Consider the following 104,634-nt stretch of genomic DNA (forward strand, 5'->3'; position numbering starts at 1 on the left):
TTTTAAAGCATATATTTGAATTAAAAATGGGAACATATATTTAAAACTCCAAGTAAAAAAAAAAAAAAAACTCCAAGTACTGAATGATGAATGGACAAATGGGCATATCTATACAATAGAATATTATTCAGCCATCAAAAAGGAATAAAGTACTGATACACGCCACGGCATGGATGAACTTTGAAAACATCCTAAGTAAAAGAAGCCAGTCACAAAAAGACACATATTGTGTGATTCCACTTATATGAGTTATCTAGACTAGGCAAATCCCTAGAGACAGAAAGCCAGACAGACGTACGATGATATCGATGACATCTTAATAGCCGCTCCCTGTGGGGGGGGGGGGGGAATGGGGAGTGACTTCAAATGGGTACAGGTTTTCCTTTTGGGGTGATAAAAAAGTTCTGAAAGTAGGTAGTGGTGATGGTTGCACAACATTGTGAATGTGCTTTCTGTCGCCGAATCGCACACTTTAAAATTGTTACAGTGGCCAGTTTTACATTATGTGTATTTTGCCACCATACAAAGAAATCCAAATATCCAGCTTCTCTAGAGATAGCAGAAGACCTGCCAACTGGGCCCCACGTGCCACACGGCAACAGTCAGCTGGAGCCGAGAAGCCCTGTGCCCCTCAGATAGAGCTCACTAGGTCACCAATGTGTCACCCAGTCACTGTACTCATTTGTGTTACCACATGGCCCCGAAGGTGTTTGTGTGTTTGATCTCCGATTAAACTATAAGGCTCTCTACAAATGTTCTTTATAAATGTAGTACGGCACTTTTTATAGTTTCCTGTCCCCTGTGGATAGTTTTACACTTCTTTCTTTCAACAAAGCACACTTGTTTTATAGTCTGTGTCTGATCATTCTGATATTTGAAGTATCTGAGAGTCTGTTTCTGCTGGTTCTTACTCATGGTGTCCTATTTCTTTGTGATCTGTCTGGTTCTCCTTGACCTTGCTGGACATTGTATTTTAAAATTTATTTATAGGGATAATCTGAGGCCTAGAGTGAAGTTACCTTCCTCTCGAGTTGCTTTACATTTGCTCTGCCGGACTCCTGAGGGCACTGCTAGTGCAGGATGACCAACATCCAAGTTCAGGGCTCGTGGGTCCCTGGACCCCCAGGTGATGCCAATATAGGTTGCCTAAGTGAGTGAGACTGATTTGCTTATTGTACCCAGGGTGGGGTCAGTGATGTGCTGCAGCTGACTGCCAAGCCTGCGCTTCCCAACTCTGTTCAGTGACCTCCTATCAATAGTTCTAAATCAGCCACGGCGGAACATTTACGCTATGGAAATTGGCAAATGCTATAATACATCGGGACCCTTTCCCAACCCCACCAAGGGCTGGTGATAAGCATTTACCAGCACACCACTGGGCAAGGTCTCGTCTCCCACCCAGTGTGGACCCTGGACTTTGATTTCCGACCTCTTGCCTCAAGAAAACCATTCACACTGAAGTTCAAATATGCCAGACTTGGCAAATATCTACAGGGTTCGAGTGGCTTCCTTGCTGGATTAGCTGTCAGGGTTCTCTTTTTCCTTCAGTTTCACCTATTCCTTGCTATCTTGTCAGCATGTGGTGGCTTTTAGGATTTTTTAAAATATGTTTTCTAGCATATGTTCTAGCATTTTTAGTTGCTTTCAGCTTGAGCGTTGGTCTGAATAACTAGTTACCAGAGACTGGAAGTCAAGCTCTCTCTGAATGTTTGTGATAATCTTAGACACGTTAAAGGAGTGATCGTGGGGTTCCAGAGGTGAGTTACTTAGTCATGGCTTGTGTCTTGACCTAACTGTGCCTCATCTGTAAAATGGGGATGAAAATAAGACCTGCCTCACAGAGTTATGTGAATTAAAAACAGTATTTGTCAGGGAAAGTGGGGGGAGGGATACATTAGGAGTTTGGGATTAACATATACACACTACTATATATAAAATAGATAACCAACAAGTACCTACTGTATAGCACAGGGAACTATACTCAATATTTTGTAATAACCTATAAGGGAAAAGAATCTGAAAAAGAATACATATATATGTATAACTGAATCACTTTGCTGTACATCTGAAACTAACGCGACATTGTCAATCAACTATACTTCAATTAAAAACAACAACAACAGGGCTTCCCTGGTGGCGCAGTGGTTGAGAGTCCGCCTGCCAATGCAGGGGACACGGGTTCGTGCCCCGGTCCGGAAAGATCCCACCTGCCGCGGAGGGGCTGGGCCCGTGAGCCGTGGCCGCTGAGCCTGCGTGTCCGGAGCCTGTGCTCCGCAGCGGGAGAAGCCACGACAGTGAGGGGCCCGCGTACCGAAAAAAAAACCACCACCGACAACAACAATAACAAAAAACAAAACAGTATTTGTCAAGAATTTAGAACAGCACTTGGCACACAGTAACTGCTAGATACCAGAAAGCATTTGTTAAATAACAGACCTGGACGATCTTTGCATCAGTATGCCCCACACTGGGGTTTGAAGTCACACTACTCTTCCTAGGCTGGTAAATTCAACCCTTACGTCACTCCTCCTCCAGGATGAAGGCTCATTCACCATGGGGTGGGAGGTGTGGGGAGGGGAAGGATAACTCTGGAACAGAGTTGGAGATGGGTGATTGTGAGGAAAATGCAGGCCCGGCCCTGGCGCTTCTGGGCACCTTGGTCCTTGCCTAGCAACTTGTGACCGAGCGCTGTTTTCATAAACAGAGGTGCTTTGGTGTTTGGGGAGCAGGTCGTTAGCAAGGCCCAGCCAAGAGGGAAAACTATGAAGGGAACACTCCAACCACAGAATGAAATACAGTCCCTTACTCGGAGACAGGAACAGAAGGGATGAGCTGCAGAGGCTGAAGCCTCCCTCCTTTCACAGAAAAGGATGCTCCTGGGACTTCCCTGGTGGCCCAGTGGGTAAGACTCTGTGCTCCCAATGCAGGGGGCCCAGGTTCGATCCTTGTTCAGGGAACTAGATCCCGCATGCGTGCCACAACTAAGAAGTCTGCACGCCGCAACAAAGATGCCACATGCCGCAACGAAGAACCACGTGCTGCAACTAAGACCCAGTGCAGCCTACATACATACATAAATAAATAAATAAATAAATAAAATATTAAAAAAAAAAAAAGGGACGCTACCATCCGGTCACACAGCCAGTTAGCAGAGTTCTGGCCAGAGCCCCGCTCTCCTGACTGTGTCTCTGGACCGGTGCTCCCCACTCCACAGTCATCAGGATGTGGAGAGTTGTAAATCAGCCCTGTGGGAGTGCTCTCAGGACCCTCCTGTCCCTCCCCCACCCAGAGAGGACGGGTAAATATATACCAGCACGCCACTGGTGGAGCCCAACGGGATCCCGAATTATCGTAGGGAACGTCTCCCCCACAATGTGGGCCTGATGATGAATTTCAGATAGACTGGGGAGCCATTAAAAAAATTTTCTTTGATAAATCAAATACTCCAATTTGCTTCTCTGCCTACTTTTTCTTGCCTGTAATTACAGCTCTAAAAATGGTCACCAGCTCAAATACTAATAGACTAGCAAGTTGTATATCCATGCATGCAGCCACTGGCTTGCCTAAAAGTTGGGCCACTTGAGGCCATATAGAAACAAAGAGATAGTAGATATAAAGTGCTTCAAGAGACAGATGTGTTCAGAGGTGAGACGGTGTAACGCAGGCTCTTCCAACAATGAATGATTAAACACAGAAGTCCGGTCATGACCCAGTGACCTGGAGCAGAGTTGGAATGCATCTACCAATGTGCTTGGTGAGCTCTTAGGTCAGAAATCCAGGAGGCTGCCCGAATGTCTTCTCTCGCTCCCACGTGTGCAGTCATTTTGGCCGCCCAGCATCTGAATACCCTTCCTAGTTCTGGGTGAGCCTTTGTGGATGGAGGCTGCCCCCCACTACAGAAGCTAGAGGTGGCTTGTCCCTCTTTTTCCCAGGGGGTTAGGTCCTGGGCATGGGTCCCAACCTTACCCAGGTGGATGGTCTAGTAGGTTGATTTTCTTTTTTATTGAGGTATAGTTGATTTACAATATAATATGTTTGAGGAATATAATATAGTGACTGGTTCCTTTTTCTCTGCATCTTCGCCAACATTTGTTATTTGTGGTCTTTTTGATGACAGCCATTCTGACAGATGTGAGGTGATGTCTCTTTGTGGTTTTGATTTGCATTTCCCTGATGATTAGCGATGTTGAGCATCTTTTCATGTGCCTGTTGGCCACCTGTACGTCTTCTTTAGAAAACGCCTATTCAGGTCTTCTGCCCATTTCTTTAATTGGGTTGCCAGTCGATTATTTTTAAATAATAGCTTTATTGAGATATAATTAACATACCATAAAATTCACCCTTTTTTTGGTTGGTTTTTTTCTTTTTTTGATGTGGACCATTTCTAATGTCTCCACTGAACCCGCCAGAATATTGCTTCTGTTTTATGTCTTGGCCTTTTTTTTTTGGCCCCAAGGTATGTGGGATCCCAGCTCCCCAACCAGGGACTGAACCCACACTTCCTGCGTTGGAAGGCGAAGTCCCAAACACTGGACAGCCAGGTAAGTCCCAAAATTCACCCTTTTAAGGTGTTTTTGTGTGTGTGTGTGTGTGTGTGTGTGTGTGTGTGTGTTTTGCGGTACGCGGGCCTCTCGCTGTTGTGGCCTCTCCTGTTGCAGAGCACAGGCTCCGGACGCGCAGGCTCAGCGGCCATGGCTCACGGGCCCAGCCGCTCCGTGGCATGTGGGATCTTCCCGGACTGGGGCACGAACCCGTGTCCCCTGCATCGGCAGGCGGACTCTCAACCGCTGTGCCACCAGGGAAGCCCAAGGTGTTTTTTAGTATAGTCGCAGAGCTGTGAAACCATCACCACAATCAATGTTAGAACATTCTTGTCATCTGAAAAAGAAACCCTCTACCCATTTGCTGTCATTCTTTCTCCCCCCAGCCTTAGGCAACCAAGAGTCTATTTCCTGTTTCGATGAATTTGCCTATTCTGGACATTTTACATAGATGGAATCATATAATATGTGTCCTTTTGTGCCTAGCTTTTTTTTTTTTTTTTGGCGGTACGCGGGCCTCTCACTGTTGTGGCCTCTCCCGTTGCAGAGCACAGGCTCCGGACGCGCAGGCTCAGCGGCCATGGCTCACGGGCCCAGCCGCTCCGCGGCATGTGGGATCTTCCTGGACCGGGGCACGAACCCATGTCCCCTGCATCGGCAGGCAGACTTTCAACCACTGCGCCACCAGGGAAGCCCCCTAGCTTCTTTTATTTAGCATATTTTCAAGGTTCATCCCATGTATTAATACTTCATTCTTTTTATGGCTGATTGATATTCCATTACATGGATTTACCACATTTTGTTCATCCATTCATTCATTGATGGACATTGGGTTGTTTCCACTTTTTGGCTATTATGAATAACGTTGCTATGATGATAAGTATACAGGTTTTTGTGCAGATGTATATTTTCATTTCTCTTGGCTACATACCCAGCAGGGGAATTGCTGGGTCATATGGTAACTCTGTACTTAACATGTTGAAAAACTGCCAGACTGTTTTCCAAAGCAGCTGCACCATCTTACATTCCCACCAGCAACGTACAAGGGTTCCAGTTTCTCCACATCCTCACCCACACTTGTTATCGTCTGTCTTTTTCATATTAGTCTTGTGGCGGTGAAGCAGTATCTCATTGTGGTTTTGATTTTGACTTTGATGTCTGAGGGTGTGCAGGGGCAGCGGAGAAATGACTTCCAGCAGAAGTGGCCCTTGGAGAGCCTAAGTATCGGAGGCGCTGAGCTCCCAGTGGTGGCAGCGCCATTGGCATCCTGGCTGCCGTTGGTTCCTGGTCATTTTCAGAGCTTGCTTCTTCAGTCGCTCCATTGAGCCTATGAGTTACCTGATAGTCTTCACATAAGGTCCCTTTTCCCCTGAAGCTAACCAGAGCCAATTTCTATTGCTCCAAACCAAAGATCATGGCTGATACCCTATTTAAGCTGCCTCTCAGTCTGTATACTTATTTATCCTTCCTGAATGTCTTTTCTCTTGTTGCAATCTTTCACTTCTCCCCAAACTACTATAACAATCCCCTCGCCGTGGGCCCTTTCCCCAGCCAATCCCTCTTGCCCATCACCCAGCCCTACGCCTCTGAGATCCAAGTTTGATCCACTTCTCCCCCTTCCCTTTCATATCAAGCCTAACCTCCCTGATTCAGCACACAAGGCCAGCTATAATGTGATCACTGACTTCTCTGGGCTGCTCTCCTGCCACTGCTCCCCGGCACTGCTCAGATGGGCTTAGAGCGCCTCATTTATGTAATGTCTCCTCCACCCGCCCTGATCGCCTCCTCCTTCCTGCCCCATCTGCTCTGGACGCCCCTATGTCATATCACAAAATACTGTATTATTATTGACAGGTCTGTTTCCCTCGCTACAATATAACCTTCTAAAGGGAAAGAAACATGCTTCCCGCCACATTTTATCTTAGGCCTTAGCACCAGGGCACACAGAGTTCAACTGAGGTCACTGTTAGAGGATCTGGCACAAGTTACTGCTATTCTCTCATCTACCCTCGTGAAAGGCAGAGGTGACGGACAGCACACTGAGGGAGGGGTAAGCGGCTAGCTCTGGTGAAGCTTCGCTGTACACCTGGCTGCCTTTGGGATACCACCAGCGACTCAGGGGACTGTGTAGTTAAACATGGTTGTGCACAAAGGGACAACAAGATCACGGAGAAAATTGTGGTTACATCTTTTTAAAATGTCGAAATCCCTGGAAAACTAAGAAGGCTGTATTGATGCCGACTCAGGGTTTAAGGTTTACGGGGCTGAAACCCACTGGGAGCTTTCCCACCTTTGTCCAGTGTCACGTGAGAGAACACACCAGCTTCAGGGCTGGTTCCTCACAAGACTTATTTATGGTCTTTCCTGGGATCCTCTGAGCGGCAGCATACCCCATATCAAGACTCTTTGTTTTGTTTTGTTTTTAAAAGCTTCTCCAAGGTTTTGTAATTAAATTTTTTTTAAATTTTATTTATGTATCTATTTTTGGCTGCATTGGGTCTTTGTTGCTGCATACGGGCTTTCTCTACTTGAGGCGAGCAGGGGCTACTCTTTGCTGTGGTGCGGGGCTTCTCACTGCGGTGGCTTCTCTTGTTGCAGAGCATGGGCTCTAGGCGTGCGAGCTTCAGGAGTTGTGGCGCACGGGCTTAGTTGCTCTGCGGCATGTGGGGGTCTTCCCGGACCGGGGCTCGAACCCGTGTCCCCTGCATTGGCAGGTGGATTCTTAACCACTGCACCACCAGGGAAGTCCTATATCAAGACTCTTTGAAAGTGAAGGAATGAGAAAGGCCAGATCATCTTCTTGAAGACTTGGCCTCCCTCCATTCCTCCTGCCCATCGCCCATGTGAAAACATTCCTGTTCGGACTCGAGAGGAAGCACCATGCGATGGCAGTGCTGAAGGAATGCCAGAGGTCGTTCTAGACTCCTGAGGACCCCACCTTGAGCCTACGTCCCTCTCTAGGATCTGACCACACAAACCTCTGGTTCACTGAATGCTCTGGCCTTGGTGGCACTGCCCCCTCGGTCTGGAAGGTTCTCCCCACTCTTTCCATGACTGTCTCTTAACTTACAAGCCTCATCTTCGGAGAGACCGGCCCTGATCACAACTAAAGCACATTTCCCTCATGATATTCTACCTCATAGGCCCCTGGCTCTTCCTCTATGACCGCAGCTTGCAACGGCATAGTTATGTGTTTGTTTAATCAGAGATCCCCGAAGACAAGGGCCATGCCCGTCTTGTCCACCCCTGTACCCCCAGCCCTACCGCAGTGCTGGCGCACACTCACTCTTTGCTGAATTCATGAATGAATGGATGGATGAAGTCCATCTCCGAAGCAATCAGATGCACACGGAGGAGAAGCTGGGTGGCGGCCAGCACTTTAGACAGCGCCTACACCTGATGCTCTCTCTGCATCAGAACCAGGGTCCACAATACCGCCCACTGCTCCCTCCGCCAGGACAGACACGCTGTGGGGACTACCCTTCACAGCACACGCTGTGTGTTGTCTGAAGTGCTGGCAAAGAGCTTGTAGTGGTTGTTAGAACTAAACTCGCCCCCGCCCAAAGGAAAAAAACCCACTTGCTTTAACGACTAAGATCTAAAAAAATAAATACCATGTTTACATTGAAGTGTTTTGTGACTTCCCATCAACAAATAAGGAGAGAACAAGAGGGGGTGCAGGGCCGAACACAATGGCTCGTTCCCTTCCATGGGGGCGACCTTGGTATTGAACTTCCCCACTCACAGCTGGTGATTTCAAACTATGGAGAAAAAGGCAGGGTTGCCAACAGTGGAGAGTGATTTTCGGGGCCTGATGCCTCTCACCTGGGCACTGATAAATACCCATGGTTATCGGCGGGGGTGAGAGGCCTGCCTCGGGCATCAGCAGCTCAGGAAACACGGTAAAGAACCCCGCGACGGGTTTACTGTCCCACGAGCTTGGGCCCTACACTCAGCATCACACTGCCCTGGAAGAATGTTGCATCAGCTCGGGTTGTGTGCCTGTGCCTGTGTGTGTGTGTGTGTGTGTGATATTCCTTTAAGCTAAGCTAGCAGAGGATGTTATATGACATATGAATAGGGTGGCAACTTACTGTTGAGTCCCAGTGTCCTGTGTCTATTTATTATAGTCAGTTTTGAGCCACTGCCTGCAGGGGAACCTCTGTCATCCAGATCTCTCAAGAACGTGGTCAGGCCAAAAACCCCAGGGTCTAGGGCAGCCATGGCTTTAGGACACAGATCTTTCTGGAAAAAAAAAAAAAAAAAAAAGCCCCTTTTTGTCTACACTGTCGCGAAGCACAGCGGGTTCCCAGAGGACAGCTGGCACGTGAGGCAACCCACGAGCAGGGGCCCGGACTGGCTTCAAGAGCATTGGCTTGAGAGCTGTGGGGCACAGGGCAGCTCGTGGAAACAACTCAGGGGTGGCTGAGGCAGAAAGGTGGTACAGGATTTTTTTTTTTTTTTTTTTTTTTTGGCCGCGCTGCGAGGCACGTGGGATCCTAGTTTCCCGACCAGGGATCGAATCCGGGCCCCGGCAGTGAAAGCACGGAGTCTTAACCACTGGACTGCCAGGGAATTCCCTCATTTTTAAATATAGTTTTGATTTTGAAATATTTTAGATTTGCAAAGGTAGTGTGGAGAGTTAACACAGACCCTTTGCCCAGCTTCCCTCGTGTGCACTTTTAGGCAACCAAGATACATTGATCGAAACTAAGAAATTAAGTTTGGCCCAATGCTGTCAGTTGAACCACAGACTTCCTCTGGGTTTCACCGGGTTCTTCCTAGTGTCCTTTTTCCGTTCCAGAAACCCAGGATCCTGCTTCACATTTAGTCATCGTGTCGCCTTAGTCTCCTCCGACCTGGGACAGTTTCTCAGCCTTTTCTTGTTTGTCATGACCTGGGCTTTTTTGAAGAGTACTAGTCAGGTGTTTTACACATACGTCGTATTTGTAAAACTCCGTTGGAAAGAGTCATCCTGGCCTAGAAGGTGGAGCAAACTCCAACCTGCGGGACAGATCCGGGCTGCTGTGTCCGTGTGGTCCGCAAGCTAAGAATGGCTTTCACATTTTTGAGTGGTTGAAAAAAAATCTCAGAAGAAGAAGATTTCACGGTATGTGGAAATTCTCATGAAATCCAAATTAGTTTCAGTGTCCGCAAATTGTTTGATTGGAAGGGGGCCACGTTCGTTCTTTCCTGGACCAGAGTCTGTGTGGCTGCGTTTGTGCTCCAGCGGCCGAGGTGAGGCATCCACCAGCCCACTCGGCCCACAGATCCCCACTGTTTACCCTCTGGCCCTTTCCAGAGAGTCTGCCGACCCTGATGCAGATGGCCTGTGGGGGCCGGATTCACTTTGATTCAAAAGCTAAGTCAGCTATTAAAAGAGCACTGAAGCTTCACGTTCTTTCATTCAGTCGTTCCACAAATATTTATCAAGGGTCCTTTGTCAAAGCTTGCAGAGACCCCTATTTGAGCAAGTGTTAACAGATGCTAAAACCCTGGAGTCGGGAGAGATTAATTCTCATCAAACGTCTTCCCCAGTCTCAGGCACAGTTTCTGCCTGCAGTGATAATAGCTGCTGTCCTACTTTGAGCACTACGTTATGCCAGGAACACTTTTATTTGCAATATCTCTTTTAATCCTCACCACGACCCCAGGAGTTGTTCCAGGGGGAAACTGAGGTTTAAGAGATTAGCCACACCCAAGGGCACACAGGGTGCTACTAAATGGCAGAGGCAGGATGCAAGCCCAGGCCGGCCCGGCCCTTGGCCTGGTGCTGTGCAAACAAGACACTCATCCTGCCCAGGAGGGGCCTGGGGGTCTGGAGGAGAGAGTGGGGGGTGGGGGAAGCTTTGGGTGGTTCCTGGACGATCATGGCTTTTCCACGGGCTTCTGAACCCTGGAAGCAACAGGCCAGGATGCAGAGGTCGGTAGCCAGAGGCCCCATCTGAAACAGTATTATTTTTTCAAAAGAACATCACATGGTGCTTTTTGGGGTCCAGCGTCTCACCCCTGCGTCCGATGTACAAGCCCAGCGAGACCGTCCGTCTTGGGTCTCTGCTCCCTCCATTTCTGGTGTTGCTGCTCTGCTACCCACATGGCTGGGAGAGTCTGAGCTCTCTGCTCTCTGGGCAGGAAGGCAGCCCTCCTCTTCCTGCCCTGGACCCGGGTGCTGGGGCCCGGCCTCGCCACCACTTGCGTGGCCAGCAGGTGAAGACGCCTCGCCGGGGATGGAAGGTGCACATGAGCTGCTCTTCACCCTGGTCGGACAAGCTGAGAGCTCCCCCAAGAAAAGCAGCAGCAGAAAGGGTGAGAAGGGGCGCCCGCGGCCTGGCTGGGCTGGGAGCAGGGTGGGAACGCCGCCGACACGGATGCTGCGGTCCCCTGCTATTTGCGCCTTCCCGGATGGACGGCCACCCTGACCCTCACCCTTCCCCTATCGACTCAGCGCAGAGCGAGCGGCTCAGCCTGGGCCTGACGGCGGTTCCCGCTCACCAGCCCCGCCGCCACGGGTCCAACTGCTCACGGGCCGGTTCTGCTCCAGACGATGACTCCAATATATGTCGTCAACAAGAACCTAAAAGAGGGCGCCGGACCTGATGAAAGAAGCCCCTGGTGGGTGTCCAGAGTGCATCCCATTCTGAGTTATTTTCTGAAGAGAACAAGTCACTTGAGAGTTTTCTGCTCCCTAAAATGTCCCCGGGAACTTTTTAACTGGCTTGCTAGTCTGTCTCTCCTAAGCCCTCAGCAGCTGCAAAGCTGATTCACAAAGCTTGTTTTCCTTTTCGTGTTTTTCAAAAAGAACCAAATGTAAACCAGGTTGCAAAGCCCTGGAGGTATACAGTGTGACGGGCGGGCGCCGGCAGCCGCGGTGGGGGATACGGCTCTGTTCTGTGTTCCAGGCTGTCCCAAGGACCCACAGAGCCAGGTTTCCAAACGGCCGCCACGCAGGGGGCTCTGTGCCTGGAGGAGGGTGCTGCAGCCGTTCTGTTTCTCTCACACAGACCCCTGCTCCGGGGGTCAGAAACATCATCTCAAAGGCTGGTTTCTCCGGGGAAGGAGCTGGTACTGGCCGGTGGGTGTGTTGGACTAAGCACGTGTGGAGAATAACCTTTGGCCCATTTGCCTGAGTGAGACCTCATAACTGAGGACAAAACTCTTAAAATCAGACCACAACTTCCATCTGTTTATATGACGAGGGTACCCTATCTTCAAGGTCAGAATGCTGCTGAAGCCTGAGTCACGTTCCCTCAACACCCCGAGCCGCGCCGGGGAACTGCTTTCGCCTGCTACGAGTTCTGCAGCCCAGCGGAGTCCAAGGCTGCGAATCAACCACGCTGGCCTATGCGGCGCGTGCGCTGTGTGAGGGGGCGGCTCCCGTCTGCTGAGCTCTGCCCCGGGGAGGCCGGCCGGCCGTTTCTGGTCCAGCTGCGGTACACACAGGGCTCCGGGGCTGCTCTGTTCTGCATTCTCTCTGGCAGGTGCCACCAGCGTTAAGCATGGCCGGGGATGCTCTTCATAACGGTCGCACACAACTGCTCAGGGGTTTTGCTCATAAGAAGCCACAAGCCGGGGCTCTCGGGAGCCCAGAGCACCCAACGCCCCCGCCCAATAGCAGGCTGGGATGACCCATATCAGGCCACATTAGGCTAAGGGTCCAGGTGCCACTTGAGGGGATAGAAATAAGGCCACACTTGCCACGAGGAGGGCCTGCTGCTGGCTGAGGCCCCTTCTGCCCCCGGGGACCACGCCACCTTCTCATCCTGTCCAAACCCCCTCCAGGCAGCACTGCTGTGGATTAGGCATGAGAATGGCGGCCGGGGTCTCCAGACACCCTTTCCATCCAGCTGCCATCGTTTTTCTTGCCTCCACCCACTTTTCTATTTCAGAAACAGTGGACTGTCCAACTTTGTGAATTCCATTGCTTAACAGAAATTTGCTTTTAATGTCTAAACGTTCTGAAGATTAGAGTAGGGGTAGGGAAATGTGGGAAAAGCAGTGCCTTGTGGAAAAAACACACACACACAAAGTCCTTTGTGCTTCAGGCACTCCTTTCAACTTCACTGACCGTAGGATCTTGTCCAGAATCTTGGGAAATGGTTAGGCCAAGAATTTGAGTCGTGAATATTTCTGCAGTGATTTCGTCTGGAAGTTCTTCTTCAAAGCAAATTTCTGAACCTAACCAAACAAGAAAAGAAAGCAAATGCCTTCATAACAATTAGGTTTCTAACTCAGAAGCATTTTCCAAAAATATGAGGAAATGATACTAAACAAAAGTGAGAGGAGCTTTGTGCTGGGATTTGGCCCTGATTCCGTGAAAACCTTTGGGTGGAAACTGGTTAAAATCCCTCCTTTGTGGTTTGGGTTTGGAGCACTGTTACCCAAAACTCTGCACACTTCACTGGAAAGCCTCAACTACAAGGCATCATTGATTTTACTGTTTTGAGACACTTAGGAACACTGTATACATGTGTGTGTATATAAAACAATTGGGAAAGTTACATTCTGAGATCCCAGGTACACAAGGAATGGCATAGAGGAGCTTGCAGGTTGGAAATGACCAATCAGCTCCTGGAGTCTAGAACTATCTGTGTTAGGAACTCTGCTCAATTTGAAATTGGGAACAGACAACAGAAGGAGAGGGAGAAGGAAGCCTGGTGAGGAGTCTTTGCTCCCGACCCCATGGGGGCAGCAGGGCAGCACTCGGGGTTGTCCATGGACACGTTCCAGCACAAGGGCGTCAGTGAGCTAAAAGAAGGAGGTGGGAAATCCTCAGACAGGAAAGGAGAGGAGGATTTTTTTTTTTTTGGCCACACTGCACAGCATGTGGGATCTTAGTTCCCCGACCAGGGATCGAACCCACGCCCCCTGCAGCGGAAGCGCGGAGTCCTAACCACTGGACTGCCAGGGGAGTCCCAGGATGATCTTTAAAGATGTTCAAGCTCTGGCAGCTTGAAGTCGGGCTCGTGCCTGCCTGCCGAGTCCCTGCCCTCTCCTTATCCAAGGCTCTCATGACGATACCTCTTCTGAAAGAGCTTCCGAACTGTATCCTCTACTAGTGGCCAAGATCCGCCTACCCAAGCTGGAAAGATGAGGACTGAATCGGGGGAATAAAGGGAAGAAACAAGGCTGGGAGACACGAAGGAAGGACAGAGCACAAGAACAAAAGCTTTTGTCTCTTAGACATGACCACCACTCCCTGGTCTTTTTATAACTTATTCATGTTGCGTTCCCAACAGACTTGCTTTGTTGTGTGCATGGTATGAAGGAGAGTGGCTTGTACCAGTTAGAAGACTTAAATGCACTTAAGTCGCCAACAAATTAGTGCAGCTCAGCTACGTGTCCAGACAGAGCCCACTGTAGTACCTTTGACAGAAGAGGCTGCGGGCTCGGATTTCCAGCCCTCAGGATTCAGTCCGAACAGTGTAGCGAAGCAGTCAGACATCTCCTCTTCCGTCATGTGCTCACCTGGGCATCACAAAGGGAAAAGGAGGCTGTTCAGCTCATGGGACTGAGCCTCACGTCAGAGTTTAGCATCATCATTCTGGGGTCTTCAAGAGAATGATTCCACTGTTTCCTGGAGACACAAAAACATTCTAGGGAGTCCCATGTTACTGTCACATAGACTTCCTTATATGGTGCTAAAAATGGGACTCCAACCCAGGGGGCTGTGTTGGGGCTTGTGCAGAGAAAGAAGACAGCACTCTGATAAAGACTGTGCTTAGCTTCATTTCAAATTCCCTCACATTAGAAGCAGCAGTTTGGCTAAGATGAAATGATCGCCCAGAGAAAAGGGCTACTTGACTTCCTCACATAAAACGATGAGGAAGGACTTCCCTGGTGGCGCAGTGGCTAAGAATCCGCCTGCCAATGCAGGGGACATGGGTTTGAGCCCTGATCCGGGAAGATCCCACATGCTGTGGAGCAACTAAGCCTGTGCGCCACAACTACTGAGCCTGCGCTCTAGAGCCCGTGAGCCACAACTACTGAGCCCACGTGCCACAACTACAGAAGCCCACACGCCTAGAGCCCGTGCTCTGCGATGAGAAGCCCACGCACTGCAACGAAGAGAGAAGCCCGCGCACCACAACGAAGAGTAGCCCCCGCTTGCCGCAACTAGAGAAAGCCCGAGCGCAGCAACAAAGACCCAACGCAGCCAAAAATAAATAAATAAATGTATTTTTAAAAAAAGTACGATGAGGAAAAGAATAGGTAAAAATGAAAAGTTTTACTTTGGTGTGGTTTTATTTCACAAATGCAACCCAGTCTCGTAGTAGCTCTGTGAGGTTGATGGCTGGCACTTGTATTCCTGCTTTACGAGTGAAGGCCCTGAATCTTGCAGCTCCAGGAAGTTGAAACATAAACAGCATCCTTCTGGTTCCCGGCATCCTTCCCTTTACCCCGTGTTTGCCAGCCACGTGGGTCAGTAAGCGGCATCCTCGCGGCTGAAGTCCAGTCAAATTAGAGATGCCCGGGGGGGCGTTCTGTCTCCCAGCTCAGTTCTCTCCAGTGGGAATGGCTCAAGGGTGTTACGAGATATACCTATTTAGGTATTTACCTTTGGTTTGAAGCAGTTTCAGAAAATCCTCTCTTCGAATAGCTTTCTTTCCCTTTGAATTGGTAAAACCAAGAATGTCAAAGCTCCGCTGGATGCCACTCATGGTGTTACCGAAGGGTGGCCTGTGATTAAGGTAAACTTTGAAGAAATCCGGTAGGTTGATTTTGTCAATTAGTTTTCCAGTGTCCACATACTCACTAAATCTGATTTCATTAAACATATCTTCAATCTAGGAAAGAGGTTTAGGGGGAAAAAAAAAAGACCATGGTAAGCAGAAAAGACACTTTGATAGACTTCTAAGAATTGGAGAGTAACAGACAAATGTTCACCGTTAGCTTAGAACATGTATGTTATGAGTTGACTGTATCCCCCCTCCAAAGAAAGATAGGTTGAAGTCCTAACCCCCAGTCCCTCAGTCCCTCAGGGCAGATGTCATTAGTTAAGATGAGGTTGTACTGGAGGAGGGTGGGCCTTTCATACAACATGACCGGTATCCTCATAAAGAGAGGAAAGAGACATTCAGGGCCAAGATGGACATGTGATGGCCAAGGCAGTGGTTGGAGGGATACAGCTTAAGCCAAGGAACATCAAGGATTGATGGTAACTGCAGAAGATAGAAGAGGCAAGGACACACATTATCCTCTACATGTTTCATAGAGAGCATGACCCTGCTGACACCTTGATTTCAGACTTCCATGAGAGAATAAATTCCTGTTGTGTGAAGCCACCCACTTTGTGGTACAAAATTTTACAGCAGCTTTGATCCACTGTCCAACTGGTCAATACTATTAGCATTGGCATGAACAGTGTTTCATTTCTTCACTTTTCACCTAAGTATCTCACAGTGTATCTACTACATCCTTGCTTTGTGAAGAAGATATTAGTTTCATTTAAAAGATGGAATCCTGGGCTTCCCTGGTGGTGCAGTGGTTGAGAGTCCGCCTGCCAATGCAGGGGACACGGGTTTGTGCCCTGGTCCGGGAGGATCCCACATGCCGCTGAGCGGCTGGGCCCGTGAGCCATGACCACTGAGCCTGTGTGTCCAGAGCCTGTGCTCCGCAGCGGGAGAGGCCGCAACAGTGAGAGGCATGCGTAATGCAAAAAAAAAAAAAAAGATGGAATCCTGAAGAATTTAGAAATTAGTTTAGATGAACAAGCAAATAATTCAGTGTGAAACTCAAATACAGGACCTAAGGCTGTGGTAAGTTTCTTAAGGCAACTAACTGCACCATGATTCTTTTTTCCTTTCTTTCTTTTCCATCTTTATCCTGCAATGTTTTATATACTCAAAAGATTCTATGTAACATACATACAACTTATGTGATATAATTTTTAAAATGAAGACCTAAGAAGCCATCATTCATTGAAAATATCAACACAGTTGGCAAGGCTTAAGCGAGACTAACCAAGAAAAAGAAGAGAAAAGACTCAAATTATTAAAATCAGGAATGAAAGAGGGAATACCAGTACCAATCTTACAGAGATTAAAAAGAGTATGAGCAATTATATGCCAACAAATCAGATAACTTAGGTGAAATGGACAAATTCCTAGAAAGATACAAATGACCAAAACTGACTCAAGAAGACAGAGAAAATCTAAACAGACCTATAACAAGTAAATAGATTGAATTAGTAACTTTACAGCTTCCGCAAAGAAAAACCAAGGACCAAATGGCTTCATTGGTGAATTCTACCAAATATTTAAAGAATACCAATCCCCCACAAACTCTCCCAAAAACATAAAAAAAGGGAACAATTCCCAACTCATTCTGTGAGGGCTGCTTTCTGATTTGGAAAGTCACTCTTTGCATATTTTCCAAATTTCCTAGAATGAGCAGAGTGCTGACATGTCTGTGGATTCAAATGGAAATGTGGCGCCAGTTAATGCAGGTCTCCACACAGGGCTCCTTGCGTAACTGGCAAAATGCAAGGAGGCGAGAAATAGAACACAGAAACAAATGAAACCATTCCCCACTCCCATCAGCCTTCTCTGTGCAGTATTTTTGTACCACGCACACTGCAGCCGGCTAAAATTCAGAAACCTGAACGGTGCCTGACAAAGGGCTAGAAATGAGTAATTTATTTTAGTGTCTACATTTGAAACTAATATGTGTCCCTCCAAATTGCAGCGTTTTGAATTTTACAGAGAGAGAGAGAGAGAGAGAGAGAGAGAGAGAATAAGAGCCACAGAAAAGTGGGAAATAATTTTTTTCCCCCAGAACCTGAACTTCTTTGGTCTGTAGGAATGAATCAGGAAGAGAATCTATATTTGTACACAATATTTATCAATAGATAGCCAATTTCTCCCTGTCCACTAAATAAATGTAGAACAAAAATGGAAAGAGCACCAGTTTGAAGCAATGCCAAATATTAGCCTGTCTGGAACATCCTAGTGTCTTGGTCTTGCCCCAAGTATCAAGAAGAAAATACAAACCTCTTGCAGTCCAGCCATCATTTCTGTGAAAGATCTGCGGTACCTTCCTTCCACTTTTTCCCATGCATATAAAACACATGTGTCTATTTTTTTTTTGCAAAACTGGTACGTGTATATATCCTTTTTTGTATCCTGCTTTTGTATCCTGCTTTTCCCCTTTTTACAGTGTATCTTAGTAATCACCTAATATTTTCAAAGAAGCCATATATCTTCAATGCAACATTCCAGGAATGGTCTTTAGATATAACATCATTGGTTATGGATACAAACGAACCATAATTGGTACTATGCAAGTAGCTCTAATTGGTAACATTTTCATATACAGCATTTGTTGAGTTTATATTATGTACAACTGCATGTTAAATTATGTACAATTTTGTGTATAAATAAAACTATCCAGTAGCATATATTATTTACAGATTCTACTATATGATTTTAATACTATTAGTATATGCATGTGCTACCACTTACTATGAGCCAAAGGAGACTGGGGCTAACACTATGATCTTTGATGGCAGACCTAGGTTCAAAACCTGGTTCTGCCATTTTCTATATGACTTTGGGTTAGTAACTTAACATTCCTTATCCTCAGTTTCCTGTCTTGAAAAAGGGAGTAACATGGTAAACCGTTTGCAGCGGGCTGATCTGAGGCTTACCGTGACAATGTATCTAAAGTGCTGACACAGTGCCTAACACAGTCAGCACTCAACCGGCAGTAATTGTTCTTGTGATTCCTAAACTTCCTATGCCCTTGCTAATTACAATGCATGTAATTATAACATAAATTATAATTTATAAATACATAAATTATAACGTAAATGACACGTGTACTTTACAAACACGATATACGATTCAAACTCAATTGAGAAATGGGAGACTAACCCGAAGAGGACAAAGAAGGAATCCAAACGTGCCTGGAGTTACTCACACCCGGAGCGTTCCAAAGATCTCAGGGAACGTTCCTGGCACAAACCACTCTGTAGGTGACTCACCTCTTACTCTCTTTCCCCAAATGACTGGCCGAAGATCACTGCTTAACAGGCAGAGAGCTGGCAGCTTCAGCATCATGACGTCTCTTTCCCGAGCCTACTCTGGGTTAGTTGAAGAGGCAGGTGCTGCTACGTGTCTAAACGAGGTTCGTGCTTGGGAGAGGAACCTCGGAGCCCGAATGGAATGCCCAGAGCCTTCCCAGGCCCCGCGGTCGCCCAGAGTGCGCTGGCTGGCTCAGCCCGGCCTATTATTGGCATTCTCACGCCGGCCTGTCATCCACTAAGGCAGTGGTTCGTTTGATTCACCCAGGGAGCTTTAAACATTCTAAGGCCTCAGCCCCATTCCCAGAGACCCTGATTTAATTGTTCTGGGGTGGAGTATAATCAGTCATAGTTTTTAAAAGCTCCCCAGGGGATATGAAGGTGTGGCCAAGGTTGAGAAGTATGGCTTTAAGGCATGGGATCTCAAACTTTATCAGGTATCAACATGAGCAGGAGGGCCCCTTAAAACACAGACTGCTGGGGCTTCCCTGGTGGCGCAGTGGTTGGGAGTCCGCCTGCCGATGCAGGGGACGCGGGTTCGTGCCCCGGTCCGGGAAGATCTCACATGCCGCGGAGCGGCTGGGCCCGTGAGCCATGGCCGCTGAGCCTGCGCATCCGGAGCCTGTGCTCTGCAACGGGAGAGGCCACAGCAGTGAGAGGCCCACGTAATGCAAAAAAAAAAAAAAAAGAAAAAACACAGACTGCTGGTCTGGGGGCCACAGCTTTGAGAACCAGCTCTTACACCACAGCAGCTAGCAGAGGTGACGCTCATGCCAAAAAGAATCAGCATCCGGCTTGTGATTTTCATCACGGAGCAATGGTGGGTGGCAGCTGTGAGGCATATTCTAATTCTTCAGGCCCACATCTGTCTCCTCCATTAAGCTGTAGCAATAGCGTTCATCTCTATTTCCACAGCAGCTTTGCTCAGAGCCCGGCACATCGTGGGGGCCCAGAGAAACGTTTACTGAATGAATGAAACACCGTGGGCACAATAAGGCCATGGAAGAAGTTCTCTTAAAACTCAAAAAAGGGGGGCTTCCCTGGTGGCGCAGTGGTTAGGAATCCTCCTGCCAAGGCAGGGGACACGGGTTCGAGCCCTGGTCCGGGAAGATCCCACGTGCCGCGAAGCAACTAAGCCTGGGCGCCACAACTACCGAGCCTGTGCTCTAGAGCCCGTGAGCCACAACTACTGAGCCCGCGAGCCACAACTACTGAAGCCCGCGCACGCATAGAGCCTGTGCTCTGCAACAAGAGAAGCCACCGCAGCGAGAAGCCCGTGAACCGCAACGAAGAGTAGCCCCTGCTCGCCACAACTAGAGAAAGCCTGTGCGCAACAACGAGACCCAACACAGCCAAAAATAAATAAATAAATAAATAAATTAAAAATTTTAAAAAAAGGTAGAACTGTTGAGGCCGAGTATCTATTCAACAGCTTGTCATTTGAGTTATAACTTTTTTTTTTGGCCGTGCGCCATGCAACTTGTAGGATCCTAGGTCCCCAACCAGGGATTGAACCTGGGCCCTCGGCAGTGAAAGCGCAGAGCCCTAACCACTGGACCACCAGGGAATTCCTGATTTATAACTTTTAAACATTTACACAGTCGGCCCCTGGACCTCTGCTGGTACCATTGCCCAGGCCCCGAGACGTAAGGGTGGCCTGTCCTTGGAGGGCCGGGGTCCCCTGGCCCAGGACTGCTTTACTCCTGCCGCTGTCATTCTCCCCATAGGCCTTTGGGTTTGCGATCCTGTTGTCAGCCACAGGAAGCCACCGATGGCCTTAGAATTGTGTCTTATAATTAAGTTTTATAACCTCCCTGTTAAACGGAGAGGAACATGATACACTTGAACTGGAGCCATTCCTCGTCTTTATAAAGGGGCTCCTGGTGCGTGTCGGTTTCTTCTGTGATAGTTTCATAGACTCGCGGGCTGGAAGGACTCTCCCTCCTCCTTAGACACACCTAGTGCTCTCTAGACCGTCCCTGGCAAATGAGGAGACAGTCTTTCCTCACAGCATCCTCTTCGCCTCACACCCCCTCCGTGTGGCCCATCGCGGCGGCGTTTCGCACTGACCTGGGGCAGGGAAGGAGGGTCTGGGCAGCAGCTTCCAGGGCTGCAGATGCCTCTGCTGTTGGCGCATCACTCTGTCACTCACAACTGCCCCCCTCTCCAGTAACTATCTGCACAACAGCTGCCTCCCGTCAGGTCCTGCCCACTGGACACCGACCCAGGAGAAGGCCAGTCATTGGTGCTGGGCCACAGCGCTCTCTCCCTGCTGTCTGCCGGCCGGGGGGAGACTCAGAGATGACAACACCGCCATTCCCAGCGCCTTTTATGGTGACCTCTGCCCAGCCCCTCACGGGGCCCAGGCTGCAAGCACTTCCGGGGATTCTTCCCCACCCCAGGTGAATGTTTTTAAAGGTTTTAAAATCTGAATGACAGAATTCCCTTGTGGTGCAGTGGTTAAGAAGCCGCCTGCCAATGCAGGGGACATGGGTTCGAGCCCTGGTCCAGGAAGATCCCACATGCCGCAGAACAGCTAAGCCCGTGTGCCACAACTACTGAGCCTGCGCTCTGGAGCCCGCAAGCCACAACTACTGAAGCCCATGCGCCTAGAGCCCGAGCTCCGCAACAAGAGAAGCCACCGCAGTGGCTTCTCTTTTCTTTACTCCTCTAGAAAAAGGAGTGAAGTACTGATTATGCTACAACATGGATGCACCTTGAAAACAGTGAAAGAAGACAGACACAAACGGTCGCACATCACATGATTCCATCTATATGAAATGTCCAGAAGAGGCAAATCCGGAGATGGGAAGTAGACTAGTGGATGCCAGGGGCTGAGGAGGGGGGATGGGAAGTGACGGCTAATGGGTACAGGGTTTCTTTTTAGGGTGATAAACATGTTCTAGGATTCGATAGTGGTGATGGTTGCACAACCCTGTGAACATACTAAAAGCCATTGACTCACTTTAAATAGGTAAATTGTATGATATGTGATATATCTCAATAAAGTTGATTAAAAGGAAAACAATAGGGAGTTCCCCGGTGGTCTAGCGGCTAGGATTCTGCGTTTTCACTGCCTTGGTCAGGGGAGATCCCGCAAGCCATGAGGCGTGGCCAAAAATAATAATAATAATAACAAAAGGAAGAAAAATAGGGACTTCCTTGGCAGTCCGGCGGTTAAGACTCCGCACCCCCAATGCAGCTAAGATCCCACATGCTTCACGGTGAGGCCAAAAAAAAAAAAGAAATATAATACAGAGGTGAAGCGATGGCAAAGGCACGTAACAAAGCAAATGCCATCAGTTTTTAAAAATGTAATTTTCACCATGACTATGATCTATTCTTTTACCATCATAAAACCAGTAAAGATGAATATGTGCTTGTTATAAAAAATGCAAACACTGGGGATGTAAAGAATAGAAATAAAGTGCTCTACCATTCCCCATCCCTCAGCAATAGCCAGTGTTTGATGTCCTGACTTTTGTTTGCACTAAGACCAGCCAGCTGGGGTACAGACCGCGGCCCCGAGTGGCCGTGCACGCTTCCTCATCCCCCTAAGCCTCACTGTCCTGGTTGGTAAAATGGAGATGATAAAAGCATCTTCTTGCCGTGAGGACTAAACGCCAGGGGGGCTGGCACGGTCCTTGGCTCTCAGCGAGCGCTCAAGCGAGAAGGGCTGGTCTGCTGTTGCCGCTGTTGGTGTTATTGATATCATCAGCTGCATTCTTTTTTAGTGGCCGCGCAGCATTTTAGTATTTCTTTCTTTAGATGCTGTAAGTGTGACAACAGCAGTGCTCCCTGGAGTAGGGTTCTCAGTGGACCAGGAAGGCCTCCCGACAGCAGTGGGCCATTTCTCTCACTTTCAGGATGGAAACACCTCGTGATATTTATGCTTCAGAACAAATCCAACCCACTGAGGACCTTTCTTCAAAGTGCAAATTTCCCAATTCCCCTGGGGTCTTCATCAGAGCGGAAACTGTGCCCATGACCGTTGGCTCAAATTTCTCCTCCTCCTACGGTGGGCGGCTGTGCCACCTGGCTACGCTCCCTCCATCCCAGCTGGGACTGCCGTTTAGCCACAAAGATTAGCACACAAGGCTTGGGGAGGATTTGTTCGTTTATCTTTCTGGGTTTTGTTCTGAATACAAAAGCAATACAAGCTACTGCTTGTAGTTAAGAAAAATTAAATTCTACAGAAATGCATGTATGAGCCTCCCCTCTCCCCGGCAATTTACAGCCACGATGGTCTTCTAAGGAGAGTGGATGCGACTAAATGGGAAGTTTTTTCATTTGTAAACCCTAGAGATGGGCTTATACTGCAGATTTGGAAATAGAAGCTAAGAGCTGAACTGGCACGGCCAGCAGAGGGACGGGAGAGGGTGCTCCTCAGGGAAGGAAGAGGGGGAGCAGAGCTCGGTGGGGGGTCAAGACCAGCAAGGAAGCCCCCCTGGGGGTGGTCATCGGCACGGGGGAGAAGGTCTAATGAGTTTTAGGTAAGCTGCTGCAGAAGGCGGTTATGCGTGAATCCTTCTGGTGATTCCCAGTGTTCCAGGGAAGCTGTCTTGTGTGGGTGGGCTTTCTGTGTTTGTGGAAAAGGAGGAAGATGCTGAGCGTCACGTCTGGAATGACCTGGAGTGTGCACACGCACACGGGGGAGCCCCGAGGCCAGGAGAGCGCGAGCCCCCAGGGCAGCCCCGAGCTCAGACTATGGGTGGGAGCCAGGGCTGGGTTCCAGCTGGTACCAGAGGCCCCAGCTGATGGGGGTGATATGTAGAAAGTAGAGAGTAAAAGTTCTCATGGATCCCGTGCCTCAGAGGTCAGTGTCGTTAAAGGTTTGGAAGAAGTTCTTTCAGTTTTGCTAGGCATATATGAGATCTATATATTATTGTTAATGAAATGAGGTCATGCTTTACATACTCTTTTGCAACTTTCCTTCTGTCCTTTAACAACAAAACCAGCACATTCTTTCTGAGTCAAGAATCATACGTCAGGGACTTCCCTGGTGGTCCAGTGGTTAAGAGTCCGCCTTCCAATACGGGGGACGTAGGTTCGATCCCCGGTCGGGGAACTAAGATTCCACATGCTACGGGACAGCTAAGTCCATGCGCCGCAACTACTGAGCCCACGCGCTCTGGAGCCCGCGTGCCACAGCTAGAGAGAAGCCCGCGCACGGCAACAAAGAGCCCGTGCGCTGCAGCTAAGACCCGAGGCAGCCAAATAAATAAAATTAAAAAATTAAAAAAAGAAGAGGACAGAAAAAAAAGAATCATAGGTCAATTTCACTGTTTAATAACTACTGAGTGTAGGTGTGCCTTACTTGATTCACCCCATCTCCTATTAATGGACCTTAAGGTCATTTTAATTTTTCACTATTACAAACTATCCCGCAGTACATCACTGTTACACTTGCCTGAGTTTTCCTGCAGGATATACTCCTAAAAGCAGAATTGCTGGGTCCAAAGGTAAGCACGTTTAAAAAGTTAAGTGATTATTTCCTCTCCAAACCCTCCTAAACAAGGCTAAAGCTGCTGAGTATACCAAATAGTTAGGGCTACTATTCATTACTCTGAGATCAAACAATAATGTCAGGGATTCTGTCTTCCTTATTGTTTCTGCAGTCAAACATGACTGGTGAGCATATCGTTCATTCGTGTACTCGTCCGACCAAGATCTGCTGAGCCTCCACGATGTGAGCTCTTGCTGGGCACACACCTCTCTGCCAGGATTGGCCTCAATTTATAGAACTAAGTGGTCGAACTGCTGTTAATTCATTGCAAAAACCCATCAAGAATCTATAACGCTCTGCAAGCTAAACAGAAACATAGCCACAAGTGACCAGGGGACACACGTGACGCACAGGCCCCAACACGATATTCCAAAGTCCCGGGGGGGAAAATATATCTGTAGAGCTGGAAGATGACACTTTCTCATATGTGAAATCAGCTATACAAACTGTGAAGAGCCCTAACTTAGGAACCCAAACTTAGGGTTTATAACATTATAAACATTGAAGATCTTTCTTTTTAAAAAAAAATGAAGATTTGTAAGAGCAGCCCACCTCACCTCTTTGGCTGTGTTCTGCAGAAGATGGGAATGGTTAGGGATTCTTTGGGGAGGGTTACATTCTTGTATAATTTGGCTTCAATCTACCACACTGACTAGATTCAAATCCTCAAGGCAGTTAAAATGACGTAAGAAAAGATATAAATAATGTAGAGCCTTGGGGGGCTGGCTTGAGTCTGTGTTTCTAAGTCTTTCAAGTAACCAAGTGTGAAAATACTCTTATCAGCGGCACATACTTCTTCATGCCACTTCTCGGGGGAGGGGGAACAGCTGCATCTTAAGAGGAAATGTTTCATTAACCATGACGAAGCCTGGGTTTAAAAGTTTCAAAGCCCCGAAAACATTTTTATTAAAATCGCTATAAATCTGATGGAAACTAGAGATCAAAAAGTTCTCCTCTCGGAGCTTCAGATATAAACTAATTCATCAGCGAACAGTGTTTGCACTCAGATGTGGCCACAACTGGATCGGGGGCCTTCAGAAAACATCTCCAAAGAGTAAATTTATTTTTTAAGTGGATTAAAAACCCTGGACTCCAGGGGACTTATGAAGACACTGAGTGGGGCACTGAAACCCCTTTTTAGCAGCTGGTGGGGGGGACACAACAGTCAGTGACACAACAGTCAGTGACAACCTTGCAATGACCATTTTAATGTGGGTAAAATAATATTCCATGTCACTTTATAACATTTGTTGCAGACTAACCTTTTTTTCTGGGTACTTTTTTTTTTTTTTTTTTGCCACGCTGCGTGGCTTGTGGGATCTTAGTTCCCCAACCAGGGATTGAACCGGGGCCCTTGGCAGTGAAAGCAGCGAGACCTAACCACTGGACCACCAGGGAAGTCCCTCTGGGTACTTTTTACTCATCAGCAAGATTTCGATAGGTTGTTAAGCTTTATTATTTTTGGCCAATGATAGGACAACGGAGTGAGCCTTTGGTAATTACACTTCTTACTTCTAGAGGAAGCAGAAAAACCACAGCCACTCTGTGCCACCCTCCTCCTTCAGCGATTCATGTGGCAGGTGGGTGACAGTCACAAAGGATAAACACCCAGAATTCCCTTATCGACAAAGCAGGACTGCAGAGGACACATTTACACGGGCCCAGGGTTTAAAATCAAGAATCCTGAGTGAGAAGGCTGCCATCAGCATGATGACTTTCGGCCATTTACATAAAGTCTCTTTACCAGACAAATCAAGAAAATAAAAAACTGATTTTAGAGAGGGTATTATAAACAAAGATCCACAGGGTCACAGAGACCTTCATCTAAAGGCCTTTTATAATCACACATCCAGAGACGAGGACAGGATGGATGGTGGAGGTAATAACACTGGATGGTGTTTTTTCAAACATTTAACATGTGCCCTGTACTGTACTAATCAGATACTCATTTAATCGTCACAATAATTCCAGGGGCTGGGTACTACTATTAGCCCCATTCTACAGATGAGGAAACTGAGGCTTAGAGAGGTTCAGAAACTTGACCAAGTCTCACAGCTGGCGAGTGGTTATAGTCAGGAGTCAAACCCAGAGCCACCTGACCCAGGAGTCTGTGCTCCCAGCTGCTACCCAGTGCTGCTTCCCTAGTAGGAAGGCTTGGATCTGCAGCCATCAGAGAGAGGCTCCTGAGTGCTTACAGGAAATGTGAGACATCTGGCTCATGATGGCTTTTTTTTTTTTTTTTTGCGGTACGCGGGCCTCTCACTGCTGTGGCCTCTCCCGTTGCGGAGCACAAGCCCCGGACGCGCAGGCTCAGCGGCCATGGCTCATGGGCCCAGCCGCTCCGCGGCATGTGGGATCCTCCCGCACCGGGGCACGAACTCGCGTCCCCTGCATCGGCAGGCGGACTCTCAACCACTGCGCCACCAGGGAAGCCCCCATGATGGCATTTTGGTGAGTTTCATATGAATATGATCCTTAGACACTGCAGGTAGCAACTGAGTCTTTGCGGCACTGTGGAGGAGGGCCTCTTCCCGGCTGGACTACCAGGTAAGGGGCAAAGTGGAAAATGCAGACTCCCAGGCCCCATACACTGAGATTCTGATTGGCTAGGTCTGGGATGGGGCCCAGGAATCTGATTTTTTAATAAATGCTCCAGGTAATTCTGTTGCAGGTTGCCAGTTTGGGAAACAATGTTCTAAGGAACATGCTTTAGAAACACAGCTCTAGGGAACACTTTTATGTGGGTCGCACAAACTTTACGGGTAGTTGCTTCTGTTTCTGACCATATACTTTTACAAAATGAACACTGGTCAAAAGACCTTTTGAGGAGCTTAAAGAATCCCTGACTTTTTTCTTTTTTTGGCTGCGTTGCGTCTTTGCTGCTGCACGCAGGCTTTCTCTAGTTGCAGCGAGCGGGGGTTACTCATCGTTGTGGTGCGCGGGCTTCTCATTGCTGTGGCTTCTCTTGTTGCAGAGCACGGGCTCTAGAGCGTGTGGCCTTCAGTAGTTGTGGTACGGGGGCTCAGCAGTTTTGGCTTGTGGGCTGTAGAGCACAGGCTCAGTAGTTGTGGTGCACGGGCTTAGTTGCTCTGCGGCATGTGGGATCTTCCCGGACCAGGGCTCGAACCCGTGTTCCCTGCACTGGCAGGTGGCTTCTTAACCACTGCGCCACCAGGGAAGTCCCCCTGATGTTTTTAAGGTACTCATTCAAGACTCAGCTGGGTTTATGGGCTCTGAAAACTCATTTCTCCAGATGCTACTTGGAGAATAAAAGTCACCTTCCAGTCATACTTGGAGCACCCAAAAAAAGGTGATTCTGGGTAGGCCACTGAAGCCAAGGGAAATGACTGGGACCACAGCTCACATCACTAAAATGTGCTCGGACACCTAATGTGAACATTGAGTCTTAGCTGGGTTTCAGGAGTTATATATGTTTGATGGTGAGCTGCAAAATGCTACATTTCTGGAAAACTATTTGGCAATGGGCCTTAAAGTTCATATTCTCTGACCCAGTAATTCTACTTCTAGGACTCTGACCCAGGAAAATAATCAGAGAAGTATGCAAAAACCATACACAGAGATGTGCATCACAGCCATGTCTCTGACAGCCAAAATACTTCAGACAACCTATGTGTCTGTCAGCTGGGGAATGGATCAACTGAGTATACAGCCTTTCGAAAGCATGTTGTCTATAGCAAACCAAAAAGCTTCTGCACAGGGCTTCCCTGGTGGCGCAGTGGTTGAGAGTCTGCCTGCCGATGCAGGGGACACGGGTTCGTGCCCCGGTCCAGGAAGATCCCACATGCCGTGGAGTGGCTGGGCCCGTGGGCCATGGCCGCTGAGCCTGCGCGTCTGGAGCCTGTGCTCCGCAACGGGAGAGGCCACAACAGTGAGAGGCCTGCGTACCGCAAAAAAAAACAAAAAACAAAAACAAACAAACTCACAGAAACAGAAACAGATTGGTGGTTGCCAGGGGCAGGGGGTGGGGAGTGGGAGAAATGGGTGAAAAGTGGTCAAAGGGTACAAACTCCCAATTATAAGATACACATGTCCTGGGGATGTAAGGTACAGCATGGGGGCTCTAGTTAACAATACAGTACAGTATATTTGAAAGTTGCAAACATAGTAGATTTTTAAAGTTCTCATCACACACAAAAAATTGTAACTATGCAAGGGGATGGATGTGTTAACTAACCACACCGTGGTAATAATTTTTTAATTTATACGTATATAAAATCACTATATTGAATATCTTAAATGCACACAATGTTATATGTCAATTATATCTTAATAAAGCCAGGGGTAAAAAGCATATTATCGAGGAATTTTCACCACATGCTCACAAAACAACAGTTACTGAGAATGTTGCTATACACGTATACATACACATACACACGTACTCTGCAAAACGTTGACATATATGCCTATATACACCATATAATGACAATCCTTTGTTTATCTATAGCTAAACATAAAACAATAGAAGGAAGTCCACCAGAATGTTAATAATGATTACCTCTGAGGCATTTCTATTTTCTTCTTTACAGGTCTATTTTCTAAATCAGACAAAGTTTTAAAATTAAGCTATATCCTTTATAAATCAAGTTTTCAGAGAATTGTTAATGAAATGGGAAATGCGTATTACATAATATCAAGTGAAAATATAGGATAAAAATATATATTCAATATGGTACCCATTAGTTTTTTTAAAATTATGTGTGTGTATATATATATATATATATATATATATATACACATTATATATAAATCAATCCAGGAAGATAACAATAACTGTTGTCTCTGTGTACTGGGATTATAGGTAATTATTTTCTTCATTCCACTTGTGTATCTTTTCCAAACTTTCTACGATAAGAATGTGTTAGCATTTCCAGTAAGAGAACCCAATCAGTTGCATTTTAAGCCCCAGTTTCCACGAGGACCATTTCCTCTGGTCCCTGTTGGGAGCCCCTTACAGATGGGGTGTGCTACGAGGCTCTGAGGAGCGGCTGCATCTCCTGAGCTCCATCCGCAGCCCAGGATGAGCACCCACCTCGCAGGAGCAGCCCATTCACACAGGCCAGGTGAATGGCAACTACAGGGAAAGGATCACAACAGCGAGCATTTACTGAGCTCTTCCTACGTAGCCTACTCTGTGCCAAGTGCTGTGCGGGCATCAACTCTTTGAACTGGATGAGGCTGGTCCTCATGTAGCTAGGGGCCTTCTGTCTAATTCCAAAGCCCATGCTCTTACCAACATCAAACTCTGGTAAGGAATCCGCCTTACAAGAATATCTTTATGGCAAGTCTGTTTCTAAGCAGTGCATCTGCTATGCCCAGGACCTCCTTTCTGATCCATTTACGTAAGAATAGTGTTAAATTTTTACTTTGACCTATAATGATTGCTCCCTGAGGTCGTTTTTATAAATAACACATCTCACGGCTGTTCTTGTTTTCATTCTACCTACCTTCTCTTCCGATGGGTAAAAGCCAATTGCTCTCATGACAAAAGGAAGCTCCGACAGGCAGATGTGTTCCGACACCTTTCTGGTCTCCATTGTATCAATACCTTGACTACGGAGCTGAGAATAGTAAAAATAGTCTTCCAGCTCCTATGTGGAAATGAAGTGGAAACACAACATGCATTTTTGGCTTAAGTCTGAAGCAGCCATTTAGACTTCAAGGACATTTTCTAGAAAGTACATTTTAAGCTCAGTGGGGAAAACAGCTTTGGCAAAAAGCAAGAAGGTTAACCCTGGGCACATCTGTTTTACAGACTTAACTAGATGTTACCAGGAAGTGTTTACTCTGAGGATAGTTACCCTGTAGAATTTTCCTTCCCTGCCACCAGACACCAGACCATAGAATGGGGTCAGGTCTTCGCCCCCAAGAGAAACTGCTGCCTCCAGGGCACTAGAACAATGAGAGAAACATCGTTATTAGCCAGCAGTCAGTCAGGAACACAATGCACCGCAAGGCTGCCCAGCTGCGGACCTCCGGAGGGTATTACAGCGAGGATGCGATTAGGGTCTCTGTAAACTTGTTAAGTAAATGCCCTCCAAAATGAAGCTGCAAATGAAAAATTCAATTTCAAGTGTGGAACCCGGTGGTACAGGGCACCCGCCTTAATGACGATGATATTCTCTCGTGGATGACAGGGCAGATGCCTGGCAATTTGTCTGAAATCTCTGGGGGGAGGGAGGGAGGGAGGGTGGTGAGTCCACAGTCTCCCCAGTGGCCCTCCTGTAACTTTAGATCTGCATGTGACCAGAGCCAGAAGAATGGGACGTGGCACAGGTGGATGGCCGTCGCTAATTGCTTCCATAAAAACTCTGGAGGCCGCAAGGGACCCACGCCAGTCAGATAAAAATAGCCCTCTGCTCTCTAACACAGGGTCAGATTTTTCCAAAAATAGGCCCTTTAAGTGGTAAGAAAACCTACTTTTTGTATGAGGCTGACTTTACCTCATACAAAATGCTAATAATAATATGAAATCATCTTAATAATCCACTAACTGGATTTTTGCTAATCAGACCATTAGCCGCTTTGTAGGGTTATTAAGACACACTTTGTGCAGACCATGGCGGGGAAGTGGTTATGTATACAGAAGCTGGAGTCAAAGGGACATGCCTGTGAGCCCTGGCTCTGCCACTTGCAAGCAGGGTGATCATGGGCAAGTGACTTAACCACTCAGGGCCTCAGCTTCCTATTCTGTAAAATGGAAATAATTACAGGGTCTGCCTCAGGGGATTGTTGTGAGAATTAAAGTGAGTGCACAGAAAGGATTCCACATGAAGCCCTTTATTTTTCTCCTGTGATGAATCTTTGTTGAGGTGTGGGGTTGATGCGAATCCCAGCCCCAGCACATTACTCCGTAGCTTGGGCAGATCACTGAACCCCTTGGAGCTAGTTTCCAGATCTGTACAACAGGGATACCAACAGTGCCTACGTCACAGGATGGCTGTGGGGACACATCAGACAATACATGGAAAGCCCAGGGCCTGGCTCAGGACTATGATTACTGTTGAACTGGGTGTTGAGGTGCACCTACAGCTCTCCTGCAAGAGTCAGCCACAGAACAGTCCTCGGTCCTCTTGTCACAGCCCCGCACAAGCCCCACCCAAGCAGGCTGCGTGAGGTCCATGGAGCTGGTGTACTCTCCAGGTGGGCCTGGGGTCCAGGCGGGCCTGAGGACCATCTCCAGTAGGGCTCAGTCTTCACCTGGCTCTTGGCTCTGATATTACCCATCGAGGCAGGTGTCCAGCTGAGAGGGCTCCCGCTCTGTGGCCTCCAGGCCAGGCCCAGGCCCAATCCCAACAGGCTCTGAGGGCAGTGAGGCCACTATTGGCCATTTGATTCTGAAGCAGGGCCAGGTAAAGGCCCAAGTGACATGGAGGAGCCTGTCACCACCTGGAAGGCCCCAGGGGACAGACTCACAGAGCTCTGGATTCTCTGGGAACGGTCCTCCAGCAGTCAGGACTACACCATGTCCCCTGCTTCCTGGCCACTGTCAGCTCAGCTGACCTGAGATAGAGGGACAGGGCTGGGCTTGTCCCACCGAGCTGGGGCAAGAGACTCCCTCTCTCTGGTGTGAAATCTGGGGACTGTCAGTGGCCGAGTTCCCACTGAGTGACGAAATTCAGCTCTGCAGAGAGTGACAGCAACAGCAGAGGCAAGCTGAGAGCAAATGCTGAGGGCGGCTGGTCTGCTCTCCCCGCAGTACGGTGACCCGAGACCCCAGGACCCGCTCGTAACTTCCCCTTTCTGCCTAAGTTGGGTTCTAATGCTTGCCACAAAAAAAGAGGTCATTGAGGCACAAGATGGAGGTACATTTATTGAAAACCTACTGTGTGTGTGCCCAGAAATATACTCAGTGCTGTGGGGAATGAGCTAAAGCCCAAGAAACAGTGAGCACAGCAACCAGCATATAGCAAGAGCCCAGTAAATGCTCCCCAGGGGGGGAGGGGGAGGGGGAGGAGGGAAAGCAGGGGGAGGAGAAAGGGCACCTAACCCCAAGATCTGGCCCTTCACTTCCCCGTGAGCTCAAACCAACAGATGGTCCTTACTTGCCAAATGTGTTAGAGTTGCACCTCCTACTCCTGGGCCTTACACACCATCTGTCGGGGCTTCAGACCAGGGTAATGAGCAGAACTGAAAGTCTTCCGGATTCACGACAAAAAAATTTATAAATAGACTTTACTGTTTAAGAATACATCAGTTTTATGTTTTTCACAGTTGTTACTGTAAATACCTTGTGCCTGTTCATGGATTATTTTATTCTAAAATATTTTGTCAAATGTGTATCAACCAAATTAAAAACAAAGGCTTTCATGTTAGCAACAACAACAACAACAACAAAAAAAGCGGGGGGGGGGGGCTTCCCTGGTGGCGCAGTGGTTGAGAGTCCACCTGCCGATGCAGGGGACACGGGTTCATGCCCCGGTCCCGGAAGATCCCACGTGCCGCGGAGCGGCTGGGCCCGTGAGCCGTGGCCACTGAGCCTGCGCGTCCGGAGCCTGTGCTCCGCAATGGGAGAGGCCACAACAGTCAGAGGCCCGCATACTGCAAAAAAAAAGGGGGGGGAGGGAGGGGGAGAGGAGGGGGAGGGGGGAGGGAGTGGGAGAGGAGGGGAGGGGGAGAGGAGGGGGAGGGGAGGGGAGGGGGAGAGGGGGGGAGGGGGGAGGGGGGGAGGGGGGGGAGGAGGAGGAGGGGGGAGGGGGAGGAGAGGAGGGGGACGGGAGGAGGAGGGGAGGAGGAGGGGAGGAGGAGGGGAGGAGGGAGGGGAGGGGAGGGGAAGGGGAGGGGGAGGGGGAGGAGGGGAGGGGGAGGGGGAGGGGGAGGAGGGGAGGGGAGGAGGGGAGAGGGGGAGGGGGAGGAGGGGAGAGGGGGAGGGGGAGGAGGGGAGAGGGGGAAGGGGAGGAGGGGGAGGAGGGGGAGGAGGGGGAGGAGGGGGAGGAGGGGGAGGAGGGGGAGGAGGGGAGAGGGGGAGGGGAGGAGGGGAGAGGGGAGGGGAGGAGGGGGAGGGGGAGGGGAGGGGGAGGGGAGGGGAGGGGAGGGGGAGGGGAGGGGAGGGGAGGGGAGGGGGAGGGGAGGGGGGAGGAGGGGAGGGGAGGAGGGGGAGGGGGAGGGGAGGAGGGGGAGGGGGAGGGGAGGAGGGGAGGGAGGAGGGGAGGGAGGAGGGGAGGGGGAGGGGAGGGGGAGGGGAGGGGGGAGGAGGGGAGGAGAGGAGGGGAGGGGAGGAGGGGAGGAGGGGAGGAGGGGGAAGGGGAGGAGGGGGAAGGGGAGGAGGGGAGGGGGAGGAGGGGAGGGGGAGGAGGGGAGGGGGAGAGGAGGGGGAGGAGGGGAGGGGGAGGAGGGGGAGGAGGGGAGGGGGAGGAGGGGAGGGGGAGGGGGAGGGGACCGGGGGGGGTAGGGAGGAGGGGGAATAGCAATGGTAGAAATCACCACCCTCAAAACAGCGCTGAACATGGTGATAATATCCCCATTTAACAGACGGAGAAACTGAGACTCAGGGAAGGGAAGGGACTTGCCTCAGGTCATACAGCAAGTAGTAGGGGAGGTGGGATTTGAATCCAGGTCTTTCTGCTCTTGTCTGAGCAAGGCAGCAGGATTACAGGGGGGTGTGAGGTTGAGCACAAAAATGGGGGATTTTAAAACAGATGCCAGACAAGGAGAGAAAGAGGGTGGCCTGCCAGACAAGACAGGGGGAAAGATGAGGGAAGGGGTCTCCCAGGGGAAGTTTGAGATGCTGCAATGATAGTTTGGGGGCCTAGGAGTGCACTGGTTAAAATAATGTGAACGTGAGAGGACTTATCATCTTCATTTCACCCTACGACTCACCATCAGTAGATCTGGTAGGGAATTTTGTTTGTTTACTTGTTTAGGGTTTTTATATTTCTTCCCATTAGTGAAGCACTGAACATATTAAAACACCAGAAGCAGCAAGGAAGTGCTAATTAGTTTATAATGATCTTTTGTCCCTGAAACAGATTAAACTGAAATTCTCAGAAGCCTGGACTCTGGCCATGCACAGGAAAGCTACAGGAAAGTGGGTGCTTTTTTTTTTTTTTTTTTAAATCTCTACTAGTGCAGATCCCAAGATGATTGAGAAGAGGACAAAAACGAAAAAAGGAAGACTCTGTTCTCTCACCAGGGTGTTGCTTGCCCCATCAGTCCAGGTAACAGGCTAGTGTCCAAGAATTAAGCAGCTCATTCTGGGGATGTGATCAGGAGGTTCTTTTCAAGGGGAGAGCTCACCTCCAGCTTCTAAATTCCCAAGATCTGCCCTCTTAGGTGAAGGCAGAGGTGAAGGTCAGAGCTGCAAATGCAAACTGAAACCCCCGCGGTTCCAAAGCGGATTAACCTGGCTGTTCTTGCTCCTATTCAGGTTAAGGGGCGAAGCTTCGATGTCTGCACAGAAGAAAGATGTGCACGTGGCAGACAGTAAGGGGCATGCTTTTACTGGGAGCCATGAATCAGGTTCGTTCTTTTAGGAAGCTTGGTGTCTCCGAGCTGCTTTTACCCAGCTCCTCAGTGGGACCCTGGCTGAGAGGCAGGAGCTTGGAGAAGGTGGTCAGGCAAGGAACTGGCTCTGCGCTGGGGCTGCTCGCTGAATTTGGGGAGATGAGAGGATCACCACAGTGGGTGCCCCCTTTTTTAGTAACAAAGATCCTGAGCTCATAAGCAAATGCCTTTATGAGGAAGAAGAGACAAAAGGAAATGATTAATTTGCTGAGTCCTTATCTCTGTGCTGTGTGCTTTACATACATCAGCCTACCTGATCCTTACAAGGATCCTGTAAAAGTCCCTATTTTTACCCCCATGTACCCTCATTTCACAGACAAGGAATCCAAAGATCAGAGCTGCTAAGAAACCTGCCCTCGGGCCCACAGCTAGCAGAGAGTAGGCTTCAGATTTGAACCCTTGTCTCTTTGACTTCAAAGTCCGTGTCTCTCTGATGCTCAACCATGCAATTCTCCAGCCTCGCCCTAGGCAGAGATTCTCAGCTCAGGGCAGGGGGGTGAGAAGAGTAGACTGAAAATACACATTTCAAACGATACTCTTACTATTTCTGTAACACACTCTTTGGAGATTCAGGCTAGATCTCTCTAACTGGTGTGAATTTGCAGGCAGCGACAGGGTGAGAAGTAACTCATGGGGCCCGGGTGAGCGAGGTGGAATCACATGGCCTCACCTGCAAATACCATGGGTCCCTGGGACAGAACAGTAACCTTTTGTCTGCACATTAATATGAGCGGGTGTCACAGGGAGCACGCCAAAGGCAATGCCTGAGTCTTGGCTGTCTTTGTACCCGCAGGTCTAGCACAGTGCCTGGCATGTTGTAGGGGTTTAATACCTGCCTGCTGTTCCTGAGTGAAAAGAAGGGGTCTCCACTTGACACCCTTCTTATGGGGCCAAGCTTCTCGCCGCATCACGTACCTTAAATTGATTTCCCACTGCACCACCGACCGGTCCTGCCCTCCTGCTGTGAAGGTGTAGCGGCCGTCATAGGAAACGTCCATTCCAGCCGCCCCGCTGGGGTGGCATATAAGAGCAGATGTCTTATGTGGGTTGCCATCAACTGGTAAGATCTGAAGTCCAACCTAGAAAGGAAGATGTAACTAGATATTCAGACTCAGATAACCGGGCCCCAGGCCGGGCCTGGCAGGGTCACCTGTAACCTCCAGATCTGTTTAAGGGAAGGACCTGTGTATCTAGAACCAGACATCTCAGCGTGTGACAGCTGCATTTCACATGGCTGGGGCTTCGCATACACTGTGCCCTGCACGGTGGTCCCTTGGGAGAAGAGACGCAGGTTCCACCAGGGACACAGAAAGGAAGCTTCCCTCCTATCTTCATGGTCACATGTCCAGGCTTTTCCAGGACAATTCTGGCATCTTATGATTTTACGCCTTCCCATATAGATTAGTCATCAAATATACAACTAAGTGTAACTAACTTGTATGTCTTTATAAGATTTTTCCTTGTAAAGAAATCAGAAAAGAAAAACCCCTTGGTGGACCATGTGTCTTGTACTTTTGGGAGTAGAGAAAATGAGGTGACTCTTCTGAGAGTCATTCCCGCTCATTCATGGCCATTTTCACTGTGAAGCAGGATGGGAGTCGCGGGCTTGGCTGTGAAAGCCGGCGTTCTTGAGTCTTGCAATACCTGAGACTGCCTCCGGCTCCAAGTACACGGTCACCTTACGGGGCAGAGAGCAAAGGGCTGGTACCTTGTCCCTGTTAATAAACACCATGTAGCGCTTCTGAAGTTCCAGAGGGGTTTTCACTGGGAGGATTTGTATCTGCTCAATGGGAGATCCGTAAACTGGCCCGAGGAGTGTCTTTCTGCAAGAGAAAAAAGGAACGCTTTCTAAATTCCACAAATCCCAACGCAGGTTTTATGACTCACTCCCTTTCACGTTGCCCTATACTTTTTAAATTCTGAATTTCCTGTCTTGCTGCTAAGCTCATTGTAAGAACCTCTCCCTCAACTGCTAACAGCGGCCGTAAATAAGGGGCAACAGCTCCAAACGGCAAACTCTCTGGGGAAACTCTGCTTGTGAAGGATGCTCTTCACAGCCACGGCTCTGACTTTCCTCCTTGACAGCTGAGTGAAGGGAACATTATGCCTCGAGAACGTGCATGCGAACAAGGGATGGGAAAAATGCTGCAAGGACGGGAGGAACGTCAGCAGGGTGCGAGGAAACACCCCCATCCCCACAGCGGGGCCAAGACCTCAGCCTGGTGTCCAGACAGCTGACAGCAGTTCTACAGGCAATGCGCGGATCCCCAAAAATCCATCTGCGCATCAAACTGTAATGCATCGCACCCTCACAGCAGTCCGACTTCTGAATTCAGACACTCTTACGCTAATTAGGAATCTGATCTCAGGGGAGGCTCCCGGACAGGACCTCAAGCCCAGAGGTGGATTTTCCCTGAAGCTGGCCAGACTTGAGCATCTTCCTTGCACACATACCTCCTGAGGCCTGGGAGGGGCACTAGCCACTTTTTATTCTTTTTTTTTTTAATATATATTTTTTACAGTATATCCTTGTAGCTTATTTTAATTAATTAATTAATTTATTTATTTTGGCTGTGTTGGGTCTTTGCTGCCACACGCGGTCTTTCTCTAGTTGCCGCGAGCGGGGGCTCCTCTTCGCTGCGGTGCATGGGCTTCTCACTGCGGTGGCTTCTCTTGTTGCAGAGCACAGGCTCTAGGCGTGCGGGCTTCAGTAGCTGTGGCCTGTGGGCTCAGCAGTTGTGGCTCGCGGCTCTAGAGCGCAGGCTTAGTAGTTGTGGCACACGGGCTTAATTGCTCCACGGCATGTGGGATCTTCCCGGACCAGGGATCAAACCCTTGTCCCCTGTATTGGCAGGTGGATTCTTAACCACTGCGCCACCAGGGAAGTCCCCACTTTTTATTCTTAATTATATATATATATTTTTTTAAAAAGAGGACCCACAAAGCCAAATACACTTCACACCCCACAAAACTTGGGTCTGCCCCAGGGTAAGGACGGTAGCTATTTCATCTTATTATATTTTAAGCCCCTCATCGTTTGGATGTGTTTTCTCCCCGTGTCCCCTGCACCCAGCCCGTGTCTGGTGGGAAGAGGAGACGCTCCTTGTATGTCTCTCCTGAGCACCTCTCTGTGCCAGGCACCGTGACGGGAGGTCGGGACTCAGAAATGAGTGAGATTTTGTTGCTAACCTCACAGTCTGGCAGGAACAACAGACATGGAAGCACCATGAGGGGAGAAGTGAGATGACAGGCAAATTCCCGGCACAGAGCCTGCACTGAGGAAGGAGTGATGGGACATCTATGAGGAGACATCTGAGCTGAGTTTGGGAAGGTGAATTGGAAAGGCAGAGAAAATACGGAGGTAACGGAAAAACAGGCAGTGGGCACAGGAGGTCAAAGGTATGGGACGTGGACTATTGCTTGAAAACTGCAGAAACCGTAAAGGAAAAAGAAGGCTGGTGGTGGAGGGAGGTAAAACCGAAGAGGTGAGCAGAGGTGAACTCTGAAGGCAGACTTGACCGTGACCACTGGGCTGCAGGACGCAGGAGAGTATCAGGCTGGACGACCCAGCATCAGGTTTACGTGCACAGAGGATTAGGTGAAATGGTAAAAACACTAAAACGACCAGCTGGTAGACAAGGCATCGGCTAATTATAGGTCACCCTTCTCTAGTCGTTTGAGTAGAAATGTTTAAGGACTTTCCTCCAATATCATTGAGTGGGTAGAGGCAGGGAAGAGGATGGTTAAGAGCATAGGCTCTGGTTTGAATCCCAGCTCTGACCCTTAAAAATTAGGGGCAAGTTGTGGAGAAACTGGAACCTTCATATATTGCTGGCAGGAATGTAAAGTGGTGCAGCTACTTTGGAAAACAGCCTGGCAGTTCCTCAAATGGTTAAATATAGTTACCATATGATCCAGCAATTCTACCTCTAGGTCTACATCCAAGAGGAATGAAACAGATGTCTACACAGAAACTGATACACAAATGTTCATAATAGCCAAAAAGTAGAGACAACCCAACTGACAACTGATGGATGAATAGACAAAATGTGGTCTGTGGATACAATGGAATACTATTCAGCCATTAAAAGGAATGAAGAACTGACACAGGCTACACCATGGATGAACCTTGAAAACATGATGCTAAGACGCAAGACACCAAAAGTCACATATTATATGATTCCATTTACATGAAATGTCCAGAACAGACAAATCCATACAGACAGAAAGTAGACTGGTATTGCCAGGGGTGGAGCAGTGGGGGATCAGTGGGGAAAGGACGTGAATGGGGAGTGACTGCTAATGGGTTTGGGGTATCTTTTGGGGGGTAATGAAAATGTTCTTGAATTAAATAGTGATGATGGTTACACAACTTTGTGAATATAGTAAAAAACCACTGAAAATGGTAAATGTTATGGTATATGAATTATACCTTAATTTAAATTATACATAAGCAAAAGAAAAAAAAGTCAAGCTAGTCAACCCCTCTGGGCCTCAGGTCCCTCACTGGTAAAATAGGGATAATGACAGTATTTACCCCATAAGACTGTAGTGAGCACTAAATAAGTTAATATATATAAAGCACTCAGAACGGTTCCTGGCACATAGTAGGAGCTATATAACTGCTACCTAGTACTGTCAAAATTTCTAACAATTTCATAAAATTAGTATCTTTTTCTTCTGATTGAAAACATTTTACATATTCCTTGTGAAAATTTTCAAGTACTGAGACATGAAGTAGAAAATCTACCCATAACTCTACATGGCTGCCCCTTTATCCCAAGATAATCATGGGTAATAGTTTGGTGTATGCGACTCGAGGATTTCTTTTATATATATTCTAGCCCATATAATTATAATTTCAGATGAAAATATATAAGTCACATAAATATAATTTTAGATGAAAATATATTCATGCATATTTGGCAATTTGCTGTATCTCATATTATGCCTTGGAGATATTTCCGTGTTACTATGCAGAGAGCTATCATCTCTTTTTTCTTTTTCCTTTTCTAAAAGCAGCATCATGTTTCAGTGTACTGACGAGCCATCATTTAACTAATTCCCTATTAATGGACATTTGGATTGTTTCCATTTTTAAAAATATTTTCAAACAAGACATCCTTTTACTTATGTCTTGGCATCCTGTGTGAGTACTTCTGTGGGCTACATTCCTAGAAGTCAGAAGACAGGCTATAATTTAATAGAGGGTAACAAACTGCTGTCCCCACACCCCCCAACCCCGTCCGCCAACAGCCGGTTGGTTCCCTTACACCCTTGCCAACGCCGGGCGCTATCCATCATTTTTATCTTTGCTAATCTGATTTGTGAAAAATGATGTCTTGTTTTCATTTGCATCTTTGATGTACTGGTGAGCATCTGCTCATAGGTTTTATTGGCCTTTGTCTGTGAACTGCCTCTTCACGTTCTTCCAAATGCTTTTAAATGCATTTTTTAATCATTTTAGATGTATCATCAAAAGGCAATTCCTTCCCAATTAAGTTGTGGTTACAGGGCTTTATTGTTCCTACAACTTAAAAGATGCTTTATGCAAAGGTGTTTTTACTTTGGAACTATGAAAATGTTTAACTAGATAGAGGGGGTAGTTGCACAACATTGTGAATGGACTAAATACCAGTGATTTGTTCACTTTAAAATGGTTGGTTTTATGTTATGTGAATTTCACCTCAATAAACTATTTTTTTAAGAAAGATGCTTTATACTAATTTCCAATTGATCTTCAACGGCAGAAACTCCTAACTTCATGGCTCTAAATGAAAGCACTAATTCGAAAAGATATACACATCCCTATGTTCATTGCAGCTTTACTTACAATAGCTAATATATGGAAGAAACCTACATGTCCATCAAAAGATGAATGGATAAAGAAGATACACAATGGAATAAAAATCCTGTCCTTTGTGACAGCATGGATGGACCTAGAGGGTATTATGCTAAGTGAAATAAGTCAGACAGAGAAAGACAAATACTGTATGATTTCACTTACATGTGGAAACTAAAAAACAAAACGAATGAACAAATGTAACAAAATAGAAACAGAATTACAGATACAGAGAACAAACTGGTGGCTGCCTGAGGGGAGGAGGCATGGGGGGAGGAAAGAAATAGGTGAGGGAGATTAAGTGGTACAAACTTTCAGTTACAAAATAAATGAGTCGCAGGTATGAAATGTACAGCGTGGAGAATATAGTCAATAACTATGTAGTATCTTTGTACAGTGACATATTGTAGTGATCACGTGGAAATGAATGGAAGTATGCATAAATATACAGAATCACTATGTTGTGTAACGAGAACTAATATAGTGTCATAGGTCAATTATACTTCAGAAACAAAGAAACTCATAGAAAAAGAGATCAGATTTGTGGTTACCAGAAGGGAGGGGTTGGGGGAAGGGGGAACCGGATGAAGGCAGGCAAAAGGCACAAACTTCCAGTTACAGGATAAATAAGTCCTAGGGATGTGATGTACCATATGGTAAATAGAGGGAACCCTGCTCTGTGTCACACATGAAAACTGTTAAGAGAGTAAATCCTAAGAGTTCTCATCTCACAGAAAAAAATGTTTCTCTAGGGACCTCCCCGGTGGTCCAGTGGTTGAGAACCCATCTTGCAAGGCAAGGGACGCAGGTTCGAGCCCTGGTCGGGGGACTAACATCTCACATGCCGCATGGGCAACTAAAACCACGCACCAGAACTAGAGAGGAGCCCGCGTGCCGCAACTAAGACCCGACGCAGCCAAAAATTAAGATAAATAAATAATAAATTTTTAAAAACAGAACTGTTATAAAAAGTTATACAAAAAAAAGTTTTTCTATTTCTTTAATTTTGTACCCATAGGAGCTGGTGGATGTTCACTAAACATACTGTGATATCACTTCACGATGTATGTAAGTCAAATCATTATGCTGGACACCTTCAACTTATATAGTGCTGTATGTCAATTATATCTCAATAAAACTGGAAGAAAAAAATAATAGCAACAAAAAATGCAATGGATGGAAACATTTAAACAAACAAACAAAAAAGGGGCTTCCCTGGTGGCGCAGTGGTTGAGAGTCCGCCTGCCGATGCAGGGGACACAGGTTCGTGCCCTGGTCTGGGAAGATCCCACATGCCGCGGAGCGGCTGGGCCCGTGAGCCATGGCCGCTGAGCCTGCGCGTCTGGAGCCTGTGCTCCGCAACGGGAGAGGCCACATCAGTGAGAGGCCCGCGTACCACAAAAAAAAAAAAAAAGGAAAGAAATTTGCTTTACGCTAATTTCCCCTTGATCTTCAGTGGCAGAAGCTCCTCACTGCTTGGCTCTGTGGCTGTTACTAACTGTTAGCAGCAACTCCAAGCCTGGGCCACTCCATCCTGCATCCCCCAGACACCTGCTCAGCCAACGCAGAGGTTCTCAGAACTGGGCACATCTGTGGGATATTCTTTGTCCAAAAAGTTTGTGTCCATTAAAGATGATGTACAAAGACTCTGAAATCTTCCTAAAACTCCTTTTTACATATTTCTTTCAAATGTCTCCTTCCCAGTGTTTTAATAGTTAAAAAAAAAAATTGTGCTGGATTTCTCTCCTGTCCCTGCCACATGAAACGGCATTTTTCAGTCATTTTTCCTTGGGCCCTTCTAAAAAGGGTTATTGGGGGAAAAAAAAAAAAAAGATTCTGGCCTTTTGAGGACCTATCTTATCTGAGATACATTTCCAAAAAAAGGTCCTCCTCAAGCATGGGGCCAGCTGCTGGTGGTGTTTTTCGACTTCCGCCTCCTCGGTGGGGTCACTAAAGCATTCTCACCTCCAGTTTCTCCTGACTCTGCTCTTCCCAGCCATACCCACGAGGCAGCCAAACCACAGGCAGAAAGAGGCTGCCTGCCAGGGCTGACTAGCTAGGATTCCAAAGCCAGGGTTGCAGCAGGGCCCAGTGATGCCCAGGAGACGACAAAGTCACAGCTTGGTTCAAGGGTCAAGTCCTGCCCTGACCAGCAGCTTGACCTGAGGCAAGTTTTATCACCTCTCTGATCCCCAGTGACACAATCCTTTGCAGGGTTATTGCAGATGAAACGGGATGACAAATGCAGGGCCCCGACAGAGGGATCGTGCACCATAATCAGTGCTGATCATGAGAGGCAAAGCCTGGACCCACAGGCCTAGCAGCACAAGAGGCCAGCCATAGTATATGCAGACCTACTTCGGGATGGAGGAACCACTGCTCTAGGATGCTAAGTTTTGGATGCCCTGGGCTTGGTCCTTTGACCGCTTCTCCATCTACTGTTCCCCTCTGGAATCTTCTCTCATCTCATGGCTTTAAACCACCAGGTGTGCTGACCTCAAACATGGGTCTCCAGCCCAGCTTCTAACATGAACTCCACTTCCCCAATAAAATGCAAATTTCATGGTGACAGAAACATTGTTTTGTTTTCATCTCCATCTTCAGCACCTAGAACAGCACCTGGCTCAGGTAGGGGCCCAGTAAATAGTTGCTGAGAGAACAAAGAATGCTATTAGTTGAACTTAAAACTCCTTTAAGAACAAAGAATAAGAAAAATTAAACAACTGGTAGTATTCAGGTGAAACTATCTTGTCGTTTTTTAACATCTTTATTGAAGTATAATTGCTTTACAATGGTGTGTTAGTTTCTGCTCTATAACAAAGTGAATCAGCTATACGCATACATACTGTCCCCATATCTCCTTCCTCTTGTGTCTCCCTCCCACCCTCCCTACCCCACCCCTCTAGGTGTTCGCAAAACACCAAGCTGATCTCCCTGTGCTATGCGGCTGCTTCCCACTAGCTATCTATTTTACATTTGGTAGTGTATATATGTCCACGCCACTTTCTCACTTTGTCGCAGCTCACCCTTCCCCCCCCCATGTCCTCAAGTCCATTCTGAAACTATCGGTTTTTATCCACGAGGGAAGAACAGAAGGTTTTATCACACATCAGCAACTTCTCCGGAGCCTCGGGGTCCAGTTCCTTCCCTGAGCCTCAGGCACTGAGCTCTGGGTACCTTATCCCTGTGCAGTGCTGGGCTCAGAAACAAGGGCTCTGGGTTTGAATCCTGACTCTGGCACTTCCTAACCATGTGACCTTTGGTGAGAACTTCCCCCCTTATCTGTGCCTCAGTTTCCTCCTCTGCAAAGGGAGGAGGGTTGTGATGGTAGCCAAGCTGCTTGCAGGTCCTTAAGGTGGGACTTGAAATAAGCCAGGCGCTGAGAAACTGATTTACGTGCCATTAGCGGGAAGCTCCCGTGCTTACCTGCACATTTTTGTGGTTGAATTGAAAAGCTTCACTTTGTAGCCACTGTTGCAAATGAGCAGGAAGAGCTCCTTGGTAAGTGGCGGGTACCAGACCATACAGGTGGGGTAGCTGCCCTGGTCGGTTCGCTGAATGTCCAGGACTTCCAGGTGGTCTTTGTAGCTCTTGAGTAGATTATACTCGATCTACAGAGAAGCCCAGATGAATACGCATGAGGACTGAGGTGAACGAAGTCAGTCAACAGTCCTTTTCTGCGGAGAGACAGCATCAGGCCTTCTAGGAGAAGACTTGCCCAAACTTCTAATAAGCTACCAATACGGAGTATCCATTATGAGCAAGATGATGCCATTTAATACTCACGACTCCCCAGCAAAGCAGTACTGTTATGCCCATTTTGCAGATGAGAAAACAGATGTTCAGAGAGATTCAGTGGTTTCCCCAAGGTCACACAGCTAAGAAGTGGGAGGATGAGAATTCAAATCTAGGTCCAACTAACTCCAAAACCTGAACTCTTACAGTTATGTTGTACTGCTTCACTTATCATTATCTTGGGAACTTTTTGAGGGTAGGAACTAATTCGTATCTAAATCTCAGCACTTGACAGTCATAAATTAGCAGCCTGCTGAATTTCACACATATGTAGGCTTTGGTGGCCAGACCAGCATGGATGGACAGAAGGAAGGATGGATAGAATAAAGGAAGTAACGGGGGGAGGGAAGGAAGGAAGTTAAGATGGATGCACAGATAGATCGATTGATTTTGAATCTTTTGGCTCGATCATGTAATATTGCATTTGCCGCTGTCTCTATCTTTCCCTCTGATATTCTCTGAGTTGTCACATTGAGGTAAAAGCCTGGCCCTGTCCCCTAGACACACAGAAAGTGTAAGTGTTGGCTTCGAAACATACACTGAGAGGCGAGGGTGGCTGAGCTGTCGGTGCTGTGGGGAGTACCCCCACCCCGCCGTCAACGTGCCACTTCCCAGGAGCCTCCTTACTCAGGACACAGGTCCCTGTGTGGTGTCAGAGCCGTGTGAAGGCCAAGTGCCAACTCAGAAAGGTTTTCGCTACTTTGTCATACATGCATTTTCTCAAACAAACACAAGTACTGTGGGTCTGGTTCTGTGCCAGAAGCCAGGGAGGTAACGAGAACGAGACATGTTCCTGGTGACCAGGCAAAGGAAAATGAAACAGCTCACCAAGAGTCTGTCTCTCCCGAGGCTCAGCAGTCTCGGCTCGTTGCTGTCCAGATGAACCCCGAACAGGACACTTCGAATGCTCTTGCGATGAGAACGAAGTCTTGCCAAATACTCCCAGACCCTTCGTCCATTTTTGACTCTCACCACGTAAACGGCCACAGTGAAACTTACATCCTGAGTATGAGCGAAAGAGCAGAAGTTGCTCCTTTTTAGATTTTGTTAACTTAAGAATCATCACTATGTTTTTCATACTAACTTTGCTTTTAGAAATTTTATGCAAAAGGAAAACCTTTGTCTATTGGAGCAAGTAGTAAAATAATGCCCGTTTTGCAGATGAGAAAATCAAGGTTCAAAGTAGGAAGGTGGGGGCAGGGAGAGACGGTATTTATCTGACACTATGGTCTTACTCTCCTTGCTGGTCCCCACCTCATTCTCTGTTGGAAACTGAAACCCTGACTCTTTCTGCCTCTGTCCTCCCTTCTCTTTATCCGGCTACACAAAATTTTAAAAGGTACGATTAAAAAATATATACATGATGGCTGAGAGTGACAGGGGTCGGGGAGAGGGCGGGAGCAGCCTGAAGGGACCTGGGGCGCCTGAGTCAGTGTGCTGCTGGGAAGCGTGTAAGGGACAGAGGTTCAAGTGAAGCCGGCTGCTTCCCCGCACCCCACCCCATCCCCCAAGAGAACTGGCATGAAGGGAGAGGTTGGGGGGTCCCAGAAAAATCTTTACTGAGATTAAGAGCCCTATTCACAGAGGGAAGGACCAGAATCCGAAATGCTCGGTGGAAGACTCCGCTTAAAGGAGAATGTCATCTCGTCAAAAATCAAAGGGAAAGATAAAACCCTGGATGCAGAGAAAGGGTTCCGAAAAACTAACAAACCAAAATGAGCTGTCAGAGTAGCAGAATCCAAGTCTGGAAGTTCTGAGGCCCTGGTCTTGTTTTCAGGCAGAAGTCCCCCCACTTCCCCCACCCTTTTCTCCTTTTATAACAGCTTTATTGAGATATAATTCACCTCCCACACAATTCACCCACTGGAAGTGTACAGTTCAATGGGCTTTAGTATATTCACAGAGCTGTGCATCCATCATCACAGTTTTAGAACACTTTCATCACCTCCAAAAGAAACCTGTACCCTCTAGCAGCTACTCCCCATCCCCCCTAACTCCCAGCCCCTCCCCCTTGTGGCTTTAACTAAGGTTGCTGAGCCCCTGGACAGCACTCAGTGAAAATACTCACAGCGGTCGCCATATACTGGGAGTCATGGGAGAAGCTGACGTGAGTCACACTGGTTCTGGAATATTTGAAAGGCTCTGGGGTTTCACTTTCTAAGGACATTGCATCAAGAATGTAAACGGTCCCTTCTGTGAAGCCAGCTCCGAGGAGAGCTCCTGAAATCACAAGCCAGAGAACAATGATCGAAAAGGACTTCATTCACTCAAGAAACATCGACTCCACGCCAGACCTTGTTCTACGTGCCAAGGAGACAGCAACGAACACGACAGACAAGGTCCTGAGAAGGAGAAGTAAACTGGAAAGCATGGCATCGTGGGATGAGACCAGGCGGTACGGAGCTCTGCAGCGTCCAGGGGGAGAAGGCGTCCCATCTGGCCTGGTGCGGGGAGAGGGTCAAGGTAACCTTCCTGGAGCTGTGACAGCCAAGGGATTAGCCATTTGGATCTGTTTTCAGTTTAAAACCTAAGACAGGCTGACAAAATGAAAATACCTTCGGGGTTGTAGGTCAGACTCTGGACTCCAAGCCCCTTCTCAAAGATCCTGCTGAAGAGGTATTTTTTCTGTTCATAATCCCACACTTTGATCATCCCACAGAAACTCCCGATGGCAATGAGGGGTTGGTACGGGTGGCAGGAGATGGCACAAATGGCATCCTTGGGCTCTACAAATAACTTCTCAAGTTTGGTCCCATCTGCTGTTAAGTGGTACACTGACGCATCCGACGTTCCAATGATAAAATTCCTGTTTGCCAAGGAGAGACCCAACAGCATCAGTGTTTGCAGGGAATGGGGCACGCCAGCTATTCTGCTGCTAATTGCACATGAAACGCCTCTGTCGTCTGTAATTTAGTGACATTATTAACCCAACATCTCCAAAAATATACCACCAATACCCAACAGCCTCCATTTGCAAGTGAAAAAGCCCACATTTCTACATGTAAATTGAGTCATTAAGTATGCAGATGGACAGTCAGTTGTACAATTAGCTAATCTGCACATGCAAATATTCATTTGTGTATGCAAATATGGAGTTTGGTGCACACATACAGATGTGCCTGCAAATACCACAAGGGTAATTAAGCAGACTCACAGATAATTCTGTCTTGAAATGTTATGGCTATTAACTATCAAATCCCTTTAACTGTAGTGCTAGGACAAACTCAGCTTCGAGAAAGGAGACCAACCTATAGCAAAGGACTCCAGAGGCAACAGAGATTAGAGCCCTTTCCAGCTTCCCACCACTAGACATTCTTAACAGGAGAATGATGTTTCACTTAAAAAATCGATTAAATAGTGATTGTGACCAGCCAAGGAGATCCGTCTGCAAGGCAGGTAAAGGACTGACTAGGGAGGCCAGTACCCTCGAGTTCACATCCCAGGAATAGGAAGAAGATCCCACTGTACACAAACTAAAAGGAGACATCACTTTTTGACCATGCAAATGATGAGATTCATTAACAACTCACCTTACAATAAAAAGGTCACCTTTTAAAGTGTAGTCTGGAGGATAGTTTGTATTTTCAGTCGGAGGAGTTGCCGGGGTCTTTGAGAAGGACAGGCTCCTTATGGAGCTCAGTTTGAAGTGGCTGTACCAGTTCACAATGGACAGGGTGTGATCGTAGAACTTGATGTTACCCCGAATGTCACCTGTGACAACATAGCTGAAATGGAGAATAACGTCGGTTTGTTAAATAATGGTAATGAGTACCATCTATTGAACACCTAATTATATGTCAGCCCCTGGACTCCGGGCATTGTAAAAACTTTCACTTAATACTGCCCTGGGCTTCCCTGGTGGTGCAGTGGTTAAGAATCTACCTGCCAACGCAGGGGACACGGGTTCAAGCCCTCTTCTGGGAAGATCCCACATGCTGCTGAGAAACTAAGCCCATGTGCCACAACTACTGAACCTGCGCTCTAGAGAGGCCGCAAGCCACAACTACTGAAGCCCGCGTGCCTGGAGCCTGTGCTCCACAACAAGAGAAGCCGCTGCAGTGAGAGGTCCGCACACCACAATGAAGAGTAGCCCCCACTCGCCGCAGCTAGAGAAAGCCCGCACGCAGCAGCGAAGACCCAACACAGCCAAAAATAAAAACAAATAAATAAATTTATTAAAAAAAAAAATATTGCCCTATGTGGCTGATTTTACTGTCATCCCAGTTCACATCTAGGAAACTTAAGGCTCAAGGCCTCAGATTGCCAGATTTAGCAAATAAAAATGCAGGATACCCAGTTAAATTTGAATTTCAGATGAACAATGAGTAAATTTTTAGAATAAGTATGTCCCATACATTGCATGGTCCCAAATGCAGTTGCCCCATGCAACATTTGGGACGTACATAAACCTGGCAACCCTATCAGGGCCACGTGGCTAGGCTATGCAGGGATCCAGGTGTATCTTATGCAAAGTCCATGCTCTCTGCTCTCCTCTTCCCTGCCCCGCAAGATCAGCCCCATGCAATGGCAGTGGGCAGTGATTTACATCCTCTGCCGTAAGACTACAGATGACAACAGAGTCCATCAACCATTCCTCTGAAATCACGCAGGCTGGCAACGAGATACAGGAGGACACTGCTGTGAGAGCAATCGATTGTAAAACCCTGTCCAGTCACCACAGCCAAAGGCAGTGCTGCGTGACAAAACAGCTTTTATTTCCAGTCCTCAGAGCCATCCCAAATGAGCCTGTTTTTTTTTAAAGCCTCTGACATAATTCTAATCATGGGGGGCGGGGGGAGGTGTGGGATGAATTTTCTCTTATATACACAAAGTGATTAAATGAGGTTTCTGATTAATAAGCAAGGCAGGTGGGCCGAGTAATTGGCGAGAATGTCATTCACAGCCCTCTGCTGGACAGAAATGGCAAAACAAGCCAAGTGTTTTCTGAGACCTTTTCCAGCAAGGGCCTGGGGTCCTGGCTGGGTTTTATTTAACATGGAGAAAAGGAAACCCAGGCCTGGTCTTCCCTGGGTCCTAACCCCCAACAATTAAAAGTTGATTGCATCATCAACTGTAATTCTACTACTGTCTTTTCTCATCAAGTGAGTGAAGATGACGATTTGCATTTGTCTTTGTAAAGCCACGCCAGGACCTCACTGTTCCTCTGTATTAAAAGAAAGGGTCAAGAAAGCAATGGGCTTCTGGGAAGCAGATGGCACAGTGACTCCAACCATGTGGGCAGGGTTCTTGTCACGAGGCAATCGTCTCCAGCACACTGATAATGGCTGTTTTACCTAGAGCTCCCCTGTACCAGATGACATGCTAAGAGTTTTACAAGGCTTGGGAATTCCCTGGCGGTCCAGTGGTTAGGACTCAGAGCTTTCACTGCCGGGGCCAGGGTTCAATCCCTGGTCAGGGAACTAAGATTCCGCAAGCCATCCTCACAGAGTCACTCTGGAGGGACAGTATTGTTATGCCTACTTTACAGATGGAAGATTGGAGGCTCAGCACATTTAAGTCCCTTGTCCAAGGTCACTTGGCAAGGAAGGGATGCATCTGGCAATGTGAACCCCTTTATGTCTGAGGCTAAGGCATAAGGCTTAGATCATCTATGTGCTCCCGCAGCCTCTCAAAATCAAAGAGTTAGGGAACTTTATAAAGTTATGTTGTGGTTCATCTTTTCATGAGGGGTAAATGTTATTCTGTAATCAGAAAAAAATATATAGCTATTTATGTCCTTTTCTTAAGTTTAAAGTATGGGCAAAATAAGTATAATTAGGGCAGAAGAAAAAAAATTAGTTACTTTTTGTTTCACCAACACAAAAGGATTGTTAAAAGTAATACATGCCTGGGACTTCCCTGGTGGTGCAGCGGTTAAGAAGCCACCTGCCAGTACAGGGGACACGGGTTCGAGCCCTGGTCCGGGAAGATCCCACATGCCGCAGAGCAACTAAGCCCGTGCACCACAACTACTGAGCCTGCGCTCTACAGCTCACGAGCCACAACTACTGAAGCCCGCGTGCCACGACTACTGAAGGCCGTGTGCTCTAGAGCCCATGCTCTGTAACAAGAGAAGCCACCGCAATGAGAAGCCTGTGCACCGCAATGAAGAGTAGCCCCCGCTCGCTGCAACTAGAGAAAGCCTGCGCGCAGCAGCAAAGACCCAACGCAGCCAAAAATAAAATAAATAAAATATTAAATTACTATAAAAAAAATAATACATGCCCATTACTTTTTTTTAAAAAAAGAAAACCAATCAGTACAAATGAGACTATAAAAAGCAGTAAATCCACCCCCATCCTTGATCCTAGCTCTCAGTTCTTTTCCTCAGAGGCAGCCAGTGTTTCCAGTTAATTGGCTCTCCCCAGAAACAATCCATGCATATACAACATACGTGTATACCTCCAAAAGGGTTTTAAAATAATTTTATAATCATCTATAGCTACTTTTTAATTAATTAAGTACCTGTCAACTGTAGTAAGCACAGTGATACCCTCCTTCTGCAAATGAACCAGTTTACAAGGTGTGATGTGGGGAAAGCCCAAAGAGGTGGAGGCAGACGGCGGTGGGCGGTAAATGTCCCAGACAACCAGCTTCCCTTCCATTGTCGCCGACAGTATTTGGGTTAAATTCAAATGAAAGACTGACTGGCTAAATTTTCCCACGAGCTTGTTGAATGTCTGCATTTCAAGAGACAGGTTATGAGTTACCTTTGGTAGTAAATATAAAACAAAACATTTATCAACACGACGTTTTATAATGTTTTACCTAAATATAGTTGGAAAAAAATAAAGTAAAAAAGAAAAAATCATTTAAAAAAACCCTCCCCCATGGATTGCCACGATCAGGCAATTCTGAACCTCTGAAGGTTTGCTAAGAGCAAGTGAAGGCTTATATACTGGCTTAATTAAACTGTTTGCTTAAAGCAAATGAAGGAGTGATTAATCATCGTTTATATCTGTTCAACTTCTCTTACTGAGGTTTCAGAGACTGATAAAGAAACTAATGTTTGTCGTGGACAAAGCATGCTCCAGCTGTAAAGCATTATAAAACAATTCTCTCAGTTTATTTTTGATCATAAATTATTTTCCCATCAGTGGAAATTTAAGTGCTGTACATAGAAATGCCCCAAGACTTCTTATTAAATGTGTGCTACGTAGGATAAGGCACTAGGCCATCTTTCTTAGAGAGTGTCTTAGAGATGAAGTATAGAAGGAACCCAGAGCAGTGAGTGAACCCTCAGTGAATGTTTACTGAATGAATACATGAAGGAAACTCGGCGATCTGTCATATGATACAGTAAGTCTGCTGCCTGACTCTCTACTTAGGCAGAGAAGATCCTAAGGTGGACCTCTTTGACTTGAACACAAGAGGGTCAGTAGAAGCACAATTGGTCAAGCAAGGACATCATATTCTTTCTAAGAACAGCCCTGTTTCAACACGAGGCATTTTTATCATTTCAAACTGCAGCCGATCCTCATTCTTTGTGGATTCGGTATTTGTGAATTTACTTACTTTCTGATATTTATTTGTAGCCCCCAAGTCAGTCCTCGTGGCACTTTCACAATCATTTGCAGATGTGTGCATGTGCCAAGTGGTGAAAAACGTGACATTCCCAGCTGAGGTCAAACAAGGCAACTCTGTGCCTTCTTGTTTCAGCTCTCAAACGAGAGACAAGTGTCCTTTTCCTAGCCTGTTTAATGTGATGTTCTAAATTTTTTTGGTGCTTTTTTTTTTTTTTTTTGTGGTACACGGGCCTCTCACTGTTGCGGCCTCTCCCGCTGCGGAGCACAGGCTCAGGACGCGCAGGCTCAGCGGCCATGGCTCACGTGCCCAGCCGGCATGTGGGATCTTCCCGGACCGGGGCACGAACCCGTGTCCCCTGTATCGGCAGGCGGACTACCAACTACTGCGCCACCAGGGAAGCCCTTTTTGGTGCTTTTTGTTGGTGATTTTGGTATTTAAATTGGCTCCTGACTATGGTACTGAAATGCTGTCTAGTGCTCCTAAGCCCAAGAAGGCTGTGACGTGCCTTACAGAGAATACACCTGTGTTAGATAAGCCTCATTCAGACAGGAGTTCTATCTAGTGAGTCCAACATTAAGGAACCAACATTATATATTAAATATGGTGTCTTTAAACAGAAACATACATAAAACAAGGTCATGTATCTGTCAGTCGGTGAAAGTACTGTGACCCTAGGCTGGCAGGAGCCTATTCCTGTATCTCTCCTAGGAGCAATGATTCAGCATCCGCTAATTCAGGTCTACAGAGACCTTACAGAACATAACTGCTGCAAATAATGAGAACTGACTGTATTTTTTTTTTGATACTTTGATGTATGAAAAGCAAAGTTTGCAGACAGGATAATCTTGCCTTGTGTCCATCGTCTTTTGGCATGCCCTCTTGAAAAATAAAGTTTTATTGGTCAAACCAAAGGTGAAGAAGGGAAGCAGAAAAATCATTGTCAGCTGCACAGTGAGAGGAGGTTATGTGAGTATCAAAAGCAGAAACTGCTGCAGGAGACAGGGCTCAAGGTCCACCTCAGGTGCAATCACTCAAGGAAAGCAGGAACGATAAAACGTTCCCCCCAACACGTGGCTCACCACCTTTCTACTGGCTCTGAAACATCTAAATACCCAACATCATCTTTTAAAAATGGTCCTATCGGGCTTCCCTGGTGGCGCAGTGGTTGAGAGTCCGCCTGCCGATGCAGGGGACACGGGTTCATGCCCCGGTCCGGGAGGATCCCACATGCCGCAGAGCTGCTGGGCCCGTGAGCCATGGCCGCTGGGCCTGCGTGTCCAGAGCCTGTGCTCCGCAACGGGGGAGGCCCCCGTGGTGAGAGGCCCACGTACCGCAAAAAAAAAAAAAAAAAGGTCCTATCTATCTATCCAACCATTGACTTATTTTTGGCCCTGCGTCTTTCAGGATCTTAGTTCCCCCACCAGGGTTGGAACCCACGCTGCCTGCATTGGGAGCACCGAGTCTTAACCACTGGACCGCCAGGGAAGTGCACCCAGTATCATTTTTATTGCTCTGAAAACTGAGCAGCTTAAAGGGATCCACTCATGTTCAACTACTTTACTTATTTCACCCCAAATTAACTTTCATCTTTTGTCATGTGCACACATACATTATAAAAATCATCACTTTCTTGGGTATTTTCTCATGGTAGTAAACTTTCTTTGCCATTTATTTATTTATTTATCTATCTATCTATTTTTAAAATATTTATTTGGCTGTGCTGGTTTTTAGTTGCGGCCCGAGGGATCTTTGCTGCCGCGTGTAGGATCTTCAACTGCAGCATGCAAACTCAGTTGCGGCATGCAGGATCTAGTTCCCTGACCAGGGATCGAACCCAGGTCCCCTGAATTGGGAGTGCAGAGTCTTAGCCACTGGACCACCAGGGAAGTCCCTGCCATTTATTTTTATCCATATTATTTTGAACAATCTGTCCATTATTTTTAACTGGCCATTCAGTATGGTAAAGGACCTAAGTAAAAATTTCAAATTATTTTGCAATATAAAGATACATACAAAGAGAAGCCCAAAATGACTAAGCTGACACACACATATTTATTCTCCACAGTCAGACGTAAAAAAAAGCACAACAGGCATACTCACTTTTTCTGTTAAAAGTGGGGCACTGTGAACAAGTATATCTCCCTCTTCATACTGATAAGCACAGAAAAAAAAAATCACTACTAAAAAAAGACTTGGTTTCCAAAAGAAGAGCTACATAACAGCAAAAATCAAAACAAATGCATCTGAACAGCGTCAGAGCTTTGCAATTTCTACAGGTAGGATAACCTGCTGTCTCTAGGGACATCTAGAAACATTCTGAAAAAAAAGTAAATACATAAAAAACGCCACAAATGATTGTGATTAAGTGGTAGTTAATGCAAATCTGAATTCTACATTTATAAGGCTTTGAAGCTATAATTAATACCTGAAGGAATGAATATCACTGAAAATCAGCAATTCAAAGCGTTTTTGTTTAGCATTTTTTTTATTGAGGAAAATTCACTTAATATAAAATTAACCATTAACCCTTTTAAAGTGTAAAATTTAGTGCCATTTAGTACATTAACAATACTGTGCAACCATCATTCCCTCTAGTTCCAGGACACTTTCGTCAGCCCAAAGGAGGGCCTCTATCCATTAAGCAGTCACCTCCCATCCCCCCCAGCCCCTGACAACCACCATTCTGATTTCTGTCTCTATGAATTTACCTATTCTGGACAGTTCATATCAATGGAATTATAGAGTATGTGGCTTTTTGTGTCTGGCTTCTTTCGTTCAGCATAATGTTCTAAAGGTTCATCCACGGTGTGGCAGGCGTCTGTACTTCATTGCTTTTAATGGCTCAATAATATTCCATATATGGATAGACCACATTTGGTTTATCCATTCATTAGTTGATGGCCATTTGATTTGTTTCTACCTTTTGATTATTGTGAATAATGCTGCTGCTATGAACATTTGTGCATAAGTATTTGTTTGAACACCTGTTTTCAATTCTTTGGGGTATATACCTAGAAACTGGTGGGTCATATGGTAATTTTATGTTTAACTTTTGATATTTTTTTAATCTCATGATTTTTCCCTGTGTCAGTATACATATGACCAATCTGTTTGTTAATTCCTTTTTGAAAGGGAATAAAGTCCAAGATCTTGAAAAACCCTTGATCTTGAATATATTTTAGACCTTAAATATATTCACATAAATATTTGCCACATTACTTTAAAAACTTAAATGAAATTTAAATTATCTGCTTCTGATTTAATATGCTAATTTCCAATGGGACTAAAATAAATGCTATAATTAAATCAAAACATTTTAATATATGTTTATTGCTTTCTAAGTAGATACTATATTGTTACATTACCAAAAGATCTGTACTTAAAGAATAAACACATACTTGTTTATACATTTAAAACAAATGAAAATATTTCTACTTACCCACATATAATATATTGCTTGTGTTTTACTATTGCTCACCAATTCTTTATTATTTGTTGGATTAAAAGTAAGGTAGCTCTGAAATATAAAGTATGAAAATATGTTACATTATAATACATTTTCTGTTTCTCTCTGGTTAAGCTGAATGTTAAAGTTAAATTATTTTATTTTATTTTATTTTTTTTGCAGTACGAGGGCCTCTCACTGTTGTGGCCTCTCCTGTTGCGGAGCACAGGCTCCAGACGCGCAGGCTCAGTGGCCATGGCTCACGGGCCCAGCCACTCCGCGGCACGTGGGATCTTCCCAGACCGGGGCACGAACCCGTGTCCCCTGCATCGGCAGGCGGACTCTCAACCACTGCGCCATCAGGGAAGCCCTAAATAATATCTTTAATTAAATAACTGAGTAGGAATATAAAACAGAAAAGACATGGGGGATTGCCCTGGTGGTCCAGTGGTTAAGACTCCACACTTCCACTGCAGGGAGCACAGGTTCAGTCCCTGGTCAGGGAACTAAAAGATCCCACATGCCTCGTGGCATGGTCAAAATAACAAAAACAAACAAACAAAACAAAAAAACAAGAAAAAAAAAAGACATGGCATTTTTTAAGCAATAGGAATATAATTTAAATACTGAGTGTTAAAATTAATGGTCTCAAACGTGTTTCCTTTCTTATTTAGTCTTATTTATTATAATTCATCATCTATAAATTGGAGCAAGCAAAAGTAAACTAGTATATTCACCAATAACCTTTATTCTGTGTCCTTTTGGACAAAGACTGCTGTGTATTCATTTCTAAATTTAACAGGGCCACAAGGGAACTTGGAATGAATGCAAAATATTGGAAGGGGGTTCTGATTCCTGCCAAGATGGTGTGTAGCATGGGTTGCCTGGCTCCCTCCCCAAAAATCAACCCTGCAGACACTATAGAAGTGAAGGAAACCTGAAATGCAGAAACTAAGTAACAAGTGAGAAATCCCTGGGGAGACAAGGCATAAGTCTTGAAATGATATATGCATGGGAGGCGGGCAGCTGCAGCCTGACATGGAGGGCTGCAGGAGACAGATGAGAGATGGGTTGGAGAAATGCTTCGTTTGTTTTTTAAAGATTTTTTTGGATGTGGACCATTTTTAAAGTCTTTATTGAATTTCTTACAATATTGCTTCTGTTTTACATTCTGGTTTGTTGGCACTGAGGCATGTGGGATCTTAGCTCCCCAACCAGGTACCAAACCCGCCCTCCCTGCATTGGAAGGTGAAGTCTTAACCACTGGACTGCCAGGTAAGTCCCAAGAAATATTTTTTTTTCTTTGATTTTTTTTTCATCTTTATTGGAGTATAATTGCTTTACAATGTTCTGTTAGTTTCTGCTGTATAACAAAGTGAATCAACGATATGCATACATATATCCCCATATCCCCTCCCTCTTGCGTCTCCCTCCCACCCTCCCTATCCCACCCCTCTAGGTGGTCACAAAGCACCAAGCTGATCTCCCTGTGCGATGCAGCTACTTCCCACTAGCTATCTATTTTACATTTGGTAGTGTATATATGTCCATGCCACTCTCTCACTTCGTCCCAGCTTACCCTTCCCACTCCCCGTGTCCTCAAGTCCATTCTCTACATCTGCGTCTTTATTCCTGTCCTGCCCCTAGGTTCTTCAGAACCATTTTTTTTAATCCATATATATATGTTAGCATATGGTATTTGCTTTCTGAGAAATGCTTTTTAAGTTCCATTCCTGCCTCTCCCACCCCATGTCCTATTCCTTGCCTGTTGACTGCTGCCTCATTTCAGGAATGTAAACTACCAATGCCAATGTCAGGTGATCAATTTCAGGACAACACAAAGGCCTGGGTGGGGTGAAGAACTGGTGAAAGCAAGTGCATGGATCAGGCCTCACAAAGGCTGAAAATCAGCCTCAAATCACCTCAATCTCCGATTAGACCGAGGCGACCACTTTGCCAAAGGCCTCTAAGAAGCGAAAGTAAGTCTTCCTTGGCGTAAGTTATTATCAACCTGAGCCTCAAATTATTCCTATGCTTTTTAAAGCACAACATCTAGCATTCAATGAAAAACAACCAGGCATAGGCAAGAGACATGTCCAAATGACTGAAAAACAAGGGAGAAAAGTAATCTACAGAAAGAGACCCCCAGGAGATCCAGGTTTTTTATGGCTGAGTAGTATTCCATTATATATATGTACCACATCTTCTTTATCTATTCATCTGTTGATGGACACTTAGGTTGCTTCCATATCTTGGTAATTGTAAATAATGCTGCTACGAACACTGGGGTGTATGTATCTTTTTGAATTAGTGTTTTTGTTTTTTTTCAGATATATATCCAGGAGTGGAATTGCTAGGTCATATGGAAGTTCTATTTTTAGTTTTTTGGGAAACCTCCATATTGTTTCCCACAGTGGCTGCACCAAGTTACATTCCCACCAACAGTGCACAAGGGTTCCCTTTTCTCCACATTCTCTCCAATATTTGTTATATTGTGGTCATTCTGATAGGTGTGAGGTGATATCTCACTGGGGTTTTAATTTGCCTTTCCCTGATGATCAGCAATCAGATAACTCTATTTTTTTAAAAAAATCAAGTGGAACTTCTAGATCTGAAAAAAAAATGGTTTAAAAAACACAAAATGGAAATTGAGTTATTTTTAGTGAGGTGGATGGACATAGAGTCTGTCATACAAAGTGAAGTAAGTTAGAAAGAAAAAAACAAATACCGTATGCTAACGCACATATATGGAATCTAGAAAAATGGTACTGATGGACCTAGTGGCAGGGCAGGAGTAAAGATGTAGATGTACACAATGGACTTGACAACACAGAGGGGGAAGGGGAAGCTGGGACGTAGTGAGAGAGTAGCATCGGCATATATACACTACCAAATGTAAAATAGATAGCTAGTGGGAAGCTGCTGCACAGCACAGGGAGATCAGCTCAGTGCTTTGCGACGACCTAGAGGGGTGGGATAGGGAGGGTGGGAGGGAGGCTCAACAGGGAGGGGATGGGGGATACTAACACAACATTGTAAAGCAATTATACTCCAATAAAGATGTATTAAAAAAAGTGAATAAAGCATAGGGTGGGAGAAAAATAAATAAAAATAAAGAATAAAAAACAAAGGACCTCCCTGGTAGCACAGTGGTTAAGAATCTGCCTGCCAATGCAGGGGACACAGGTTCAAGTCCTGGTCTGGGAAGATCCCACATGCCGTGAAGCAACTAAGCCCGTGCGCCACAACTACTGAGACTGTGCTCTAGAGCTCACGAGCCACAGCTACTGAGCCCGCATGCCACAACTACTGAAGCCCGCGTGCCTAGAGCCCATGCTCTGCAACAAGAGAAGCCACTGTGATGAGAAGCCCATGCACCACAATGCAGAGTAGCCCCCGCTCGCCACAACTAGAGAAAGCCCATGCACAGCAACGAAGACCCAATGCAGCCAAAAATAAAATAAAAATAAAAAATAAATAAATTTATTTAAAAAGAAAAGAATCCGCCTGCTAGTGCAGGTTCGAGCCCTGGTCCAGGAAGATCACACATGCCGTGGAGCAACTAAGCGTGTGCGCCACAACTACTGAGCCTGCACTCTAGAGCCCACAAGACACAACTACTGAGCCCACGTGCCACAACTACTGAAGCCTGTGCGCCTAGAGCCTGTACTCCGCAACAAGAGAAGCCACCACGATGAGAAGCCCGCGCACCACAACAAAGACTAGCACCCACTCGCTGCAACTAGAGAAAGCCCGCACGCAGCAACGAAGACCCACGGCAGCCCAAAAATAATAATAAAAATAAATAAATAGGGCTTCCCTGGTGGCGCAGCGGTTAAGGATCGCCTGCCAATGCAGGGGACACAGGTTCGAGCCTTGGTCCGGGAAGACCCCACATGCCGCAGAGCAACTAAGCCCGTGCGCCACAACTACTGAGACTTCACTCTAGAGTCCGTGAGCCACAACTACTGAAGCCCGCGTACCTAGAGCCCGTGCTCCACAACAAGAGAAGCCACCGCAATGAGAAGGCCGTGCACTGCAACGAAGAGTGGCCCCCGCTCTCCTCAGCTAGAGAAAGCCCATGCACAGCAACAGAGACCTAACGCAGCCAAAAATAAAAATAAATAAAAATTTTAAAAATGAACAATACATCTTTAAAAAAAAATTATGTTGGGTGAAAAAAGCTAGAGCCCTCCACAAAGAGTCTATTTCATAAAATTCATTAAAATATGCAAAGTAACATTAATAAACAGGAGAGTCGATGTTGGGAGATGGATAGAGGGAAGAGATCATACCTTGAAGGCCATAGTGAGGAGTCTGGGTTTTATTCTAAGGACAAGGGAAGGCATTGAAGGATTCTGAGTCAGGGAGTGATATGATATAATCCGTTTTGCTTATTTAAAAAATATTACTCTGGGGCTTCCCTGGTGGCTCAGTGGTTGAGAGTCCGCCTGCTGATGCAGGGGACACGGGTTCGTGCCCCGGTCCGGGAAGATCCCACACGCCGCGGAGCGGCTGGGCCCGTGAGCCATGACCGCTGAGCCTGAGCGTCCGGAGCCTGTGCTCCGCAACGGGAGAGGCCACAACAGTGAGAGGCCCGCGTACCGCAAAAAAAAAAAAAAAAAAAATCACTCTGACTGCTGTGGGGCAGCAGGGTGCAGTAGAGATTAGCTGGGAGGATGCAGAGGTCATGCAGGCAGAGGTGACTGTGGTCTGGACTAGATGGTGGCAGTGCAGACAGGGAGGAGAGGAAGGAGTCCAGCATCGACCTTGGAAATAAATGGTACTTACAGCCATTGGGATGAGATACCCAAGAAGCAAGCATGGCAAGAAGAGGAAGAGGCAGAAGAAGAACTCCCAGAACCAAACCCTGAGGAACGCCAAGATTTAGAAGGTGTAAAATGAAAGAAGAAGCCACAAAGGAACCTGAGAAAGAACGGCCGGGGAGACAGCAGGAGAAGCGTCTTGTGACCCCACTGGGAAGGGTGTGATGAGGGTTCAACAATGTCCGTTTGATTTGGGAACACCAGTGACCGTGATAAGCATAGTTCTGATAGAGCTGTGGGTGGGTGGAGGACAGATGAAAAGAACAGAAATGTCCATCAACAGAGGATGGATAAATAAGTTGTGTGACACTCAAAGAACAAAAAACTGGGCTTCCCTGGTGGCGCAGTGGTTGAGAGTCCACCTGCCGATGCAGGGGACACGGGTTCGTGCCCCGGTCCGGGAAGATCCCACATGCCGCAGAGCGGCTGGGCCCGTGAGCCATGGCCGCTGAGCCTGCGCGTCCGGAGCCTGTGCTCCGCAACGGGAGAGGCCACAACAGTGAGAGGCCCGTGTACCGAAAAAAAAAAAAAAAAAAAAAGAACAAAAAACTGTACAGCAGTGAAAGTGAATAGGAATTACAGCTCAAGAATCGACATCAGTGAATCTCAGAAACAATGCTGAGCAGATGAAGCAATTAGTCTGATTCCAAACATAGAAAGGTCAAGAACAGGTAAAATGAAAGAAGACAGTATTGAAGGATACATACATCACTGGGGAAAAGTATAAAGAAAAGCACAGGCAGGTATAACACAAAATTTGGGATAATGGTTAACTCGGGAGCAAAGCTTGGGATGAGATCGGGGAGGGGAACACAGGGGTTTCTAGGGTTTCGGTAACATTCTATTTCATGATCCAGTGGTGAGCACACAGGTACATTTTATTTTCTTCCTTAAAATGTACACATTTTGCATGTATGCCTTATTTAGCAATAAAGTGTAAAGAAGTCAACTATTTCTTGCAAAAAAAAAAAGTAAATGAGACAAGGAAGTAGAGAAAGCAAGTGTGGACAGTGCTTCTGAGAAGTTTCCCTGGGAAGAGGGGCAGAGGGCGTAGCTGGAAGGAGAGGTGGGGTCGGAGGAGTTCTCTCAGGACCGGTGGTCCTGAAGCGTGTTTATTCTCAGTAGAGGGAGAGTTGACAGCTGCAGGAGAAGGGCCCTGAGGCAGCCAGCGGTGTGGGGGGGGAATCTAGTGCGCTGGCCCTTCGCCGCAGTCAGAGGGGAAAAGAGAAGATGGCGGGGTTGAAGGTGTGTTGCAGGCTGGGGAGGGAGAACAGGCCCGTGTTTGTATCTGATGGCTTCCATTTTCTCAATGCAACACGGGGTTGGGGGCGGTCACCCGCTGAGCATGGGAAGCAGGGAGTGGGGAGGTGGGACGAGCAGGTGTGAAACTGTCGTCTCTGGAAATGAAAAGTGTCACAGCCGACCAGAGCGGCCAAGCCAGGCCCAGAGCCGTCTTGAAATTCGTGACTGAATTGCAAGCAGGATGAATCCGCTGGGTTGGGTGCTTCTCCCCAGCTGCATTCAGCCCACTGGGGTCCAGGTCCAGAGGAGGCTGAGGGTGGGGCTCACCCAGAGCTGGGGGGGCTTGTGTGGTGCTGTCCGGCAGCACTTCCGGTTGGGGTGGAGGTGTTCTAACACCTGTGCTGCCAGCGATGTAGCCACCAGCCGCATGTGGATAATGAGTGGCTGAAATGTGGCTAGTGAAGCCGAGGAAATGAATTTGTGCTTTAACTTTAATCAATTTCCATTTTTGTTTGTTTGGGTCACGCCACGCGGCTTGTGGGGATCTTAGTTCCCCAACCAGGGATTGAACCTGAGCTCCCTGCAGTGTAAATGCGGAGTCCCAACCACTGGACCGCCAGGGAATTCCCGAAATTTCAACAGTCATGTGTATTTAGCAAAGTTGCAGTATAGAAATCAGTTGAAGTTCTATACACTAACAATGAACATTCTGAGAAGAAAATTAAGAAAACAATTCCACTTAATAATAGCATCAAAAAAAATACTTAGGAATAAATTTAGCCGAGGAGGTGAAAGATTTGTACGCTGAAAACTACAAAATGCTGCTGCTGCTGAAAGAAATTAAAGAAGACGTAAATAAACAGAAAGACAGGGGCTTCCCTGGTGGCGCAGCTGTCAAGAATCCACCTGCCGGGAGATCAGCTCGGTGCTTTGTGACCGCCTGGAGGGGTGGGATAGGGAGGGTGGGAGGGAGGGAGACGCAAGAGGGAAGAGATATGGGAACATATGTATATGTATAACTGATTCACTTTGATATAAAGCAGAAACTAACACACCATTGTAAAGCAATTATACTCCAATAAAGATGTAAAAAAAAAAACAAAGAATCCGCCTGCCAATGCAGGGGACACGGGTTCAAGCCCTGGTCCGGGAAGACCCCACACGCCACGGAGCAACTAAGCCCGTGCGCCACACCTACTGAAGCCCGTGTGCCTGGAGCCTGTGCTCCGCAACATGAGAAGCCACCACAATGAGAAGCCCGCGCACCGCAACAAAGAGTCGCCCCCGCTTGCCACAACTAGAGAAAGCCCGCATGCAGCAACAAAGACCCAACACAGCCATAAATAAATAAATAAGTAAAATAAATCTATTAAAAAAGAAACAAACAAAATAAACAGAAAGACATCCATGCTCCTGGACTGGAAGACAATCCTGTTAAGATGACACGACTACCCAAAGCAATCTATAGATTCAATGCAATCTCTATCAAAATCCCCAATGCATTTTTGGTAGCAATAGAAAAACCCATCCTAAATACCCAGGTATGGCTGGTAGCTTTGAGAAGTAAGGAAATTGTGGGGGGCACTTCCCTGGCGGTTCAGTGGTTAGGACTCCGCACTTTCACTGTCAAGGGTGCAGGTTTGATCCCTGGTCGGGGAACTAAGGTTCCACAAGCCATGTGGTGTGGCCAAAAAAAAAAAAAAAAAAAAAAACAAGGAAGGAAATTTTTTTGAGGGAGCAGAAGGAATGTTGGCGGAGGGAGAGCAGGAGAGACATAAAGCTGATAATGATGTGTGCCTTGCTGAGTCCAGTCACCCAGACCCCCTGCTTGGGTTCTGGTTCACACAAGCCATGTACATCCTTACCACAGTGTCTGGTACACAGTAGGTACTCAATAAATGCAGGTGAATGACGGCTGTGAGCATGAATGAGACGATGCAGAGCAGCACAGTCAATGCTCTGGGTGCCCTCGGCAAGTCACCTCACACAAATCGAGAATAATAACTCCCCTATAATAAGAGCAGTTCAGAACATGCTTCTAGAATAAGAAAGGCTGCTAGCTGGGTGACTTTAGACCAGTTATTTGATAGTTAATCGTAGTAATATGAATCCCACAGTAACATCTTCTCAGCATGTTTGCATGGGTTACATGAGATATTGTATGCAAAGAACTTAGCACAATCTGGCACATAAGAGGTGATCAAAAAAATTAGCAGAGCTTCCCTGGTGGTGCAGTGGTTGGGAGTCTGCCTGCCGATGCAGGGGATGCGGGTTCGTGCCCCAGTCCGGGAAGATCCCACATGCCGCAGAGCGGCTGCGCCCGTGAGCCATGGCCGCTGAGCCTGCGCGTCTGGAGCCTGTGCTCCGCAGCGGGAGAGGCCACAACAGTGAGAGGCCCGCGTACCGAAAAAAAAAAAAAAATTAGCTATTATCATCAAAAATAAAATGAGATCATGGACAGGAGTTTTTTAAAAGCTCTTGGGCACCATAACAAAGCTCCAGTAAAACAAAAAGTAGTTTTGAACTGGCTTCAGTGTACCTTTAGGTGGATCTTCACAGGCTCGAAATGAACTCACCTGAAAACCATACTCTTTGGGAAGGTTAAGAGTGCAGGCTGGTGTTTCCACCGCTAAAGTCCACCTCCAGATGCAAACTTTCTGTAAGTGATGGCAGACAGAGGAGAGTGAGAAGATTCCTGAAGGGTACTGGAGGAACCTACACCTCTTGTGGTAAGCCAGTGACCTCCGCTAACTAAGCAAAGCACAGTGAGCTAAGCCGCAGGCAGGGAGCCCCTGACCGGTCACCCCCCCTCCACCCAGAGAACCACAGACGCCACATGGCCTGAGCAGGAGCCCCTGACCGGTCACCCCCCTCCACCCAGAGAACCACGGACGCCACACAGCCTGAGCACAGCTGCTTGCGGGGACACTTGTGACGGGCGGGCCAGCCGCTGAAGCTGCCGTGACAAGCCCTGTACCTGGATCTCAGCGTCTGAGATGGTCGCCAGGTACTTGGCATCATGGGTGATGGCCATGGCCCTGATGCCGCCACCTTCTGGGCAGCTGTCGAATATCGTGTGCACAGGAATGCTGCAAGACAGGACGGGGGACACCCAGGTCAGGAACAGAACAGCTACGGAGAAACAAACGTGGTCCACCCACATGATGGAAAGTTGCTCCGCCATAAAAAAGGAGTGAAGCACTGACACAGGCGACAACACGGATGAACCTTGAAACCATGGTGCTGAGTGAAAGAAGCCAGACACCAAAGGCTACAGATTGTATGAGTCCATTTATATCAAACCTCCAAGATAGGCAAATCCATAGAGGCGGAAAGCAGGTGCGTGTTTTCCAGAGGGTAGGGGAGCGGGATGTGAAGGCTGATGGTTTCAGGGTTTCCTTCTGCGGTGAAGAAAATGTTCTGCAACCAGATAAGAGGCGGTGGTTGCACCACACTGTGCATATACTAAATGCCACTGAGTTGTTCACTTTAAAATGGTTACTTTTATGTTATGTGAATTTTACCTCAAATTTAAAACAAAAACTAACTCAGGGCAGCACGTAAACATGCTATTTGTTCTCTCCTGGAGCTCTAGTCTCTCCTTCATTATCGAGCGCTGATTCTGTGCCAGGCGTGAAGGATGAGAACATGAAACAAGACGTCTAGGACACCATCCTAGCTCTCAGGAAAGCCGGCGTCCTCCTCCAGAAGGGGGAGTGTAAACAAGCACAGGCTTTCTCGACAGCACCTTCCCTGCATCTGTCAAAATCCTCAATGCACAGACCCTAAGACTCGCCAATTCCACTTCTACAACTTTTTTTTCCCTAGAGAAATAATAGCAAAAGTAAACAGAGATAAATGCCAGTTCATGTTTATTGTGGCACTGCTTTAATAGCAAAAATCTGGAAACAACATAAATATCCATTAATACGGGATTTGTTTAAAAAATATCATGGTAAACCATACAATGAAAACGCATGCCACCTTCAAAATGAATGAGGTAGATTTGGGAAAGTGACCAAAGTTTTGTGGAAAAAAGCAAATAGCAAAACAGTAGACGTAGCATCATCCTGAGAGAGAGAGAGAGAGAGAGAGAGACTGTGTGTGTGTGTGTGTGTGTGTGTGTGTGTGTGTGTAGAAAAAAGTCTGGAGGAATGAACTCCAAACTACATGGTGACTCTGGATATAGGTTTGGGTGAAGGGGGACTTACTTTTTTTTTTTCTTACACGTCTGTATTGTGTCACTGGCAAGACTTTAGAACTGTAAGATGCAGACAAAGCCTTAACACACGCAGAATTTAATTAGATGATATCTGAATACCTGAGAGAGCCAAAGAAATGCAAGAAACAGCTGAAGCAATGATGGAAGTAAGCTGTGATGTGGTGGGGGTCCCTGACTGCCACTGGAAGAGTGGGTGGTAGGAAGACTTAATCCCGGAACGCGGGCTATGCAGACCCCCCGTTGGTTTTTCATTATGGAGACCTTGTTACAGCAAATATACACAGGCCTCAGCATGTCACACAGGCCTCAGTATGTCACATCGGTGTCCCAATTGGCTGGAACCAAGTCTGTGCCCTAGCTGAGGACCTGTCTGGTTCTCTGTCACTTGAGATATTTTATCCCACTGAGACGTGGCCCCAAAAATTGCCTTGGGAAGGGAGTCCTAAAGTTGTTGGGAATGACATAATGACGTTCTTCGTGGGAAGGTGTATCTCATCCCCAGGGATATTTAGAATTAAATGCAGAGAAGATAAGTCAGTTGGACCTGTACTCTTAACATATTTGTGATAAGAGAATTTGTTCCTTTTTTTAAGAATGGGTCATGTTTAAGAGAATTTAACATATTAGAGTCTCTAACAGATTAATTTGTGATTCTAATTGAAAGTCTGTAGTTGATTTAGACTTGTGATTTTAAATTCAAATTGTATTAGGTTTATAAACAATACTTGAACACTTAAGAGAACTTAGGACTTGCCATATTTATGTCTAATTTATTAGATTTACAAGAATTACTTAAGTACTGGTGAAGGATTTATTTGTTAATCAGACTACTAAAGAACTTAAAGATGAAACTGAATATATCAATTTCTAAATGCAGTTTAAAATGTTTAAAAGGAGTTAATAAAATTTGTGAGACCAAACATTAATCAAAGCCCCCTTATAGGCAATTGCAAAAATACGCTAGATTTACGGAGTAAGATTTAAGTTGAACTAATATCTCAAGGAAGAAGTACCGTTTATCACTTTAATAAGGTGAATATTAATTCTAAAACCAGAGAATCCTTTCTGGGTTCCCAGAGTCATCATTTGCAATATCATAAAACTCATATCGACATATCATTTTAATTGTTAACCACAGATACACTTCACTTTGTAATTTTAAAAAATGACTGCCAGAGTCACCTCCGGTCTAGTGGGGGAGACAGCTCTATAAACAAGAAAAAAGCAAAGGATAAACACTGTTTGAATGGAGGCCAGCTCTGCCTGGGGCAGGGGAGCTGTCAGCAAAGGCTTGAGAGAAGAGAGGCACCAGAGGGGCCCATCCTTCCTGCCTCAGGACCTCCTGATGCAGGAGATGACTTTCCCTCGTGTGTGTCAGGTGGATGTGCCATTTCTTGCAGCTGAAAAGCATGTAATCGCTAGAGATGACCGCTAGGCAAGCAGAAGGGAATTTGATTTCGTGGGGGAAGTGTTCGCATGGCTAGGATGTGAGCGTGTACTCCCTGTAACAAGGGCTGAGCTGACAACGGGCAGCAGGGGAGCCCGTTAGGATTTTGCGCATGGGAAAAGATCACGCTCAAAATGTTGTAGAGAAAAACCATATGATGATATATGATGATGGCCATACATGTGTATTTTTTTTTTGGCCTCGAGGCAGGCAGGATCTTAGTTCCCTGACCAGGGATCGAACCCGTGGCCCCTGCAGTGGAAGCACGGAGTCTTAACTACTGGACCACCAGGGAAGTCCACTTACACATGTGCATTTAAAACAACATCAGGGGGCTTCCCTGGTGGCGCAGTGGTTGGGAGTCCGCCTGCCAATGCAGGGGATGCGGGTTCGTGCCCCGGTCCGTGAGGATCCCGCGTGCCGCGGAGCGGCTGGGCCCATGAGCCATGGCCGCTGAGCCTGCGCGTCCGGAGCCTATGCTCCGCAACGGGAGAGGCCACAACAGTGAGAGGCCCGCGTACCGCCAAAAAAAAAAAAAAAAAAAAAATCAACAGATGAATGGATAAACAAAATGTGTTATATCCATGCAATGGAATCTTAAACAGCTAAAAAAAGGAATGGAGTACTGATTCATGCTACAACATGGAAGAGTTTTGAAAATATTGTAAGTAAAAGAAGCCAGACACAAAAGCCACATATTGTATGATTCCACGGACATGAGATGTCCAGAATAGGCAAATCTTTACAGCTAGAAAGTAGATTAGAGGTTGAGGGGAGGGGAGAATGAGGAATTCATTAGTTCAGATTTTCTGATTGGGTGCTGTGAGTGTTCTGGAGATAGTGGTGATGGCTGCACAACACTGTGAATGTAATTAATGCCAGTGAATTGTATATACATTTAAAAGTGGTTCAGTGTCACGGAGGCTGGTTTGAAGAGCGAAACTGCAGTGGGGGAGATCAGTCAGGAGGCTACTGCAATGGCCCAAGCAGGAGAGGGTGGGCAGAGGCGGTGGATGTGGGTTCAGAAGTTATTTGGAGGTGGAGGCGCAGGACTTTTGGACATTTTAGCAGGAGATGCCCACGGGACATGCAGGTGGACTGTCCTCCAGCAGCTTCCCCATCAGCAGACAGGAAACACTGAGACGGCTGTTGAGAGTAAGATGGCGCAGTTTCAAACCCTGGCTCTGCTCCTGCCTGGCTGGAGAACATCACCAACAGCATCCTCACGCCCTGAGGCCACAGCTAAGGAATGGCCAGAGGAGGATGAGGCTGAAAAGAGTCTGAGAGGGAACAGACAGCAAGCAGGATGAGGACCAGGGGACATGGTGTCAGAGGGGCCAGGGGAAATGATTAGGTAATATGGCCCTATGGAGGCCACCGGTCACCTGGGAGAGAGCAGTTCCTGTGTCACAGAACATTCAACATAACTTCTTCCTAAACTTCTTCTCCACCTGGACTCGTCCACCCCCCACCTCACCCCATCCCACCCCCCTACACACCCAACCAAGGCCTTACAATCTTGTCAGTGAATCTAGCACTACTCTCTGCCTCTAGTACCAGGAATTACGAAAGGACACAATTCTGTGAGCATCTATCCTGGGCCAGGTGCTGTGCTCTGATCTTCCTAACAATCCGGTAGGGTAAGTAAAGTAGATCAAATAGCGCCCCCTCGAAATTCATTCCACCCAGAACCTCAGAAGCGAGCTTATACAGAAAGAAGAGTCTCTGCGGATGTAATTAGTTAAGATGAGGTCATACTGGTTAGGGTGGACCCTAAACCCAATGACTGGAGTCCTTATAAAAGAGAAGACCTTACAGAGAGACACAGAGGGGGAAACGCCACATGAAGATGGAAGCAGAGGCTGGAGTGACGTGTCTACAGGTCAAGGACCACCAAGGATGCCAGCAACCACCCAAAGGAGGAGGGGAGCATGGGACAGATTCTCTCTCAGGGCCCCAGGAGCTCCCTGCAGACTCCCCAATTTCAGACATTTGGCCTCATGAACAGTGAGAAAATAAATTTCTGTGATTTTAAGCCACCCAGATTGAGGTAATTTCTTACAGAGCCCAGGGAAATGAAGACAGTAAGTACGATTAGTCTTTTTTTTTTTTTTTGGGCAGATGGTGAAAGTCACATAATTTCTCCGGGTCTCCCAGCTGGGTGAGTGTGAGTTAGCCTCCCTCAACCCTGTCTGCCTGGGGGCCACCGACAAACCAAGTTTCTGGGCTTAGAGAGCCAAGAATCACCCATGGGAAATTCACCAAAGTAATGTCATCCCAACAGGCCTTGAGGCAGTAAGACAACCTCCCCTGAGAACCTCGCCCCTCGCCCTGCCTCCCAGCACCAGCTTCTGTATCCCTGGACCGGCATGACTCCTTTTTTGGCGGGTCACGGTGGCAGACGCTGTACAAAAACGCGGGGGGAAGTGGCCACGACATGCCTACCCCGTGAAGCAGTCCCATATGATTATCAGGCATTCGGGCCCTTTGTCAGCCGTGGCGACCCAGCGCCTGTCTTCACTGATGCAGAGGCAGGAGATGACGTTGGGGTGGCCCTGCAGACGTGGAGAGAAGTCGCTCTGAGACAGGGGTTGGGGGGGGCCCAGCCCTGGCACCAGCAGGAAAGGCGGGGCCCCGGAGGCACACCTGAGCTCCCTTTCCAGATGCCACTGGCTGAAAATCCTACTCCCACCCGCCTTCCCTGGTGTTTCTCTACAGCCAGAGGTTTTCAAACTTCCCCTCAAAACACTCTCAGGGTAAGCTGCACTCCCTGCAAGAACAGTGGCTTCCTAGGGGTCGAGGCGTATACCCGACTCTGAGCCCACGTTGAGAATACATGTCCAGGTCCCCCCACCTCCAGCCCCCTCGAACCTCCCTACCAGCCTCATCTCCCCCAAAACTGCTCACTCAGGTCACTGAGCAGCTCTGGAACCAAAGCCTCCTCACGGGCCTCTGCTTTCACTCGTATCCTCCTACGATCTTCCCCACACAACAGAGGAATCTTCTGGAAACACAAACAAGATGGCAGCCGGGAAACAACCCCTGTTTCCCTCCTTCCGTGTCACCCCTCGCTCACTCTGGCCTCTGTCTGGGCCTCATGCACGAGGCCTGAAAACTCGGAGCTCTGTCTGTCTGGGATGCTGTTCCCCGGCAAAACGGCCCCAGGCTAGCTCATGCTCAGCCTTCAGGTCTTGGCACAAACAGCACTTTTTTATTCCCTGCCCACCCAATCCAGAGGAATCTCCTCTCACCCTGATGCTTCCCTCTTAGAGCATTTTCACGTTTCCTTTCGAGCAACTGTTAAAATCTTTAGGTATATGCTTCTGTGTTCACTTGTTTAACGACTGTCTCTCCATGAGGGGGGACTAGATCTATGTTGTTCATGACTACAGACCCATCACCTGAAACATAGTGGTTATGATAAATACACGTGGGATGAATGAACGAACGAACAAATGGCCAAGGCCACTCCCAGCCATCCAACTCTGCGGAGGCTGGACGCCTTCCTACTTCTCAGCCCCTCTGCCCCGCCCGCCCCCCTGACTCTGAGCCTGCCCACCACACTGTGCTTTCTCCCCCTGCCGCTACCTCTGTGCTCAGTGCTACACATTCAACTAAGCTCTGAGAAGGGCTGCTTGCTGACTGTGTGTGTATTTCAGGACTTCTAGAAAGCAAATTCCTTAAGTTACACCCACGTGTCTTGGATCCCTGGCACGATGCTGAATACTGGCTGAGCTCTTGGAAAATACTTTGTGAAGTTTCTGATCTAGGCATTGACTAAGGAAGGTCCTTATATGTCAACTGAAAAGGGTAACATGGAACTGTTTACCGGGTTAACTAGTGGAAAGTCGGACACCAGGAAAACGTGACATTTGGACAGGTACATGATGAAAAAGGGGTCAAAAACATCCGGAACAGAGGAGGCAGAGCACTGAGGGGAAGGCAGGCATGTGGGGCATTCGGGGAGGCACAGAGCAGGGTGTAAATAAAGCCAGGTGCTGGAGGGAGGAGACAGGAGGAAAGACTGACCCACTTAATGCTTTGAAGTCAGGAGACCTGGATGTAAGACCTGGCTTCAGCATCTGCTAGCACAGCCTTGGGCAAGTCAGCTAAATCCCTCTGAGCCTCAGTTTCCTCTCCTGTGAAATGGGAATATTAACACTCACTTCTCAGCAGGAGTAGGAGGATCAAAGCCCTTTGAGCCTTGGAAAGGAGTCTGAGTGTTAATTAGGTCCGAATCCCTTTGCATCTCACCATAGTCCTGTGGAGACAACATGGTCTCTCCTGACCACGTTTTTACAGAAATGTAAAAAATACAGATGCTTTAGATTCTAGCTACTATAAAATTAAAGTCAACTGCTATTCTGATTAGAATCAGAGAGAAAACGAACAATAAAATGTGTTCCTAAAAAAAAATTTGCTATGGTTCAGAAGAGAAGAGGGAAAATGTGTATAAGATGGAATGAAGTTGACCCCTGAAATAAAAACCAAAGTGCTGGACTTCCCTGGTGACACAGTGGTTAAGAATCCACCTGCCAATGCAGGGGACACTGGCTCGAGCCCTGGTCCGGGAAGATACCATATGCCGCGGAGCAACTAAACCCGTGCACCACAACTGCTGAGCCTGCGCTCTAGAGCCCGCGAGCCACAACTACTGAGCCCACGTGCCACAACTACTGAAGCCCGCGCAACTAGAGCCCATGCTCCGCAACAAGAGAAGCCACCGCAATGAGAAGCCTGCGCACCACAACAAAAAGTAGCCCCTGCTCGCTGTAACTAGAAAAAGCCTGCACACAGCAACAAAGACCCAACGCAGCCAAAAATTAATTAATTAATTAATTAATTAAAAAGCAACAACAATAACAACCAAAGTGCTGTATTCAGGTTAAAAACAACCTCTTTCACTTGAAGTAAGAAAACCTGCAAACCTGAAGATGGTGCTGGTTATTCTTGAAGACATTGTAGATGACCGCAGTGTTAGCACTGGCATACAGAAGAACTCTCTGGTTTTCATCTTGAATGTAGTAAACAGGAAGGGAACTGTTCCATCCGAACGACCAGGTCATGGCCTGGAAGACAAAGGTAAAACCGGGAAGACGCTACGGTGCACGAACCCAGAGCTGTGATGCCGGGTACTCCCGGCCTGAGTCCTGGAGGAGAAGGATTCACATCATCAGCCAATGAAGAGACATCACCTTGAGAAGTCCTCAAGAGCACGCTACACCGTGGATGACGCCTGAAAATGGGATGCTACGTGAAAGGAGCCAGATGCAAAGGACCACACACTGTGTGACTCCATCTACATAAAATGTCCAGAATAGGCAGATCCGTAGAGACAGAAAGCAGATGAGTGGTTGCCAGGGGGTGAGGGGAGGGGGAATGGGGAGCGACTGCTTACTGCGTATGGGTTTCTTTCTGGGGCGACGGAAATGTTCTGAGAACAGGCTACAAACCAATCAACTGTATACTGGAAAAGGGAAATTTTCAGACATAGAAAACAAACTTATGGTTACAAAAGGGGGAAGGGGGGGTGGGAGGGATAAATTAGGAGTTGGGGATTAACAGATACACACTACTATGTATAAAATAGATAACCAACAAGGACCTACTTGTTGTGTATAGCACAGGGAACTATACTCAATATCTTGTAATAACCTATAAGGGAAAAGAATCTGAAAAAGAATATATATATATATATACGTATACATATGAATCACTTTGCTGTACCCCTGAAACTAACACAACATTGTAAATCAACTATATTTCAACAAAAATAAATTTTAAAAACTTTTTTTAATTTTAAAGGGTAAACTTTACAAGGATGTGGAGAAACTGGGACCCTTGTGCGTTACTGGTGGGAGTGTGAAATGGTGCAGCTGCTGTGGAAAACAGTATGGAGGTTCCTCAAAAAACTGAAAATACAATTACCATATACTCCAGCAATTACACTTCTGGGTATCTACCCCAAAGAACAGGAAACAGGGTCTCAAAGAGATATGTGTACACCCGCGTCCATAGCAGCATATTCCACAGTAACCAAAAGGTGGAAAAGAAGCCAGTGTCCATCAACAGATGAATGGATAAACAAAAGGTGAGTATTATTCAGCCTCCAAAGGGATGGAGATTCTGACACATGCTCCGACATGGACGAACCTTGAGGATATTATATAAGTAAAATACACCAGTCACAAAAAGACAAATATGAACTGAATGGTTCCACTTATATGAGGTCCCTAGAGTAGTCAAATTCATAGAGACAGAAAGTAGAAGGGCAGTTAGCCAGGGACCGGGGTGGGGTTGGGGAGCTGGTGTTTGTGGGTACAGTGTGTGTTTCACAAGATGAAGAGGGTTATGGGGACGGGTGATGATGGTGGCTGCACAACCATGTGAATGTGTTTAACACCATTGAGCTTTTACACATAAAAATGGTTAAGGTGGTAAATTTTATGTTATGTGCCTTTTACCACAATCTTTTAAGAAAAAGTTAAGAGGGTGGATTTTATGGATGGGAATTCTACCTCGATTTGAAAAGAAAAGCTACGTGGTGCTTACACAGGCGTGTTTGCTGTGTAAGAATTCAATGAGTTCGACACTTGCGTGTGCTCTTTCTGTTTATACGTTATATTTCAATAAAGACGTTTCCTTTAAAAAAAGAAAGTCTTCAACAGTAAATAGAAACAACTTCCTATTCATCTTCTCCCCAGGACCTAGACCCAGCTCAGTACCAGACACACAGTGAGCACTTAATGTCGTGAAACTCAATTTACTGAACGAGAGTACGTAGAATGGACAAGTTATAATAAAGTCACTAAGTAACTTCGTAAGAAAGGCAATTATTCAGCCTGGGTATTTGTTCCTTATACACGATTTTCCCTGGAAGGATAAAGTATAAAAGAGACAAAATTCCCTCAGGAGGATTAAAAATTCCACACTGCCAGGAACAAGTCCAAAATAAAAATTTCATGAAATGAAAAATAATAGGTACTATAAATCCAACTACTGCTTCCAATTCAATAGTAGTTTGTTTATGTATATTTTTGTATTCAACGTCTCTTACAAAAATTATGGATAAACTGTGGTACATTCATACAATGGAATATTATTCAGCAATAAAAAGAAATGAGGTTGCAGGCCATGAAAAGATGTGGAGGAACCTTAAATGCATGTTGCTAAGTGAAAGAAGCCAGCCTGAAAAGGCCACAAACTGTATGATTCCAACTACATGACACTGTGGAAAAGGCAAAACTATGGAGACAATAAAAATCAATGGTTGTCAGGGGCTTGTGGGGGGGGGGATAAGGGGGAGGGAGAGATGAACAGGTAGGGCACAGGACATTTTTAGGGCAGTGAAACTACTCTGTATCAAACAACAATGGTAGATACATGTCATTATGCATTTGTCAAAGCCCAGAGAATGTACATCACAGAGTGAACCCTAAGGTATAAACTATGGACTTTAGGTAATTCTAATTCATCCATATTGGCTCATCAATTGCGACAAATGTACTGCACTAATGCAAGATGGTAATAATAGAGGAGACGAGGGGGGAAGGAGGCACAAGGGAGTATGTGGGAATTCTCTGTGTTTTTCATTCCATTTTTCTATAAACCCAAAACTGCCCCCAAATAATAAAGTCTATTTAAAAAATTAACCAAGGCTGATGTGGTAGAGTATTTAAAGTGATGGCTAAGTGATTAGTTACCAAAAATCAGTGGGTTATATGGGAGCATAGAAATGAAATCTGGTGATGAGATTTCCCTGGCGGTCCAATGGTTAAGACTCCGAGCTGCCACTGCAGGGGGCGCGGGTTCCATCCCTGGTCGGGGAACTAAGATCCTGCATGCCTCACGGCCGAAAGAAAAAAAAATAAAGAAATGAAATCTGGTGAGTTTCCTTTCTGATCTTTAATGATACTTAAGGTTAAATTGATGTACCGTATATTTCTCCCAAGACAGAGTGGGCAACGTGGCCGATTTCTCTCTCCTACACCCTTCATTCCCCATTCTCTCCTGATTCCATCTGCTCATTCGCTGTAATTTATATTTATATTTAGGTCTTTTATTGTGTGGGTGTGAGTGGTAGAATCACGGAATCATAATTGCCTCAAGCTGCAACTTCTAGGAACGGAACTATTTCATATCTGGCTGGTTCTTAAGAGCCAATTTCTTCAAGTGAGATGGTTCTTTTGGAAACCTGCTAATTCTAAAAGGCCTTATAGTCGTCCTGGAAATTTATTTTGAGATTTAACAGATTAGTTATAAAAAGAAAACACTCTTAACTAGACTCCTGTCTCCAGGTAAACCTCTTTCAAGGTCAAAACTAGGCTGACCTCACTCAGTAGTAACAGAACTTCCTTGCTTGAGCAGCCCTCACGTTAACCGAAATCACACAGTACTAACACTCATCGCATTTTCCACTACTTTTAACACTCATGGCGAATGATGATGGAGACAGCCACCTCTTACATCAATCTTCTTCTAAAACATGGTCATCTGGAAAACAAAACTTTATTGTCAAAATCAGATTTCACTGTATTTGATAGTTATATGATTCCTTCTCATAAACACATGATACCTTGTTACTTGGCTGGAGGTGGTATTCACGGTTAGGTCTATTTACCATGAGCACTGCGAGTTATTACAGGCCTTTGGGATAAGCTGGGGGAGCCCAAAGGAAAAGGAGGATGCTGCGAGCACAGAGATGGAGGGGCACACACTCACTGAAGCACCTTTGGTGAGAGCAAGAAATTAGAAACAGCATGAATGGCCATCAATAAGGAAACAGCCGAATTTAAAACGAGGAAGTGGATATACACGTACTGATACAAAAAATCCTCTAAGACATGTTAAGTGCAAAAACATTTATGCACAAATGCAGAATATCTCACTGCAAAAACGAACAACTAAAAACACAAATCGTGTGCGTGTGTGCGCACAGATACATGTTTACATATGTACCAACAAAGGTCTGGAGAGATACAGTTATACCAAACTGCAACAGTAGTCACCTCAGGAAAATGGGATTGGGATGGGAGTGTGTTCGAGAAGAGGAATCTTTGCCTTTGTATATTTTTTTTTATAAAGAGCACTAATTCATTTTAACAAAAAGAAGAAACAATAAAGGTGAAAGGAAAGGAAAAAGAAAGACGGCGCACCCAAAGAGCTAAGCAAACCTGCAAAGAGAGGCCTAGGAAAGTTTGGTTCTGCGGTGAGTCCAAGGCTAACGGGGGCCCAGACCTGTGCAGTGGCTTTTGTCAAGTCCAGGTAGCTGGGAAAAGATCACTTGCTCTAATTAGTGATGTTACCTGATTTCTGGTTAGTTGGCTAAACAAGACAAATGTCTTCATGGGCTCTAAAACTCAATTATTCTTGGGACTTCCCTGGCAGTCCAGTGATTAGGACTCTGAGCTTCCACTGCAGAGGGCAAGGGTTCAATTTCTGATTGGGGAACTAAGATCCAACATGCCGCTCAGTGTGGCCAAATAAATAAACTCAATTATTCTTTCTTTCAGACTGAGCAACTGCAAGCTTGAACCTTTAACTCCATTGCTCAAAGTCAGCCAAATCTACAGAAAGGAGGCTGTCAGTTCTCTGCACTTCCCCCTCGGCATCCTTCCGTCACCACCACCAGCACAACCGTCACCACCATCACCTAGTTGTTAACACTTGTCAAGTGCTCGCTCTGTGTTAGGAACTGCATTAAGTACACACAGTCCATCACTTACAAATCTTCCAAAGGCATGAATCTACGGTGGGGGGAGAAAAAAAGATGAATCCTAGGAAACAATTTTCAGAAAGTAGCAGATGGAGGAAGAAAGAAGGAGAAGGGAAAAAAAAAAACCCTCCTCTTCCTTCTCTTGGCAAATGATAATATTTTTACCCTCGCAGATGGCGCCTCCCTGGAACACTGTCAGCGGCAGCAAAGGCAGACTCCTTTGGACCGCCTGGTGCTTTTCCCGGTGGCTTTCACTTTTTCCAGACCTTTGACTTACTGATCTATCTTGGGATGGATAGTTTTAGGAACCTGTGGTGGTTTTAGGAGCTGGTAAAGGGATCAAGCCAGTTACAGCAGAAGAGGCGAGAAGAGGAGGGAAAGGCAAGGAATTGGTGGTATGGAGGAGGAGTATCATGATGTGGGAGAGAGAGAGGGAAAGGGAGGGAGAGAGACAGACGGAGCGAGAAGAGAGGGGAAAGGGGAGAGGTCGATTCTGAGTCTCCCCCAAGAAAACAGCATCCTATACAACGGACAAACCACGTGTGGAATTTCCTGCCTGCAGAGCAACGCTGCTGAACCCAGATGCAGCGTTCCTGTCCACATACTGTCACACATGTCCAGCCACAGCTCCAAACTGAACTTTACAAAGACACAGGTCTTTGATTAGCTTAAAAAGGAGCTTTCTGGTGGTATTTTTTTCCATATGCATAAAATTCCCCTATTTCACAATACTCTCAAAACACTGGGGGAAATTTAAAAGCATGTTGCACTTACCAAGGGATACACGTTGGCACCGTCATCCTTTTGGAACAAAATGTCCTCGGTGGCAGTGGAGACCAGTGACCCCTTAGGGATCCTTGCTTTGGGCTGGAATTCTTTTTCTTTTTTCTCATTTACGTATAATACTCTTGTTTCTTTTCTCCCTTCTCTCTTTTCTGGCTCCAAGTCTCCCCTTTCTGGTTCCAAGTGTCTCCTTTCTTGTCCCAATTCATCTTGGGGCCTCTGGTCGGTTCTCTCTGCAAGCTCGCCCGAAGGCTGCTTTTCGGGGGAACTAAGCTGTTGTTCCGCAGAAGTGGTTAGATCCAAATCAAGAAACTCTAATTGCGAGGCCATGCTTGGAAGTTCGAATGTTTCCAAAAGCTCTGATTGTAATGAATGCTTTGACTCTCTACCACTATAGGTTTTCTTAAAAAAGAAATAGAAAGGAGATTGTGATTCCAAATACAGTACACGCTGCTACATGCCCTCATTTAGTTTCCTTTCTCTTCCTAATCAGCCAGTCTTAGTGTTAGCCTCACATCGGAATTATGAAGCACTTTTTAAAAAGAGCCTGGGACATTCTGTACTCAAATAACATGAATCGTGGGTGTGTCAGGTTTATCCTTGGCCTACTAGCAGACCCACAACAGCAGAATTATTCTTCTAAGTGGCACTGGTGGCCTCCAAAAGCACCACAGAGCCACAGAGAGTCACTTCTCCTTGGACCAGAGGTGATTTCTACAGGCTGTTTAGACAAGCACACTCCAGCTAACCCCTGTCCTTTAAGTCAGCCCTGGTACACACCTCCTCCAGGAAGCTTTCCCTGATCATCCTCCAAGCTGGGTCAAGTGGCCTTTATATAGATACATATCTCCTAGGTACCTCTCAATCACTGCACTTAGTTTTATAATGTTTGCCTCCCTACATACCCTAGAGCTCCTTAAGAGAATGGATTGTGTCTTACTTGGTTTTATATCCACAGAGCCTGGCAGGTAAGTGGGTAACAAGCATTCAATTAATGATTAGGAATGAATGAATGAACAAACGAATGATTGAATGAATGAAAATTCCTACTTACTGGGAGTGTTCCTGACAAGATTGATTGGGAATCAGTTGGTGTAAGTCTCTCCAAACTGATCATGGACTTGGTGATTTCTTGGGGCTTCACTGTGGTTTCTTCATGTGCTCCTGCTGCCTCCTCCTTCCCAAATTCTTCCCCCTCTTCTTTCCCCTCCGCTCCCTCTCTCTCCGCTTCCCCCTCCTCCTGAGACCCTCTCCACGCTAATGTGTTATCTTCTTTTAATTCCTGTTGCATATTTTCTAGCCCTTCATCATTTGGATATTTTTCTTCTTCTTCTTCTTCTTCTTCTTCTTCTTCTTCTTCTTCTTCTTCTCCTCCTTCTTCCATTTCTATTTCTCCATATTCTTCTGTTTCTTCCAGTGGGTTTTCCTCTGCATCTGACATTCTTCTCTTTGGAGATGTCTCTAGAGAAATTTTGAGCATAAAAGTCAGCAGGGCCCTCTGTTTTCCATTTTGATTTCCTGGTCCACAAACCCATCAATGAAATGTGCAATACCAGCTCTGTTCCTTTCCATGGGAATAAAAAGAATGCCATACTCCTGGGAAAGCCTGTCTCAAATCTTTAAAAATATTGATCCCGGGCCTCATCTTTCTGAGGATAATTTTAGAGCCCTCTAACTCAGTGTATATATATTCATATTCCCACAGGCAGCAAAATGATAACCCAGGCATTAGCAACAGTTCTAATAATACGAATGGGGAAGAAGCAGGTACCTTAGCGGTTAAAAGTGTTGGCTTTCCAGTCAGCCTCTCCTGGCATTGAATCCCAGTTCCACCACTCAGGTGCTCTGTGACCTTGGGCAAGTCACTTTACCCCTCGGAGTCTAAATCTGCTCACAGGCAAAATTAAAATGATAACCCTAAATTCTGGGGGTGTTGTGAAGATTAGATGAAATGACATATGTAAAATGCTCCAGTTGCAGCACAGACTGCTTGAGAAATGGTAGCAGTCTAGAAAGTTAAAAAGCCTAGCATGTTCTCTCGTTTATTTCTTACAGCAAACTTAAGAGTCTGAAGCTCTGAGAGGTGAAGTGACTTATTCAAGATCATACAGCGAGTAAGAAGCAGACCTCTCAATGTTCAGTTCCGCCATCTGAAAAATTGCTAAGATTTCAAGTTTAGGGCCCTTAGTACAGAGCCTCTTCCGACTGCCAAACTTTGCCAAATTCCTCATGGGGGTGCGGGGAGCAGGTGTGTGCGTCCGTGGGGGCACAAAGCCCAGGCGTGGACCTTTCCTCCAGCTCAGGTCTGCCTGGAGCTGCCCTAGGGCGAGCCCAGGTGGGGTGAGCGCCCCCCAAGAGGCACCAGGCCCCTCCTTGCCGGGGCCCCCGCCCCTGACTCACAGAGCGCGCCCACCCTGGTCCTCAAAGGCCGGGGTCTTCCCGCCGCGTGAACCCCTTGTCCACCTCCCGGCCTGCAGCTGCCGCCGCTTTCTCCTCCAAGGGCTCCCTAGTTACGGTCGCCATCCAAGCCCCGTCTCCATGGTAATCGCTGCCGCCTGCAGGCGACGGGCCGTAAAGCACGAAGGCTGGACAGCGGTCACGTGCCCAGAAAGCGGCGGGAGCGGGAGCGGGGAGCTGGTCGAGCTCGCCCCCTGCCGCCGCGACTTGGGAGGTGAAATTGGCTTTCCTCTCACCTCTCTCCTCCCCTCCCACTCTCCCCCATGTTTTCCCTTGGTGCCATCCCATGAGAAGCTGCAGCGGCCAATCCTAGCAACTTTGACTTTCTGAAGACTTGACAAAGTTATGTGAAGAAGTACGAACGGTTTGATAAAATTCTCTTTGTCAAAAGCAAACTAAATTTCCCGGTCTCATTGGTGCAGCACACAGCTGTCCTCCCCACCTCCTCGCCCGGGCACTAGATGTTGTACAGAAAATTTTAGCCAGCTGGGATTAAATGTTTCATAGGTTACGTTATCTTATCACATAACGTTTCTGCCAAACCAGTTTGTTAAATCTGTTAGGATGATTCCACCTCCAAGTGTCTCTCCACTAGAACCTCACAAAAGACAGCCCACCTGCGTGGCCATCCTGAGGTTTCTGAAGCGGGGGGGGGGGCTTGCAGGAAACCAGCCAAAGGCACTGATGCAGAAGACTCTCTGCTGCTATCATTTTAGGAGGATGTGAATGAGTCTCTCCATCCCCACCCCACCCTCATACCCCAATGCTGGTTGCTGCATTTGCATGCATCTCAAAAAAATAAAAGGGATTCCTGGATGGGGCAAGCTGTGTTTATTATAGTCTAGGGCTTATAAAAGACTGGAAAACACGTGGAATTAGAAAAACAATTTAAACACTGGTAAACACAGCACGTCTGTGGCTACAAAGGGGGAAATCCACGTGGACATTCGGCTAGAGTACATGGTGTTTGGGGGCAGACACTCAACAGGAAGGCTTTCCAGCCGAGCACGAGCACCCATGGCTGGAAGGACACCCAGTACTGACTCCCGTCAGGGCGAGCTGATATCTGCATCTAAGCCAAGCAAATCCAGGCCTGAAGAACCCAAGCATGCCTCAGTAGAATGTGCCAGATGCCCTCTGAAACAGAAAGTGGTCTGCAAGAACTGTGGAAATAAAACACTGTGATACGGTGAAGAGAGAAAAAAAGTAAAGCACGGAGGCACTAGGAATCACTGAAACTCACTTTGCCATGTTAAAGAGAGAAAATAAAAGGAAGGAAGGAAGGAGGAATCAGCATTTGCAAGAAGACAGCTCTGCACACACTGCTGGTTCCCATCAGCAATGTCAACACACCTTAGCAGTCTACAAAAGTGCTGATCCGAGGGCAGGCCCAGGAGACTCAATTATCCTGTATCCAGAGCAGCAATGCCGCAGTGCAAACGCAGGTGCAGCCTGAACGTCTGGGACCCCCATTCACTAAAGGATGACGTCCCAGAGATGTTGCTGGTCAAATCTTGACTTCGGTACAATTGTTAGTTTGTTCTGCCCAACTTTCCTGAGGCTGATCTAACTCCCACCTGAGCTTTGGTTTGAGAAGTTCATAGGAAATTCAGCTGGGGTGATAACATGCTCATATCAACACTGTAAAACTGTTTATTTGGGGGAAAAAAAAACAAAATTTCTAGAAGCATAAAGTCACATCAGCACCTACCAGAATAACTCCCGCCCACCTGCTCACAATCTAGAGGATTCCCATGTAGGGCCGTGGCCTAATTTGCAAAAGATGCTAAACACAAATCTAGTTTTTAACAATGCGTTAATCCCAAGAGATCACACTGGGAGGCCACAGCGTTTCCACCACCTAGAAGTTCAGGCTCCCAGCCTCTTCCAGATCCTTGAGCTTCAGGAAGAGAAGAGAAGGAGGAAATGCCCACTAGACCCAAGTCTGGGGCAAGGGAATATGCTTTCCTGTTTCTGTTCCCCAGGGACAATCATCTTTGCAAAGGAATAATGTTGCAGCTGGAAGGAAAAAAAAGGAACAGTGTAAGTTTGTGGCTCCATTCAGGAAGATCAGAAGTGAGCCGTCCTGAGCTTTTCACCTACATGCTTTCATTCTTTCAAAGCAAACGTCCAGTTAATAAAAGAACCAGAGCGACCAGGGCTCCCTCCACCTCCATACCTGGAATCTCATTCCCGCCACAAGGACTTATCATGAGTTGCTACAGGCAGTCTGGAAATTCCCTTCATTTCCCCACGACCCCACCTCCTGCCCGCAGCTTTGTGTCTAGCAAGCATGCAGTGCACGCTGCAGTGTGAATGAACGGACACGGATACTTTACCCCAGCAGTCCTTTTCCCGCCCAGCGTGTCGGCACGAGTCTAAGCTGGTATTTCTCCCCTCTGCGGATCACTGTCACATTCAGGGGCTTCTGAAAGGAAAATGAGCTCATTTTATGTTCAACCTCCTTAGTACTCAAAGAGATTCAGACTAGAATGCTGAGATACTGTCTTTTTTTTTTTTTTTTTTTTTGGCCGCGCAGCATGTGGGATCTTAGTTGCCCCACCAGGGATCAAACCCACACCCCCTGCAGTGCAGGCGTGGAGTCTCTTAACCACTGGACCTCCAGGGAAGTCCCACCCACCAGACTGGTAGTAAGGATGCTTATTTTAGGCATAATTCCTACAACTGGTGAGAATGTGGAGGACGTGGCACTCTGGGGGCAGGCAGTGGGGCTACAGATTTGGTACCTTCTTCCTGGAAGAACACAACTGCCCCCAGCAACAACAAAGCATCTTTAGAAGGTGCATATAAGATATATTCTGCAAAAGTACAAGATGATATATGAACAAAGCATTTATCCCAGGACTGTTTATAAATTTCAAAAACTGAAAACACCCAAAATATCCCTCAATAAGGTATTGGTCAAATACAGTATAGTGAATAGCAGTTTGTTTAGTAAAAACAAAACAAAACCAGCAAAGTATGAATCCATTTGAATATATGTCCTAAAAGGTCGTATGTGTTGTGAATCAAGTATACTTCAATTTAAAAATAATAATTTAAAAATAAATAATAAAAAAAATAATAAAAGCTCTAAAAATTCAATAAATAAATAAATAGACATAGGACTTCCCTGGTGGCGCAGTGGTTAAGAATCCTCCTGCCAATGCAGGGGACGTGGGTTTGAGCCCTGGTCCGGAAACATCCCACATGCCGCGGAGCTACTGAGCCCGCGTGCTAAAACTACTGAAGCCTGCACACCTAGAGCCCATGCTCTGCAACAAAAGAAGCCAACGCAATGGGAAGCCCGCGCACCGCAACAAAGAGTAGCCCCCATTCGCCGCAACTAGAGGAAGCCGGCGCGAAGCAACAAAGACCCAATGCAGCCAAAAATAATATTAATTAATTAATTAATCTAAATAAATAAATAGACATATGTGTTGCTTGGTGCATACAAAGTTTTCTGGAAGATAAACTGTTAACAGTGGTTACTTCCAGAAAGAAGCACTAGCAGTTTGGAGTAAGAGAAGAAGACATTTACTTTTTTATCTTTCTGTACCATTATTTCTTCTTTACTATGCGTACGTATTACCTTAACAAAAAAATTAAAGTAGGTACAATATATACCAAAGAAAATTACAAGTTAAAACAAGATTCATCAAATTTTAAAACTTCTGTACATCAAAGGACACTGTCAACATAGTGAAAAAGCAACCCACAGAATAGGAGAAAATATCTGCAAATCATATATCTCATAAGGGATTAATATCCAGAATATATAAAGAATTCAACAGCAACAACAAACAACCCAATTAAAAAATGAGCAAAGAACTTAAACATTTCTCCAAAAAAGATATACAAATGGCCAATAAGCACATGAATAGATGGCCTACATCACTCATCATTAGAGAAATGCAAATTAAAACCACAATGAGATATCACCTTATACCCATTAGGATGGCTATTATCAAAAAAAACAAAGGGGGGCTTCCCTGGTGGCGCAGTGGTTGAGAGTCCACCTGCCGATGCAGGGGACACGGGTTCGTGCCCCGGTCCGGGAAGATCCCACATGCTGCGGAGCAGCTGGGCCTGTGAGCCATGGCCACTGAACCTGCGCGTCCAGAGCCTGTACTCCGCAACGGGAGAGGCCACAGCAGTGAGAGGCCCACGTACCGCAAAAAAAAAAAAAAAAAGAAGAAGAAAAAAAGAAAATAATAGGAGTCAGTGAGGATGTAGAGAAATCGTAACCCTTATACACCGCTGGTGGGAGTGTAAAATGGTGCAGCCACTATGGAAAACAGCATGACTATTCCTCAAAAAACTGAAAATAGGGCTTCCCTGGTGGTGCAGTGGTTAAGAATCTGCCTGCCAATGCAGGGCACACGAGTTCGAGCCCTGGTCCAGGAAGATCCCACATGCCACAGAGCAACTAAGACCACGCGCCACAACTACTGAGCCTGCGCTCTAGAGCCTGCGAGCCACAACTACTGAAGCCCGCGAGCCTAGAGCCCGCGCTCCGCAACAGAAGCCACCGCAATGAGAAGGCCGCACGCTGCAATGAAGAGTAGCCCCCGCTCGCTGCAACTAGAGAAAGCCCGCGCACAGCAACAAAGACCCACCACAGCCAAAATAAATAAATAAATAAATCTTTTAAGAGATTGAAGATAGAATAACAGTATCAACCTGCAATTAAACATATGGGTATATAACCAAAGAACTGAAAGCAGGGACTTGAACACATAATTTGTATGCCCATTTCATAGTAGCATTATTCACCAAAATGGTGAATAGCATTATAGCCAAAAGGTAGAAGCAACCCAAGTGGCCATCAATGGATTACAGGATAAACAAAATGTAGTATATACACACAGCAGAATATTATTCAGCCTTTTTTTTAAATATAAATTTATTTATTTTTGGTTGCATTGGGTCTTCGTTGCTGCACGCGGGCTTTCTCCAGTTGTGGTGAGCGGGGGCTACTCCTTGTTGCAGTGCGCAGGCTTCTCATTGGGTTGGCTTCTCTTGTTGCGAAGCACGGGCTCTAGGTGTGCGGGCTTCAGTAGTTGTAGCACGCGGGCTCAGTAGCTCTGCGGCATGTGGGATCTTCCCGGACCAGGGCTCAAACCCATGTCCCCTGCATTGGCAGGCGGATGCCCAACCACTGCGCCACCAGGGAAGTCCCTATCATTCAGCCTTAAAAAGGAAATTCTGACACATGTAACAACCTGGATGGACCATGAAGACGTTATGCTAAGTGAAACACATGAGTCACAAAAGGACAAATATAGTGTGATTCCACTTAGAGGGCTGTATATAGAGCAGTCACATTCACAGAGACAGAAAGTAGATTAGTGGTTGCCAGAACCTTGGGGAGATGGGAATGACTAGTTAGTGTTTAATGGGTAGAGTTTCAGTTTGGGAAGATGAAAAAGTTCTAGGGACAGTGGTGGAGATGGCTGCCGAACAATGTGAATGTACTTAATGCCACTTAAAAATGGTAAATTCTATGTTATGTACATTTTACCGTAATTTTAAAAAATTAAGGCAGATCTATCAATGGGATCTCTGAATCAGAAAAAATAAAGCATGATGAAAAACAAAAAAAGACACCATTTTCCACCTCGACTGTCACAGGATAAAAGACTGACAGTAACACAGTTGGGGAGGGTCAAGAAATAAGCACTCACATACACTACTGGAGAGAACATGAACTAACGCAAGCTTCTGGGAGGACACCGTGACGACACCTATCAAATCGGTAAATGTGCATTGCCTTTAACCCAGTAACTCCACTTCTAGAAATCTGACAGAAACCCTCACACAAGATAAGAATATTCACGACACCACTATTTGTGGTGGCCAAATATTGGCAATGGCTTAAATGTCCAGGTTGGGGGTCTGGTTAAACGAACGATGAGAAACCAAGCCAGGGAACATGGTACATTGTGTACCGATACACGTGTACCAACATGGAAATCCCTTCAAAGGGAGAAACATCGAGAACGGTACATAGAGCAGGTCTTCTTTGTGACTTCTTTTTCAAAAAGCAATCACTGTAGACATACACATCCACACCCAGAAAATGTGTGAGAGCTTCACTGATGTGCTTCCAGTTCTGGAAATGATGGCCCTGGGAGAGCTAGAAATCCAGAGGGTTTCTACCTATGGCACGTCCTAGATGTCTTTCTGATTTGCCCACTTGCACCTCCAGCCCATTCGTCAAAGACACCATCATCTCCTGACCTGGCTGCTAAAACTCTGTCAGCCCTCCAATCAGCTCTCTACCTGGCCTCTGGAGAAATCTTTTCAAGGCACGAAGCTGCTTACAGCTGTTATTCTCCAGCTTGGAAGAAGCTCTCTACTGCTGCTTGGGAACATTGAAGAAGGGCCCTGCCTCCTCCCCTCTCCCCCTCTTCCTTGCTCTGGGTTCCAATCAGCCTTCTCTGATCCTCTCACCTCAGGGCCTTGACCCTGCTGGTGGGCTCCTCTCCCTGCCAGTCTTGATAAACTTCAATACACTTAGAGGCCACGTCTTCAGGAACACTCTCCTTCAACCCCAAACTACATCAGAACCCCACTATTTGCTCTCCTAGCCCCCTTGAACTGTCCCTTCATAGCACTCACTGGAGTGTACAATTACACATCTGTGATTATTTGATTAATGCTCATCTCCCCCACTAAAATGTTCCCACGGACCCTTGGTTGACCTGTTTTGTTCCCTGTTGTAGCGCCTGCACCTTGCCCAGGACTCAGAGCAGGGAAGGTACTACAAGGGAGGGAGAAATCCAGGACTTTTATTCTTACTTGAAATACGTTCGCATTGTGTGAGTTTTTTTCACAATAAAAACACATTATTTTTATTATTGAAATATAATTCATATACAATAAATTCACCATTTTAAAGTATATATTCAGAGACTTGTCCAACCATCACCACTAACTAATTTCAGAGCATATTTCCATCACCCAAAAAGAAACCCCATACCCATTAGCAATCACTCCCCATTCCCTCCTCCCCCAGCCCCTGGCAACCACCAGTCTGCTTTCTGTCTCTGCTTTCTGTGCATTTGCCTATTCTGGACATTTCGGAATTCTAAAATATGTGGCCCTTTCTGGGACTTCCCTGGTGGCACAGTGGTTAAGAATCCGCCTGCCAATGCAGGGGACACAGGTTCAATCCCTGGTCAGTGAAGATCCCACATGCCGCGGAGCAACTAAGCCCGTGCGCCACAACTACTGAGCCTGCGCTCTAGACCCCGTGAGCCACAACTACTGAGCCCACATGCCACATTACTGAAGCCCACACGTGCTCCACAACGAGAAGCCACCGCAACGAGAAGCCTGTGCACCACAGCGAAGAGTAGCCCCTGCTCGCCACAACTAGAGAAAGCCCGCGTGTAGCAATGAAGACCCAACGCAGCCAAAAATAAATAAATTAAATAAATAAAATTAAATAAATTAATTAATTAAATATGTGGCCCTTTCTGTTCGGCTTCTTTCACTTACCAGAAGTCCTTTGAAGGTTCGTTAATGTTATAGCATATCGGTACACCAATCCTTTTTATGGCTGAATGAAATACACATTATTTTTATAATAAAGAAAAATTATTTTAATTTAAGGGTTTTTTCCTTTGAAAGTATATGCATTCCAGAAACTCACCTTTAGAAAATTATCTAAGGAAACAGAGCTTTGTCTACAAGAGTGTTAATTTTCAGGTTCCCATAAAATTGGAAAGTACCTAAAAGTCTAACAATAGAATGCTGTGGGGTTTTAAAAAACTTTTTTTAATTCATAGAGCAGAGACCATAAAAACCCAGACCCCTTATTCTCAAGCTGGGCTCTGGTTCCAGGAGCACCCCGGGCCCTGAGGGCGTGAGGTCCCCCCACCCCCTCTAGCTTATCCCAGCAGCTCAGCTTTTATCTGTTTGATATTTTGGAATTCCCCAGGAAATTTCACTTGAAGAAAAGGTTCTGTTGTTAGAAAACATTCAAAAAAAAAAGAAAACGTTCAATGACTACTTTTGTAAAGAAGGCCTTATACAGTGTTATTAACTATAGTCACCACACTGTGCATTCTGGTATACGGTAATACTCTATGCATATCTGACAGCGGCTAGACAGTAAATCTTCAAAGTCTTCATCACAAGAAAAAAATGTGTAACTATGTATGGTGACAGATGTTAACTAGCCTTACTGTGGCAATCATTTCCCAATATATGCAAATATTGAATTACTATGTTGTACACCTGAAACTAATACCATGTTATTTGTCAGTTATACCTCAGTTTTTTTTTAAAAAAAAGGATCTGTAGGCCTAAGAATATATTTAACTGGAAAAGACAAATTAAAAACCAGTGGCTATTATGAGTAATCACCAGTGGCTATTATGAGTAATCACCAAAAACTGGAAAACAACCTAAATGCCCCACACTGGGAAATGGATGAAGAGTCTGGGGCTCATTACACAGTGGAGCACTACTCAGCAGTGAAAAGGGATGAACTACAGATGCACGTGACCATGTGGAAGAACGGCAGATTCATGACACTGGGTGAAAGTAGCCAGACTTAAAGGGCTTTATACTCTGCAGTTTCACTTATATGACATTCTGGAAAAGGTAAAGCTACAGGGATGGAGCACAGATCAGTGATTTCCGGGCGATGGGGGTGCAGAGAGGGCTTACCTACAAAAGCATGAGATCATTTCGGGCTGTAGAACTGCTCTGTATCTTCATGTGGTGACATTTACATAACTACATACAGTTGACAAAATTCACAGTACTGGACACTGAACAGGGGGAATGTTGCTGTGGGTCAATTAGACCTTAATGAAAGCAACCAGTAGCTCTGTGTGCTGATGTATGAAGGACACACAGTTGGAAAGTGGCTGCCTTTGGAGGACAGGAAATGCACCTGGAGGAGAGGGAGGTTTTTCATTCCATGTTCTTTGGTTCTGTTTTTACCATGTGTTTGTATTACCTCTACCAGGAAAAAAAAAAAAGACGTATTTACAAAGCAAACCACTAACAATGAGCCCAGACAACTACAAAGTTTAAAAGTATGTGCAGCAAGGTACCCAAGAGACGTGAGTAAACTATGACACACTAGCAAGCTGGGGGTGGGGTGGGGAGGAAGGAGAGAAAAACTGAGACTTTGGGTAAACATAACAGAATGAACCTACATCTGCATCATCTCTAGAAATCTCACTAAAATGATGACTGGACAGTAAAGAGGTAACAAAGGTACCATGCCACAAGGTTAAACTCTTTGAAATTCCTTCCTTCCAAAGCTAAAGCCTAATTCCCCTCCCTTTGAGTGGTGGCTGGACTTCGTCGCTTCTAACGAATAAAGTGGAAGTGAGAGTGTGAATCTTCAGAGACTGAGTCAGAGCAGGTGCTGCTGACTCCTCTCTGCTCTCACTTGGACCGCCCATTCTTGGGGAGGTCAGCCACCACGCTGTGGGGCATTCAAGCAGCACTGTGGAGAGGCCCTTGTGATGAGGAACTGAAGCCTCCTGCCAACAGCCATGTGAGTGAGGGATCTTGGAAACAGATTCTCTAACCTCAGTCAAGCCCTCAGATGACTATGGCCTCCGCTTATATCCTGACCACAACCTCATGAGAGACCCTGAGCCCAAACCACCCAGCTACATGGCTCCTGGACGCTGCCTGACCGCCCAAACTGTATAAGATAATAAATGCTTGATGCTTCGAGCTGTTAAAGCTCTAGGGTGATTTCTCACTCACCAATAGACAAATAATACACCCTTTATAGCCAGGGGTTAAAGGGAAGCAGAGCAGGAACAAATGGATTTGTTCCGGGGAACCCAGAAAGGCTCCAAACAAACAGATCAAAGAAACAGAATAAAGAATTGCACACATAAGAATTATAGAACAGAGGTGGCAATATAAATGAGTGGGTAAAGTACTAACTTTTCAATAAATGGTGTTGGGACAACTACTGTCCATTTGGGGAAAAAAATTAAGTTTGGTGCCCTGCCTCACACCATTCAGAAAAACTAATTTCAGATAAGCTATAAACCCAAGAGAAATGAAAACATATGACCACACACAAACTTACACAGAATGTTCACAGAAGTATGACCCTATAACAATAGCGAAAAAGTGGCAACAACCTAAATATTCATCAACTGATGAATGGATAAATAAAATATGGTCTATCCATACAACGGGATATTATTCGGTCATAAAAAAGAACGAAGTCCTGGGATCCCCTGGTGGCGCAGCGATTAAGAATCTGCCTGCCCTTTTTTCCCATCTTGCAAGATGGTGGGTGAAAAGGCTGAGAAGCCAGATACTAAGGAGAAAAAACCTGAAGCCAAGAAGGCTGATGCTGGTGGCAAGGTTAAAAAGGTGAAGCAGGGGAAGCAGGGGAAGCCCCACTGCAGCCGAAACCCTGTCCTGGTCAGAGGAATTGGCAGATATTCCCTATCGGCTATGTATTCCAGAAAGGCCTCGTACAAGAGGAAGTATTCAGCAGCTAAATCCAAGGTTGAAAAGAAAAAGAAGGTGAAGCTTCTTGCTACTGTCACAAAACCAGTTGGTGGTGACAAGAATGGTGGTACCCGGGTGGTTAAACTTCGCAAAATGCCTAGGTATCATCCTACTGAAGACGTGCCTCGAAAGCTGTTGAGTCACGGCAAGAAACCCTTCAGTAAGCACGTGAGGAAACCGCGCCAGCATCACTCCTGGGACCATTCTGATTATCCTCACTGGGCGCTACAACGGCAAGAGGGTCATTTTCCTGAAGCAGCTGAGCAGTGGCTTGCTACTTGTGACTGGGCCTCTGTCCTTCAATCGAGTTCCTCTGTGGAGAACACACCAGAAATTTGTCATTGCCACTTCCACCAAAATTGAAATCAGTGGTGTGAAAATCCCAGAACATCTCACTGGTGCTTACTTCAAGAAGAAGAAACTGCGTAAGTCCAGGCACCAGGAAGGTGAGATCTTCTACACAGAGAGAGAGAAATACGAGATTACAGAGCAGCGGAAGGTTGATCAGAAAGCTGTGGACTCACAAATTCTGCAAAGAAGCAAAGCTGTTCCTCAACTCCAGGGCTACCTCCGCTCTGTGTTCGCTCTTACAAACAGAATTTATCCTCACAAAGTAGTGTTCTAAACTTCTTACAAAGAACCTAATTAAATAATTCGGTCCATTAAAAAAAAAAAAAAAAAGAATTCGCCTTCCAATGCAGGGGACACGGGATGGAGCCCTGGTCCAGGAAGATCGCACATGCCGCGGAGCAACTAAGCCTGTGTGCCCCAACTACTGAGCCTGCGTTCTAGAGCCCGCGAGCCACAACTACTGAGCCCGCATGCCGCAACTACTTTAGCCTTCATGCCTAGAGCCCATGGTCTGCAACAAGAGAAGCCACCGCAATGAGAAGCCCGCACACCGCAACGAAGAGCAGCCCTCGCTCACCGCAACTAGAGAAAGCCTGCGCGCAGCAAGGAAGACACAAACCCAAAAATAAATACATAAGTAAATAAATTTATTTTTTAAAAAAAGGAATGAGTTCCTGACACATGCTACAACATGGATGAACCCTGAAAACACTATGCTAAGTGAAAGTAGTCATAAAATATCACATATTGTATGATCCCATTTATATGAAATGTCCAGAATAAGCAAGTCCATAGAGGCAGAAAGTAGTTTAGTGGTTGCCAGGGGCTGGTATATATGGGGGGAATAGGGAGTGACTGCTAACAGGTACAAGGCTTTTTGAGGTGATGAAAATGTTCTAAAATTGATTGTGGTGATGGGTGCACAACTCCATGAATAGACTAAAAACGACTGGATTATGCACTTTAAATGGATGACCTATAAGGTATGCGAATTGTACGTCAATTAAACTGTTATAAAAAACAATAATAGGGAATTCCCTGGCAGTCCAGTTGTTAGGACTCCAAGCTTCCACTGTAGGGGGCCCAGGCTTGATCCCTGGTCAGGGAACTAAGATCCTGCAAGCTGCACGGTGTGGCCAAAAAAATAATAATAAAAATAAAAGATACATTCCAGACGGATTAAAGAAAAGCTAAAGACAAAAGTACTAGAAGAATTTCTTTAAGAAGACACAAAATGCCAAAGCCGTAAAGCAAAAAACTGATGAATTTGACAAAATCAAAATTCTAAACTTCCACATAAGTACAGACTTGATGAAGGTGTCAGTCAGTGCAGAAATGAGGGCCTGACCTCTAGCAGGGCGCCAACACTGGCCAACTGTTTCTTGGCCCGATGCCTGCCTTCTGATGAGTTACACATGGATGAGCAGTGTGGCCAAGTGGGGGCTGTGTGGGTGCAAGACAAACCAAGAATTGTCGGTTGAACTGAAGATTTCATTTGGGAACCAAAAACTTTAGTAATTTCTCTGTACTTTGAGCCCCATATTTCTCCTGCAAAGTATGGATCTTTGCCAAAAAAAGGTTTGGTTGGGGTTACATTACTGAGAAACAAGATGAGATGGTTACGTGGAAGTGTTTTTTAATGGCATATTCTGCCAGAAACTAGAAGGCTGCAGCCTGTTTTGAATTTCAACTTTTATTATATCTTTAAGGAATGAAATTATCAAAAGGCACACAAATCAAGTTCTAATATACTACTGTTTGAACAGCACTACACTATTATGCACTGTACTGTATTTCTTTATTTTAATCCTCAGGGATGGTTTTGGCAGCAAAGAGCCCTATAATATTAATAAATTTAACAAAATGGATATCTAAGTGAATTAAAAAAAGAAACTTTCAAGTAATCAAAGTTACCATAAAGAAAGTTAAAAGAAAAGGAGCTAATCAGGAGAGACATGTGCAATGTATAAACAGGCAAAGATTTAATATATAGAATATAGAAAGAGTTCCTACAAATCAATTTTTAAAAAGGACAAATAACCCAATAGAAAATAAGTGGGGAAAAAAGACTAACAGACAATTCATAGAAATGGTACTCAATCTCACTGGTAGTCAGGAAAATACAAATTAAAACAAGATGGCATTTTGGCAAAGTTATTAAAAGATCAATAATAGAGTACTGCTGATGATATGATACACAGTTGACCCTTGAACAACATGGGTTTGAACTGCTTAGTTTCGCTTACATGTGAATTTTTTTCAATAAATACAGTACTGCACAATCCGTGGATACGGAGGGCCAACCACGGGACTTGAGCATCTACAGACTCTGGTATCTGCACTGGTCCTGAAACCAATCCCCCGTGGATACTGAGGGACGACTGGACTCACATACTGTTGGTCAAGGTACAAATTCATAAAACTTTTTCAAATTACCTATTAAAATCTTAAGTGTGCATTTGCTGAGAGCTTGTAATTCTACTTCCAGGTGTGCACAGTTGTGAACAAGTATGCACGACTATTCACACCGGCATAAAACTGGAAATGAACAAGACGTCCACTGATAAGGCAGCGGGTGGACAAACTTCTATCCATTCATACCATGGAGTGCTATGCAGCAGTGAAAAAGAGCGAGGTGTGTGCCCAGATGAAAAGATGTCTAAGAAACCTTGTTAAATGAAAACGGGGATAGGAAGCAGGAGAGGGGTATTTTAGACAGGGTGGCTGGAAAGGCCTCACTGAGAAGGTGGCATTTGTACAAGAGGAGGGAGGGAAGGAAGGAAGGTGAGGGGGTAAGGGAAGAAGATTAGCATTCTAGGCAGAGGGAACAGCAAATGCGAAAGCCCCGAGCGGGGACTGTGCCTGAGAAACGGCACTCTGAGGGCAGCTGTCAGAGGCCCCGGCCACGTTTCCTGGCCCCGGCAATTCCAGGGTTACTGGTCAGATGCCACGTAATACCTCCAACTCACCCCCTCACTGTGCTGGACCACAGTGCCAATGTTCTGCAGCGACTGGAAGTTTTGGGTGTTCACAGAGCCAAACTCCACTATCTTGTCATCCACTTGCAGACCCTAAAGAGAGAAGGGAAAACAGAAAATCAGGCTAGAGGTTAAATGTTCTTCTGGTGTTCTTTACCCTCCCATACGTTCCCAATTTAATAAGCGTGTTTTCTACAGGGGAGAACGGCAGGCATGATGCAAAGAGGCTGGGATTTAGATACCTCGGGCAGGGAGGGATGGTGGATAACTGGGCCACCTCCTCCGGGGGTTCCTCCAGGGGCAGATCTAATAAAAGGTGGCCAGGTCTACCCAGTGTCTGAGAAAAGCTGGCAGTTGTATAGGCCTGGAGGAAAATGGGGAAAAGCTCTCTGGGGTCTGACCCAGGTTTGGGGGCAAGTAGAGGCAGGCCCATCTGGCCTATTTTGTTCAGGGGTCAGAATTTAGATGCATTGGCCCTAAAAGCCCCCAGGCAAGCAGCCACGGGCACAACACTGACCCAGAACTAGAGTGATCCTGTCACTCTAAGAGCACAGATCACAATTCACCCATCCCTTCAACAAATACTCGTCGCAGGCTGACGACAGCTCTGTGCCAGATGCTGTGCACACAGTGGTGAATAAAACAGAGCTTGTGTGTAACCTGCAGTCTTGTGATCACTAAAGACGACTGGCAGGACCCAGGTCCACCTTCTAGAAACTGTGCGTCCTGGCACAAGGTACTTCAGGTCTTTGAGGCTTTTCCTCATGGGTGAAATGGGGTAGATTAGTACCTACCCCAGAGAACAGCTGTGGGATTAAATATTACATGCAGGCCCACATACACCAAGGGGGGAAAGTGGTGGGGGATGGTGCGATGAATTGGGAGATTGGGATTGACATGTATCCACTAATAAGTATAAAATGGATAACTAAGAAGAACCTGCTGTATAAATAATAAATAAACAAAATAAAATTCAAAAAAAGACTAGACTAAGGCTGAACAACAACAAAATGCAGGTACACATAAAAATTTGTACATCATGTTCACGGTAGCATTCTTCATAATGGCCAAAAAATGGGAACTGAGGAATGGATAAACAAAGCGTGGTCTATCCAGACAGCACATTAAACTCAGCAGTAAAAAGGAATGAACATGAGGGAGGGATAAATTGGGACATTGGGACTGACACATACACACTACTATATATAAAATAGATAACTAATAATAAACTTCTATATAGCACAGGGAACTGTACTCAATACTCTGTAATGGCCTACATGGGGAAAGAATCTTAAAAAAAAGAAAAAAAGAGTGGATACATGTACGTGTGTATATGTATAACTGATTCACTTTGCTGTACACCTGAAACTAACACAACACTGTAAATCAACTATACTCCAATAAAAAAAAGTTTTTAAATAAAAAGTAAAAATTTTTTAAAAAATTAAAAAAGGAATGAAGTTGAGATACATGCTCCAACATGGCTGGACCTTGAGAACATGATACTAAAAGGAAGAAGCCAGTCATAGAGGACCACATGTTATATGATTCCATTTACACATATATGACATGTCCAAAATAAGCAAGTTCAGAGAGACAGAAAGCAGACCGGTGGTTGCCAGGGGCTGAGGGGATGGGGTGGTTGAGGCGTAATGGCAAATTGACACTGGGCTTCTTTTTGGGATAACGAAAATATTCTAAAATTGACTGTTAATACACTAAAAGCTACTGAATCATATATGTACCTTAAAAGGGTTAAAGTTATGGTATGTGAATTATATCCCAATAAAGCTGTTAAAACTTCTCTAAAGACACCAGGGAAGCTATAACTCACTTGGCAGGATACGTGGTGCTAAGCAAGGGCTCAGCAAGTGGCAGCTACTGTTGTCATTCTCGTGTCCATTACTCAACGCCCAGCTAAAATCGGCCCTGAGAAGAGAGCCTCTTTCCCTCTCCGGGGTCACCCTGTGTCCCAGGGTCTCTCTGCAGCTAGTTGAGTGGGCAGCAGGGGCTGACTCCTGCTGGGCTGCAGCGGGCCTTCATCGGCGTCTGCTGCACTGGTGACAGCGTGGGTCTGTCTGTCCATAGCCTCCCACCCCCACCCCCGCCCCAAGGCACCCTTGGGGTGTGGATTTACGGGGCCAGGCCCTGGCTTACTGCGATGCTGGCAGGGGAGCCGGGGCTGATGCTGTTCACTATGGCGAAGGCCTGAGCCGGGCTGAGGTCCTGGCTCTGGCCCAGGCCATGGCTCATGGCCTCCCTGTGGGCCTCGGCCAGGTCCCGGGCCTGCTTCTCCTTGTCGCGAGCATGCAGCTGGTGCAGGGCCTCCTCCACCTGCTTCATCACCGCCTTGTGATCGTTCTGCAAGCCTGGAGGAGAGCACCGTGTCAGGGGCCGAGAAGACAGCTGAGGACACAAGACCCACACGTTCATTCACTGACTATTCAACGAGCACTTATTATATGCCAGACGTTGTGCTAGAAGCTGAGGACCTATCTGTGAACACGACAGAGGGGCTGCCCTCATGAAGCTTACAGTCCTGCAAGGAGAGCAGCTGTGGGACAAGTGATTGCAATGACACCTGATGACTTCAATGACTAGGAGATCAGGGAAGGCTCCCCAAAGGCAGCACCGTTTCAGCTGAGACCTGAAAGGTGAGCAGAAGGAGGGAACTGACCAGGTGAATCCATGGCCACAAACTCAAACGCTCACAAGGGGCAAACACGAGTAAAGCAGGCTGGGCTAAGAAGGCTTTCGCTTTTCTCGTAATGCCTCTAGAAGAAAAAATGATGCCAAGTCTACCAACACGTGACTGGTGATATTCAGTCTGGGAGAGGCAACAGGGAGCAAAGCTGGAAATTAGGAGTTTGGGGATGAAACCTTCGGATTTTTTTCAGTACTGACGGTCAACTCAGGATGTTGGGAAGGACTGTGTGGGCCAAGCAAGTCATCTCTGCAGGCCGGGCTACCAGAGTGGCTGGGAGCTGGGTTAACTTGTTTTTTAACCTAAAGACAACTTCCTCTACGGCTCTGGATTCAGCACCTCATTCAAGCCAGTTCCCTAGGACATCCCTGGTGGTCCAGTGGTTAAGACTTCACCTTCCAACGCAGAGGGTGCAGGTCTGATCCCTGCTCAGGGAGTTAAGATCCCACATGCCTCGTGGCCAAAAAACCAAAACATAAAACAAGCAATATTGTAACAAATTAAATAAAGACTTTTAAAAAATGGTCCACATCAAAAATAAAAAAAAACCTTAAAAGAAAAAAAAGCCAGTTCCCTGTGAAGAGTTCCAGAGGCCTGAACAAACCAGCACTGCCTGCCAAGCCACATCTAGCATCCATAGGCCACAGACTTTCAGACTTTCCAGGCACCTTGGACTGTGGGCACGCAAGGCTACCTGACCTTGTTCCTCTGCTCCTGTCACTTTGGAGAACAGGTAAGGCCCTCAGGCATTACGAGCCTCTAGCACTCAACCCACTGGTGCAGACACGAGAAAGAGCCCAGACTTGAATAAATGAAGACATAAACCTGGGCAGGAAGACTTAAAATGGTGTCAGTGTATAATACACGGTCACTCTGACTAGAAAAGGTCCCCCAGGTGATAAGCTCCACGAGGACCCCAGAGCCTTCAGAGAGGCCTGGCACACAGTAAGTCTCAAGCTACTGCTGCTGGGTAAAGGAATGAATGACTTCATACACCATATACTGCAATTCTAATCAGAATTAAAAAAAATTTTTTCCTTGAACAAAATGTTTCCAAAGTACATTTCAAAAAACAAACTTGCAATTATAACAAATGCAACATATTAAGGGAAGATGCTAGTAATGGGGAAAACTAGGTACAGAGTATACCGGACCTCTCTGTGTTATTTTCCCAATTTTTCTGTAAATCTAAAACTGTTCTAAAAAATAAAGTTTATTTTTTAGGGCTTCCCTGGTGGCACAGCGTTTAAAGAATCCACCTGCCAATGCAGGGGACAGGGATTCGAGCCCTGGTCCGGGAAGATCCCACATGCTGTGGAGCAACTAAGCCTGTGTACCACAACTACTGAGCCTGAGCTCTGGAGCCCGAGAGCCACAACTACTGTAGCCTGCACGCCTAGAGCCCAAGCTCCGCAACAAGAGAAGCCACCGCAATGGGAAGCCCGCGCACCACAACGAAGAGTAGGCCCTGCTCACCACAACTAGAGAAAGCCACACGCAGCAACAAAGACCCAATGCAGCCAAAAATAAATAATAATTTTTTTTAAAAAAGTCTATTTTTTAAATAAAATAAACTTGTGAGAACAGTTTTTCAAAAGAAGACCAATAAGGAATCGCTCAAACAGACTCTTACGTATATTAAAGTCATTAAGATGGCATGATGTTAGCACCCAAAAAGAGAGATCAACGGAACAGAGCAAAAAGCCCAGAAAGAGACATAAGCACGTCTAAAGATTTAATACGCAATATTGTTAGTGTTTCAAATTAACGGAGAAAGAACAGACTAAATGGTGTTGTAACATCAGGCCAACCATTTGGAAAAAAATAAGTCGGTGCCCACCCTCACACTGTGGGCTAGGGCTTCTCAAATTTCTCCCAGAATCCTCCTAACTGGGGAGCAAGTGGACTGCTTCCCTGGGGCGTCCAAGGGTTTAGCCAAAAGCCCCAAATTTCCCTCCAGTCTGACTGTCTTAACACGGTTTTTCCCTACTCTGTATCTTCCTATTTGTTTTAATATTAAAATGGCATGCTTCTTTTCCCAACATCTTCAAGGAAAAGTGACGCTCTAAGAAGTCCTATGATCATAGTGTGACTTTGAGGAAACTTTGGCACCTTCAGCTGTGTCTCACCCCAGGGCTACCTGTACTCTCACTGAGAAACCTGACCTTAGACCAAAGCACGCTGTATATAGAGTCAAGATTCACAGGTAAAACAGAAGTCATTAAGGGAGAAAGGTGGATGATAAATTCCCTTCTAATATGACTTTGTGGTAGAGACTGCTGGTTGCCTACCTGTGGCAGCGTGAAAAGTGGCCCCAAAGAGGTTCCCATCCAAATCCCCAGAACCTGTGAATTTGCTACTTTACATGGCAAAGGGGGCTTTGCAGGTGTGATTAAGTTAAGGGCTCTGAGATGGGGAGATTATCCAGGTGGTGGGCCCAACGTAATCACAACTGTCTTTATAAGTGAAAGAGGGAGGCAGGAGAGGGAGAGAAAGAGATGTGATGCCAAACCCAGAAGCTGGAGAGATGTGACTGCTGGCTTTGAAGATGGAAGGGGCTGCAGGTCAAGGAGTGTGGGCAGCTTCTAGAAGCTGGAAAAGACAAGGAAATGGATTCTCCCTAGAGCCTCCAGAAGGAACACAGCCCTGCTTGACACCTTGATTTTAGTCCAGTGAGACCCACTTGGATGTCTCATTTCCAGAACTATAATAAATTCGTGACGTTTTAAACCACTAAGTCTGTGATGATCTGTTACAGCAGAAACAGAAGACTAATAAACTACCCAATCTCTACTCTCTCTGTTCCTTGACAATAAATACATACGTATATACATACATACAATACATATACACACACATAAATAAGAGAGTTTATTTAGGATAGCAACATGCCCATTGTGGGGTACATTTCTTGCAGGCAGAGGAGCCTATGAGAGGAAAGCAGAAATTGATGCAGGGGGTGGGAGTGGGACTTGCAGGACAGATCCTTTACAGGAGGGGTGGCAGCTGGCATAGGAGCTTGTGCCCTTCCTACCTTCTTCCTTCCCTTTCTTCCTGCCTGGAACATGGACATGGTGACCCTGAAGATGGATGAATTGCCTAAGGATGGCAGAGCCTGAGTTTCTGATGACCAGCCCTGCGCTGCCTACCTCCAAATGTCTTTACTGAGGAACTGAGCTGTTTTCTGTTTGAGTGACCATAGTTAGGTCACTATCATTAATAGCTAAACGTATTTCCTAAGACGTAATTGATTTGATTGGGATCGTAAGCAATATCTGACTTGGGTTTCTGTTGTTATTGCAATAAAAGTTTCCGCAATGAAGCAAAGGCCCTAAAAACAAAATGAAAAATGAAACCATAAAGACAGACCCCTAGAGTCTAACCTGCCCCCTTAGTTCTCAGTCCCTCGATGGGGACAGTGAGATGATCCCATCAAGGCAGAAGCCAAGGAAGCAGATAATATGGAACACTGGCGATTCCTCTGTGTGCCTTAAACATCCCCTGCTGCAAGGTGGGGGAACATCCCCAGAGAGGGTCACTCACAGACGATGTTGTGCCTTGCGGTTCGGACCTGGTACAGGTCCACGTCTGCCCGGGGGTAGCCCTCGCAGTCCACCAGTGGCTCGTTCATCCCGATGCCTTTCTGCTGGAGGGAAGAAATGAGGTCAAAAAGATTTCACAGGTATGAAGTCCTCGGGCCTCTTTCCCCAGACTCCCGTCCTCTGCAGTCATAATAAAGGTGACAGTAACGAGAGAGGCCATATATTGATCACTTGGCACAGACCAGGTCCTTTCCCACATCCTCTCATGACTGCTCTCTGTGGTGGGCACCATTTTTTAACTGACTTTTAATAACACCAGTAATGCACGAATCCATTCTCCTTTTTTGAAGTTAGAGCAGTGCAGATAAAACTAAAGACTCCTTTGAGCATCACCCCCAAGGCCAGCCTCTTCCTCCACTCCTCCAAACCCTCCTTCCTATGGGCAGCTGACACCTGGCTGGTGGCCTTGGAAGCTGGAGGGGAGTAAAAACCTCAAAGAGCACCCAGCTGAGGCAGGACTTTGGTTCTTCTGAAAATAAAAAGAGATGTAAAGGGGCCTTCAAACAGGCTTTTCATCCCTGGAAGGAACACTGAACTGGAACCCCAGTTGCCATCTGGGAAGAGGAACGGGGAGGCTAGGGGACAGCAGAGGGAGAGAGACTTTCTATTATGTATCCTTTTGTAGATTTTGAATTTTGACCATGGCAATGTATTCCCTATGGAAAACAATACATTTGTTTTAATGTTTGTTTGTTTGTTGTTTCGGCTGTGCCGCGCAGCTTGTGGAATCTTAGTTCCCTGATCAGAGATTGAACCTGGGCCCTTGGCAGTGAAAGCGCAGAGTCCTAACCACTGGACCGCCAGGGAATTCCCTTGTTTTAATGTTTTAAAGTCTTTTCCTACATAAGTCAGAGCATGGTGCACAAAAGCAATGAAACATGTTATATGACATGTTTCAGGGATTTTCAGTCAGACTTTGATTTCAAGCTCAATTCTGCCACATACAATCTGGGTGACCTTGGTTAAGAGGTTCACCTCTCTGGGCCTCAGCTTCTTCAATTATAAAATGGGAATAACGGCACTTACCTCCCTTCCCACCTGCTCTGAGAATTAACGAGCTGACCTATGTAGGGTGCTTAGCACAGTGCCAGGCACATTCACAGAGTGGTGAACAGCGGCCCCCAAAAGATATGTCCAAGTCCTAAACCCCAGAACCTGTGAATGTGACCTTATTTGGAAAAAGGATCTTTGCAGATATAATTAAGTGAAGGATCAGCGAGAAGAGATCATCCTAGATTTAAGGTTGCCCCTAAGTCCAATGACGGGTATCCTGATAAAAGAAAGGAGGGGGAGATTTGGGACACAGGGACACAGAGAGAAGGCCACGTGAAGACAGAGGCAGGGACTGCAGTGATGCAGCTACAAGCCAAGGATGGCCAGCAGCCACCAGAATCTAGGAGAGAGGCATGCAACGGATCCTCCCTCAGAGCGCCCAGAAAAACTCAAACCTGCCAACACCTTGATGTCACACTTCTGGACTCCACAACTGTGAGAGAATAAATTTCTGTCGTTTTAAGCCACCAAGCTGTGGTAATTCGTTATGATGGCCCTAGGAAATTAATATACATAGAAAGTAATAGGTGATGGCTGTAATTATCAGCACGGAGACCAGCTGCCTAGTGTACACACGTGCTAGCGGGAGGGATTCCATTCGTGTCTGTACCTTTCTCTCTGAAAGTGTACACGGGGGAAGGATTCCATTCATGTCTGTCCCTTTCTCTCTGAAAGCCTCTGGGTTACACCTACTGTTCCCTGTTCACGGGGAAGGGGGTCTCGTATACTGTCTTAGCACAGGACTCTCTATAGATACAGCATAAATGTGCCAGGGGCTAAATATCTGTATCTGCCTCATGCCTGCCCATGATGACTAAGAGTTGACTGGCCTCTCCAAGTCAATACCACATCAGACACTGCTTTCCAAAGTTGAGACTCACACCACTGGCAACTCACACACGGGGCATTAAATAACCCATTCCCTTTCTAATTATCTTCAACCCTTCAATAATCAGGGAGAAAGTCTCCATTTGGTGCTGGTCTTTATATCACCTCCAGATCACTTGTTATCTTTGGTCCTCTCCATTTTGTTTTTTTTTTTTTTGCGGTACGTGGGCCTCTCCCACCGCGGAGCACAGGCTCCGGACGCGCAGGCTCAGCGGCCATGGCTCACAGGCCCAGCCGCTCCGCGGCACGTGGGATCCTCCCGGACCGGGGCACGAACCCGCGTCCGCTGCATCGGCAGGCGGACTCTCAACCACTGCGCCACCAGGGAAGCCCTCCATTTTGTTTTTAACAGCTTTATCAAGATATAATTCACACACCATACAACCCACTCATTTAAAGTGTACAATTCAATGGTTTTTAGAATATTCACAGAGTTATGAAACCATCACCACAATCAATTTTAGAACATTTCCATCACCATCCAAAAAGAAACCCAAGACCCACTAGCAGTCACTCCCATTCCCCCCTCCCCTCAGCCCCTGGCAACTACTAATCTATCTTCTGTCTATGGATTTACCTATTCTGGATATTTTATATAAATGGAATTATAAAATGTGTGGTTTTTTGTGATGCTCTTCTTTCACTTAGCATAACGTTTTCAAGATTCATGCACTTTTGTAGCCATGTGCCAGCACTTCATTCCTTTTTATTGGCTAATATCCCGTTGTATGGATAGACCACATTTCAGCTATCCATTTATCAGGTGACAGAGAGTTGGAGGGATCACCTTGACAAACACTTTTATATTTAAGGAAAGAGAGTCTCATTTTTTCATATGCTGTGAAGTTATAAGATTTCCTTTAAAAATAAAACTAAGTAAAAAAAGTGAGGCAACTTAAAGAAAAATATCAAGGGAGTAACAACAGTACAGGACATATACAGATAGAGCATATCCTGCCTGCAGTAGCAAAGTAACTAAGGTGTGAGAAGTTGCTGGCACAACACTTGAAAGCACAGATTCTGGGTTCAACAGGCATAAGATCTGAATCCCACTTTGTGACTCTGAACAAGTGACTTCCCCTTTCTGAACCTCAGGGTAACAAACCAACTTCACAGAGTAGTTGAGAGGATTCCACGATATAACACATACATAAACCGGCCCACTTCAGGCACATAGTCAGCGCCCAGTAAAATGGTACCCTGACCTCCATATGATACTTCATCTTACTCCCACCACCTAAAATGCATTCCATCCGCCCTACATAGAATGTAATTCATTTACTCTTCCCCGGCAAATTGATCTGTGGTTTTATACTAGGTGGCTTAAGAAAAACTGTATCCGTTTTGGAGTCAGTGGGGTGTGGCTAGCTAAGAACTAGCCCCACCACTGCCACTTCCAACCTACGTGACCCTAGGCAAGGATTTTCCCCACTCTGGGCCTCAGTTTCCTCCTTATACAATAAGGATAACGAGCCTTTCCTGTCATTCAAAGCTGGGTTCTTAGACCAGTGCCATCAGCATCGCTGGGAATTTGCTAGAAATGCAGTAGCTGCTCCCACACATCTGTCCGCCAACAGAATCTGAATTTTAACAAGCTCTCCAGGTGATTCGAATACACACTAAAGCTTAAGAAGCTCTGAGGTAAAGTGGTTAGTAAAGCACAGGACATCTGGTAACCGTTCAACAAGGACTGATGATAGAGGTGATTATCACCCTGCCTCTGCAAACTTACTGGCCCTGTGACTTGAGGCAGGTTTAAGTAATGCCTCTGTTGCCTCATCCCTAAAATGGGGGAAATGACAGAACTCACCTCAAAATGTTGTTGGGAGGATTAAACGAGTTAACCAATGTCAAGCGCTTAACAACTGCGCCCAGCACCCAACAAGAATTCCACAAATACCTGCTAGAACATCAATTCTAACTGTTCCTAGTTATTCACGTTATTTGCCTCACTGTCTGCTGCCCACAGAGGCCACAACTGCTGCGCCTTGGGCCTCCCAGGGAGGGAGAGACCCACAGCTGAGAGCTCAAGCGGAGGCCGCCCTGGTCTCTCAGTCCCCGCCCCGGGTCTGGGGGCCGGGTTGGGAAGGCCTCCGGGCGCCTCCCACGCCCGCCCGGAAGCCCCGTGCCCACACTCACGCTCTCCAGCACGTCATAATTGGCTTTGATTTGCGCCTCGATCTCCTCCTTGCGCCGTATCAGTTCCTGTATGTAGCTGGCAGTCACCCCGCTGGCCTCCGGGGAGCCTCCGCTCTCCCTCGTTTCCTTCTCCGACATCGTGAACCTCGGCCGGGGAGCCCTAACTGCGGGTTTCCCGACCGCGGACGCCCGAGGAGACTGTGCCTACGGCTCCGCCCGCGGGCCAAAACACCGCGGCCTTTCGCGGGAGCCTGGAAAAGCGAGGGGCGTGGTTTGTCGGCGGGGCGTGGTCACCGGAAGCCCCACAATGCGGGAACACGCGGTCCTGTGGTGACTCGTGGAGGGGAGGTATAAAGACGGAAGGATTCCCTGTCGCACCCAAGCACTGGCCGCGACCAGGACATGATGAACTCTTCCTAGTTAATTCATTTTCTTTCCTCATTCATTCAGCTATGTATTGAGCGCCTACTGCATGTATGTACCTGAGCACTGTGCATGGTGCTCCATTGCAGCTCTGC

General features: G+C 46.4%; 2 protein-coding genes and 1 pseudogene across 10 annotated transcripts; 1 reads left to right on the forward strand and 2 right to left on the reverse strand.

The window, feature by feature from the left end:
- Positions 1 to 12,454: 12,454 nt before the first annotated feature.
- CFAP251 (cilia and flagella associated protein 251) lies at positions 12,455 to 81,381 on the reverse strand. 7 transcript variants are annotated; one of them, XM_033836830.2, is made up of 22 exons: positions 81,243 to 81,381; positions 78,487 to 78,893; positions 77,424 to 77,834; positions 71,863 to 72,003; positions 69,380 to 69,489; positions 64,243 to 64,354; positions 63,842 to 63,922; positions 55,192 to 55,269; positions 53,853 to 53,903; positions 50,691 to 50,905; positions 47,756 to 47,950; positions 46,781 to 47,031; positions 46,294 to 46,445; positions 45,054 to 45,227; positions 43,857 to 44,041; positions 36,297 to 36,411; positions 35,504 to 35,667; positions 29,887 to 29,977; positions 29,533 to 29,676; positions 15,097 to 15,325; positions 13,905 to 14,006; positions 12,455 to 12,716 (listed from the first exon to the last, which is right to left on the reverse strand). In XM_033836830.2, the coding sequence occupies exons 2-22, from the start codon at positions 78,871 to 78,873 to the stop codon at positions 12,580 to 12,582; spliced, it is 3,525 nt and encodes a 1,174-aa protein (XP_033692721.1). In that variant the 5' UTR covers positions 78,874 to 78,893; positions 81,243 to 81,381; the 3' UTR covers positions 12,455 to 12,579. The 7 variants fall into 7 exon arrangements, 4 of the variants coding, with proteins under 4 accessions (XP_033692721.1, XP_073646111.1, XP_073646112.1 ...); XM_073790010.1 differs by having other exon boundaries at positions 78,487 to 81,381; XR_012325106.1 differs by having other exon boundaries at positions 12,669 to 12,716; positions 13,905 to 14,115; positions 78,487 to 81,381.
- A 138-nt stretch (positions 81,382 to 81,519) lies between these two features.
- On the reverse strand, positions 81,520 to 104,340 carry PSMD9 (proteasome 26S subunit, non-ATPase 9). Of its 3 annotated transcripts, none has more exons than XM_019950394.2 (6): positions 104,117 to 104,323; positions 99,978 to 100,080; positions 95,888 to 96,099; positions 93,722 to 93,823; positions 82,229 to 82,317; positions 81,520 to 81,908 (listed from the first exon to the last, which is right to left on the reverse strand). In XM_019950394.2, exons 1-6 carry the CDS (start codon positions 104,252 to 104,254, stop codon positions 81,881 to 81,883), a joined length of 672 nt encoding a protein of 223 aa, XP_019805953.1. In that variant the 5' UTR covers positions 104,255 to 104,323; the 3' UTR covers positions 81,520 to 81,880. The 3 variants fall into 3 exon arrangements, with proteins under 3 accessions (XP_019805953.1, XP_019805954.1, XP_073646115.1); XM_019950395.3 differs by having other exon boundaries at positions 99,978 to 100,077; positions 104,117 to 104,320; XM_073790014.1 differs by lacking the exons at positions 95,888 to 96,099; positions 99,978 to 100,080 and having other exon boundaries at positions 104,117 to 104,340.
- On the forward strand, positions 90,163 to 91,079 carry LOC109552598 (large ribosomal subunit protein eL6 pseudogene; annotated as a pseudogene).
- Positions 104,341 to 104,634: the final 294 nt, after the last annotated feature.

Source organism: Tursiops truncatus, chromosome 13 (genome assembly GCF_011762595.2).
Source record: "Tursiops truncatus isolate mTurTru1 chromosome 13, mTurTru1.mat.Y, whole genome shotgun sequence".
NCBI classification, from domain to species: domain Eukaryota; kingdom Metazoa; phylum Chordata; class Mammalia; order Artiodactyla; family Delphinidae; genus Tursiops; species Tursiops truncatus.

Coding starts and splice junctions, on each gene's coding strand:
- CFAP251 (XM_073790010.1), bottom strand. CDS start 78,912: ATGCTCAAAATTTCTCTAGAGACATCTCCAAAGAGAAGAATGTCAGAT. Junction 72,004..77,423: donor GTGCCAACGTGTATCCCTTG/GTAAGTGCAACA, acceptor TTTGTCTTCCAG/GCCATGACCTGGTCGTTCGG. Junction 12,717..13,904: donor CGCAGCCTCTTCTGTCAAAG/GTACTACAGTGG, acceptor TTGTTTGGTTAG/GTTCAGAAATTTGCTTTGAA.
- PSMD9 (XM_019950394.2), bottom strand. CDS start 104,254: ATGTCGGAGAAGGAAACGAGGGAGAGCGGAGGCTCCCCGGAGGCCAGC. Junction 100,081..104,116: donor ATTATGACGTGCTGGAGAGC/GTGAGTGTGGGC, acceptor TCTTCCCTCCAG/CAGAAAGGCATCGGGATGAA. Junction 82,318..93,721: donor TGGTCCAGCACAGTGAGGGG/GTGAGTTGGAGG, acceptor TTTTCCTTTCAG/AAGCCCCTGAATGTGACAGT.